General features: G+C 37.6%; 6 protein-coding genes across 6 annotated transcripts; 2 read left to right on the top strand and 4 right to left on the bottom strand.

The window, feature by feature from the left end:
- Positions 1 to 32,388: 32,388 nt before the first annotated feature.
- LOC139718470 (proline-rich transmembrane protein 1-like) lies at positions 32,389 to 39,545 on the top strand. Its single transcript, XM_071629942.1, has 4 exons — positions 32,389 to 32,460; positions 35,210 to 35,382; positions 37,396 to 37,533; positions 38,866 to 39,545. Exons 1-4 carry the CDS (start codon positions 32,454 to 32,456, stop codon positions 39,055 to 39,057), a joined length of 510 nt encoding a protein of 169 aa, XP_071486043.1. The 5' UTR covers positions 32,389 to 32,453; the 3' UTR covers positions 39,058 to 39,545.
- A 2,372-nt stretch (positions 39,546 to 41,917) lies between these two features.
- Positions 41,918 to 50,790, bottom strand: LOC139718502 (extracellular serine proteinase-like). Its single transcript, XM_071629976.1, has 11 exons — positions 50,683 to 50,790; positions 50,051 to 50,167; positions 48,960 to 49,196; positions 47,888 to 48,029; positions 47,026 to 47,210; positions 45,882 to 46,053; positions 45,056 to 45,265; positions 44,537 to 44,718; positions 43,610 to 43,787; positions 42,643 to 42,824; positions 41,918 to 42,076 (listed from the first exon to the last, which is right to left on the bottom strand). Exons 1-11 carry the CDS (start codon positions 50,788 to 50,790, stop codon positions 41,918 to 41,920), a joined length of 1,872 nt encoding a protein of 623 aa, XP_071486077.1.
- A 7,750-nt stretch (positions 50,791 to 58,540) lies between these two features.
- On the bottom strand, positions 58,541 to 75,337 carry LOC139718501 (uncharacterized). Its single transcript, XM_071629975.1, has 10 exons — positions 75,302 to 75,337; positions 70,027 to 70,110; positions 69,110 to 69,220; positions 68,352 to 68,447; positions 67,137 to 67,223; positions 63,574 to 63,690; positions 62,613 to 62,717; positions 61,509 to 61,550; positions 60,840 to 60,923; positions 58,541 to 58,612 (listed from the first exon to the last, which is right to left on the bottom strand). Exons 1-10 carry the CDS (start codon positions 75,335 to 75,337, stop codon positions 58,541 to 58,543), a joined length of 834 nt encoding a protein of 277 aa, XP_071486076.1.
- A 19,123-nt stretch (positions 75,338 to 94,460) lies between these two features.
- LOC139718469 (cytosolic 5'-nucleotidase 3-like) lies at positions 94,461 to 122,469 on the top strand. Its single transcript, XM_071629941.1, has 8 exons — positions 94,461 to 94,518; positions 94,785 to 94,927; positions 101,880 to 101,978; positions 102,944 to 103,013; positions 110,807 to 110,939; positions 112,166 to 112,418; positions 114,892 to 115,092; positions 121,899 to 122,469. Exons 2-8 carry the CDS (start codon positions 94,808 to 94,810, stop codon positions 121,998 to 122,000), a joined length of 978 nt encoding a protein of 325 aa, XP_071486042.1. The 5' UTR covers positions 94,461 to 94,518; positions 94,785 to 94,807; the 3' UTR covers positions 122,001 to 122,469.
- An 8,514-nt stretch (positions 122,470 to 130,983) lies between these two features.
- On the bottom strand, positions 130,984 to 133,738 carry LOC139718468 (peptidoglycan-recognition protein SB1-like). The gene is made up of 3 exons (XM_071629939.1): positions 133,652 to 133,738; positions 132,595 to 132,703; positions 130,984 to 132,010 (listed from the first exon to the last, which is right to left on the bottom strand). Exons 1-3 carry the CDS (start codon positions 133,729 to 133,731, stop codon positions 131,876 to 131,878), a joined length of 324 nt encoding a protein of 107 aa, XP_071486040.1. The 5' UTR covers positions 133,732 to 133,738; the 3' UTR covers positions 130,984 to 131,875.
- An 806-nt stretch (positions 133,739 to 134,544) lies between these two features.
- Positions 134,545 to 140,100, bottom strand: LOC139718500 (peptidoglycan-recognition protein LB-like). Its single transcript, XM_071629973.1, has 4 exons — positions 139,839 to 140,100; positions 135,831 to 135,861; positions 135,166 to 135,332; positions 134,545 to 134,703 (listed from the first exon to the last, which is right to left on the bottom strand). The coding sequence occupies exons 1-4, from the start codon at positions 139,953 to 139,955 to the stop codon at positions 134,545 to 134,547; spliced, it is 474 nt and encodes a 157-aa protein (XP_071486074.1). The 5' UTR covers positions 139,956 to 140,100.
- Between the last annotated feature and the right edge of the window lie 4,079 nt (positions 140,101 to 144,179).

Below are 144,179 nucleotides of genomic sequence, written 5' to 3'. Positions count from 1 at the left end.
ATGGTCTGATAGGCACTGCTGGTGACAAACTCCCCAGGTGAAAGCGGGTTTTTTCACTGTCATCAGATGGAGGCACTAGTGCGAGTAAGGCGATTCAGGCTGCGTTCACATAGAAGTATTCGGTATTCGGTATTCGGTATTCGGTATTCGGTATTCGGTGTTCGGTATTCGCTATTCGAGCACCGAATACACCATCACCCGCACCGTCAACTCACCATCCCATGCAGTGAGGATTTCTTCCTCCTACATCCCAGCAAATCTTATTAACAATTTCTAAACTGCATCAGAATGTCAGTCTACATGCTTATTTTTGCTAAAGGGCAAATCCAGACCAAAAGTGTCATTATTTCACAAACGAGAGACGGTATACGCTGCAAGAAAATCGAACAAGTTCGATTCCCACTTTGCTATACTTTTCGCAGCTATTCGGGTACTTTCGATAGTGCCCTCTTATGTGAACCGGTGAGAGGAAATCCTATCGTTCGATTCAAGCTATTCGCGTGCCTCGAAAAACGAGCCCGAATACCCGAATAGTATACTTCTATGTGAACGCAGCCTAATGGAACTCCTGGTATACTAGCGGTAAGGCGTCTTCCATGTTTCTTTTCTCCTCTGTTAATCGCTGTTCATTTTTCCTGATCTGTCCAGCTTGTTGGGACCAACGCAAGCAGCGCCGCTCTATTAAACACATTTCAACAGACAATAATAGCATTGTGTCTTTCCTACTAAAAGTTTTTTTTTCTTCTCCATCTTTCTTCGTCTCTCCCGAGGCCGAGGGATTGCACACAACCCTGAGCTTTCATCCCCTCCCCGCTTTTATCTTTCTCTCACACCTATTTCCTCTTTCTTCCTTTCTTTCTGTTCTCATGTAAATAAAGGAGGAAAATCCCCGATACTTCTTTTTTTACTATACCGTCAACCACTTTTTCTTTCTCTCCACGTGGAAATAAAAGACGGAAAACAGAAGAATGATGAAGACCATTTTTTTTTACCTATGCCGTCAACCCCTCAAAGAGACAGAAAAGGCGTAGTCAGTTTACTGTCATAACCATCGACATTGTCATTATCATTTACATCTGTGTAAGAGAAATACGTAGGTTTGATATTATGTTCCCAGGATGATTCTGCAGAGTGTATATAAAGAAGGAGAGAATAGAATAACTAGGATGTTGATACAGAGTGGCGTATGTTATCATGAGAAAGCCCAGAATATAGCATTCAAGAATCGTATAGGAAGTACATTTACTGGTATAATCTAGCTGAACTACTAGCTGAATCTATAGCAAGACATGCGGTTGGTGCGTTCACGTGCGTTATAGGCAGGGCCGGCGCAGTGTTTTCAAAAGTGTGGGGGCCCACTTCCGGGTTTCATGAGCTAACAAGCAAAAAAAAAAACAACAACAACAACAACAAAACAAAACAAAAAAAAGGCTCATCTCTTCTCCCCGTCCACTTCCGGGTTTCTTCAGCTGACAAGCAAAAAAAAAAAAACAACAACAACAACACAACAACAACAAAAAGGTCCTCAGCTCATCTCTACCCGTCCACTTCCGGGTTTCTCAGCTGACAAGCAAAAAAAAAAGGTCTTCAGAGAAAAAACATAACCTTACCGCCGCCATACTTCAAGATCCCTATCTATTTCTATCTTAGTGCCACTTACGTACTTCCGGGTTAAAAAAAGTGTGGGGGCCCAAAGTGATGACACCTTACGTATTCCTTTGTATGGTGCACCAAAAGTGTGGGGGCCCGAGCCCCCACGGCCCCCACGGCTGCGCCGGCCATGTAGACACCGATAGTATGGATAGAGAGAGCTTGCTGCGTAGTGATATTCATATCAGGAAAATTACCCCCCCCCCCCCCACTATACCCCCGGCTGAATACTGGTTAGTGCTATATAAGGTTAGAGTAAAGATTAGGGTTTCGGTTATATAGGTTTAGGTTGGAGTTAGGGTTATGATTAGGTTCAGGACTAGGGTTAGGGTCAGGGGAAGGGTCTGGGGTAATTTTGCCCAGGGGGTAGTTGTTCTCTATAGACCCGTAATTATGAACATTCGCTATTCTCGATGCACTGGTCATTTTTTTTAACCGAATCAAAGTAAAAACTTGGCTCCGGGGGCAAGTGGTGTGTGGCGCCTTTCTCAACTGACATTGTACGAACCTTTATCAACTTGATGCTGTCTCTCAGTGTGTGTGTGTGTGTATGTGTGTGTGATACACGATGCAAAGTGACACGAGGAAGGTGGAAACCCGGTACAAAGCTCGTTATTACGCGCCACAGTGCATGGACCCCCCCCCCCCCCCCAATTCAACAATCAAGAACGCAATACAATAGATCTATATCATCTCTTTGGTTTGCTTTTCCAAATGGAGAATAAATATTTCAAATACCACGACCAAATAAGAATTTAAAAACATGACGTTTACAATGTAAGAAGCTTTTGATACACTGCGGGTTGTTTGGATTTCGTGACATCAAAAAAAGGACAGAAGAGAGCAATAATGAATGCATTCCAGAGCTTACAATATGTATGTAAATATTAAATTTACATTGTAATAAATGATCTTATTACTGTGATAGGCTACAGGTCATTACGCACCATTGTATGCAGGGGGAGCACCTTAATAACTATCCATTTTGCATGGACCAGTTATCAAAGAGTCGGGTCATCACAATTGGGTTCTAGGTACAGTATAGCCTCGACGTCGGGGGAATGATTTTCTATATCCGGAGTGCGTATATATAGCATAATACACCTTTTCCTATATGCACCTCTTTCTTTGCGATTCGATTACATTGTTGTCACATTTATTCACTTGACCTTATTTTTTAAAGTAAATGTCAAATTGAAGGAGTGGGTTCTCCCTTCACGCAATTGTGATCACTGGCGTAGCCAGGGGGGGGGGGGGGGGGGGGGCGATGGGGGCGATCGCCCCCCCCTAAGATTTGGACCGGGGATTTGGGAGGCGGAAAAAAAAATGCGTGCATGCACATGAAGCGGGTCTCCTTTGCAACCTTTCATCAAATAAGATATTTTTTTTGAATATTTCACTCAAAGTGTGCACCAGATCGTTGAATTTCAATTCAAAATATGCAAAATCTCTCGTGCTTGGGAGGGGGTATCCCCCTCCCAAACCCTCCCCCTCTGTGCCTCTTTCCCTAGCTTAGTAAACTTTTAGATTTACAAAAAAATTATGAATAATTCTGAGTGCACAAGACTTATCACATACCTTCCAAAAACTCAAGGTTCCCTCATGTATAAGGGGAATTTTCCCCTTTTAATCGACCCTTTCCTCTCTCAGTCCCCTCCCCATCAGGTTTTTTTTTTTTTTTTTTTGATTTCCCAAATGTTGATTCCATCAAATATGCGTATACGAGATATCCTCAATTTCAACCGTTAAAAGGCAAAAGGCTCCATCGGAAGGAAAGGTGGAGATAACACTCGTCCACGCCTTCTCCCTGCTCACCCGCCCCTTCCTCCCCCCCCCCCCCTTCCGCCATGCATAGAAGTAGACTGTGGCTATACCCAGATCGCTTTATTTCAATTCTAAAAACGCAAAAGCTCCGCGAGCGGGAGGCGGAATTCCCCTTCCCCTAAGCTCTACCTCACTAGACTTTATACACTGACACACAGATGGTGCACATTCGGAATAAGAGCTAAATTCCGTGATTTTAACACTTCGATGAAAAAGTATTGCACCAAAAATTTGCACCAAATCGCTGAATTTCAGGTCTGAAAACGCAAAATCCCCTTCGTGTGGGAGGGGATATGCCCCTATCTACAACCTCGTGTGCATGCTTTTTCTGTTTGATTGCTGAACAGACAGCGTTCATGATATTCAGTGTAAGAATTAATACAAGAAGTGTATTTAAATATAGGCAAATTGTTCAATGATAATCTACATCAAAATATACTGCAACCTTAAACAAGTGGGACTGTTTCAACTCGTTAAAACACGCAAAAGCATGCATCAAGTTGCACCATTTGCAACATCAAAATGCAAAAAGTTCTCACCGTGGGAGGGGTACACCCCCTCCCACACCCTCCCCCTCCTCCTTCGCTCGCTCCGCTCGCTCGGGTTCAGTCGCGTTCATGATATTCAGTGAAAAGAATTAATACAAGAAGATTATTTTAATGATACCATTTTATAGGCAAATTGTTCAATGATAATCTACATCAAAATAAACTGCTACCTTACACTAATGTTACTGTTTCACGTCGATAAAACGCGCAAAAACATGCATCAAACTGCATCATTTGCAACATCAAAATGCAAAAAGTTCTCACCGTGGGAGGGGGGACACCCCCTCCCACACCCTCCCCTCTCCCTTCGCTCGCTCCGCTTGCTCGGGTTCAGTCGCGTTCATGATTTTCAGTGAAAAGAATTAATACAAGAAGTGTATTTAAATCATACCATATTATAGGCAAATTGTTCAATGATAATCTACATCAAAATATACTGCTGCCTTATACACTAATGTTACTGTTTCACGTCGATAAAACGCGAAAAAACATGCATCAAATTGCACCATTGCAACATCAAAATGCAAAAAGTTCTCACCGTGGGAGGGGGGACACCCCCTCCCACACCCTCCCCCTCCCCCTTCGCTCGCTCCGCTCGCTCGGGTTCAGTCGCGTTCATGATATTCAGTGAAAAGAATTAATACAAGAAGATTATTCAAATTGATACCATTTTATATGCAAATATGTGTTCAATAATAATCTACATCAAAATATACTGCTACCTTACACTAATGTTACTGTTTCACGTCGATAAAACGCGCAAAAACATGCATCAAACTGCATCATTATTGCAACATCAAAATGCAAAAAGTTCTCACCGTGGGAGGGGGGACACCCCCTCCCACACCCTCCCCTCTCCCTTCGCTCGCTCCGCTTGCTCGGGTTCAGTCGCGTTCATGATATTCAGTGAAAAGAATTAATACAAGAAGTGTATTTAAATCATACCATATGATAGGCAAATTGTTCAATGATAATCTACATCAAAATATACTGCTGCCTTACACTAATGTTACTGTTTCACGTCGATAAAACGCGCAAAAACATGCATCAAATTGCATCATTTGCAACATCAAAATGCTAAAAGTTCTCACCGTGGGAGGGGGGACACCCCCTCCCACACCCCCTCCCACACCCCCTCCCACACCCTCCCCTCTCCCTTCGCTCGCTCCGCTTGCTCGGGTTCAGTCGCGTTCATGATATTCAGTGAAAAGAATTAATACAAGAAGTGTATTTGAATTATATTATTTTATAGGCAAATTGTTCAATGATAATCTACATCAAAATATACTGCAACCTTAAACAAGTGGGACTGTTTCAACTCGTTAAAACACGCAAAAACATGCATCAAGTTGCACCATTTGCAACATCAAAATGCAAAAAGTTCTCACCGTGGGAGGGGGTACACCCCCTCCCACACCCTCCCCCTCCTCCTTCGCTCGCTCCGCTCGCTCGGGTTCAGTCGCGTTCATGATATTCAGTGAAAAAAATTAATACAAGAAGATTATTTTAATGATACCATTGTATAGGCAAATTGTTCAATAATAATCTACATCAAAAAAAACTGCTACCTTACACTAATGTTACTGTTTCACGTCGATAAAACGCGCAAAAACATGCATCAAACTGCATCATTTGCAACATCAAAATGCAAAAAGTTCTCATCGTGGGAGGGGGACACCCCCTCCCACACCCTCCCCTCCCCCCTCGCTCGCTCCGCTTGCTCGGGTTCAGTCGCGTTCATGATATTCAGTGAAAAGAATTAATACAAGAAGTGTATTTGAATTATATTATTTTATAGGCAAATTGTTCAATAATAATCTACATCAAAATAAACTGCTACCTTAAACAAGTGGGACTGTTTCACGTCGATAAAACGCGCAAAAGCATGCATCAAATTGCACCATTTCCAACATCAAAATGCAAAAAGTTCTCACCGTGGGAGGGGGGACACCCCCCTCGCTCGCTCCGCTCGCTCGGGCTCGGTCGCTTCGCTCCCTCGCAGACTAACCGCCCCCCCTAAGATGAAATCCTGGCTACGCCGTTGATTGTGATGTGATTTGGAATATCAACTTTTCACTATGATTTACCAATCCTTTTATTTCACCTCTTTCAACTTGAACTGCTCTCAGGGTCAACGTACCCGTTGATTTCCTTTTTTATTCTTTTCACTGAAAAAAAAAAAATCTCGTCCGGGCAAGTTCGCCCTTAATTAGATATAAAGAACCGCTCCGCTACCCAACAAAGCAAATATAACATTCCTAAGTGAGATAATGAGAAACCAGATTATGAAATATGAAAGAGCATGTAATTTTAAGAAGCATCAACGTTTATTTGATGAAAATTGATTTTCAGATGGCTGAAATATCCAAAAAAAAAGTGATGATGATAATAAAAGCGACAGGCCACACTTTTTATTAGGATCTCTTTGTTTCACCTTGTTTTTTGACATCTCAGCCATTTCAAAATCGACTTTCATCAAATAAACTTTTGAATCCCCTTACAATTGCATGCTCTTTGACCTCTCATAGACTGATTTCTGAATATCTCGCAAAACGTTAAAAGCTAAATCCTCACCTCAACCAGAACTGTACAGTCCCTTTAAAGGGATGGTATAATTTTGGGTGAGATGAGGCTCCAGATTTTGGTTGCTTTTATGATAATTATAATGAAAAAACCACTCATGAAATGTGAAAGAGCATACAATTCTAAAGAGAAATCAGAGTCTAGGCTTATGTGATGAAAATCAGTCTTTGAAATGGCTGAGATATCAAAAACAAAGTGGTCGGGGCACAACTTTTATCAGGACCGCTTTGGGTTTTTTGTTTGTTTGTTTGTTTGTTTGTTGTTTTTTGGGGGGGGTGGGGTTCGGAGGGGGAGAAAACTCCTGTCATTCTGTTCGTTCAACTCTATTTTGTTGTTGTTGTCGTTGTTGTTGTTGTTGCTGCTGTTGTTGTTGTTGTTGTTTCCAATAGCATCAATTTTACTTGCTACGGGCCCGAATCACGCGAGAAGAGCAGGCGCGTACTAGTATTAAAGCGTTGGGTGACATGAACGACCTCATGGTGGCGCTGCACATTTTTTGTAACTAGAGTTCCTATATTGAGAGAGTTGCGACAACCATAGATTTGAACGCCGCCATGTTTCCAGAAATTCCACTATTACGTAACTTTTCTATTCACGCGCGGTGAGAATCTGTTTCTTTTGAAAAGAAAGAATTTGAATCTCCATTTTGTGTCCAAAATGTGTTCAATTTCGGACCTCCCATGTCGCAACTCTTTCTATTTAGGGACTCTATTAATTTGTAACCAGTGCCATTAACTCAGCAATGGTGGTGACTTCAAAGCACTGTAACTTGTAGCCGCCATAGCTGGGGAGCTTCCAAAGAAGAACAATAGCACTTTCAGTGCTTTATGCAATGAGCCAGGTGCGTTGCTGTGGCAGTGCATAAATTATTATTTTTTTAGGCATATGTTTGTACTTGAAGCCTCCCATGAGGCTGCGTTCACATAGAAGTACAGTGTATTCGCTATTCGCTATTCGCTATTCGCTATTCGCTATTCGCTATTCGGGCACCGAGTACACCATCACCCGCACCGTCAACTCATCATCCCATGCAGTGAGGATTTCTTCCTCCTACATCCCAGCAAATCTAAACTGCTTCAGAATGTCAGTCTACATGCTTATTTTTGCTAAAGGGCAAATCCAGACCAAAAGTGTCATTATTTCATAAACGAGAGACGGTATACGCTGCAAGAAAATCGAACAAGCTCGATTCCCACTTTGCTATACTTTTCGCAGCTATTCGGTACTTTCGAATAGTGCCCTCCTATGTGAACCGGTGTGAGGAAATCCTATCGTTCGATTCAAGCTATTCGCGTGCCCTCGAAAAACGAGCCCGAATACCCGAATAGTATACTTCTATGTGAACGCAGCCTTAAGAAATCACCAGAAAAAAACAGTATACCCAAACCGAATTGGTCTATAGTGTAGACCTATAGATGGCACTGTTCATTAAACCAACCCTACAATTTCACACCAACGAAAACATTCATTGTCCAAGGTGGGAGAGAGCTAAAGGCGGGTTGTAGACATAATTTTATAGATTGGAAGAAAAGGTTGAATCATACAATAAACATGAGAACTGTTTGCATTTCGGATCGGAGGACCTGATTTGGTGATTAATACCGCATGAAATTCAAGTTTGTATTCCCGCGAGCAACAAAATACAAGCTCGTGAGTAACAAATGCAAACCAGACGAAGACAAGTTACATGACGTGAAGAAAGGCTGATGCAAGAGAGATAGGAAGGGGTGTAAAGGGGAGGGGAGAGGACAGGCGATGTGCAAGCGATATCTGCACACCTGAATATCTTTATTATCGTAGTAGTAGACCAGCCAAACCTCAAAAAAGGCTCTAGGTAAGGATTCGACGGCATTTTTGTCCCCGCCGAACGAGTTCGAGCAGGGGACTATGAAACGGGCTCCGTACGTGTGTGTGTCCGTGTGTCCGTCCGTGTGTGCGTCCGTGTGTGATCAAAATCTTCAATTTGCTACTTCTCTGTCATTTATGAGCCAATTTTGATTCTGTTTGCTTTATATGATAGCATTACATGGGAGCTTTGAAACTTCTACACAGAATTTCAGTCGTGACCTTTGACCTTGACCTTTGACCTAATTGTACATTTTGCTACAAAATGCTACTCCTTCGCCATTTCTAACCCGATTTCGATTCCGTTTGCTTTATGTGATGGCACTAGGTGAGGGCTTCAAAACTTCTACACAGAATTTTGACCTTTGCCTTCTTTGACCTTTGACCTTGATTTTTGACCTATATTGTACATTTTGCTACAAAATGCTACTCCTTCGCCATTTCTAACCCGATTTCGATTCCGTTTACTTTATGTGATGGCACTAGGTGAGGGCTTCAAAACTTCTACACAGAATTTTGACCTTTGCCTTCTTTGACCTTTGACCTTGGTTTTTGACCTGTATTGTACATTTTGCTACAAAATGCTACTCCTTCGCCATTTCTAACCCGATTTCGATTCCGTTTGCTTTATGTGATGGCACTAGGTGAGAGCTTCAAAACTTCTACACAGAATTTTGACCTTTGCCTTCTTTGACCTTTGACCTTGATTTTTGACCTGTATTGTACATTGGCTACAAAATGGTACTCCTTCGCCATTTCTAACCCAATTTCGATTCCGTTTGCTTTATGTGATGGCACTAGGTGAGGGCTTCAAAACTTTACACAGAATTTTGACCTTTGCCTTCTTTGACCTTTGACCTTGATTTTTGACCTGTATTGTACATTGGCTACAAAATGCTACTCCTTCGCCATTTCTAACCCGATTTCGATTCCGTTTGCTTTATGTGATGGCACTATGGAAGGTGAGGGCTTCAAAACTTTTACACAGAATTTTGACCTTTGACTTCTTTGACCTTTGACCTTGATTTTGTACCTATATTGCACATTTTGCTACAAAATGCTACTTCCGGCGGGGACATATATTACGCACCGCGTGATTTCTACTTTTCCTTGTTTGCTAATGCTCCGTTCTCATACTGAAAGTTTTGCAAAAATACTAAGGAATAGCGTACGGCCGGATGTCACGCGCGTTTTTGCCGAAAAATGTCATTTTTAGCACAAAATTCAGAAGCATGTCAAAAATCACGATTTTTATTTTTTGCTTGCATTCAATTGATATTTGAAAGATCATGAGTTTCAATTGTCCCTTTTAATGAAATTGCAATTTAAATGTGTTTCTTTAGCAATTTAAAAAGTCATTTTGTACAGCCATATTATATGGGGCTCTCAAATGTTTGGGTGTTGTTTTCTCGAAATAATATTCACAGATTAATTAACGTTCTGCAAAGTTTGCTTTTCCAAGCTAATTAGATATCTTCCAAAAGTAATTTAATGTTTTATAAAACTACAAGTGCTTCTTTAATTGAATATGTCAATATTATTTCTAGTTTTCTTGAAGAAATATTTACTTTTAATCAAAACTCTGAACTTGCAGGCAGGCGCGCCGGAAGCAGTTTTGGATTGGGGGGCAAACATTGGAGGGGGCTCAAGATTAGACCATGCATATGTTACACAATATACACATACACACACACACACACACACACACGCACACACATCTATTATATATATATATATATATATATATATATATATATGTAAAGTGGCGTACGGTGGGTCGAAACATGGGGGGAACCATTAAGTAATTTTGACGGTCTGTATGCTTGTGCGTGTGTGCGTGAGCAATAATGGGACTACAATACATTACGGAATGTGATACATTCAACAACGCAGTCATTGGGGAACATTGTAAGTTTTCCTTACATGGATTATGGAATGACGGTGTGAAACGATCGACAAATTATAATACTGTCAGCAACATAAGGTGAATGGCATAACAATAAAATGCGAGCGAGCGAAGCGAGCGAGCTTGAAAATTTTTATATTCTACAGTTCCAAAACTGGAGTTTTAATCGTATATTTCGCTTTGGAAATAAATGGGGGCGCATCGGGCGCAACTGCTGGCAATTATTGGCAGCAACATTAGGAGAATGGCATAACGATTCAATGCGAGCAAGCTTGAAAATTTTGACATTCTACAGTCCCATAACTGGGGTTTGTAGCTATATCTTTCGCTTTAGAAATTAAGGGGGAGCATCGGGCGCAACTGCTGGCAATTACTGGCAGCAACGTTAGGAGAGTGGCATAACGATTCAATGCGAGCGAGCGAAGCGAGCGAGCTTGAAAATTTTGACATTTTACAGTCCCAAAACTCCCGTTTGTAGCTATATTTATCTTTCGCTTTGGAAATTAAGGGGTGGGGGCATCGGGCGCAACTACTGGCAATTACTGTCAGCAACATTAGGAGAATGGCATAACGATTCAATGCGAGCGAGCGAAGCGAGCGAGCTTGAAAATTTTGACATTCTAGAGTCCAACAACTGCCGTCGTAGCTGTGTTTTTCGCTTTAGAAATTAAGGGGGAGGCTTACCGGGCTCAACTGCTGGATGGCGAGCGAGCGAGGCGAGCGAGCTCGAAAATTTTGACATTTTACAGTCCAAAAGCTGCCGCTTGTAGCCATATTTTTTCCCCTTTTATTCATATATATACATATTTTGTTTTATTTTCTTTGTTTATTCATTTATTTATTTATTTTTTTTTGGGGGGGGGGCTTTTTTTTTTTGGGGGGGGGGCAAAAATGCGTTTTGCCCCCCCCCCCCTTTTAGGATTGGGGGGGGGGGGGGCGGCCGCCCTCCCCCCCCCCCCCCCCCCCACTTCCGGCGCCTTTGCTTGCAGGAACTCAGAAAATGCATTTTCGAGCATTTTCCAGTAGCCCCGCGCAGCTTGTGTGCGCGCGAATACTTAATACGTGTGCGTACGTCCACCCCTACCAGCTAGCTACAGGTAAAATCTCTCGCGCGAGAGCTGCATGTTTCGGTCGTTGAGTTGGAAACGTGGTGACTGGAAAAGGGACTATTTCCTTCGAATGTAAGTAACTTAGTAAATAAATACATAGTTCTTTATTGCACTGCATAACGGAACTTAAAAATCTGTTTTGATCTAACAGTTAGATATACAACTTTGATCTGAGACTTGGTTAATATCAAGGTTCAAGCGCTAGTACTACGTTAGGCCGATGTCTTTAATTACTGTATTTCGCACCGATCCTGTGGGCGCGGGCATGCCTACCAACCCCCGGGCCGCCACCCGACCGTGCCGGCGGTGCTTGTTAGTGGAACACCGATTATTCCGTAAAGCACGTCTTGACACGGTGCGAAAAGAGGCCTAACAAACATTAGGTCTACGTCTAGATTTAGGTGTCTTGCTCGTTCGATCTAGGTTTGTAATCTATGGTCTCATCACATGCAGTTGGACTGAATCCTCGTCTACTGTTAGGTCTAATCTATCTAACGGTTACATTCTCTCTAACTGTTAATACAACTGTACTAACGTTAGTGGTAGACATTCTAGCTATAGTAGTAGGGGGTAGTGTCACTCTAACGTTAGTGTTAGTGTTAGAATGTACGGCTACGCCTGTTATTATGCCAAAACAATTCAATCGGGCTAGGCCCTATGATAGTATAATCACAATGAACTTAACACCTAACGTTAGCACATTAGCAGGAGTTGTAAAACGTGGACAGTACAGGCCCACTACTACTAACGTTATTGCGCTGGTTACTATTTGTAGGGCTAGAGCCAGGTCCAGGGCAAGGGGCTGTAGTCTATACAGAAGGTGTAGATGTAGATCTACCAACGTTTAGAGTCTAATAATATACTAGACCTACAATATAAAATCTAGGGCCGGGGTCTGAAGCATATAGCTGGCGTCTGGAATTAGGATCTAGGTCTAACCTTAGTCAAGATCTGGGCCACTGCACTGATTCTACCTAACGTTAGAGGTTTCTAGTAACCTACTACTCATATCTAGGCAGTTTTGTTGTAAAGACCCAGCTTACTAGGCCTAGCTAGACCAAAGTTTAGACATCTAGAGGTTCTAAAATCTATGCATAATAATTATACTATATATGTAGGCTAACTTTGATCAAAAAGTTCATGTTAGATCCAACATTAGAAGATCCGAACATTACAGTAGCTCTAACGTGAATTAGCTAGACTAATATTAGTCTCTAGAGCAGAGGTCTATTAAGGTTGATTCCACTCTTTCTGGTATTTGTAGACCTGTGGGTTCAGAAAAAGAGTCTAGGATTTTACTAGGCCTAGGTGTTTTATATAAAAGCGAGTCTACAACCAAGTGATCTTGCCATTCGAATATGCCCGAAAGAGAGAGAGAGAGAGAGAGAAAGTGTTCAGTCCTGACTGCCAACCTCTTCTAATCTGTGAATCATTTACATGTACTCTTCTAGTTTACAAATAGATCTAGTCAAAGAGGAACTATTTAGAAATGTCTTTACTCATAAGCACCAAGTTCTTATGTTAATGTCTCAAAGAATAAAGGTTCATTTGAAAAAAAAAAATGTAAATATTACATTTTTAATGGATCATTTATACCGACTCACTGAAACCTAAATATCTTCCTTCTTCTTTTTTAACTTTTTAAAAAGCTAAAAATATATATCATCTTAATAAAAGAGATATATTTTTAGTTATAATTGATTTGCATGGGGAACAAAGAAAATTATGTCAGTATCAAGATGCCTTTTCAAAACAATCAAATTTCAAATTGATTTTATTTTTTGTTCACTGTTAGCTTATAATGCTCTGCTTTAAAGATGAAAAAAATTGTTTGAGTCATGTTGATTTCTGTTTTCAGCTAGATGTACCAACAAGTGGACAGACTGAGTCTTGTCTTCAAACTTCACCAAAGAGAGAGACATAGGCCTATCCTGACTTGCCAAAATCTAATTGTAAAGACTGAGCTCTTTCTACCTGCAACAAAGTGCAGAACAACCAGAAGGTAAGAAACGGTAAATGTCTTAAATAGCGGTGTAATTTGAAATATCTTTTAAATACCAACTTACTAAGTGTTTGATTATCAAATGTATCACTTCAGTGCCCAGTTGAAAATAATGCCAAATCTAAATACATTGAGTATCAAATATTCCTATTCCATTTGAATAAATTGTAACAAGCATGTTTTCACTTTGACAGTTGCGTTACAATGCAGTGTACAAATACTTTGCAAACAAAAAGAGAAGAATAATCTTATACACGTGTATCTCCATTTATATAAGAAGGGGAGCAAATCTATGATCAAATGTGTATTCTTGTTTTCTTGTAAATTCATTGCATTTTGTATTGTAGAGGATCATATGAAAGAACGGTATTCTATCTACTGAAGATGAGATCATATAAAAATCAAACATAAATGTAATCAAGTAAGATATTATATGTAATGAAATATTTCTCAACCATGTCAATTGGCACAAGTGTTTAATGTGTGCACAGATGAAAATACGTCTGTAGTCACAAATCAATTAACTTTCCATTGTTATTATGTTGCGTTAAGTATGACGTAAGGGTGATATGCTGTGATGTATTGTTCTTTATTTTTATCAAGGTGTCAGCAACAAATGGACATGCTGAGTTTGAGATCACATCCACTAGAGTGAGGGGGAGATAGAAAGATGTCTTGACTGCGATGTGAATGCCCTTTCCAGCTCACAAGTAAGTGTCAACGATTTGAAATTAGGAATATCATCTCATGAATACAAACCGATTTATGCAAGGAAATCATATCCTAATCCACATACAAATGAGAGCATGATACATCAAATATTTGTGTACAGGAATTACAGGTGTCAAGATGACTTCCATCCTACATAAATCATTTTCAGTAAGATATGGCTTTAGAGCATCAAAGATGATAATAACAATGACATGATTAATGTATTACATGTAAGACAAATTAATGTTGACAGTGACCTGAAGATCCAAAATCTCATACTGAGGGATTCATGAGATCGTGATGATTAATTCTAATACATGATGAATGTGTTTGTTTTTTGTTGCAGTATGATTATCCTGTTTCACTCATAAAAATGATAACTTATTTAAGTTTTTGTTAATTGTATTTTCGACCAGAATTAGCACAAAGTGAACAAAATGGACCCTGCAAACCACAGCCAACTACGGACAAGAGAGAGAAAAAAGAAAGAGACAGATGTCCTGACTACCAACTTCTAATCTGTGCATCCTGTACTCTATTTCGAAGGAAATATGGGAGGTAAGCAATAATACATGTAAAATGTAAACCCCAAATATGTTGGAATATTTTGTCAAGCCTTTGACATCTTGACCAAATTTTTGACTGTCGATCGTTCATTGGGCAGAAAATTAACGCATGTTTTGCTAAATGAATGCAGTACTGCATATGCATGTAGTCAATCACTCCAACAACGAAGATTTACATGAATTAAAGCTGATTATTTATTTTTTTTTTTTAGCCTCTGTCAAAGATGGTTGCAGGAGTTTTTATGTTGTTGCAGTCATCCATTCACACGCACATCTGTCCTATTCTCGTCTTGCAATAACTTAACATTTACTCAGCAGATCATCTTCAACTTTGGTTTTATACAGAAGAGATGATTACCTGCTGAGCCTTGTACAAGTAGCATTTTAGTTATTGTTGTGATTTTGCTGCTGATTGTAAATTACAGGGAAACCCTGATTTTTATTGACTGTAGAGCATTGCTACCATGACATTACATTTACCTTCGGATGGCAAAGTTACCATAACCTCTAAGCAATTTGACTTTGATTAGTTATGAGGGTATTAATATGAAAGGTCACGGGGACATTATATGCACGAAAGTGTTGAATGTATCCAGTTGCAGTATCAGGCAAGCACTACCTTGAAATTCTTCTGAATGGAATAAAAAGCTTAATGGAAAGAATTGGATATTTGGATCATGAAAGTTTCCTACATTTTATATTTCATCGTGTACTCATGGTTAAATTGCTACAATTAGGATCTACTGTATAAAATAATATACTTTACAGTTTCAAGGAAACACTACATATAGAGGAAATCAAGTAACCGTATGTCTTTATTAGCGTATATGTCACTGTGTCTTCACCAAAGATTAAAATGCCCATGTCACTTTCCTCATCAAGTAAAGACAGATAAACCATTCCTTCTCTCTCTCTCTCTCTCTCTCTGTCTCTCTCCAGAAACAACCCTGCCAGGCTATCCGGTCCGCATCCAGATTCCGTATGAAGGATGTCATTCAGAACCTGAACTTACATGTGGAATGCATCCATCTAAACTTCTCAAATATAATCACAATGTGCTTTCAGGACTATTATAGAAGTTGAATATATAAAAGACATGTGTATATATTAGAAATTTCTACTAATCCAGATTAAATGCTTCTTTTCTAATCTTTTTTTTCTTTTTTTTTTCCTTAGTGATGATATCAAAATGTGCACAACACTACTTGGCAAAGAGCATTTACAATATGATTTGATATAGATCTACAGTGTACTTCCAATTTTGATGGCAGCATTAAAGGGATGAGGGATGGTTTACTTTTGGTTGAGATGGGGGCTGAGATGGAGATTTTGTAAAATAATGAGAACCCTGTTATGAAATATTAAAGAGTAAACAATACCAAGAGGAATTCCAAATTTATTTGTTAAAAATTGGTTTTGAAAAGGCTGAGATGTACCAAAACAAAGAGGTCCTAATAAAGGTGGCACCCACTTCTAATTATTATCATTCTGTGTCACTTTTTAAAAAAATTTCTCGGCCGTTTCAAAACCAAGAACTTTAATCAAACAAACTTCAAATTACTCTAAGAATTTGATGCTCTCATATTTCATAAGTTGTTTTTATTTGCTTGCAAAAAGTTAAATTCTGAATCTCCATCTCAACCAAAACTATACCATGCCTTCGAGACTCAGAGTTACAAGCCGCATACTAGTAGTTCATGGAAATTTATCCTGTTATTTCCTTTGAAGCCCAAACGCCAACATTTTAATCCTGTCAGATTGGAATGTCTTTTGTTTTTGTTTTGGGGGGGGGGGGGGCAACAAAAGGGAAGTGAACTTTGCCTTTCTTCATCAGATGGAGGAAAATATGTGACATGTTAGAAAAAGAAAACTGCACGTTGAAGTGCTTAAAAAGAGAAAATTTCACAAAGTAACAGTTGGTGAATCTGAAGGGAAATAGCATAGAGCATGTTTTTTCTTTTCTAGGTTAAGATATAAAAGAATAGTATGTAGCTTAAAGGAACAAACATAAGTAAAATGTTTCAATCCAAACGCCAAGTACAAGAAGTAGTGAAAAGAAAATGTACTGGTCAAGATGTATGTTTTGCCAGGTTTCTTTCACATATGCCATAATTGTCATGTTGATAATACTGTAATATATGTTAGCTATTCAGGGCCCCAGCAATGTATTCTGGTACTTGGAATAAGGGAAAGTATTAGAGGGAAACATTACCCATGCATTTTGGAGAGGTGATTTTTTTTTTCTTCACTGAGAGACGAGTATTCAGTACAGATATCTTATCACACTGGTCTGCAGAACACAAAAATAATATCAGACTAAAAAGTAGATTTTTAAAAATTTGGCAGTCACCATTCTAATTTAGTTGTACATTGACGAAAGTTCAATGCAGCAGCGTACAGTCATAATTAGCTAGGATATGTAACCACAAATTGTTAAAAAGATAGAGATATTGAAATATTGCTTGAAGAGAACATTTTGTTTTTCTAACTGGTGTAACGTTTGTGATGCTAGACACATTATAGTATATGTCACATTAAAAAAAATTGAGGCTATCAATGCAGTTAATGTAGTCAGCGCAATTTGTATTGTTTTTCAAACTCTTTGGATGTATGTCACAGAGATTTGTTCATGAAAGACATTTTCACTGAGGACTCATTCTTTTCTAATGCTTTTGATCATTTAAGAAGATTGCTTTCAGATGGATTTTTTGGTTTGTTTTTAGATGTCCACAAATGGAGACTGAGGTTCTTTACCTTTCAAAACGAAATACTGTTTAAGAGAAATAATTATATATATTTTGCAGGATTCAAGCATGTTCTTACTGTGTATGGTATTCTAATCAGCATTTTGGTAACCAGCAACATAGATGTCAAGTGCTGCTATTCTAGTAAATGTACGCTAATGGCAAATCATTGCTTTAAAAAAGAGAAATTGCCTCGTTTACTGTTTACTGTATTTCATTCGTGAACGCTGTTTGAGACGGTGGTTGCGGGCGTGTGCACATTGTGTAGTACGTTTTGTTGGTTGACTGGGAATTTAGAGTGTTGGTGATAACTGAAATGATTTTTTTTTCACAAATTTTGTGATAATATAGAAAAAAAAATCGAATTGCAAACAAACAAGTTGTTACATGTCTGCTCCAAGGACATAGAACTTGGCCAAGGATTAACATAATCTGCAATATAGACTCGATGATATAACCGACTTAAGGATGGGAAGGGGAAATGAGGCTGTTATTGCATTGTACGCATTTCACTTCTACTTCCTTTTTACTTCTTGTTTTCTCTTTTGAGGGTGATATTTGCCTTACTTTTTCACACAAATCCGGGATACATAATAACATTTTTATGTCGCCGACTAAGTGTGCGTTCCAAACAACGTTCATGTAAACAATCAACCATCATAAAAGAAACATTTAGTATAAGTCTTCTGCGGGAGAATAAATCAAAATAAAATGCAAACACCTCGCCTTAGAACATTACAAAAGTAAAAGTGATTTCGTGCCTATCCCTTGCAGGGCTCCGTTTCAGGGCCTGAGAATGAAAACTATATAGCATTATGAATTACAAAGCATTCTCGGGGGAAGGGGTGAGTACGCAGGATGGGAGATTTGGTATCGTGATTTGTTATCACGGTTTCCATGACAACCATTTCCGAACATAGTAAACAATTTATATATAACTCACTGTTTCATCGTTTCATTGTTAAACATAGATTAGTTAGATTGATACATTTTTCACACACACACAAAATGTCTCAACACTTTCGTATGTTTTACAATTATGAATATTTGAAATTTTCAGGGAGTGACCTAATGATGATCAGTTGCCATGGTAACAACACTACTGATTTTATTTTTTATTTATTTATTTTTTTTTGGGGGGGGGGGGGGGAGAAGCACACTTCAGTCATATCAAGGTGCCACAAAGGGTTTTGCAGTCAGCTATCCAACCTGTCCATTGACTTCGCCAATTATGTGAGATAAATACCTACACGCACTATACCATGTACAATATATATGGGCTTACGCTATACATTCGATTTTTCATTCAAAATGCGCGTCCGGTAAAAATACATCGTCCCATTTAGGATAACATAAAACGAGTTTTCTTTCGCCTTATCTTGTAATTTCTTTGCTGCATAAGATATCAGAATATATATTATATTTCGGAAAAATAAAAACTTTTGAATAGATTGATTTAGGTAGTTTTAAAAAACTCTGAAATATTAGTAGATTTTACAAAGTACAATTTTGAGTAAATCAAGTTTTTATGTTTCATTGCGCCATATATGTGCGTGTAAAAATTCTACATTCAAATGCATATTAGTCAGGTTCTAAACTTGAATTGGAAGATAACACATTTCTAGTTTGAAAGGTACTTATCAACCATTACTTATTTCGGTAAAAATATAAAAATCGTGATTTCTGACATTCTTTCAAATTTTGGGCTAAAAAAGGCATTTTTCGGCAAAAACGCGCTTGACATCCGGCCGTACGCTAAACTTGAGTATTTTTGCAAGACTTTCAGCTGGAAAACTTAGCATTAACAAATTTTGCCGTCCAAAGTAAAAAAAAATCGTTTTGGCTGGCCTACTATAGATGATAATACGTTCCATGCCAAATTCTGAAACCTCCATAGATTTAATACACAGGCCGCTGGGATCCCGTATAGGAAAGGTTTATCGCCACTCTTGGTCTATTCCCACTTGGTCTAATCACCAGTTGGGCTAACACCATTCGGGCTAAACCCATTTGGTCTACTTCTCACTTGGTCTACTTGCCACATGGTCTAATAACCTGTTGGTCTCATGACCAATAGGGCTAATCGTCACTTTGTCTAATTGCCCGTTGGTCTAATGTATTTTTTTTTTGCCACTAGGTCTAATTGCACTTGGTCTAATATCAGTTCGTCTAATGTTCAGTTGGTCCAACACCAGTTGGTCTATTGCCAATTGGTCCAACACCAGTTAGTCTAGTGCCAGTTGGTCTTTTTCCACTTGGTCTAATAACCAGTTGGTCTAATGCACTTGGGCTAATTCTCACTTGGTCTAATTTACACTTAGTCTATTTTCAGTTAGTCTAATAGCCACTTGGTCTAATTGCCAGTTCGTCTAATGACCAGTTGGGCTACCACAGACTCTAGGCTACTGATTCTAGGTGTCGATTAATATGGTGATTAAGTTGGCTAAAAAACAGATTTATAATTTAAGTTCAATATTGCGTAAATAGGTGGAATGGTTAATTATCTTTTTTCTTGAAAGGGTCCGGATTAAAGCCCACAATTTAAATGTGTGTATTAATTGGGCTTGAATTATTTACTTTTTTATTCATTCATTTCATTTTGGAACAATTAGAAGTAGGCCCTATAGCACTCATATGACTTTGCCAATTTTTCCGCGCCATTTCTATGCAATCCTTAACATTCTTTAACTAAGTTATCTTAAATTCCTTTCAACCTTCTTATTTCATTTCAGTGATATTCTGACCTCAATCTTTTCAATCTCTAGCATATCTCAACTGGCTCTCTTGCTGTCTTCTCTTGTTTACAATTTACAGAATTGTGACGCTTAATTGTGACACCGATTACGACACACAAACAAATGATGAAACTATATAAGTTTTATTTCTTTTGATTTCATCCTTTACAAGAGCAACTCATAAATCTTGGACTGTGTAACTCTATCCCCAACGTCGCTCAACATGTCCACCATGCCTGTCCACGCACATCTGTGCTCTACCCCTCATGGCTCCTACTAAAACTCTTTGCTGTGTTGTTAGCTGCATGGTCAGGCACGCAAGTGAAAGCTTGTACTTAAAACCGTATTCATTCTCATTGAGAAATTTGGTGAAAGAATTGCTAATGAGCCCTCCCTTTGTTAACAAACGTTGCAGCATCCTTTCAAATCTTGATGACCATTTACACTGTGCAACTTGATTTTGACATTCAAATTTTAAACTCTCCTTGCTCGTCAATGCATAAACTTTAAGTGTCATATTAAAAGAGGAAGATATAATCTTTATGATGATATATATTATATGACATGAATTGTTCTATTGTACTGGAAAAATACCTGACAATTCCAGGGTTTCTTTATTTGTTTGTTTGTTTTTTTTTTTTTGGCCTTTTTATTGGGACGCATTGTATATTTACGCCTGTGGTTCCGTCGAAAACAATTTATAAAGCGCAATTACTCGTATATACCATTTTGGATGCTCTGAAATACATGTTTTATAGACAGATTTTTGAAAAAGTCCCTGGTGTGGGAGGGGTATGCCCCCCTCCCGCACACTCCCCCGCTCAACTCTGCGATGATCAGTTGTGTATTAGGCTGCTATAAGATGGCTGTAAGATAAAAACACACGCATGTGTGTGTATCATAGAGTTGTATAATATATAACGGTTGTTAACACTTCCATTTTTAAATCCATGGTTATGTTTCTTATTTAGACCAAGTGGCATTAGACTAAGTGAGAATTAGACGAAATGGAAATTAGAACAAGTGACGATTAGCCCTAGTGGTAATTAGAGTAAGTGGTAATTAGACCAAGTGGGCATTAGACTAAGTGGTAATTAGACCAAAAATGACAATTAGACGAAATGGAAATTGGACTAAGTGATATGTAGACCAACTGGTAATAGCCGAAATGGGTGTAGCCGAAATGGGTGTAGCCAAGTGGCATGTAGACGAAGTGATAATATTAGACCATGTGGAAATTAGACGAAGTGGAAATTAGACCAAGTGGTGTTAGACTAACCGAGAATTAGACAAAGTGGTATTAGCCGAACTGGTCATTAGACGAACTGGATATTAGACCAAGTGGAAATTAGACGAAATGGTAAATAGACGAAGTGGTTGTAGCCCAATATTGGGTTTAGCCCGAATGGTGTTAGCCCACCTGGTGATTAGACCAAGTGGTAAAAGCCCAAGTGATAATTTACCATAGGGAATGGGTTAACACAGCACAAATTTTGATCAAAATGTGCTTTTCTGTTAGAATGCGGATAAAAGATGGCATGCAGGAATTGGGGGGGGGTGCTCACAAGCTTTACTATCTGGGGACATGAAACAATTAACACGTCCCTTTTTATTCAGTGCAATGTGCGCCTTTACTTATATCGTGTGTTTTTTTTTCTGCTCATTATATAATGCATGAATTATTGTATCATAAACAAAACAAATATCTGTGTGCTACTTTGCTTGATGCAAAACTGTGGAAGTGTCATCATGTTCATCGTGTTAATCCATTCCCTACACGGGAACCTGGCAGCCTTTGTATTAAATCTAAATTAGATATGAGGATCTCAGTATTCGGCATGGAACGGGTTAATTCAACATTTCTTCATAGCGCCACCATTGTTTCCCTGTTTCGAGTGTTCAGCTGTACCAAATTTCAATGAGATGTCTGAAATAGTGAAATTTGTGATATTTGCCGTTAATTCCCACAGTCCTCAAAAATCAAGATCATTAATCTTTTTTTTTCTCTGTCTCTCTGTCTCTCTCTCTCTCTTCCTGGCTGGTGTCAAGGCATCCTAGCCTTTCTTGTTTTGGTGTTTGTTCGTATCCCCTCCCCCCCCCCCCATTTTTTCGTTATTCTGACACAGCACGACAAGACTGTTCATGGTATACATTCTATGATAATTATATCTTCATTTTTCGATGTTCTCAAGGACACGGAATCCTCATATTTGTTTTTGTTACATTTCATTACAGTGGTATAGTCAGATGGATTTTCACTCAGAAGATTTACGAAGGCGCCCCTCCTCTAAAAAAAAACAAAAACAAAAACAAAAACCAGAGTGAGTGAAATAACGAAAGAAATAGAGATGGAGCGATAAAATGAGGCCATAGTACAATAAAATCACTGGAATTGATGCGCTAAGAACGAAGGTCTATAGTACTAGTAATATTAATAGTAGTGTTTCTCTAGATTGTATTCACCGATGATAGGCTTTTTTGCTTCTGTTTTCAAATCTACTTATCATTTCCCCGAGGACTTTGTGTTGAGCGATTCAGTCCACATAATTCTGACCACACGATTCAGGCTCAACCTTTAGGTATCTAAAATACCGTGTTCACAGTGGCCACTGGATTTAAGCCGTGATTGATGACACAAAACGGTGTTCCACACCAGTGCATTATCTGTATTATATGTGTTGCTATGACAGGAAAAAAAAAAAAACTTTCGTCACACTGCCCCTGAATAACATAGTTCGAATTTATGATACAGTAGCTCAATGTGCACATTGTGCACAATAAACGACCTTTTCTTGCTTTTCCTTTCTCTATCATTTTGGTGAGACACTTCACTATTTTTTTTTCTAATTTGACGTTATGCATAAACTTTTCCGAGTAACAATTTATGGAAATCATTACAGTCATGTTCAAATTGATAATGATCTTGCGTAGATCAAGTGATCTGAATGGTCCATCAATTAACATTTCGGAAAGCATCAATTTCATCATTTTGTATTGAATGTAGGCCTACTCACGATCTTTTTCTATTGACTGCCAAATAAAAACTTATGCCGTCATGTGAATGTGCTGCAAGCACCATCTATCAGAATTTACTTGAATAATCATTACAAAACAGATGATTATAGTGAATTTAAAAAAATACACTGTAGGTCACAAATGGCCTTTTTCTGCTCATGCGCAAAAGGAAGCCCCGAACTGGCGTGTTGACTTAAGACAAGACGGCAATACGAATATGGAATTTTCAATTTCGTGCAAAGTAGGCGCCGAACTCGTCGAAAAGCCCATCAACAGCCGAAGGTGAAACGATAGCACCCGAACCACGACGAAGACTACACGAAGATGTGAATAAACACGATGGCTACATTCCGTCACCGCTCAAAATGTTGCTGCTCGAGCCTGAGAAACTCAATTTAGATGTCCTCACGAATGGACCCCATGTTTGTGAGATCAGACCCAACTTTGAACATTATTTTCATTCCTTCATCGTGTGTCAATCTTTGCTCAATTTCGAAGCAGTGTACGTGGCGTCTGCAGCCATATTCAATATGCTCACAATCCTGCCGCCCTGATCGCGGATGAAGCAGTCGTGTGTGTGTGTGTGGGGGGGGGGGGGGGGGGGGGTCCATGGAGCTTTTTGTCAGAATTGGGTTTTTTTGTCGACAAACTGACATAAGCTACTGAAATCCTTGCGTCTAACAGGCAAAGAGAACAAATTTGTTCGACAAATTTGTCGGACAAAACCTTCATACTACTAGTATAGTATATGCGCCATCAGCGACAGCATATATTTATCATACTAAGGCTCCAGCATGATGTAAGCGTCTGTACATTCAATAATCATTATATACGAACTCACTTATTTTTAACACTCTCCCTGATGAGAAGCACAAATACGGGATTACCATCGCGCTACACTGTAGCTCCATAGTACAGTACACGCATGGTATAGTACGAAGACTGTCCAGGCATAATGTATAGAAGGGAGCCTCGGGCATAGCCGACATGAATGGCTGAGTACCGGCTGCTCAAGGGCTGCTAAATGCTATTCATCGGAGACTTGGTGTCTATTGTTACGCCAGAGGGAAAATTGGGTTAAAGCACTGTGAATGATCAGCTCTTTTTCCTAAGATGAAGAACAAATACATGAATAACAACAACATGTCGAGTTGTAGACTGGGCCATACAGCTGAGACTAGGTTGCGATGTCCCCACAGTATTCGCACATTGCCAACTTTTTTGAAGACGTCCGATGAACTTCGATCCATGTTTTACGTTTTCCACGTGGGATGTCACATTATGTTGATAAAGCCTACTTTTTTGAGAAATATAGTATGTAATCATACCAATGTTAAAGGACAAGTCCACCTTCAAAGACATGTGGACCGAGTATTATTAGAGCACATTTAGTGAGAGTTTTGAGGAAAATCAGACAATCCGTTCAAAAGTTATAAATTTTCGAAGTATATAGCAAAACAACAACAAAAAAAAAAGCTGCTGAAAACCTTATAATTATAATAGTGGCGAGCCGATGGAATGAAGTGGAAAAAGGAGCCTGAGCTTTCGATCCTAGCAGAATCTTCGTCAGAGGCAAACTGACAAACAGGTAGGGAAAGCAATTACATATAAGGACTTCATACAACAAGAACAGTCACGGACAGGCTAGGGACATGGTACAGAACAAAGAAAACAAAAGGAGAGGGTATATCGTCATGCGCAAGGAGCCCAACAGGTCTGCTTACTGCTAGATGAAAAGATAGCTGCAACATGTGATGTCACATGTGCACCACGATATTGAGAATATAATACAGAAGATTTAAAGGGTGTGTACAGTTCTGGTCGAGGTGAGGATTTAGCTTTTAACGTTTTGCGAGATATTCAGAAACCACTCTATGAGATGTCAAAGAGCATGCAATTCTAAGGGGTATCAAAAGTTTATTTGATGAAAATCGGTTTTGAAATGGCTGAGATATCCAAAAACAAGGTGAAACAAAGAGATCCTAATAAAGTTGTGGCATGTCGCCTTTTATTATTATCACTTTTTTGAATATCTCATCACAGCCATTTGAAAACCAATTTTCATCAAATAAAAGTTGAATCCTTCTTAAAATTACACGCTCTTTCATATTTCATAAGAGGTTTCTCATTATCTCACTTAAGGATGTTCAAAACATGAATCCCCACCTCAACCATTACTGTACAGTCCCTTTAACATATTTTCACTTTTCTCGCATAAGAAAACGCTCGATTTGCCCCTTTCAGAAGACAGGGGAATAATAATATCCCTAACATACGTCAGTGACAAGTCGAGGAAATGACATATGTACTTTTTTAAGAATACAATTTTGTGAAATTCTCTTTATATTTTCCTTATCGTATGTGACATCATACACTGTAGTAGTCTTCTCATCCAGCAGTGACTGCACAGATACTTTTAAAATGCATAACTTTTGAAAGGATTGTCCGACTTTCCCCTATAACTTTCATTGATGTTTTCTACTAATATTGCTGAATTCACTCAATTCACCTATAGGCCTACATGTAGCCTACTGTATAATTATCATGAAGGTGGACTTGTCCTTTAATACAAACACAAAAAATCACTAACACATGCAGTACAGGAACTGCGGAAGCAGGGGTATAGCGCCCCCCCCCCCACCCCCCCCCCCCCCCACACACACACACACACACACACTAAAAAAAAATTCTCGTCCCTTGACAGAAATATCATTCTGTATTTTCATCGTCGGGGATATGTACGTCAAAACTACTCCGGACGGACGGATTTTTCAGTCTACCGGCCGCGACCTATTCATTACAAGACAGTAGCGGAAAATAATATAAACAATATCTTTGACATTTTAGCTCATTGGTATAACAATATGCAGAGGCTCCAACCCTCCCGTTTTCGACGGGAGATCTCCCGCCGAAAAGCCATTTTTGCAAATCTCCCGTTCTCCCGTTTGAGATTTGATTTCTCCCGCCCTGGCTCTGTGTCTCCCGTTGGAAAGGATTTCTTACTTATTGCTATCGTATGTTGAAAAAATAAGCCTTAGATAGCACCAGACATTGCCAGAGAGCATCTAGAACCCTAGGAACTTCGCGCTTCGCACACATCAACTTGGAGTCTCCCGTTTGCTAGGGGTTTCGGGCGGGAGAATCTCCAGATCAGAAGGTGCTTGGGGTTGGAGTCTCTGAATATGCAATAGCTCTACTTACTTGTAATATATCGAGGAGATCGGAAACTAGAGCTTCATTCGCGTTTCTTCTCAGGAATCACTGTCCCCGCTCATCATCATAGAGTACTTAGTATAAATCTTGTTCCCCACAAACCGTCTCATGCACAATAGTGTTAACATGGAGCCATTATTTGTTGGTCGAATGATATCCCTGCAGAAACAGACCGAGGCTTTCGAACTACCACTCGCTGAGATGAGGTGATGCTACATACACAAGCTTCATGACCTGTGATGACAGCATATAGTCCTGATGTCAGTCGGATCTCCACTCACACCCTGATTGAAAGCAATGGATCTCTCTTATACGAATAAGCCGGCAGTCTTGCTGCGCTCTTCAAAACATGTCAACACCAGCATCAAAATGGCCCTCACAGCATAGTACACCGTGCTATGCACGTTCGCTGAACTACAAACGTTTCCTTCCTATTGAAAATACACTGTGCATGGCTTCACCGCTTCAAGATCATCAATAATGTGCTTGGATCCGGATGTCGCTGCTGTGTGTGTGGCGATAGTGCCTCGATCAGTGGTCGTGCTCCGGAGGGTGTGTTCGATAAACAGACGGCTGCATCAGCTGATTTCGTGCAACAATTGAAAGGGTACAAACGCTTTCAACAATAAAACATCTTTGTTCTTTTCTTTTCTTCTTCTTGACAAGGGTAAGGACAGTCGACGCCACGGGCTAAAACAACTTGGATAATGCATTCATCTCTTTCTTCTTTCGGACAATCAGTCCTTATACAAGTACCACAGCATTTAATGCGCTTCCTATTATAACAAGGACGCGATGTCCTGGATGTGTTTACGTACATGTCACATAGGCCTAATTTGTACGAGTAGTCCCTATTCGTCAAATTTTCAAGTGGTATCAAATCTTGTCGCCACGATAACTTTTGTGATTTTCGGGTGGTTAATTCCAGCCAAGGAGATTATGTCTTTGCAGGCGTTTGTTCGTTTATCTAAATTAATCATTCTTGCGTCGAGGTGTTATTTCTAATTGTGGCTGATTGATGAATTGCCCTTCATCGACGTAAATAAACACAGAATGCTCAGTGTTTGAGTAGTAGTAGCCCTGATAAAATTATGGTCATACCATGGTTCTACCTCCATGGTCACACATACCCTGATAAAAATCATTGTCATACTCAGGTTGGACTCGAACCAACGACCTCCTGATTGCGAGACAGGTGTCATGATACCCATTTAAGACAAACGAGCTTTAGTCCAATATTGTGAAGGCTCATTAGTGAATACTGCATATTCATTAATTTATAATTAATGGTTCTTGCATCTATTCCTTTTTGTTGTAACTGACTGCATAACCAAAAAAACAAACAAACAAACAAACACACCCAATAACAACAAATAGCAATCATGAGGTCGTTGATTCAATCCAACCCAACGTACGTTTGTTTGTTTGTCTGGGTTTATTCATTTTTTTTATGGCAATATAATTCTAAAGAGTTTTGAATGGATTTCGCTTAAATTTTCAGGACATATAGCCAATGTGATAAAAGGAACAACTGATTAGTATTTGGTGCTGTGATCTGGCCCATGATCTGGATACATTTGTGTGTGTGTGTGTGTGATTTGAATTTTAAGAAAAATATTTATTGTCAAAATTTAATATTTTTCGTCACTTTATATTGGTTCCTCAATGTATATTTCCTGAAGTAGAGAGGATTGATGATTATACATTTTGGGTTTTTATGGCGTGAAAAGACGGAATTAAAAGGAAAGTAATCCATCAAATAAGATTATGTATATGGTACATGACCAGAAAAAAAAAACAATTTCAAATTGTTTGTTAACACACAGCGCATTATGCTTATCATGGAATTCCGGAAAGAGAGGGGGCGCAAAAATATTTCTGGTGCCACTTCCGGGTTTATTCAGCTGACCCTACAGTCGAAAATTAAAGGGGCGCAAGCGCCTCCCTTTCATTTGTTTCTTTTTATTTATTTTATTTTCAGGAAATTAAAGAGGGCCGGGGGCAAGATGCACACCCCCCCCCCCCCCCTCAGCCACTGTTTAGGTTTGTTGGAGGAAGATTTATTTTTAAATGTGATTTTCATTTCTCTATTTTGACATCGGTAGCTTTCCATTTTCATCTGGAAAATTTGAAGGCCTGACAGGATTTGGAAATCTGTAGGAACTTAGAGAAAGAAAATATAAATCCAACATTTGCTACTACATATAATATAAGTCTTAAAGATGTAAATATTCTTCTAGGGGTTTATCTATGATGTCATTGTCAATGCTAACGTTACAGATGATTATGATAATGATCCAGTTGGTATATATCATGTCCAGTTTGGGTATAGGAGGCTCTTTGTATAAGTTAAACAATATTATTGATGTTATGCCATAATGGATTGCAAGGATCCGTAAGGTGCGATCACACATCGCCGGTTTAGATGGCGGTTCATGGCGGTTCTCAAACCGCCGTGAACCGTGTCCCAATGATGGCGGAAAGCACTTAAACGCGATGTGACTACGTTCTCAACACTTTTTGAACACGAAGCAAACGTGGATTGACGCGGTAGTAACACGGATCTCCCCGGAAGGTGGAGGAGTCCATACCAAGCCCAGGTAGTTGGATGCAATCAGAGCCCTTTCACTTGTCCTCAATGGCTTTCAACAAGGAGCGTTTTGCTTTGTTAGTTAAACACAATTTTAAAGAAATTATGAAACGTTGTAACCCCCTGTGTTTTACAGATTGATATAAGTGATGCAACAAGCAATTATCTTCAAGTTTCAACGTGCTATTTTTCTCTTTTAATTTTCAAAATATCTGTATTAACTGTCATTAAATGACATACATAGTTATCAAAGCAGAATCCAACAAAGTTTCCAAAGATTCCTGTTCATTTGCAGATTTATTTATCGAGTGATGTACAAGTACATGTACTTGCTTGTTTCAACGTCTCTCTTTTTCTTCATTAAGTTTTCACATAATTATTTCGCGTATTGAATTTAAGATCTTGTTGCTTGTTTATCCATGTTTTCACAAAATTGCTCCTTCTTACCTTTCAGAGCTCCTTGTGAAATATGAGCCTATGAGAGTTCCTAAATCGTAAGGGGAATCTGTATGTGATACCCTCGATCCATTAAAACAAACTACTATGACAAACAAAGTTTATGCAGCCCCAGAACTGTGGAACAGCACCCCAAGTGATAAAACATGCAAGTTCCATCAATAAGTCCAAAATGTTTTTAAAAACTTATCTGTTAAAATAGTAGCATAGTAATTGTAGATGATGATTAATGCAGCATGTTGCTGTTTCTGAAATTACCTTTTCCTATATATCTTTTTGTTCCCCTCTTAAACGCATAGAGACCTTGCCAAAGGTATTGTGCGCTTTATAAGAACGGCAATGATGATGATAATATCTTTAACAATAGTCAATAAAAAGACATATGTACATTATACATTATACATTATCAAAGAAGCATATACAGTATGTGTGCATAGTTTCCTCTTTACTTACAGGTTCACGTAACACAATAATGGTGATCTTTTTTTTCAAGTTTCAACATTGCTTTTCCCTCTACTCTCTTAAGTTTCAACATATCTGTATCAACATAACATATTTACATAAGTCTTCTGTGTTAACGTATCAGGTTCACGTTGCTGGCCATCTTAAAAGCTGTTAAGTTTTGATAATAATTATGAACTTACCTTTTAATGTAAATGATGGTTTTAATGTAAATAAGGTAATTCAACATACCTAACAACTTTCTGAACATTAAACTTTATTTCTTACTGTATATGTGTTAAACACGTAAGGAAACTACTAGTTATATGATAGCATTCAATATATTTCCCCGATCTTGGATTATGGGTTCATCTTTGCTTTTTTCTCCATTTTTTATTGCTCCGCCACGAAGTGTCGCCGGAGCCATTATTCTCTTTTAAGTTCATTGTTTCTTTTCGCTTGAAAATTATGGCGGTGTTAACACGGTATTATCAAGGATCTTGCGGTGCAAACACGGAGGATGCCGTTCTTTACACGATGAACGGCGATGTGAACACGGTCCATTTCAAACCGCCAAGACCGCCACGAAAAATTAAACATGTTTAATTTTTCTGGCGGTTCCCCGCGGCTCCCCGCGGTTCTCGGGGTTCATGGCGGATAAATGACGAATGACCACGGTTTGTGTACGGTGTAAACACGGTCTTTGGCGGAGCACGGCGATTTGCTGAACCGCCATGAACCGCCATCTAAACCGGCGATGTGTGATTGCACCTTTTAAGGCACAAAGAGAGTTCAACAATAATTTGATTTAGCACATTTTTCCTTAATATTTTCGAACAGGAAATTAAATTTTCAGTGCATAAAATTTGGGCGAATCGGATGTGAACTTTTTGTCACTGACATTTGCAACACACTCAATGATTGGGAAAATTGTGTGTGTGTATGTGTGTGTGTGTGTGTGTGAGTGAGCGTGTGTGTGTGTGTGTGTGTGTGTGTGTGTGTGTGTGTGTGAGTGTGTGTGTGTGTGCGTGTGTGTGTGTGTGTTTCTTTCTTTCTTTCATTCGGCGTGCACAGTAGGCCTACTGTGATTTTGGTGAAGTTATGTCGTAGTTAATGTCTTCGTGCGCCTTCAAGTGACTGAGTATTTTCATGCCGTCTTCCGTAATTTTTACGTCATTAATACCTTTTTTATCTATATAATGACAGGAATCAAAATCAACACAATGAAAATTCTGATGGATGGTGGTACATGATTAGGAGGTGAATGATATCAACCTCTATGCGCACCGGTGCTTGTTTGTTTGTTTGATTTTCTTCTTCTTCTTCTCCTTCTTCATCTTCTTGAACATCGTGAGTTTTGCTCATTTATTATTCGGAAACTCAGAAATATGCCACGTGGCAGCATCACCGGTAGTTTTTATCGTTTGGTCCTGCATTATGCAGTGGCGAATCCATATTGGGGCGCAATCGGCGAGCCCCCCCCCCCCCCCCCCATCCCTTTATTTTTCGTTAAAAACAAAAGAAATAAAAAGAGAAAATTGAAATGAAACCCGGAAGTGGCACCAGAAATATTAGTTGAGCCCCCCTTCTTTTTTTTACAGAATTCCTGGATCCGCCCCTGTTATACCACCGTGACTATAGGTTTGTGTTATCATGCATGTTTTTACACATTAGGGGGAGGGGCGTATGTGTATTTTTTTTCTTTTTGTTATTGTCATGATATCAAAATGATACCAATGATTAAGATATCATCATTATCATCACCTAACTGTTATCATTTCATCGTTAGGTAACTATTTAATAAGGAGTGGATAACAATATGGATGTAGTACGGGTGTAATATCATTCAAAGTTATAATGTTGGTACATCATGCTATTATGCCTTCCATCGATAAAAACGATGATAGCATAACATCAGCGTAATAGTAATAATACCCATATTAAAGATTCATATAGCCAACATGACTTATTAAGTGTTTAAGTTGTCATATCATGATTGTAGTAATCATCAACAGAATGGAAAATTTCTGCCCGTATCAACAGAAACTGTGTCTTCGTTATCACAGTCATTACTAATACTATCAACTTAGATGCAAATGTAATGTTGGATAATACAAGCAGAAGAGAAAGCTGTACGATCTACTCTGTTTACTGATGCGTTCAAGCATTTTCGTGGTCTCTTTTATTACAAGCAAAATTACTGTGTTAGAAAAGAAAACGGGGAAAATATATCGTTGTTGTGAAATCATTATCGAGGAAAACAAGGTTTTTGATCGACATTCCGCGTCGACATTTCTTCCCAGCTAGTTTGATCTGTCGAACTCGAAATATCCCTAGCGAGGACTTCGAACCTATTTTTGAGAATGACGTCATAGTAAAAATCGCTGTCGACACCTACGAGAGTCAACGCGAGCAAATACAAGTGTTGTATGTTACCTTCTAACATCGCAATTGCGGTTTGCCCTGGTTATCTACATCATTCCAGCTTTGTGTTGTAAAACACTATAACATCATCATGTCCGGTAAGTAATATGCGGTTTCTCTAAGTGAATAGATAAATTGGTACGTGTGCAAAGCGAGCGAGAATATAAGCACTTGTAGTCGACCAATTTTGACGCGGGAGAACGGCTCGTATGTTGGCATTGTACTCTTCGTTTGTAGTAGCGATGGTCGTGTGCCGTGAGCGGCTCTTGTCTGCGGAATTCTGAAGTAGGCTCGTATATTGTACCGCTGTGTGAAAGCATGACGCGCAGTGTGTAAAAGCAGGGAGGTCACCTCCCTGATGAAAGGGGAGAAATCCCCAATATACAGGACGTGTTGATTGAGGAAATGTAGGAAGTACACGCTACTGCAAACCGAGTGTTTGATTAGGGAAATGCAATGCTACAGATCCTTGAAATAATAAGGCTTTCAGCAGACACCGAACTCGTGCCCTGTTGGGTTGATAAAATCATAGCGTTATGTAAAATCTATGATGACGATGTGTCTGTAGGATTATGTAAATTACTGCCAAGCGATTATTGATTTTACATGATGCATGCTGTGCGCACGTTTAGTCAAACTGACGACATGACAATAATCTCAGCCCGTTGCTAGCCCCCTGCCCTGATTAAGACAGACTTCAGGGTGTTACGTTATGTCGTGGTCCTAATTGTTGCGTATATAAATGTATCAAGAAACTTGATATTCTTCATTCCTCATTCCTAACTGCAAGCGCAGTATTTCCCTATTCTGCAGTGAGTTTTCGGATCATGTTTTATAGGCAAAAACCACAGAATATAAAAAGTGCATCGTTGGATCCACTATAAACAGAAATATCTCGCACCGATTTCATATGTCATCTTAGAAAGATCCGTCTGTCCGGAGGAATCTTTTATTTATTTATTTATTTATTTATTTATTTTTACGTTATCGCTCTCCTCCAGAGGGGATCCGTGAAGCCAGACGCAGTCATCGCGGGACATATCCCCGACGACCAGATACAGACCGATCTTTCGGTTAATTGTCATCTGCGCTTGCAGTTAGGAATGAGGAATGAAGAATGTCAAGCTTCTTAACACATTTATATATTATACATATTCTTTTCGCTGATGAAGAAGCGGAAATCAAATTTTGCTATGACACAGATATTGTCCACGATAATGCTGTCACTACAGACGTAATCTTTGACATCGTCTGAATGTGAACTATGATAAATAGAGCATGTCAGGGTCACAAAAACATTTCAAATTATAGATCTCTATGTTGATTATGCCTACGATTTTATAAACGCGAACGATAGCAGAGCTCCTTGCCTTCATGGAGCGATGTTTTGACAAAAAAAAAAATGTTCCCGGGGATTCCCACATTATTCTATACTGTACACAATTGACTACATGTACGGGCACACCAAATAAAGTCCTGTACATGTGGCATGTGATCATTCTATATCCTCTTTATCGTGTGTACATTCATTCTCTTTGTATGATTATTATCTCATAATTGCATTTCCGTTTGCCAACTGACACCTCGGGTTCAAGAAAGTCGTTCTTTTTTTTTTCTTCTTCTTCTTCTTCTTCTTCTTCTTCTTCTTCTTCTTCTTCTTCTTCATCATCATCTTCTTGTTTTCTTCTTTTCCTGCCGCCATTTCCGGTGCCCAAATACAATGAATCATGAAGAATTAATCGTAATTTGTCCTGCTATGAAATTCTTGTGAGTTGTATTATCTTGCTACAAATTGTAATGTTGAAAGAGTGCTACTTCATAGTGTTATTTTATGCTGTCCATAAAAGGATGTTAAAAGTATCCGTTTTCTGCTGACATGGTTTGGATAAACTGAAAGCAAAACTATGTACACGTAAATACAGCCTAACACAATCGTTGATGGCATGCACTGAAATTCAGTCTTTGAGCACTTTTCACATTCTCACAAGAAATTGTTCTTGTCATAAAAATAGACCTATTCATTTATGCATTTGTTTTGTTTTGTTTTGTTTTGTTTTGTTTTGTTTTGTTTTGTTTTGTTTAAGAACAATCGCCTCAACCCATTGTCTGCTTTAAGTGCTGTTTGGCAGGAAAAGCCACATAGGGTTATACACACTGTCCAAAGTCCCTGGCACAGAGAGGCTTAACAACTACAAAGCTTGCTAGAAGTTTACCCTACCTTATACCAACAACTGAAGGATTGTGTATGTGAATTTCTGCGTAATGTGAATTTCAATTGAAGGGATTAGGTGAATAACAAGTTTCGCTTATACATTGTACTAGGCTGTATAGAAAAGGAACCGTCTATAAAAACAGTGTATGTACATTACAGAAGTGGCCTATAGTAATACGCAGAGCAGAAGCCGTCTGTTTTTAATTTCTTTGAAATTTCTATCACGAACCATTTCCCTTTTATAACAGTAGTACGTACAAATGTATTGGTTACGAAGTTGTCGATTTCTAACTTTATTTTACAGATTTGAAATTGAAATTTGTATTATGATGAAAATTGGTTTCCAAATGGCTGAGAAATCAAACAAAGTGATACTAATATAAGGTTGCACCCACCTTTCATTAGAATCGCATTGTTTTACTATGGTTTTTTTGTGTGTGTTTCATCCACTTTAAAACCGATTATCATCAAATAAACTTTGAATTTATCTTAGAATCGTATGCTCTTTAACATTTTCATTAATGGTTTTAGGTATCTTGCAAAAAGTTAAAAGCTGGATCCTCACCCCAACCAATAACATTTTAAAGTGGGGGTTACAGTAATCATCATTCTTTCTTATATCCACCCCCTTCCAGCGTCAGCCACGGAGAAAGCGAGAGAGGCCGGTGAGCTGCACCCCTCACCAGCTGTCGGAAAGAATGGTTATGCCCCCCTTCCCAATGTTCCTGATGGTTACGGAGAGGGGGTAGTCCCCCCAGTAGGCCTGCCACCGCCTGTCTACCAGTCGAATCCGAATTTCCAGCAAGCGGTAAATATAATCTTCGCTATAGATGTACTTATACGGGTACATTATTATATATTATATGTAAATATAAATAAGATATATGATATATGAATATGATACATAAATATAATATATAAATATAACATATGAATATAATATATAAATATAAATACATATATAATATATATATAGGCCTATATATATATAATATGATTGTTTGTATATATATTTTGAGGGATTGCAGTCTTCTGACTTGGGTGCACGTATCTTTGCTTCTCTTTTTTAATTTCCTTTCAAGTCATGTTGCTACACTTTTGTCTCGATATTTTTTATTTTCGATTTATTTGCAACAAAACTGTTCTTCAGTTAAGGAAACACAACTAAACACAAAGCAGTCGCGTGCTTGTTCTGTGACATACGGAAATAATTACGCAAAGTACAAATTACATTTTTTTTGGGGGGGGGCAGAAAAGGCAATAGAAAATTGACAGGAACAATTATTCGGAAAACAGAAATTTACTATTAATAATCGTCTAATTATGTGACGTAGTATAAGCTGACTTGGTGGGATGTCACTGTAAGCACAGATTGTTATTCCCTGAAACATATTTTTATATATTATTAACTTATATTATCAATAAAATTGGTATATTCCCAAGTACTGCTAGTAAAGAGGTTTATGAGATAAAGACAGGGTGCTGACGAAAGCAGAAAGTGTGAGGAATTTTTGTTCACTGGTCCGTATTGAATGGGACTACATAATAAGAGTCAGATTATTTGGTTTCTCCAGTATAACAAATTAATTAGATATCACTTCAGAATATACAGTAATCATGGAGATTCCAAAGTTTCATGATATTGTTTTGTTTGTTTTGGCACACAAAAATGGTTTTTGTCGTGAAGATAGTCTTTGATGCAAATGACGTGAGGTGCTGATGTTACACCTTCACAAGTCTTTGATTGAACTGACCATTACAAAACTATAATATGAATAGCTACTTAATCAGCAACCCTATGCACCCCTCGAAAATCATTTTTACTAAATCATTCAAACTACACAATCCTTCTGTTAAAAAAGATACTATTTGTGTTGATTTCACAGCAAAATCGATATTTAGTAAACGTTTCTGTAAAGGTCATAGAAAGACATTTTCGGAGATGAATGATATCATTTGATTACTTCATCCAGATTTGAATTGGATTATGGCTGATACCAGTTTCCTAAAAAACACGTGAAGCTTCCAAAACTTCGTCTTTAAATATGTTTCGGTGTTATTGTTATGAATGTTTAAATGTTACTCCAGCTATGAAATTCAACTTAGAAATGAAGAAGCACCTTCAACCATTGTAGTTTTCTAGCATGTAATATCCCCTCCCCCTCCCCCTCAATTTCCCCGCCTTAAGTAGACAGAGGATACAGCTTAACTATCGCCCAAAGTTATAAACATCGTGTGAGCTGTTACAACCAAGAAAGAGAAATCTTTGTTGGTAAAAACTTACCTTATCTTAGATTAGATATCAATTTCGATCTGCATGCATGGAAATGAATTTATCACCCTGAAAAAAGAATACATACACCATTTTCTCTCGCATCTCTACGATCACTTAATTACTAGTGTGCGCCATTGTTTACAGCTCCCTGATCATTATTTTTATTTCGTTAGTGTCCAAAGATTCATCTCTGTGTCAGAAATCTTTAAACGCTATGACTAATTTTTCCGGCAAACGAAGTGGTTGGCCTGACGTCATTGTGACGTCACAGTGGGGGCGCCGCATAGTCTTGTATACTCGTAGTAGAAGGTAAGGCTCGGTACGCTAACACTTTAATAAGATGTTTTGCCCTCTGAAAGATCCCTGTTGACTCGGGCGTATAAACGGGTACATCATGTACCGGTGTGCTGGGAGTACTTATGGTCCTCTGCAAGTGATAAGTCTAAAGAGGCTGCCCTGGATATATATAAGACCGTGATGTTCTAATCGCTTTTATAACATTGATATAACGTTATTACGTTCTATTTTCACACATAATGTATCCAGTACCAGGCTCCCCCACAGCCGAGCTTCATGGTGCGCCAGACTGAGCCGCAACCACCCGACTACCTTCCTCTGGCCCTCGTTGTAACCGTCTGCTGCTGTCTTCCCTTCGGAATCATTGGCGTCGTCAAGGCAATGGAGGTAAGCGTCTAGTACATAACATCGGCGATAACGATAGTTAATCGCCGTTGCTCATTTAGCACAAAAAAATGATAATAGTAATTAACTGATTAATCGATAAAATAGAATAAAATAAGTCGCCACTGAATAAATGAATAAGTAAATAAATTAATATTTTATATGGTCATGAATGAATACATGAATATATGAACGACTTAATGAATAAACAAATGAATGAATGAATGAATGAATGAACGAATTACCCGGATGTTACATTTGCGAGTGTGTTTGTGTGTGTGTGCGTACACTGCTCACTTTTGATAAAACCTGCACACACGCACAAACACACGCACTCACGTCAGAACAGAGCCAAATAGTTGATTGCAGACGGTCTTTACGAATAAATGTGATTTTGTTGGGACTTCAATATAGCCTGAGTTGAAGATTCAACGAAGTTATGCAGGACATGCCCCATATGGGAGCTTTAGACTTTCCCAATAATATGGTAAATGATAAATTTTAAGGGGCTTTGATGCTTCAGCTTGGACACGTTAGTAAGCAGCAATATTACTTAGTGCACACGTGTTGTTGTCTTGTTTTGAAACACCCATGATCATGTTTACCGCATATCACTTTAAAGTTTTCCCAAGACTAATGTCAATCTTAATTGATGTATTTAAAAAAAAGGATACGCCGTCAAATTAAAGGAACGCCATCAAAATCAAGTTTGCTTAAGATGGCGGTCTACTGCATTTAGCTGTAATATTTTGACTTGATGTTCGATTATTTTTCAACTGTAAGATAAGTATATTGTAGTGTATGATTACTACACGTATTCGTAATACTTTTCAATTTATAATAATTTTTGGATTATTTCTTTCTAAAATTCCTTTTGTGAAAAAGGCGGAAATCAAATCAAATCTTGAATTTTTGTTAATATAATTTGCTTTTTACTTTTGACTAATATGCCATTTTGATCTGCATGAAGAGACAAAAATAATTCAACGTGGAACGAAATTAGGATATCAATCTCCGTCTGTTCTGGGCAGTGAGTGAAGTGGGAGAGGCCTATAACAACGAGAAGAATCGGGTTAATCCCACGAGTCATACAGGCCACGAGCTCGCACTGACAAAAAAAAAGACCCACGAGTCATACAGCCCATGAGTTCGACACTGGGTAAAAACAGCCCACGAGTTCGACATTACAACACGGGGCTTAATGTGTCGCTCACCGGGCCTTGTTTGCTTAGTGTCGAACTCATGGGCTGTATGACTCGTGGGCTGTTAGGTCTCGTGGGTGTCGGTCTTGCGACGTGCACCCAAAGAATCAACCATTCTAACCATTATCCACAGGTGAGGAACCGTTACACGATCGGTGATATGATGGGGGCCCGGGAAGCCTCGAGGGCAGCCAAACGGTGGTCGCTCGCTGGTCTCATCTCCGGTATCCTCATCCAGGTCCTTCTCTATGGTTTCCTTGTCGTGTACTACGTAGCCATCCTGCCGCAGCTGCTGGACCAAGCTGGCCTCCAAAATGGCCGCTGATTGCACACACTGTTATGGTGTGATCGCCTAGGCATTCATCAGCACCTATTCACTGTATGAAGTGCTCCCGTACAATACTTCCTGTGGTGAATTGTATACTAATACTATCATTGCTGTTATTCAGGCTGATTTGATAATATTTCCGGTATACCCATGAAAAAATAATCTACTTATTCAGCTCTTCGAGTAGACTTTCATGCTGTAAAAAGGCGTAACTCCTTAGCTCTTCCAATATCTAGAGGTGTATTTGAGTACCTTTTTTATATAGACATAAGAGTGTTATTACAACTTAATGATTATGAGTTGGTTTGTACTCTTGTACATGTATATAATTTCCGTTCTCTCAAGAATAGACAGAACTGAAAATATTGGCTTAAATTCATTCATATTCCAACTGCACGGAAAAAGGGACATGTAAGCAGCTGGAATATATTTGCGAGATAAAGGGAGAGAGAGATAGAGCGAGGAAGAAAGAGAGCAATATATTCTTTAAACACACACACACACACACACACACACATAAAGCGTGGTCAAATCTCCTAATTGACAACGAAAAGTATAGACAAACGGTGTTAAAGGGTGAGTGATGAATTTTACCTTTTCAAAAGCAAAATTTATATCACAATTAATTCTTAAAGATGCATTAGTCTCGATCCCTAAGGTCATCAAAACCGGATGTTATTGAGTTTACTCAACTATTCAATATTCGGCAAATTTAAGCCTGTCAAAGGAAAAACTAATTTCATGGAAACTATGTGCATTCTGAATGAACGAACTAGTATAAAATGGACCCATTAAATTTGCCACTGATCTGAAAGTTTTATCTTATTTATTTCCAACTTTCAAAAGTGACCAGAAAATATTTCCTTTTATGTATTAACCATTCCCTATAGTTGTCCAATGTAATGTAAATATGAAGGTGTTTCTATACATTTGTGTTTGTGATGTTTGTTTACGCTCGTGGAGTTGGAAAGTAGATCCACGCTAAATAAATAATACTTTTCACCTCCCCCCCCCCCCTCTTTTTTTTTTATGAGGGAAGGGGATATTAGGAGAAGTGATTTTTAATCGCCTAAATTTTGTTATATTCTCTGATTAATCTACGCAGAAGTACATTAATGTATTTATCGCAAAACGTCACCACTTGTGTGAATAAACATTTCAGGGTAACGGGCTGAGTTTCTTTCCATGTAATCTTAAAAAGAGATATAAAAAAAACACAGGCATCGGAATAAACGAAACCTTACGATATCAAGTACAACATGCTTCGTGTTTGTTCTTGCTTTTTTTACTCTTGTTTTTTTTTCATGACCGACTTGGCTGATTTTTCTTTTGTGCTTTTCATGGATCGATTTATCTATTCTTCCATTATGTTACCCTTTGCGAAATACTAGTATTGAATAAATTCTATCATAAAAAAAGAAAAGATGAAGTACGTGTACAACGTAGATGTTTCCATGTAATACATTTGTGCGTAGAATTAACATGTCTACGTTGAAGTCCTCATGATAGTTAAAGATAAATGAATATATATATATATATATATATATATATATGCATATATATATATATATATACAATGTATATGTATATATATATATTATATGTATTATGTATATATATAGATATATATATTATATGTATTATGTATATATATATATATTTATATATATACAGTGTATATATATATATGCATATATATATATATATGCATATATATATATATATACAATGTATATGTATATATATATATTATATGTATTATATATATATATATATATATATACATGCATATAATGCATACATAGTGGGCGCATGGACTACATGGACTGGGCGCTAACTCCATCCACTGGTCTACTTATTTTGTTTACTTGCTGTGTGTAGAGACGTTTGTTCGTCTTTCTATCTACACTATCTTTTTCTTTTTTTTTTTCAATTTATCTCTATGTAAGATACATGTACTTTATTCATTTACATGTATTCATTATTTATTGAAATTTGTCCTTGTTTGGAAAATGGGGTCTCTTTTCTATCTTTGCTATCCTCAGATGAGGATCTGGATATCTGTAGAAAAAGACACAACCTATAATTTTTCGTTTGTCTCTAAGAGGGTGAATGTGAAGGTTGATGTTTGCTGTACTACTGTTCTTAGGGCTTCTTTCTCCGAAGAGTTGAGAAAACGCATGAATGATTACAATACATGCACAAATCTCTCAATATCCACTCTCGTATATACAAAGGAATCACACTTTCCTGACACTCATGTACAGTTCATTGCTCAACTTCACACAGAATTTTCCACTTGAGATTCATTTTTTACTCGATATCAATATACCCGTGAGATATTTTATTATTTGACCGAATATAATAATGATAAGCTTTCATTGTCACGATGAATGACGTTTGCGCCCTCTACGGGCGTGTGACATGAAAACCTGATCACTCATCTTGGCAAGTCATGCAAGTGGTGAAGATGTGCTTCTACTTGCATTGTGTTTCAACAGAGGATGGAACTTTGTCATGTCAATTCTCTATTACTAATGAAACGCTGGTTTGTGCCGATTTGAACCCCATGACATAGCTTCGTTTAAGTTTCGTCTAACAACGTCATGCATCATAATATTCCAATATACATTGTAATTAGAATCGTTGTAGATCATTGTACTAATGTTTTACTTTATAGTAGCCTGTCCTACATCTTGCTGAGGGATTATTAGCTGATTTGTTCCGTTTCATGCTTGGATGTGAGAATAAAAGATAATGTCTTCCAAATCATGTTGTGAAGAAACGATCCATGACGTAAGATAAGTCATGAATACGTGGAATGATTGGCGCGAGTTGCCAGGCAACGGTGCTTGTCCTAAGCAAGCGTGTACAAGGCGCGGAAGCCCGTGTCTGAGACGGAGCTATCGGTGGTAAACCTGACGAACATCGAGGTGGAGGTCGAAGTGATCGGTGATGGGAGGGTGGAACCGCATAGACGGGCGAGCAGCTGACCACTGGAGTCCGAGTCGTACACCTGTATCACCATGGCGACAGGGAGGGGCAATATTAGTGAACCCAATTTACCGGTACTCGTTGAATTTTGACATGGAAATGAATTTCATAGCTTTTGCAGTTTAAACTTGTGTAGAGTTCTTTTCTGTTGAATGCACAAACTTTAACATTACCGATTTTATGTTAAACGGCATTAACACCAGCAAAGACTTTGATTTTACCTTATGACAGATACATCGCTCCATAAGCAGATATTTCTTAACGTCTCTCACAAATGGAATCTGTCGACGGTACAAAATTACAGTAGGGTCCTATTATGCAATATATTGCCAGATCGACGCTCTATGTAACGATACATCCAACGATATCTTCTAGCGTAGATCGATGTATGGCTGGCGACTGCATGCCACCCAGTCCCGAACCCCGCTGTAAAATTCCTGATACAATGTACCATAGTCAACTTTGCCGACATGGTATGAAAGAACGGTATTCTTATAGTCAATAGGGTTATCTGCAATCAACTAATGTACAGCCATTCACACCAAAAATCACTTCGGTTATAGAAATTGTGCTTTTAACCAAAATTACCTCGACGGCATCCCACGCGCAGGACGAGTGGCTCTCGACATTGAAGTCGGTGAAGGTCAGCGTGACGGTCTCGTTGGGGGAGCCCTTGATGGTGAATTCACAGGTGTCACTGTTGTCGTAGTTGCTAGGGTAGTTCGGGGAGGTCAGGATGCCGTTGGGCTTGGTGAACACGTGACCGCAATCTGGCAGAGAAATGATAATTACAAGATTGTTGCATTTTCCTATAACTATGATTTTTTTTTTGCGAGGGGAATTGCACGGTAATGAAAAAATAATCAATATGTTATCGATAACTTTGGTTTTTATGTGCTATACAGAATAGTGTATTATGTATGTGTCAAGTAGGCCTATACGTTTAACCTTTTTGTTGTTGTTGTTGTTCTGTAGCACATGGACAGCTTTAGGAGAGCAGCAAGTAGAAAGGGAGCTATAGGGAAGAATTAAAGGAGATCAATGAAAGGGATCACAGCAATTGAATGCCTCGTGGTCTTATCTACGTACTTAGCCACACTGGTTTGTAAATATCTTGGGATCTATCATCAATTTTTCATAAGAGATGAAAGGATAGTGACACTTGCTAGAATAGCAACTTCTCGTATAATGGCGACAGCCAACCAGGGGGTGTTTCATAAAACGACTTAAGAACGACTGGTGTTCAGTTCTTGTGCTGAATTATTGAAATTGTGAAAGTATAGCACATCAGAACGTGTTCCAGTCGTTCTTTAAGTCCTTCGGAACTTTAAGAACAGCTTTATGAAACACCCCCCCCCCCCCCTCCCCAGGATGTAGTATTCTTTTCATTGCCATGACAGTTTGCCATTGCAGCAAGACGTTGCTATCATAACATCTTTTTTGATGAAATAGGACCCTGAAATGTGATAGGGCCTCGAAAAGTTTTCTGTTTCCATTTTGAGACCTGGAAACTGCTGCGCTCCGTTGATTGAAACAGAGCAGGTAGTCTTCTTACCTCCTGTCTCGGGCATCTCGGTATCGCCGTCGGCGACGGCGTAGACGCCGGAGAAGCCGCTATAAGTCACGGACGAGTCGCTCTGGAAGCGCACGGTAGTTGTTCCCTGGCTGAGGACACGGCCTGGCGAGTCTGTGCCGCAGTATGTGCCCTGCAGTGCGCCCGTAGAATCGTAGATCTAAGGGAGAGAAAAGAAATAAAACATTCCCAAATTATTGGTTCTATTAAGGAGGTCTCTTTCAAATTCATTTCCTCGTGAAAGATCTTGTTCTAAGTAGGATAACATAGTTAGGTCGAGGCTGCCTTGACTTACGTCCCTCAGATTACATTCAATCAACATCATCGCGCGAGGAAGAGTTTGTGTTTCTATAATTTCTTTTCATCATATCGACGCCCCTCATTCAATCATACATTGTAACTGTATATAATGTGGAACATAATGGTGTTTGATTTTCCCCAAAATTACAAAACCCAAGGACAAGTACACTGACGTACGTGTATTGAAAAAGCTGTAATTATGTATATTTCGCGATAACTGAAGCAGTATGTTGTGATTATTTGACTACGACTATTGAATTCTCCAATAATTCATTTGATCCAGTACTGAAAGATTTTTTTATGTTAAAGATGTGCTTGGGATTGAAACTATTACATTCTAACATAATTATACGACACAAACGAATAAACAGAGGCATAGCTTTAAGTTTGATGAGTGGGTAATTGTTAGTATATTCTACATCCTTCTTCTTCATCATCATAATCTTCTTCTTCTTCTTTTTCTTCTTCATATTCTTCTTCTTTGTTTCGAGTTTCCACACGTCTCTATAATGGGGGGCTATTTCACAGAGCGTGAGATCTCAGAGAAACAAATGAAGAAGAAAAACAAGTTACTAATTGGCTCGGTTAAAGCGCCGCCTACGACCATACCTCAACAGAGTCATAGCGGCAGGTGGAACTGCTCTCGAGCTCGAAGTTGTTGAAGTTGATGATCATGGCCTTGTCGGCGGGGGCGGAGAAGACGTAGTCGCACACCATGTTGTTGTCGTAATCGAGCGGGTAGTTCGGCGAGGCGAAGGCACCGCTGGTTGCGTTGAAAAATCCTCCGCAAGCTACCTCGACAAGGGACATAATTACAAGACTGAGGAGCCCATGAAAAAAATGGCAGCTTTCGATAAAATACATGTATAATGAGAAACAACACCTGTTTGCTGAATTTTGAATTGTGCATCCAGGAAATATAATAAGATGTATCTTATACAGAGAAGTAACATTGCTATGTACTTGATAGTAATAATACATGACCCTCATTATTAAAGTCTTGCAGAATAATATATACAAAGTCATCGACAGTTTTGGATTAAAGAAAATAATACAATGTTAAATCGATAGTCGATTTGCAATGTCCGTTTTCATTTTTCTGTGACAAAAAGAAGGTATACTACTTACTCGGATCAGCGGGATCAGAGGGATCGCTGGGGTCACTGGGGTCACTGGGGACGCCGCCGCCACCGTTGCCCTCTCCGATGTAGAGCAGGAGGTTGGGCGAGCCGAAACCGACATCCGAGATGGCACCGGCGATGGACTTGACCAGCAGAGTGTTCTTGACCTCGACCGGGGTCATGGTGGCGTTGATTCCCAGAACGACGGCAGCAGCGCCTGGTGGTCAGCAGACGAGGGACGAGAATAACTTTCGGCGTCAAATTTGAGGATTACCATCCTATGTGATTTTACATTTATGCTTCCCTATGAAACGTGATGAGGCAGAATCGTCGATCGTAAATGGACATTTTTGAAACGTTTTGAAACGGCGTTTATATCAAAATGAGCATGGACGCAACCTCGTTTTGGACTAATCAAGTGTCAAAACGCTGATTATGGCCCAGAAAAGTTGAGCACAAAAGCACCCTAAGTGTCGTTCAACCAGCAATTACGAGGTACTCAAAATCTAATGCAGGTCTTCTCATCACTATTTGAGCTGATTTACTTTGTAAAGCTTCATACCTTGCAGCTCTTGCCAAACAGTATGTGGTATCAAGATTACTTTTTTTATCATTTCGAAAAATAAATTGCTTGCTTGTTTATCGTACCGCTACTTCTGTAAAAACCATCAAAGCATCGAATATCATATTTTTCCACTTTAGCTACCACTTTAGCTCCCACTTTAACTGTACTGTTCGTATAAAAACACTACAATTAACTGACTACAACCGCGATTTTCGTACTCTTGCGATAAATATTCATCTACTTCTAGTTTGTGTACGACTGCCCTCACCGGCGACATGTGGGCAGGCCATGGAGGTTCCACTGATGGTGTTGGTGGCTGTGTTGCCTCCGATCCAGGTGGAAGTGATAGAAACTCCAGGGGCGAAGATATCGACGCAGGAGCCGTAGTTGGAGAAGTAGGCACGATCGTCAGAGCTGTCGGTGGCACCAACAGTGATGGCCTAGCGATTCGGGTGAAAGTTGGGGGGGGGGGGGTAGGAGGAGATAATGCAGAAAAATTTCGTCAAAATTTGTGTGATAGCTGAAGCAATATATATTTTTTAATTGTAAGGTCTTATTTACCCAGGGTAGCCTCTTCAGTGTTGCCACTGCTCTACCAGAGAGCCCTGTCATTATTATTACCCTAGCGTTGCCAGGTACCCATTTATACACCTGGGTCGAGAGGGACATGGTGGGCAAAACATCTTGTCCAAGGACGTCAGCACTGGGCGGGATTCGATCTCGGGTCCTCCGATCGGGAGTCGAGAGTCTTATCCACTATATGCCACAGCACCCCCACAATACTTTACTGATAACAAGTTTTATCATACAGGCAGAGGTCCCAAAGTTCTTTGCAAATGGATACAAGGTGAGACGTCTATCTCAAAGTTTCCAATGTGCTTGTAAAACTGTGATATTTTTGCAACCATTGAATGTAAACTAGATGAAATGGTGATGTCATCTTATCACAATTCTATCATTTAGTGTGTAAATAACAGTTGAGCGATTTGATATAACCACTCTGTCACTTTGTCCAATAGAAATTTGCTGGATCACACGGACTATGCTATCTCTCTCAAGGGACACAACAAGATTTTAGTCATAAGTGCTGTCTTCAACATCGTGAAAATCACTACTGATGTTAAGGACTGATCAGTAACTACTTCAAGCTGAACAAACCAACTAAGAGTTCTTCAGAACCGTAAAAGTCATATCAATGATAAATGCTATCAAGTCTTTAAATCTTACACTAAGGGAAGCACTACCGATGGCAAGAGTGAAAGTAATGCTTCGAGCTGAATAAATCGCTGGTACGTTAACTCACTTTTAAACTACAACTTTCATATCAGAGATAGATAATTATATGATTACTGGAATGATTACGAGAATGTCAGATGCCGCCGATGAAGCAGCGAGAATAGAAAAGTTCTCACCGGGCCGGAGCGGGCTGGGGAGTAGTCGCACGCATCGTCATCGTCGTTTCCTGCAGCAACGGCCACGGTGATTCCGGCGTCGATCATGTACTGGACGGCGTCGTCGACGGTGGCGCTGGCGCCTCCTCCGAGGGACATGGAAGCGACGGAGGGACCGTCGTGGTTATCGGCCACCCATTCGCAGCCTGTCGTGATAAGAGATGAAAGAAGCAATAATCAGAAGATGGCGGATTTGTTTGATGAAATCCTTTACTTATCAATCATGCATATCACCATTCAAACATCCCCTATATTTACAAGATGTCAGCGGCGAACTGAATAGAAAAAAGGAAGAAGAAGAAAGAAAGAAAGAAAGAAAGAAAGAGAGTAATACAAGGAGCGAGAAAAGGAGAGAAAGAAAAAAAGAAGATAGGGTTTTTGTAGACGCAAGTTACTATAGCGCAATTTGAATTATTATCACCTGTTGACCTGCAAAATAGCGTCATGCAAGTTTGGGGATTTCAATGTTAAACGCCCTCGGATGACAAGCATGTTTATGATGAGAAAATCATTATTCTCTAAAATTCGCTATTGTCACTGTCATCGTCATCCATAGTCGTAATATCATCGCTGTTTATTTCACCATCATACAAAGTTGTTATTGACAAGAAGCTGAGGGAAAGACAGTGGAGACATGTCGAACAACCACAACACCGACAGAAACAAGATCAAGAGTGCTAGGACCTGATAAAGAGATGCACAGAACAAAGAGGGAAGAAAAGGAGGAAGAGAAGAAGAAGGAGAAAGAGGAGGAAAAGCAGAAGAAGAAGAAGGAGAAGGAAAAGAAGAAGAAGAAGAAGAAGAAGAATCTCAAACAACTTACCAGCGACAACACCAGACCACGATCCGGATCCAAGACAGCTGAGGACACGAACACCATAGATGTTGGCTGCTTTAGCGACACCATAGGCAGTTCCGGCAACGGTTCCAGAGCAGTGAGTGCCGTGCCCGTTACAGTCAGCACCCTGGAAGATTCAGTGAACATTATGAAAATGCCAGGGATAATTGATGTCTAGGTTTTTTTTTTTCTTTTGTCGAGACCATGATTACAAAGCTTAGCTACATAGTCATTTACGGGACACTTCGTTTCTTGGACACGATGCGCCCAGTTGCTCTACTGCTTGCTGATTAATGGCAATCGCTCGATATCAATCACACTGCTTCGGATGTGTGTCGGACCGACCTCTCTATTAGATTGAGAGTTAGCACTCTGATCTTCGTCAGAAGTGGACAAGATATCTTACGCAATTCATACTTCATGGCCGATTCGCGGGATATAATCTTTTGTCACTTTATACTGAGATAACACAAAACACCCCTCAGCTGATCTCACTAGACCTCAGCCGAAGAATTCTAGACTGTTCTGCAAACACGGCACAAACTTATCCAGCCCACCGCCCTGCTCTCAGCGGGCGAAAATACACGAATGTGTTACTTTAAAAGCATACCCAAAATATGTAGAGATAATAAACTATAGGAGATGCTCAAAGCAAAGAGAAGATGCAGTAGGGTCCCAAAGAGAGGATTGGGAAACGGATGGAGATCTTGGCGTGAAAGGATTGGATAATTTGAGGGATGTTTCGAAGAAGGGTTTGAGGAGCTTGTTGTGAAAGAGTTGTTGAGGACTGAGGAGCTATAGTCTGACAGAGTACGGGAGCTTGGTTTGTTCGTTAACCCTTTCTGCGCCAATGAGTCAAAATGTGCGCAGATTTTATACACGCATATGGACAGGAAATAAACATGGAGGCACACAGAGGGTGAACGGTGAACGGAGGATTGGTGAAAGGGTTTATTGAAGGAGCCTTGTGTGGTAGAGGTGGGAAAGAGGACTGGGAGAGCTCTATTGATGAGTTGCTGCCTTCAAAAAGAAAACGAACAAAATCAGAGAAACATACGGTTCCTCCCAGAGCATCGTAACCGTAGAAGGATCGGCCAGCGTAGTCGTCGTGGCTGAGGTTGATTCCGGTGTCGATCACGTACACGTCCACGCCGCTGCCGTCGCCGATTGGGGTGAAGACGTCGTCGAGTGGGAGCGAGATCTGGTCGACGCGATCCAGACCCCAGGAGGCGATCGAGTTGGCGCGGACCACACCGTCCTCCTCGACGTACTCAACGGCATCAGACTTGCGCAGCTGAAAAGGGGGGGGGGGGGGGAGGGAATGGGGTAAGTGGAGTCTCTTGGATTTTTGCTTCAGATCATAACACTGCATACTGTCACTGATGTACTAGTGGACAGTTACATCTAATGCAGTACTACTACACTGTACAACACCAAGAACGATTAAATCAATTACGAAGATGGTACAAATGATCTAGTTTTCATCAGTTGATGTCTATTCATGGAGATGATAGTAAGAATAAATGATAAAAACAAATCCAAATTAAAATGCAACCTGGTGGATGAATTACACTGGAAAGACAACTGCTTAGAGTAAGAATCACTGATTATCACGAACTTGAGATGCAAAATGCAAAGGCATACTGATACTGAGAGAACTTGTAGGTTATCATGTGAGCAAGTATAGATCATGTTACATGAATCGTTGTTAATGGTATTGTTCACTTCTACTTGTACCTCCTTTGTCCAGGGTCCTTTATTACACCTGTCGCTGCTACCACTCAGTTATCTGTATTTTGCGCCCCCTTTTAAGAATATGCATATTTGACCCACCAAGTCTGCTTTCAAATATAAAAACTAGTTGATTATTACAAAAATATACCAGGTATCTATACCCCATGCAGATACCATTAACAATGTTGTTACTGCATGGATAAGACATAAACTAAAAGTTTGAAATACTTGTGCACGCTCAAAAAGACACAAAATGCATTATAAAAAGCCCCATAACGACAGATAGACCTAAGACATAGGTCTATCGACATGTACGGATAGATCTACGACATAGTTACAAAGACCTGTCACGAGTGCCTGTTAAGCCTAAAAACAGATAATTTAAGGAGTTTCCCCGCTGTGGGGTTCACTTACGAGATCGACCATGCGGTCGCTCAGGAGAGCGGCAAATCCAGAGAAGACCTTGTTGTACTTGTAGTAGACCTTGACGTTATCCAGGGAGGCAATGTTGGCGTCAACACTCTGTCCCGGCTATTCGGCGAAATACGACAAAATACACGAACAAATGGATAAGCTTTACCATTTTCTTTCCCAATTAATAACAATCAAGCTAAACACCTATTCTTGAAATTTGCTTGCACATTCCCCTTTCCAATGTAGGCTTGTGTTTATATGTACAATTAGTAACAATTGTTTTTCACTGTCACTCTGATTTCAACAGTGTTACCCACTGTCACGATTAAACACTCAACCTAGTTTAGCTTCATGGGCAAACTGCTATCGGGATTACATCTTCAACGTTCAAGATTCATGCTTGAACGTTTGACGCTGTCAAAGCAAATCTGTGATTTGCGTTGATTTGCATTATGAGAATGTCCGATCATGTGACCCGGGAAACGCAGTGAATTGAGTATATTGGCTAAAGTGGGTTACATAAAAAGGCGAACGGGTCACCTGCACGAAATTTAGCGTGCGAGACATTTATCACCAAAAGAAATCTATACACACATTACACAAGAAAACCACGAAGAGTGGTAAATATTCACCTTCAGCTTGACGATGTAACGTCCGGGGATGCGATCAGTGTGGGTGAAAAGTGGCGCCAATCTGGCGGAGGCCACAGCGGCCAACAGCAGCACGATAAAAGCCCTCATGTCTGGTGCTTTTCCCTGTGAAACAGACAAGAGTTTAATTAACATAAAAGAAAATGAGGGGAATGGGAAGGAGCGACATAGGCAGAATAAAAAGAAGAAAATTACATGATGAAATATAAAAAAGGGGAAGAACAAGATGGATAAGATGAATGAATGAAGAAGAAGAGGATGATGATGATGATGATGAAGAAAAGAAATGATGATGGCGAGGAAGAGGATTCGAAATTGATAAGAGACAAATACAAAGAAGAAGATGAAAGAATAGAACAAAAGAACAAAGAGGAGGAAGAATGAGCAGGAAAGAAAGAAAATATACTCTACAGAAGAATATAAGAAAAAAACACTAAAAGGAATCAGCAGTAAGAATAGATGACAAGGAATGGAGGTAAACGGTAACAATGACACAGCTTTATAAGACGAAAGCCTGGCATCTGAAAAATATGCAAAGCTGCGTCCTGAACAGGTATATATCTTCAGGAGATGTCGATTTTTAATCAGCATTGTAATACGGTACATCTATTGCCATTGACAGTTATACTATTTTAGTCACGTCCGAATACCATATAAGTATAACCACGAACTGGTAAGAGAGTGCAACAATGAAACAATCTAACAGTCTTTCGTGACCAACAGCATTCATTAGTTCCTGCTCGTTTCTCTCCAAGAATCAATCTTCTCCTTTCCGAAGATGCACATCAACTATGAAAATAGTGAAAAATAAATGAAGTTCCTACCTCAATCCCGTGGGAGTGTGAATGCCAGAGAAATCGAGGAGTCAATTAAAATTTGGACTCGTGTGGAAACGTTTATATAGAGGAAATAAAATCGTTTAGAGTCATATGGATCTATCTCACGGTACTAAAAGACTAAATCCGACAATCCGATTAATTTCATGACACAAAATAACCACACAGAAATAATCAGGGCTTTGGCAAAGAAAAGCCTCGGTTACATTATAACCAATAAGATTATTATTCAGGCTTTGTTCTGCTATCTTTGATCATAAAACAAACAAACACACTTATTTTGAACCCTTTAGAATTTAAAATGAACCGCTCGTTTGGATGACGACATGGAAGTTTATGTTAAATTGCAGTAAGATCCTATACATTTTCCTTCCTTGTTTTAAATAGGCAAATGCGTAAAATTTCAGAATTATGTAGATGATTTTCGAATCTCGTGCCTGATCTTAATGAAACTTCTACCATACTGTTTTCTTGATATTCCTCTTAGCTGCAGTTAACTGAAATATGATGGAGCGACATAAAATTTTGAAAAAATATGGCTGCAAACTAAACGTTCTCTTACAGAAAGTGAGGGAGGACTTGAAGTTTATCAGGAAACCATAGTAACGAAACAGGGGGTTTATTTAAAACTAGAGCAAGACCCTATATATTCCTTATTTGCATGATACCTCTCCCTCTTTTTTTTCAGGGTCTCAAGATGCTAGGGACATTGTATGCCACAAAAACGTTGCTGCCAGTGCTTCTAACAGTGTTATTGAAGTACGTTTTAAAGACAAGGGATGCACACTAGCTGAAGTGTAACGTTGCATGTTTTACAATGTCAACGTTCGTGATCTGGTATTATAGATATGATCTTAACGTGTGAATTAAAAAAAAAACAACCCACAGCTGAAAGAAGAAAAGAAGCATAATGTAATTAAAGTCAATAGATTGAAGTCACATAGTCTTTATATGATTTACAAATACAGTGAACTCAGTCATACTGTTATCGTGTAAGCATGGAGTAACCCCCGCATCAGGAGAAATATTTGCGAATTTACTCAAACACACCACGTATGCAAATAAAAGAGATAAACTCGCTTTGTCATGTCAATACCAACATTGCTCCTGACCATGCACCATATGGTTGTATTTTCACGGTCAGAGGGTTAGAATAAAGCCGTGATATTAGGGCGTAATGACAAAGACACTTCAAAATGACCGGAGCAGGAAAATGTGGGTTAGACATCTTGGAACAGTAGCTCTTATCATTAACTTACTTTTGTTTTCAAAAGCTATTTACTGTAAATCTTGGTGTGAGTAAGTTTGGTACTCAAAAATGTGTTCACTTTTTTTTTATTCTGTGTTTTTTTTTTCACTTGTTAAAAGGAAATCCAATTACCACTGTTTAGTTTGTTTTCAGTCACGCCCTTCACAACATATTTATAATATTACTCGATGGATAATGCTTTTGGAAAGTAAAACTCTTGAACATAGATTAAAAACAATAGTAAGGTCGGATAGTGAAGAAATCTAAATATGTATTTCAACACGAAAAGATGCTTGCAGTTAACCCAAATGTGTTTACATTTTGTTTGAAAGTCGGACACAACAGTGGATCGCGTACAATAAGCTACGTCATGACTATAAATTCAAATGGAATAGAAACAAAATGGAAGACGGATGAAGAGTAAACAGTGTCCAAAATTGGATTGGTTTTCAACATAATTATATGTACAGAAGAAAATGGCATAGAAATATAAATGAATTATGAGAAAATGCTTTGAGTGTCTCATTCAATAATATACTTTCTATTTTCAAAGTTTTCCAGGTTTCAAGTTCAAATTTTCTTTTTGATAATCAATGATTTAATGCTAACCTTTGATTTTGCAACTCATCTTTACATAATTCTACGTGCACTGAGTGGTAGTGAGGTTTTTTTTCTCTGTAAAAATGGAAAAAAATAATGAAATGAGTTTACTATAAGTGTTTTGCTTTTGTTTTTTGTTTTTTGTTGTTAGTAAAAATTTGAGCAAAGAAAATGGAATTCCATCGATATAATTGTTTCGTAAACTTTCGCCTGATAACACCTCACATAAGCTAACGCATGGATCGTTTTATATCGTTTTCATTCTGGCCATATACAACCTGTACCCTTTGTTTATATTGCAATTTATTTTAGATATCTGAAATGTATTGTTTTATCTTAATATTTTCAGCGTTTCTTCAAACGAAGAACTTATTTGTTCTGAGAGAAAGTGCTGGAAACGAGAATCCTCAGAGACTAATGATAGTGATGATGATGATAATAATAATGATAATAATAATAATAATAATAATGATGATAATAATAAGAAGAAGAAGAAGAAGAAGAAGAAGAACAATGATTAATAATCTTTCAAGGCTGTTGTATCTTCAAGCTATATGCTTATTTGACGACAGTCTTCTGCATTTACACTCCCAATACATGTGCCATAATTCAGTCAGATCATTTTATTTCCTTTATCCCGAGTGGTTCCCAATCAACGTGTCCTCTTACTCTTTTCTTTGATCTGTACAAGTATATCTCAGTTTTATATTCGGATGAACACACTGTATGTTCCATTGTCTTGTAAACAAAAGAAATTACTGTATTTCATTTTTTGTAATATATGTTCGATGCAGAAAATACCTAATAAATTCATTTGAACATTTGAACATTTGTTGAACATTTGAATCTTAAAAGATTTCTCAGCGGCAAGATTTACAAATATTGTTCAATTAGTGTGTTTGTTCACCAATAACCCAAAATATGATTTGGAAAATTATATGCAAGAACTACTCAAAGGCTTCAAACAGTTCAATGAAAATAGCAGAAATAAAAAGAAGAACAGCAGTAGAAATTGAGTTTCTCCCTCCCCCCCCCCCCCCCCCCGCTATAAAGATGTGTAAGGTTTGACCTAGCAAGTTTAACCTCAGCTCTGGTTCAAGCCATTTAGTGGCTGACAGAGACTTTTGAGTTTAGCCATTTGCTCTTATTTTGTAAATATTCTTATTGGAAGAGGCTGAGAGCCTGGAGCCAGCTCACCACCTGGTTAGTTTAATCGCAATACTATTATCGAAATTTAGGCAAATTTTATCTCCTCAGATCTCTTCAGTAATGCCGATTGAACGGTTACATAATATATGTGGTGTCATGCTTTTGAAAAAAAAAGGACAATCAAACAAAGAAGATTACTAAATAGGAAAAAAATAGCTATGTTGATGTAACGTTATTATTACACAGTAATATCAATGTCGGGGTTTGTTTTTAAATACATTTTTATAGATATTATTTATAAACATTATTGTTGCTATATCCCTAACCATCATAAACATACTACACATGTATTACAGCATGTGACCTGTATGCCATTTCCTGGTACATATTTATGCAACTGTATGTAATGTCTTGTTTGGTTGAATAGATAACATTGATGACAATAAAGATCATAAGAGTAATAATAATAATTTGGCTTGAAGTGAATGTTTTTCGTTATCTCTATTGGATAAAAATGTAAGTGTTCTTCAAATAAAAAGCGCCATTGAACTGACTGACTTTGATGTACTTCACTTTTGAAAGCCTCGGTGGTGTAATGTTAGTCATGTATACACACACATAACTTACATATGTGTGTGTGTATATATATATATATATATACATGTATATGTGTGTGTATATATATATATATATATATATATATATATGTACACACACACACACACACACATATATATATATATATATATATATATATATATATTTATATATATGATATACCTGTATATATATATATTTTTTTTTTCATGAACATGAATTGTGCAAAGTGGGTGTGGCCTGTTCGGCCCACGTTGGAGCAGAGGATGGATCGAGACAGGGATGATGGCGCTTGAGGCGAGGGGAGGAATAAAGTTTTGCTGTTATGGTTGTGGTGATTTGTTTGTTGTCAGAAAATAGGTGTGACATGTTATTGTACCACCAATATTTTCCTCCCTTCCGTAATAATAATAATAACAATAATAACGATGATGATGATGATGATGATAATAATAACTATAATGATGATAATAATAATAATAATAATAATAATAATAATAATAATAATAATAATAATAATAATAATAATAAAGAATATACATATATATAACTATATATATATACATATACACAAGTGTTTATGTATGTACCGCGTTACCTCGTAGAATTCAATACAAATAAGGCATGTACTTCGTCTGTCGAGTATCACGTGATACACTTTATTCTGAATAAGCATTAGTTCTCCTCACCCCGCGTCGGGTGGAAAAATTACTCGTCAAAATGCTACAAAGAGAGAAAAAGTACACATGGACTGTACACGAAGTCTTTTCATGAGATGTTATTGTTCTTATTCAGCTTCACACAAAACCAAGGAGAGTGAAAAATTCTCACTTTTACTATGATATAAAACATTTTTGTATATGCATCTGTGTATATATTGTGTCAGCAATTTCATTTCTGCAAAGATGGGAGCTTTCAGCTGTTGTGATAGAGACAGACAAGGCTTCATAACTTTCTCCACCGTTACAGAATTAGAATAACAAGCAGCCAGATTTAGCAAACTCCGTCACATTTTTTTTTTTCTTGAAGCCGGCTTGCAGCAGTGAGCCGAAGCTTATCAAAGTGAAGCGTTTCTCGCACATGCCTGTAAAACAACCAAAAACTAATCTTCTTTACCAACGTTTGCAATTCAACGCGGACATGTTTACGTCGACATATAAAGTCTCCACAATATAGGAAACATATGCTGTACTGATGCAAATGTAAGTTGTTTTTTTTTTGGTTTTTTTTGGCGCAAAGTGTTACACTGCAAAACTGATATTGAGGCTCACTGATTGCGTGATACGAATAAAAGGGAAAATTGGTGTAAGTAAAACATGTTATAGATTCCTCCCATTTAAATGAATACAGTCAATTCTATGTATTACTTTTGAGCCTCCGTTCCACCCCCAGCACAATACAAATTCTATAGGATCTTCCTGTCATTTTACAAAAGTCTGAAGACATGAACGCTCAAAAGTGAAAGCAGTCTTTATATAGAGTCGATTCTACACCGACATTAATGCACTATACAAAATATTCAATCAATGGAAAGGTCCGTCTTGCAACAGGAAACATTTTTGTTCTTTTGAAATATGAAATCTGCGCCATGTGTTTATACACATTGCTTCCTCTCTGTGAAATTAACTATTCCACTATAAACCAACTCCAATCTTAGACATTTTGAATTTTTATCTATCCGATAATGGAACTCGGTGTACCCCATATATATGCTACATAATTATACTCAATTCATCATGATCTATGTGGTGTCATGGAAAATCATGTTTATATCTCAGTTCAACAAGTTTAGGCACAGTATGAGGCATTTTCAGCCCTTTATCAAACCTGCCATTTTTCACATAATTCATATGTTTTTCAATATCTAAATTTTTTGTTGAATTATCTAAATCTGTAATGATTTTCTTTCTGTAGTCTTATCGTCAGATGATACAACAAAATAAAACATTTCCAGAGATACCTCATTTTAAGATAACGAGTAATATTCTTGATGTTATGATTACAAATGACCCATATTTTCTTATTGTTTAAGATTTTTGCAGCTTGAGAAGAATTCAGTTTTGCGATTTTGCATTTAAGATCTTCATGTTTTGCAATAAATAGGGTCTTTGATTGTTCATTCACACTGTCAGCCACTTAGCAAATCTGATATAAGACATATAAACGATAGAGTAAGACATTACACCATACGACAAGACTGAGACAGCTACTCTGTAATGTCAAAACTAAAATTCTTTCCTCTTATTTACATGATACCATACACACACACAAAACAACAAAAACAACACTCGGACGGAATATGTATAACATAAACGTGTTCGTGATATTGCACGCACAAAACATATGATATTTGATATTTCCGATATGTAATATTCGCATCTCTGTAGTAAACTATAATCACTTTTTTTTCTACCAAAAAAAACGAATAATAATCCTGCTTTGTTATGTTGAGTAGTCAGTTATATACCAAGGTTGTTTGTAAAAGAAACATCTCTGCTGAGAATCAAAACAAAATTGTGCTTTAAGGTGAGGCCACAATAATAGACTCATTTTCTTTTTTCTTTATTTCGTCTTCTCAGTTAAATCGTATTTAATTATCTATATATGGTTTGCTAAATAGATAGATACATTGATTGATTGATTAATCTATCTATCTAACTGCTAATAACATCTATCAAAGTCACTGTATGTACAGATTCTATGAAAACAATAAAAATCTCTGGAAGTAGATATGAGGGCCTCACAAAAGGTGTACTTCGTGGTGGATGATTTCATGGTACACCATGCTTTGTTTCTTGGATGCGAGTGTGGTCCTGAAAAGGAGGGCCTATATCCAATCTTGACCTTTCGACGTCGAGATACATCGATATTGAGTAGCTCTGATTCAGGGCCAAACGAAATAATACTTTGTGATCCTCATAACTATCCACTATCACTAAACATTCTACGATCATGGAAACCTTTAAAAAAAAAGGTGTGCTGCTGCTATAAATTGTGCGCTCCAATGAAAATGGACGAATCTGAACATCATGCGCACATTCCTTTCTGTAATTTCCCTCCACGTGTACGCTCACGTCATTCATTACAGCTCCATCCGCGTCAACTTCAATAGTTCAGTGTTTACTTCGAACTTTGTTGGAAGACTTTCTACGAAGTCTTTCTGGGAGGGAGAGCAGAATGTACAGTCAGCCTTAAGACGAGTTCGATCATCCTTGACGTGTGACAAATGATTTCCCTGGATGGAATCTTTAACCTTGGCAGAATTCAAGCAGAGTCTCACGAATTCTAAAGCTTTCGATAGGTTGTCCATCATGTCCATTGCTACCTTTTGACGTAGTTCACCCAATGACGGAATGTTTTCTTTGTCCACTGTCATAATGGGGCGTCATCGAGTGTATCGTGTCTGGTATCAGCTAACTGTGCAACCATTCCCAGGCTTCTTCGCGCTGCCCCAATTCATCACAGGTTCTTCCGCTTCCGGCTGCAAAACAACAAAAATAACAACCCCATTAGTTAAAATAGGGTTGACACATCCAATGCGATGAATTGGTCGGGTTATATCACATAGTGTCAAAATTCTTGAATGTTTTACCCCGCAGACCCAGTGTATTACTATTACTATTATCATTATCATTATAATAATTATTATTATTATTATTACTTATATATATATATATATATATATATATATATATATATAATGATAATGATAATAATAATAATGATAGTAATACATATAATATAATATAATATAATATAATATGATATAATATAATATAATATAATATAATATAATTGTGTGAAGGTTGAAAGGTGTGACGGAGGAATGACTGCTCTCAGTATGCCTCTCGTTGCAGTACGTTCACTAATAGCCTTTCATTCTCCCGAGCTTTCGATCGAGTTACACAGTTTTTTTTCAAGGGCTTGGGACGTAAACAAAAAAACAGAAAAGCAACCAAGTTGCATACATTTGAACAGAATAAGGCAAAAACAAGGCAAAATAAAAGGCCAATCAAACGGAATATAGACAGCAACATGACATTCACACCAATTTGCATACATTTGAACAGAATGAGGCACAAGCAAGGCAAAAGAAAATCAAACGGAATATAGACAGCAACATGACATTCAATACAACGGAGCGGCAATATTATCACATACACTGGCTTTTCTGCTTTTCTGCATTTGTATTTACGTCCCAAGCCCTTGAAAAAGACCGGTAACTCGGTCGAAAGCTCGGGAGAATAAAAGGCTATTAGTGAACATACTGCAACGTCTGCGAGCAGTCATTTCTCCGTCACACTTACACATAAAGATAATGCAGCACCCACAACGTACGAGGCCAAGCCTTCAATATATATATATATATATATATATATATATATATATATGATTGTTGTTCGATATATTCCCTCGAAATAGATATGTCAATTCCTAAGATTTTATTTGCCCGCATATATTTTTGTTTCTGTGTTTGACAGGTTTCGGACAAGCTTTCTGTTGTTAGGAACAGCCTTTGTCATAGATTGCTTGATAGCTAATTGGCTGCCACGAAAAATTTGCCATTTTTTTTTTCTTGCTGCCAAATTTTATCTCTTGAATCATGGAACTATAGGTGAAGTCCATAATCTCTGTCAAATGTAGTCATTTCATAAATTATGCGGTGTCATGAAAAATCATATTTTATCTCAATTCAACAAACATAATTATATAATCACAACATGTGGTATTTGAAACCCTTTATCAAACCTACCATTTTCAAATAAATATTATGTTTTTTAATATTAACATGTTTTGTTAAATTATTTTCTTTCCTACTCCTCAGTCACAGTATATACGCCGTCTTTGAAGCATTTTATTATACATGTCAAGTGATTATCATACTTTGTTTCAACAAATTCAAGTTTTATCGACGGATTTTAATATTTACGTTTTTCTTTTATTATTCTGAGCCACCAAATTTCATGGTCGAACCACTAAAGTATGAAATTTGATGATTTGGTGGCCTGAACAGGCCTGTGGAATTTCAGGGAAAAAAAATCACAGCCACATAATAACGATAGTAAACGCTGCCATGTTGGCTGCTATTTATGGGTCACAACTTCCTGATATTATTTCCCTTTTCTTTCATATTTTCGCTGAGCTATTAATCTTTGATCATCGCATTCGTTCTATGTTATATATTATATTTCCCCCATTTGAAGCAACTTGTCTTTTAGAGATAGCTGATAGATTGTGTACTTTGTTCAATATCAGCACCTGTAAACTGCAAAGGAGATGATGGCTGAATGCACGAATGCTCAAGAGATCCTCTTTTGTGAATTTCTGGACTTCGCAAGCACTCTCACGGATAATGTCACCAGCGTCACTATTTCCATGGAAACACAAATTGCCATAGCTACACTAGAGAATGAGTAAGATCTTGCAATCGCACAGACTTCACCCTGATCTATGCATTTCAAGTATGACACCGGCTTGGAAGTTGTGTGGACAGCAGATGTCACCGATATCAATTTCACAGCGTGATAAATCACTGATAATTATTTGGCCGATATATTCCTTCTTTTTTCTTCACTGTTCGAGATCCTTAAAACAACAATGTTTGATTAAACTATGCCTTTCATTCCACGCAGTCCGTTTAGTCAGGTAATGAAGACTACCAGTGTACATAAATGATTGAATAAGAAGCCCGCCGTTTCTTATCTCACCTGAATTTCCTCTGCATCTTCAATGTCGTAAACTTCCACAGTCTTTGACTGTCCTGCGTTGTTGTTTGTCTGAAAGAAGTTCGTCTGTTGCAAAACAAAGCAAGAAACTTGATAGCATTTGAGAGGACAACGGTTTTATTTATACATTCACATAAATGTGTGGTACAGTGAAGAGTGAGGTTTCTTATCCTTAACATAAAGATATCAATTGTTAACCTTCACTAGCCAGGCAGTGTGTCTTTTACATATCCTTGGTTGAATATCACACACACACACACACACACACACACACACACACACAAGAAAAAAAGACGTAAATACATTTCCCTTTCTGAAAACAAAAATAATTTCCGTAGGTTCAAGTATTGACATCACTTTCAAATATTCAGTCTTCAAAGTATTTTTTTTTCTCATTCTTTTTTTAACGGCAATATCCACCGTGAATAACACGACGACGATCAGAGCTGGTGAACACAAAATTTGATTTCAGTGGTAGATCGGGTTGCCATAGCAACAGAAAGGGCTAACACAATTGTCCAGAGCAATACCATCTGTATCGAGTAAGCCGAAGCGTATTATAAAGGTAAAAACAATTTACCAGCGGCAGGAAATAAACCACGAGTAATTAACGACACGCTGAAAAGAGTTCGATTTCCATCAAATGCTTACCTTGTGTAGATTCCCGCCGTCTCCATTTGCCATCGTTTTATTCTGTAAGGTGTAAAAGGATGAAAGAATGCAAGGATAGTTCATATTAGATGACCAATTACTTTATATATATATATATATATATATATATATATATACATACATACATACACTTACGCTGAATGCTATTATCTACTACAGTTGTACTACTGCCACACGTCAAAACAAAACATATCATTGATAATTTTAGGTTTTCAAAAGTGATTGTATTTAATGCTACTATGACGTTGAAAGCACTGTTCATTGTATAGACATGATAAAACTATTGCATTTTTGAACGAACTGGGCATCTGTAACAAATGATTTGAAAGTGCTTCTTTTTCTATTCACACGTTATGCTATTGACACGGTAGTGACACATTCTTGTCCCATCTATTGATATCTACTTATATTGACTATTTATAGGACGACATGCCATGTTTGCAGTTGTTTTGAGTATCGTTTGAAACAAGGTCACTTTTGGGAAAAGCAAACAAACACAGGGACTTTTATACACGAACAGGTTATAAAATGCTCCAGTCAGCATCACTATAAGATAGTCTAAACTGAATTGAACTGAACTGAATTGAATTGAATTGAATTGAACTGAATTGAATTGAATTGAACTGAATTGAATTGAACTGAATTGAATTGAAGTGGTTTATTCGTTGACAAAAAAAAAAAATCTAGTAAAACATAGCAGCCAACAGGCTGAACTGTCGTTTGTTTCACAATAGTATAGAATTACATACTGAAAATTCTGACATAAAGATACCTTGATAGATATAAAAACCAATCCTTTTATACAAGTTAAAATTCAATGACTCTTAAAATATTGACATACAAGTGTATTTACAATAGTGGAAAGTGATTCTGGTTCCTAACATTCTTTACATGATAATAGCAGAAAACATTGAAGAGCTTACATCCAAAAGGCGCTAAATCCATCATTTTTCAATGGATTTAGCGCCTTTTGGAAGCAATGATATGTAAATGAAAGTGTGTAAATTGATACAAAAAATGATATATACAAAATCGATACATGAATAATGATAATCGGTTTAAGTAATATTGAAAGTTGTTTACCTCATTTGAACTTTCTTTTAATTTGGCGTCGATCATCGACACAATTTCGTCGTAGTTCATCCGATCTGCGTAACTCCTTGCTGTGTCTTCTGATTGGTCGTCCCACTGGTGTGTGTGTGTGTGTGTGTGCGTGTGTTTGCGTGTGTTTGTATGAATGTGTGTGATAGACAGAAAGATAGAGTGCGTGCGTGTTTGTGTTTGTGTTTGCGTAATTGTGTGTGAAAAAGGAGAAAAAGCAAATGAGATATTTAATCAAATCTTTCCCCCCACCACATTTAACTTTTTTACCGATACAATAAGAGATAAAGCTAAGTAACACATAAATACATAAGCATTAGATTTTTTTTTGATTAACACGTCTACTATAATTTTAGTAAACCGTCCATCAAATAGGTACATGTAATGTAATGACTTTTTCACTCCTCCTGAACAAGGAGATAATTCGTGTATGGGAATGTCAATTAAACCTCTGAACCTAAATTCTGACAATTAAGTTATCGCAATACTGGGCGGGTTGTAAGTCTCAGAGTTCCTATTAAAGAAAGATGCTCTGTTTTAGTGCATTGTTTTATGGTATTACTCATCCTTTTTAATGTATAATTTCATTGTATGCTTATCATATTGCAAAAGTGCTCTCTTTTTGGAGAAACGATAGATTGTATTGAATGGAAATAAACGGGACTGGACTTTACTGAACTGAATTGAACTAAATAGGATGTTCACTGCCATTATACACATTGCCATTAACCACATCATTTTTGGGTTGTCATCACTCACATGGTATAAACTAATTATAAAGTACTTTCGTGATATTCAAACTAATGCAACTTTCTTTATTTTTTCCCCATTTCAGGCTATTATTATACTAGCTAAGTAATTGGATTGATTTCGTCACTTTAATAGACAAACATGAAATATCCCCTGATCGCTGGCTTCTTCCCAAAGAAAACAGCGTACATACCTTCATGACTGCGTGTAGATCAATGTTGTAGTGTATCAAGACCTTGGCCACAGCAAGATGTCCGCGTACGAGCGCCAGTTGAAGCAGAGTACAGTCAGGCTGATCCAACTCCATTGGCTGCGACAAAGTGTTAACGACACACATTTTTATTATACGCATATAATCCTCAACATTACTACGCTCAAAATTATAAACGAAAGTATCAATGGTAAGATCATTGTATCATAGCATTCAAGAAGGTATGGCACCTACTATATAGTTAAAGTGAATAACGTTAAGTTTATTTCCAGTCGTGCTTACGAGACAATACATTAGACAAGGATATTTTTCTAGTGATGTCCCCTCTTTGACTCAGGGGTAAAAAATGAGCCCCAAAAATACCTGGATTATAACTGATAGTTAGGGGAGCATGTCTAACACTGAAGAGGTTTCTTTCGGTAGACTTTTTTTTTTTTTTTTGGGGGGGTGGATTTATTGGATTTTGATAGATTCATCTAATCTTTATCCAACACAAGATACATATTAAAATTCAGCAGTGACAATTTAACAAGGACAAAATGACAATTTCTGCAGCAAATTCTCGAGGACCTGATGGATGACCTTTGAACTTCACCGCAATTCACAAAAATAGGCTTGATTTAACTTGTCTCGTCTATCTCTGCTACAATGTCCATTGTCAGTGTCTCCTGAATTGCGACAGACACCTCAATAATTGGCGCCTGTAACATAGCAACGTAATCGAAGGAGCAATAGAGCCAAGCAAGTACGAACTGCCTCCAGCACACTCTTTTGAGAGAAGCCACGGAGCAGACGACAGGTGGTAATCGGTTGATATCGATTGATATCTTTGCATTGTGCGGGTTGTAAAGGGCAGATTGTCTATGAGCGCTGGCTTTTACACCTTTTTGATGTACCAGTGAAAGTGTATCGACCGTCTGGGCGACGTCATGAAATCAGTTCACCTGCACGATTATTAATTGCATGCATGCACGTTTCATATGATATTGATTTTCGGTGCATGATGATTTCATTGTTTCATGATGGCTGCTGATGGAATTTTTGACTCGCATGTTTACCATTCCATTGCGGGCGAGGGCTTTGTTCTTGTTTAATAAAACCTTCCTAATTTATCTGATTTCGTCACGAGATTCAATTGCAGGAAAGACGTCAGGTGTGTGCCATTGTCGTCTCACGATCTTTTTCCCATTTGTCATCCCAGACGTATTAATTTAACTTTGAGTCTGGCCCGTTTTGAATTCATCATCAATAATTAAGAAGAGGATTTGTTACAGCCAGGGTATCGAACTTTTCTCCCGTAAGCCCACACCATTAAGGTAATACCGTTTGAAGTTTTACCCTGGAAATTATTCCCATGACCCCTGGAAAAAAAAATTAACAAAGCCATAGCTTCAACCAAAAGAACAAATATGCATAATAGGCCTAATAATAATATTGACTAATATTATAGTATTAGCACTTCCGCAACTGACGGACGAAACATCGTAGTAAAGATTTAGGTTGGTTGGACAATTATTTCTTTCCTTAAATGAGATTAATAATGCTGGTTTCACGGTATATATATTTTGTTACAACCAGGGTATCAAACTAGATTTTTTGCCAGTTTCACATTATACGGTGCGAATGATGAACGTGACTTTTCTTATCAAAACCTTCTGTTTTTAGTTCTATTTCAATCGCAGTTGAACTTCACATCTCAAAACGTACAGTATTACAGTTGTATTGTGACCCGAGCTAATTCGCTTTGTTTTTCTATAGGTCAGGCAAGCCTCAAAGAATTAACATCGATAAAACTAATGGCTTAAATTGATAACCTCTAAAAATGCTGAAATTCGTGAATTCCAGGGTTTTACTAGGTTGATGTGTGGTGCATGTATTACCTGTAGCATAGGAATCACTTGAGATTGTCAGCTTATACCCAACGGCATTAAAGGTCCTATTTACCTTTGGGAGCAGTGATTTAGATAATGTTCAAGATATCACATTTGATGCATATGTGTAGGTCTGTTGTATAACAAAACATCCTACTATATAAAATTTTTGCAATAAAACCTAAAATATAAGGAGATATCAGTATTTCTCTCATTAAACCGTAACTGTAGACAGTTTAGTCTGGAAACATTTTTATTAGAACTATTGTTCACATTTTGAGTATCTATCAATACTCAACATCGATTATACGGATTCAAATTTTTACAGTGGTTGTTTCTATCCCTAACTTCCATTTTAGAACTATTTTATAGCACTAATTCTGGGTTTTTGTTTCTTCTGCAAATGGTAAATTATGCCTTTAAGTTATGCTAGTGCGGGGATGACTAACTGCACCATCAATATCGCCCATGCGATGGGTAAGTATGTGCGTGTATGAGTTAATTTCTATTGTTTATATGCCACATGACAGTACTTGTACTTCGGGATTTGTCCTCTCCGTTTCTCTCATAGCTGTCTCAGGTGGTGGTTGGCATGTGATTTTTAATCCTCGTAATCAATAAGACCAAAATGCCAGACTGCATTATTACCGTCTGCATAGCTGACGTCGCAGCTTCGCGCCTGCCGCGAGGCTTCCGGTAATGGATGTAGGCTGGCTGGCGTATTATATACACTACGCAAATTCCCGTCTTAATTTTGTACGCCTCCGCACCTCCATTCTTTCTAATTAAACACAGAAAGCAGTGCATTGTTTTGAGATAATCTTCCATTAGAACGCATGTACGTCATCCCGTTGTCCAAGCAGCGGATGTTATAGATCTACTTCATGTTGACAATTCACTCGAGCACATGCCCTGTATTACAGTATGCATCTTTACGCCACGATTCCATACGGTCTCAAAGCTTAAAACCGTGTGTTTTTTCCCCTTCTTCTTCTTCTTCTTTTTCTTTTCTTTTGCTGATACTGGAATGCATAACTGAGATGTGGGGGTTTTTTTTCTTCATTAGAACAGACTGACATTCATAGTGAGTGATATTAGATAACCAGTCTAACTCTTTGAAGTCTCAAGATGATCTTGACATTACATGACGATGATGGTAAGGTTGGCGTTACATGGTTAATGAAAACTGTAACGCTGGTATGTCGTTACGGTTATGTCTTACTGTCTTGTACTTTTGTCCCTGTGTCCACTTGTCATGTTTTGTCATTGCTATCATTTTAAGTAAACCAACATGTTTCTATTAGCTGCAATTTTTTATTTTATCATCAATTTTTATCGTAATCATTAATATCTTATCAGTAGGATCATTTTTAGTTTTGATTGCATAAATAGTACTGTTGTAAAGGTAGTTTATGGTTGTTGGTTGTTGTTGGTGGCGGTGGCGGTTTGTGTGTGTGCGTGTGTGTTTGGTCATATCAATCTTCCACGCTTGTGCGTCTACGCAGGCAAACAATAGTTAATTATCACGATGGAGTTTGACTTGGTTCCTCTTTTTCTCTATCAACATTCATTAATGCCAGTAATCCAACCCTAACACATACACACACACACACACACACACCGACACATTTCCATGCAAATGCACATACATTATGTACAAAATACATTACTTACCGTGTGCATTATGTTGACCTTTGCACCTTTCATTATTACGTCGACTGCGTCGTGGTCGGCGCCATTCATAACTGACGTCATCAGTCTCTGTTGCACAGAAAAAAGGGGGAAAAAAGACACACCAATGTAGTTATGACCAAGAATCCATACACTATCCTCTTTTAGCACACATTTGCACAATTAACCCAAAGCAATATACCACTTCATATTGTCAATACATATATTTTAACCTTTTCTCCTCAAGTCGTCCAAAAATATATTTCTCTCTGTGCCGAAATACGCATATTCCCCATATGAAATGGAATACACGGATATTTGTCGGTTGTTAATTATCACGTGAGTAATGCAGCGAGGATGAAAAAAATCGTAACATTACGATTAGTGACGTTACGTAATGGTATAATTATGCAAGAATTTGACAGGCTGTTGACGAGGCTAGAATGAATAATGTGTATTCATGTAGACCATGCAAGATAACAAACATTTCCTTTTTTTTTTTCTTTTTGGTAATATAACGCTTGACGGTCCCTGTATGGGAAGTAACATTCCACCTCAGGAAAACATTATTTCTCAGGGAAAATATAACTCCATGTCAATGTCATGCATCGGTTATTGATATGGATTATGTTGCTTACTCCGAAGGTTCGTTAATCCATAACTGAAATAAAGTTCGTTATTTCTAAACAAACAATTCTGTATACTTATAGATGTTCGCAAGTCCGAAATCAAAATAAGATTCGCTATTCCTAAGGTTTGATACAAAAGTCAGAAAAAGATATAAGGTTCGGTAACCCGAAAATCATGTAAAGATCCGTCATAATGAACCCTAGGAATTACGAATCTTATTTTGATTTTGGATAAACGAAACTATTGAATAACAAATTCCTTTGGCTACTCGTTTTTGGATTAAAGAACCTTCAGATTAACAAACCTTATTTCATTTTCGAACTTTTTTGTATAACGAACCTTTGGAATAATGAACTGTAACCAATAAGATTGCCCCTTGAAATCAACTTTCTGGGCGGTTAAATGTAAATGTTGGAGGAACATCGTATCAGGGTAATATACCCCCCCCCCCCCCCGCTAAATACTGGCTAGTGATAAGGTTAGAGTAGTTTAGGGTTAGAGTTAGGATTAGGGTTACGGTTATGAGGTTACGGGAAGAGTCTGGGGTAATTGCCTAGGGGGTAATTGCCTTAGACCCGAGGAACATACCTCGTTTAGCCCTTGTATATATTGTATGTAGTCAGCCAGTGAGTTCAGCTCCTTGTCGCGTGCCAAGTCGACCACGGTCTTTTTCTTCCCCGTTACCTGTATACGGGAGAAATAAAATAAAACATTACAGAGAATGGATCTATCAACATTTGTTCAATCAGCTTTCCCACCAGTTTTCATGATCAACACGGGCCACAAAATGTTAGATATAGTATTCCAGCCACAACAGACTTCGACAAATAATATATCCAGCGAGAGCATCAACAAGCGCTGAGGTTACAAAGTTTGCGATGAGCATAGCTGTAAGGAAATATTCGATTATTTCATATTAGATCTAATATCATTTCATGTATATACACAACACATCAATTCATTAATTCATGACTTAACAGTTGAACAGTAACTCTACATATTATGAACGATCCAGGTGCCCATCATGTCATAAAGAGGTTTGCAGTGATTTAAATGTTGTTATTATCGCAGTTGCCATGATAATGACTCAAACACCCACATCTGATTGGTTGTTGCACGTCTGTTGCCATAGAAACTGCAATTACTGCAATTTAAATGAGTTGTAAAGAGGTTTAAATGAAAACGGTTCCTGCAAATTTTAGACACTGATCAGAGAAGTCAGAACATTAATGGAGCATGCAGTGATTACTCAAGCTAAGTCAATACGTTAATGACGGATGAGGACTTGATTACCACATAATACACACAGTTATACGTAATATTAAATATGATAGAAGAATACTCACAGTCACTGTGACGGTGAGATCTGCTCCCCTGTCCACGAGGAGCTTTGCAACCTCTTCATTCCTGTTCTCTATGGCAACGAGAAGAACCGTCTTCTTCGAGAGGTATCCACCCTTTTTATGTGATGGGAATAAAATAAAAATGATAACGTGGAGCAATTGCGATTCCGCCGCATACATATTATGGACAACACACATGACTAAGTGTACAGTTTGTATGCGTGTATGTTTACACGTACACGATACGCATACTTACAGGTGTACACACACAACACACAACACACACACACACACACACACACACACATACATATAGACACCATGTATATTACGTATGTATATAAATATGTATATATTTATACATATACGTCAAGTATAAGTTTAAATAAGTCATTAATGCAGCACTTTATTTGAGAATATAGCCTCAAATTTGGTGTGGTGGGCAAAACTCATGTCAAAAATAAATAAATAATTACATATACAATAATGATAATAATAATAACTATATCTAAATATGTATATATATATATATATATATATATATATATATACATATAGAGTAAGTTTTCCACGTGTTGGTGTGATAATATCACAAAAAAAAATTAAAACCAAGTTCATTTATTTTTGATGATATATATACATAGGCCCTCGATTACACACACACACATTTATATATATATATATATATATATATATATATATATACATATACATATTAATATACATATACATATACATATACATATATATATATATATATATACATACATATACATATTAATATACATATACATATACATATACATATACATATACATGTGTGTATTTGTATACAGATAGATAGATAGATATACGTAACCTTAGTGCGGGGGGGGGGGGTAGATTATACACACAGCCCTTCAGAAGAAAAAAAAAAGTACCTCGCTCTCATTTACGTCGGCGCCCTTGTCCAGCAGTTCTCCGACTTTTAAAGAATCCCCCTGCACTGCCGCCTCCAAAATTTCCTGAAAAGTCAGACAAAATGTATAAAAGTTACGTAGAGTTACTAAAATAAACTTGCTTTTTCTTTCATAGCAATGTATGCCGCATGGGCATGATTTTTGCTAATTGTGTTATATTACTTGCCTATGTATTTTTATTCACATGTTATGTATATTAATTGGACAGTGTTTGAGCCAAAGCACAAGCAGTCTGAAAAGGAAATGTGTTTTCTATACAAAAATTGGACTTGCCTTAACATTACTTTAGTATGTTTTCTTAAATGATAGTGCCTTGTTATTTTCTAAGATTCAGCCTGCAGTTCCGATGAGTAGCTTGTTTTTACTTTGCTTCATTATGCAAGGGATTTTCCTATCTAAGACATAGGCCGGTGAAAAATAAACATAATGAAGTCCCATTGCAAAAGCAAACTACATTTGTAATGCGTTGTGAGAGTGATTGTTACAATGAGGGGTGTTGATAAAGTGCACATGAGTGTTTGAACTTCTTAAATTTCCAGATATTCCTTTGCTTGAATGTAAAATAAAACCAATTTTGTTAGCTAAGATTTATTTCTGGCAACTTGTAAGCTCATTTTTTTTTTATTCATCTGTATCTGTTTACATCATGGTTCAAATCTCCAACAAGTGGCACAAGTCTTCCAAAGGTGGCTCAACTCTCCTGAAGACATGGCTCGACTCTCCTTACACTGCTGGAGTGATCCATTTGACATTTTTTCTCATTTTTTTTTAATTAGGCTATGATCTACATAAAATTGCAAAGGTAAAAGACAGCTTTTTAACTGTACTTCAATTTGGTTACAAACACTTCTTATAAACAAGAATTAACTAGGAGATATTTCCAAAAATAGAAAAAGTGGCTCCACTCTCCTGCATCTGCCTACATACAGCAAGTACTGTGCGTGTGAATGTTGTACTTTATGCTTACTATTTTTATTCTTTCGTTCTGTTTCTCGGCAACAAAGCGTTTTAAGCAATGGTGCGTGACAATCATCGAGACAAAATACCAATTAACCTGTACAAGAATGATCACTTTCTCTCCCGCAGCCAGGTAAATGACATTGCTCTTTGTATTTCCTTTTATTTCTTTTTTTTGCAGACATCATAATCATCGCTCCACATCCAGAGCATTAAGAGACAAACACATTTGCCTTGATATGGAGAAGTAAACAGGCGAAAAACAAAACAGCAATATGGCTTCTTGATCGTGTCTGAATGGATTCAAGTCTTATATAGCCTACTTTGTCCTTGTTTGTGGAATCCTGCAAGATCATCACGTTGGATTGTCCACTCTTTTGGAGTTTAAAATTCATCGATGATCCCGTTACTATATTCCCATAAAATAATTTCCAACGAGAAACACTCATACTGACATACAACTGTAATGCAAATAAATAAAAATATATTTTTGTAATCATTATCATAACTGAGACTATGTGACATAAAATTAATGAAGTGATGTAAAAAAGGAAACTGTCAAGCAAGTCTTCACAGGAGCACTATAGACCGATTCAAGTGACTGTTCATGGAAGTGCGCCCTCTTAAGGCGACGCCATAACTGGGGGCCAAACAGGCTGGGTCGGCAAGCGCCCTGCGTGCGTAGCAAGGGTGCCAGCGGCAGCCAGTGCTTTTACCACCCGGCGCCAGCCGGCCAGATCTCTGGCGCTGGCAGCGATCGACGCATCTGGCTTTGTGACAACAAGAGTCTACTTTTTTTTTTCGCTAGCTAATTAAAAAAAAAAAAATAAATTAAACAACTTATACCGACTATGAGCGAATGGGTAGATAACATACGGCTGTAGCCAAAACTTGAATTTCAAGGTAAATATCGGCACGATCCGTGAATGTTTGTAGACTATTTCTTTGGCGATGACTTGGGTACTCGCGTGTAAGCCCCGTAGATTCACATTTGTGGAAGAGAATAAAAACCGCTGGGGAGAATTATTGCTAGGCGCAGGCAGACGTCTTGCTAATAAGCCTAGGCTGTTGACAAGTTAACTGATATAATTAAATACAAATAATGAATAAGAATCTTGAGCTAGATATGGCGCAATAAATTGCAAGCTATCAGTTAACTTAACCTAATTTTAGGGCAGGCTAGGCTTTACTCGGGAGTGTCGGGCCAGCAGAGTACAATCTGTCTAACGTTAGATCTTGTCTAGAAATCTAGGCAAGAGTCCAGACTAGATCTAGACCTATATTGACTTCTAGAACCCTACACGACGGTTGTCGATAACTTCAGGCAAGCCTAACTGAGCAAACCAAACGGAATATAAATCTATTTTATAGGCGTTTCTGATAGGCCGTATATGCCTAAACTTACGAAACGACTACGTCGCCTGATGTCTACAACCAAAACTTCTACTGTTTTAGGTCTAAGTAACCTTGCATAACATCACGCTAACGCCTAATATAATCTACAAAAGTGATTTTTAAATCATACTTTCTTAGTATGATTATGAAACGGATGTTTGCCACCATCCATGGTTTAATATTTATAAGTATCACTTTATCAAAACTCAAATTCAGAGTTCCAGGCCAAAATTGAATAGGCCTATGGTTAATTCAGTGCTGAACATTGAAGAAGTGCAAACAATATAAGAATTTAACGCATCTTGAAACATTTATTTAGCTGTAGTGTAGGCTGTAAAATGTTTGTCATAATAATAAAGTCTAGCCAGGAAGTGTATTCTAACTTTGGCAAGTAGGACACCAAGGATTTGTTTTAAAAAAAAATAAATAAAAAATCAGTGAATATCAAATTCTTTGATCTTTGATCTAAACTTGTCTTCTAAGATGAACAACATATTTTACGAATATGCAGTGATAACCTAATTAAATAGAGAATCTAGTAGACATCGTTTGTTTCGAAATCTGTGCATTTTTATACCGTTGTATTTCACTTAATTGTCTTTAATTTTGCCTTAATTTATCATGCGTCAGTGGTGTCTGAATTTCACACACTGCCGTGCAGTTTCCATTTCCATTTTTCTGTTATTTGTGTACCCAACAACTGCACGATGTGTTTTCCTGATCCTTCCTTTGAAGCTTTCAAAGTAGATCAATATGTCTGAATCACTCAATTTGTCCAAAAGAAGGTCATTAAAAGCCGCTGAATGACTTTTACACAGTGAGTAAACAATCACAATATTAGCGCGGCGCCGGCGGTCGCCGGCCGCGGCGCAGCGGCCAGGCCCGGCTAACTATGCGCGATGGGTACGCTAGGCTGCTAGCTGCAAGTGCAACTCGCTGGGTAGCTAGCTCGCGGAAGCCCCCGTTGGCCCTCAGTTATGGCGACCGTTATAGCGCCGCTAGCGGCGGTAGGTGCATAGGTCATCGAAATTGAATCGGTCTATACATACAGGACCTTCTATATTATTATTATTATTATTATTATTATTATTATTATTATTATCATCATCATCATCATCATCATCATCATTACTATCATTATTAATATTATCATCACATCTCTGAGTTAACCATGATATTTCATCGGGTATACAGGCCAGAATTTGTGAGGACAAATATATATGCCTAGTGTACTTATCTTAAATATACGTGATATATAATACATTGTACACTCAGACACAAATTGGTGGTGTGTGGTATCATGACATACGTGCAGTGCGTTAAAATTCTTTATGCAAAGTGATCTTTCGTCCATTATAACGCACAAGGATTTTGCAGCATAGATAGAAAAAAAATACTCTGATGTACTCTGACTGCGATGGAAATATATATTTCACACTGCAGAAAAGACTTCCAAGATCACTAAAAATTGTCAAGCTGCTTCTAACTTGTAATCTTGACCTATACAATGAATTATGAATCGACATGTGCATGATCAATTGTGTACCCCTCCATTCAAAAAAGATACGTTGTATGTCGTTTGAAGACTTGATTTGAGCATCATTTTGTGAGTGTTTTTTTTTCCTCTGTATTTTTTTTCTCACAATGGTAATTATGTATATTTATATCCTTCCCTACAAGCTTCTTTATAAGTTTGGCTGTAATGATCGAAGATTGAATTGAGTTGAATTTGAGCGGAACTAGCATAAATGATTTTTTTTCTTTTTTTTTTAATGGGAATCAAGTTCAATCTTCCTCTTCGGCATGCGAAGTACATATTTTTTTTAAAAGAATATTTTATTCTTCATCAATGGAAATCACATCGTACAAACAAATTGCAAACATATGCAAATATGCAACATATGCAACAAACATATGCACACGTATATCGATTACACTTACATACACATTGTACTGTGCTATTTATAAAGAGCCGCAGCTTATAAGCAATTCACCTCGAACATATACCGCACTGCTAGTAAATATTATATTTTTAGCCAAAATATCGTTTATCACTATAAAGTCACGAATATCGTCGAGTACAGACAAGCGCGGATATGTTTTCACGTTTTCAATCAACGATGTGTCATTATACGCAGAGATAATTATAATGAGCAATTAAGATGCATGTAAAATGTAAACATATACAGAATCACAGGTTGGCTATATACGTATTCATGTTGTGATAATCACGTACAGAATTATCACAACATGAATACGTGTATAGCCAAGCAGTGACTCAGTATATGTTTACATTTTACATTCATCTTAATTGCTCGTTATAATTATTTCTGCGTATAATGACACATCGTTGATTGAAAACATATGCGCGCTTGTCTTTCTGTAAGTGATGACCGAAGAAGATATATTAAATTATATCATATATATATATATATATATATGAATATATACATGTATATATACAGTAATAGACAGATACAGTAGTCGGAGAGATAGGTCTAAATACAGTGCATATATAGAGAGGGGAGAGTGAGTGCGTGCGTGTGTGTGTTTGTGTCTGTATGTGTGTGTGAATGAGAGAGAGAGAGAGAGAGAGAGATAGAGAGAGTTACAGAAAGACAGAGCCACAGGTACAAATGTACTCAGACAAAGACAAACTGATATGTTCGAGTTTTGGAGGGGTGTAAACAGCTCAAATTTTAGCCATATTGCCCAAACCATGTGAGTCTGTTAATCCGATAAATCAAAATATTAATGTCGCGTTCTAGTAATATGGCATGTCAACTTGTAAAGGTTGTAAAGGTAATGAAAATAGAAAATCGAGAGATTGCATTCTATTCTTGAATTATGAATGGATCATTCTACAAGTAACAAAATAACTTACCTCTCGAAGTTGTTGTTTGATGCTCCAGTTACTCATAGTGGTGGTGCTTGTCTCTTGTATTTTCCAAACTTGATTCCGAGTGACCGCCCTTGCTAGATCATTGCTGTATCGCAGGTTTATTCTAAAGAATGAAGAAAGTTAATGAAATACTGTAAGCAAAACAAAACACATTAGCTGGCTTCTTGAACGGTGGTAAACAGTTATACGTGACCCCAGCCTGTTCATTTATTTGTCATTATAAGGGTATACAAGGACACAAATCTTCAATCAGATTTCCATTATAAGAATTTGTGGGCACATTAGACTTGTTGCAAGTTTATTGCTTTCAGCAACGGCATTTTTTTTTTCTTTTTGCATGAACCTTTTTAATATAATGTCGCACGTTTTTATTATCATTTGTGTGTGTGTGTGTGTGTGGGTGTGTGTGTGCGTGTGCGTGTGTCTTGTTTATACACTGTAGATAAAGCACAACTACTTAAAACATGTTGCTGCAATACGCTTAAATTTTTTTTACCAGACACCACCAACCTCTCGACTTCTACATAAGTATAATATTCTACTACTGTATGCGTAAGGCCTGCAACTACAACAACTACTACTACTACTACTACTACTACTACTACTACTACATGCCATTCTACTCCTACTACTTCTACCACTACTCCACTACTATACTACTTCTTTACTTGTACTACTACTACTACTACTTCCACTGCTACTACTACTACTATTTCCACTGCTACTACTACGCTAACCGTCTTGTACTACTATACTACTTTTACTACTACTACTACGATACTACTACTGCTACGTACAATTCTAGTATAACTGAACTAAAACTTCTACTATGATTATACCACCTCCCTGATTATACACTTCTACTATACCCACCACTATCATCACCACGTGTTGTTGCTAATACGGTCCTGCAGTTACTCTGAGAAGTATACCTTTTTGGACATTTTGACAACGCTGCCCCACAGTGGAATGTTCCGATGCTATTGTATGCAGGTACGTGCCACCAATTGTAAAACTAACAGACTCATCAAGCTTTTGATATCGGAGTTTGTTTACAACACCGTGATATATATAGGATAAAGTCCGGCTTCTGGGAGTTATAACCACGTTTCTGGCCAACGTTGTGGTAAGCATCTTTTCTATTTTAAAACGCATCGACAAATACAATGTAGGCGCATAAAGTGTTTAATACTTATGGTACATGTAGCATGACGTACTGAATTAGTACAGTATGTATAGGAGTGCATGATCTAAGCGTTTCTAATACACATAAGAACTTTAACATAAACATATTGATGTGTGCTGTGTATTCACAAAAGAAACAAAAATCTTCTATTTATGTTCCCATCTCCCTTTTCTCTTTTTCAAAACGTGCTGCCTTATCTATACCACCTTACGATGCAGGTTGAACGAGTTATCGCTTTTCAATCAATTCATATTGTTCGATGTTCTCTTGAAGCATTTTTTTTTTTGCAAAAAAAAAATGTATTTTTACGCAAGGTTACTTCCGTCTCTGCTGCGAATTTAAGCCCTCAAAGAGTTCGGCAAAGCGTGAAGCTCATTTTTGTCAATACAGCTTTTCTTGTATGGCGCAATGTTTGGCAATAAATGGACTTCATCAAAGCATGCTCGCAACGCGTGAAGTCAAAACCAAATGACTCAAAAACTCTGCATGGGGGCTGACTCTGCCCCATATCTCGCTCGATCAATCTACTAGCATGAATTAAACTTTTATGCACGTCTTTTAATCAGGAAAAGATTTGCCGACAACCAGTAAGCTTGCATGAGGCTTGCCCAACATAGCACAACTAAGGCATGTAAAGCGAAATTCAAGTATTGAAAAGCATGTACATTGAGTGGGCCTACACATTGTAGAATGATGGAAGAGCTTGTTGAAATATGTCCTCTGAAGAAAATATCCAGAAATTGAATACACGTGAAGCTGTATGGCTGATTGTCTGGCTGACTCGAGTACACCTGCATGAACCAGGAAGGCGTAATATGACTTCGATTTCATAGGGGTTAAAAACAAACTGCGTGTGTGTGTGTGTGTGTGTGTGTTTGCGTGTGTGTAATAGCGCATGCCGCAAAAGTCACTGAAGCAAATTGTTACTTTGTGGATCTTTTTTAATTCATTTACTTTTTTTCACATCGAACATGATGCATAATACAAATTGACTTGATACAGATTGATGGAGAAAAGAATAAGAACATAATAGTAGGTATATCTCTGTGTCAGATTTATCACCATTGACAATCAAGATTACCAATATCGAGATAATTTTGGCAAATTGTATAAGTAATTGATAGGAGAAAAACTTGACGATCGAGCAAAAATACTATAATGAATGAAGTACAATGACAGGCGGTTGTAAAGGCTGTTCAGCAATAAATTATTGCTTATGAAGTGGAAATAGATTTATGATCACGCATATATGTCGTGAGGAGATTGCAATGTGGAAAATATTACGTAAATGATTCTGATCGAGATATCACTTTATATAGCATAAACTTATTCATCCAGGGCAGTCTTTTCTGTGTTTCAGCGTTGCTTTCTCTCAGGGGACTCTGCTGTTATTATTGCCACAGCATTACCAGGCACCCATTTCTACACCTGTGCCAAGGGGGACATTTTAAGTGTGGGTATAATCTTGTACAACGATTAACCTATACCAGGAGGGTTCAAACTCAACATTTTCTGTTCAAGAATTTATATACAACTGTGCCCACTGCACCACAGAGCTCCCACAAGCATTATACCAGCAAGCACAATATCAGTCATAAATCATCTTTAAAAATAAGCGAACTATTATGACAGTAAAGGCGTATTCTTAATGAAAGAAATACCAATTGAAAGAATTCGATTGCTTAGGCACTTGCCCTTGGGGTCGTGTACGGTTAAAATACCTCAAGAGGTCCCCTACTTTTCAGATCATTGTGTTCTTCGATTTTACACATCCTCAATCGATTATTGAATCTTTTTCTCGTCCTTGTATCAGAATATTTTTAGCAGTTTAGTTAGTTTTAGATTCACAGCGAACGACACTATACTTTCCAGATGTATTTCAAAAGCCAAAACGCCATATAATGCGACGAATTAAACAAATGCTTTATTTGTTAATGGTAACCTTCTCCCCTATTGTAATTATACGCGGATGCAACTGGGTCATAACAAGAAAATGGTAGATATTACTCTACATACCTTATGTTGTACCTTGGTTGAAATACTAAGCGTGAAGAAGACAGCTAATTCGATGTGTATGCAACGAAGAAACAACTTCAGGACAAGGCATGTATGTCTAGTGGTCCATGATGGAACTTGTCTCCCTACGATGAAGTATATCCATCGAATTGAAATAGTATAGAGAAAGATCAAGAAAAACGCCACTGGTGTATAGCACGGTAGAATACGAGTGAGCCGTGCAGGGTACTGTGCCAGAATGCTTTTCTGGCTATTGTTGCATTCAATGCGGTTGAGGTGAACGCCATAAACCCTTCCACATCTTGAGCCCCCGGTACGAGAAAGGTGAGTCGATAGCCGGCTATTGTTCGCTGTGCGCTCGCACACAAAACGTCCGCCGCAGAATGTTGTGCGTTGACATGGTACCGGTACACGCGGTAGTTGGGTAACAAAAGTGACACACATAAACACTCGGCTGGACGCACGTTGGACGAATCTCCGCGGTGTGGCGCTCAACTCGCTCAACTGGGGAAGAACTATTTAAACCCAGGAAAAACAGCAACAGAGGAGCAAAGGTAACAAATAAAATGGATTTAAAAAATGAAATACGAGAAGAACCTTTTCCCCTCTACCGACATGGACAAGATAAGGGAAAACTTATAGGCGCACGACCTCACCCACCCGCCTACACACACACCTACACACGCACACATACACAGCACGTATTTCAAGGTCAAGTTAAAGTAGTTTTCCTATTTTCTCCATGAAGAATACATTAAGTATGACACATTAATCTATATGAATAAATGAAATGTATGACAAATTTGAATTAGTGTCTTTGAAATTAACGCATTTTAAAGAATCCTACTACAGAAAATACACAAACATACTTTTCCATAAAGTGTATGAAAGTGGAATAAAGTATGTTACATTCATCTATATTCAAATAGAATTATGACACTATACTCATTCAACGTGTAATGATAGTAATATTCCAGACGTAAGTTGTCTCTGTGATATGCATATTATACAAGCTATAGACCTATCAAATCAAAAACAACAACGAATGAATGCATGCAATCGTAAAATTAATGGGGGCATCGATCGCGTTTTATTGTAAGCAATATCTTGCTTTTATTCTCATGTTCAACGAGGGTTTTTTTTTCTTCTTACTTCAGATAAGAAACGCATTTCTACCCCAGCTCAAACGGAAACGAAAGCAAAACTTCAAAACTTCGGATTATTCAGAAAATGAAGAATTATCTCGGTATCATGAACCGGATCTCTTGCAGCACATGATCTTTTCATGTGATTTTGATCATGTATATACTATCACTAAACCTGTAAACATCGCACATGTACACAACACACAAACACACACCCCCCCAACACACACACACACACACACACACATACACACATCTTCACATCGTTTTTACTAATCAAAATTAATGTTCCCCTATACAAGGAAGTTATACAACGGGAGAGGATTCTTCCTTCATTCCACAAACAGGGCTGAAATTGGGTGATAAAAAAAGAAGAATTTAAAGTAAGAACGAAAAGAAAGAGCGATTGAAGACTAAATTTCATAGCATGACCAAGAGAGAGAAAAATATGGAAAAAGTTATCAAGTGCGAAGACTATAAGACATAATGATCGTCCTAAAGTGAAAATATTATTCCGATGCTGAAGGGAATAAAAAAAAAAATATGCTATCAATCATATTTTAGGTATCATTAACTTGTAGAGATATAGAACATTAGAGGGTGAGGTTTGATATTCATAGCGGAAGCAGGAGAACATGCGTGAAACGGACATTGGGAAATTTGACACCAAAGTGTAAGCACTTAGTCCAGCTATCACACTGGGGGACGTCCTTATTTAAATTGTGTAAGTCCTTTCTCAAACACACTCTTCGTTAGATAGTCGATCGGTACCCATCACAGGCCGTCACGGTGTGCGTGTGCGTGTGTGTGTGTGTGTGTGTGTGTGTGTGTGTGTGTGTGTGTAATTGTGTGTATGTATCAGTTCGTATAAGTTATCTTTGTAGTTCACAAGGATTTCTGCACTACATGAAGACTATTTTGTCGGGTTTCCTTTTACGTGAGAGAAAACTCGCCACTTTCTATACAATGGAACTCCTGAAAGTCCATAGCAAATGGACATACCATTGATAAAATTAATCTTTCAGCGCTTTTTCAAAATCAGTTGAATTGCTGGTTACCCTAAAATTAAAATGTTAGTAAATACAAAATGTCATCATGAAAGTAAATTACATTGTATGGTGGTATTTCACATAAAAACAAACAAAAACATTTTTTACCTGAGCAATATTCAGCCAATTTCTGTGATGGAATATGCATACAAAGGTTACTTATTAGATTTCAAGCTGCTGTATTCAAATCATTTTTCTTCTCTCTTTGTCTGCCTTTCCTTTATGTATAATTATGTATCTGTCCCTATCTTTATTCATCCCTCTATCTATCGATCTATCTATCTATCTGTCTGTCTACTTATCTATTTACTTACAGGATGGAGATATATAAAGAATATCTATCTTTCTGTCTATTACCTGTCTCTTCGTCTGCCTTTCTCTTTCTCTGTATGTCTATCTATCTTAATCTTCCTATTATCTTTCTATCTATTTATCTATATATTTATCTATATTGTCTATCTATTTTTCTATTTATCTATTTATCTATCTATTAATCAATCTATCTTTCTATCTATCTATCTACCTATCTATTTGTCTACATAATCTATCTGTCTGTCTATCTATCTATCTATATCATCTACATGTCTATCTATCTATCTATCTATTCATTAATCTCTATATACATATATATATATATATATATATATCTGTCTTATGCATCTATCTATCTATATATATATCTATCTATATATCTAACTATCTGTATCTATATTCATATAATACATCTTTACATTTATTATATCTATCTCTCCGTCGTCTCTGTCTGTCTTTTTATTTGTCTGTCTGTCTGTCTGACTATCTCTCTCTCCTTCTGGCTGTCGGACACCATGCACTCTTACATGGATGCTATAACGTCTGTTTGAGTCAATATGTCTTTAAAATATTTTTGCTTCCAAAGAATCAAGGATTTCACCGTAGTTAGAATTTTTTTTATCGTTCTTCATACAGGCATTCCCGTTTAAATGCATAAGGAGTTTTCTTTTGCTCATTACATTTTCATGATCAGACTGTGATACTGCGTGTTGATTTTAAGATCGAACATTCTTTTTTTTTTTCTTTTTTTTTTCTTTTTTTTTTTTTTGGGGGGGGGGGGAAAGGGGCTATTCTAAGTTAAGACCCAAAGTGAACTTTCAAATGTGTGTTACTTTTATTTAGACTTCATATATGTCTTGTCCATGACAACGCATATAGTGATACATGTATTGCTATTTCTATTGTGTTCTTACGTTGTTTAATGTTTTCCTTTTTTTATTACTTTCAATAAAGTGATGATGAACTAATTTATTTCGTTTTCATGTAGTTATTCACTGTCTGTTTTGTGTAAGCAAAATATTACTTGTACTGTTCTCACCTAACCAGTCAAAATGAAGATGATTTTATGCTTATAATCTAACATTGTAGTACGTGGTATGTTATTACAATAAATCGTCACCCTAATAGCGGAGAAGGTTGACCTTCATGGTTTGATGGACATCATTAACTTGATATCAAATATTGAGTATGAAAATAAGAATATCGTGTATAGTATTGGCATGGTATCAGTAGTAATATGGCAACACGCACAATGCTGGATTCTCAGCGAGATCAATGGAAAAAAAGCACATTGGTACAACTGCAACAATTACGCCGATTCTGAAGCGGCGCACAATCTCAATCTATAGCGGTCAAGCATATAGCTCTTTACAATTACTAGGCAAGCATTGCAAACATATATAAATATTACGTAACACACCTTTGCCATTCTTGCACGTGCGAAACTCCTAATGCTTCTACAAATGCTTTGCTGGTCTGTCTGTTGTTGTTTTTTTTAAAGCTTCATTCAATGGTGTCCGCCTTAAACCATTGACAGTTTCTCTAGATAGGATTTGAGCAAGGTCTAGTGACTGATGCTTTCTTATCCTTTTTCTCCTCCTCCCACTTTTCTCTCTCCCTCCCTCTCTCTCTCTCTCTCCACTCTTTAGAGGAGTTGAAGTGCGCAGAATAAGAGAGGTTGCTCTTAATGAAAGAAAACAAGGGCAAAGTGAAAAAAAAATCTCAGTTCAATCTTCTTACACATGAAGCTGACAAAAGAATTTTGCTCTCCCCCTCCGGGTCTCATGGGATGACGAGACAATCGGATGTGTTGCCTAGCAACCGGAGGAGCGAAGTACCCCTCGATGAAACAAAAGCAATAATGACAAAAAGGTATTGTGAATATTGCACATTATTTTTCTTTGGAAATGATATAGGTGGATGCGCATAGAATATCCATGTGCCATACATTATCATTATGTTAATCGTGTTCTTTGTCATTGTGCATCAGAGAAGTTTAGATGCTTTTTACAAAAGATCTAATGTCATTATTTGAATACCTTTTAAACGTTTCTATGTTATACTAACATTCATTTTTTTGTTTGAACATGAATGCCATAAATTGTCACGTCGGACAAGCCTGTGCATTATGACATTTTTTAGAACGACATTAAGTGCCTAAACAATCGAAGAAAAAAATTATAGTAATTTGCACCAAAATGTGCACGTTAGCTAATCAGGATTTAGTACAGTGTAAGAATCGTAATGTGCACCAGAGGGCGCTATTCAATTTTGCTCCAAAACGCGTCACGAAGTTGTATGGGGCGGTTCTTGCAGATTTCTGAGCTATTGGGACATGTGGGAGTTGACAAACTACTCAGTATTCCGATCAGCTGGCGCTAATCTATAACAGTTGTGATAGAAATCAATCAATCACAAATCTCTTGAAAGCTGCAATCAATCGCAACCTGTGATTGACTGATTGCAGTTCTCCGTCTTAATTTCAATCATAACTTTTTTATAAGATGGATTTGCATTCAATCGTAAAGTTGCGATTGATTTGAATCAATCACAAGTCTTTATAAGACGGGGCCCAGGACTAATGTTTCACAATAGTCTCCATGGTGCAATCGTCTATAACTAAACGAACGAGAACATCGGGTGACTTTTATTCTATTCTATTTCATTTCGTTTATTTCATTTCCAACAATGCAAAACATTTTCATACACAAAATAACACAATATCAATACATAGTAACAAAGAAAAATACGTGAAGTTAAATACTACGCATCACAAAAGCCAATGAAAATTGAATTAAAATTATAATTGCAGGAAATGGAGGAGACATGCTGAAAAGCTAGGCTTGTAGTTTGCAGTCTCCTCGTGGACAATAAGACTAAATAACATCAAGGAAGCAAGTTGCTAGATATAATATAAGAGGTGCACGACACATACAGACTTATACAAACAAACAAACAAACAGACGGACAAACAAACGCAAGTAACCTCTCTTGTTAAATAGACAGATAGAGAGAAAAAAAGAACACAGTGAAGGAAAAAAAGGAAATTATTTTGAAAGAAGAAACAGAAAGAGACATGAGGACAGGAAAAGACAGGAAAAAGGCGAGAAGGGAGAAGAGATGAAGGGTCTATACCAGCACACGCGAGGCACAAGATGCGATGGATCACCGAGGTAAATGTATGAAAGGAATAGATAAAAGAAAAAAATGAGTATGACGAATAAGAAAGAAAGCTCAAAATTAAGACTAACTAAAACGTAACTCATTCCGCTGTATAGGAATTTATGAACAACTTCTTCAGTTTGAATATGAATGTGTTTAAACTTAGAACTTGTTTCATACTATTATCGAGAGAATTCCAAAATTTGGGGCCAGTAAAAGAAAATATAGATTTAGCAAACATAGTCCTAGTTAATGGCAAATGAAATGAGTTAGATTGCCGGGTAGGATAAAGATGAACAGACCTATTTTAGTAAGCATGGACTCAAACACAAATGGGAGAGAATCATTGGTAAGTTTGTACATGAATTGTCCTAGATGTAGAAAATACAAATCCTTCACCTTTAAGATTTTGTTTTCATGAAATAACACATCAGCGTGACTTCTCCACGATTCATTGCAAATAATACGAAGAGCTTTTTTTCTGTAACAAAAGTAGTCTTTCCAAATGCGAAGAATATGTGTTTCCCCGGGCGAGTATACCGTAATTTAAATAAGGTAAAATCAGAGATGATTATAACATTAAAAGAACGTTCTTGAGTACATGAAATTTAACTTTATTTATAACACCAATATTTCTTGAAATAATACATTCTTGAAATATTTCTTGGAATATTTCTTGAAATATTGCAAGTATACACACAGTCGATATGCTCACTTTTCATATTATTAAATCATTATATCCTTATCTTTTATTGAAAAAGGCGATAAGTAAGGATTTCTGTTTCTGTTTTTTTCCTATTTCTTTGTTTATAATTATTAATCTTCTTCTTCTTCATCTTTACTTCTCTTTTTTTCCACTAAAACTCTTTATTGTATTTTCCTCTACTATAGCCTTTCTATTATATTCTGCTACTACTATAGGTCCGCTACTGCTGCTGCTACTATACTACTACTTCTAACACTACTACTACTACTACTACTACTACTACTACTACTACTACTATCAGGCCCTACTACTCAGTATTATACCTATTTTCCCCATTCCATGTTATATTTCCTTCTTAGTCACCATAAATCATCTTCATTTTTTTTCTTCTTCTCCCGTGTATCCTCCTCCTCCTTTTCAATATTCCCGTCCTCTTTATGTCGTAAATCGTTATTTCAATATGAACGATAGAAATGTAGTTCGTTTCATTTTATTTATTTCATTATCAGTGCAATTGCAAATAAACATTGAGTACGCATTATTCACGGAATCAACACAAAATTGAAATCACTGAAAATACTATTATTGAAATGCAACAAATGTTATGTCTGGTTAAGATTGTCATTATCATTATTGTTCTTATCATTATCGTTATTGATATATTTATATCATCATTATAACGTTTGAACTCTAATCATGGAATTTAATGCCTTTGATTTCAAATCATAACTACAAAATACAGTAATCATAATAACATATCTTAAAGAAGAATGCAACATAATTTTATGTAGAGCTGATCTGATGTGGATTATAGAACGCGGGCATCAGTTAAATTTCAGGAAAACTTGATGAAAGAAAGTCAAGTGCTCTTCCATTATGCTAAAGGAGAAAAACAAGTTCAATTTTCTTTATAACTTGTCAGTTTCACCATTGTCCTGCCGTGACGTCACGAATTGCTGTAGTCTTCTAATCCAGCTATAGCGGCACCGAAACTGTGAAAATAGCGTGTAAAATGCTATCGGTATTGGCCTCATAGACCTCTTTGTACAATCACGTTCACTGCATGCGAGCCAAAGGAATGTAGTTTTAAGTGCAAACATCTTGTAATTTTATTTCAAAAGATGCACGTGTGTGAGGATATAAACAGTACTCGAGTGTATCATGTACTATTTCAAGCTTCTAGTCAAATTATGCATTCCTCATTGACAGAAATTGCACTATACGTGTATTTGTGGGCTGCGCCGTCAGGAATAAAAAATGAAGAAGTTGGGGGGGGGGGGGAGAGAGAAGGGGGAAGGGAGGGGAAGGCTCCGTCACCTCGAAATCCATGATTTTAATAGCCTTGAATTATCGATAGAGAAATGGAGGTTGTCGAACGATGCTATTTAATTACAGTTAAACCTGCCTTAGCGGCCAACTGCCGTATGCGGCCACTGAAAAATCCCCCAAGAGAAAAGCCATGTTATAGTTCCTGTGTATAGCGGCCACCAATTTTGCCTCCCGTTATGGAACGCCATTAAGGAAACAATACAAAATTCATTTCACTCCAGCCAATATTCATTTCACTTTTAACAAATACATTTCACTCTCAAACATTGATTTTACTTTTTATAAAAATACATTTCACTTTTCACAATAATACATTTCACTTTAAATTAAAATTCATTTCACTTTTCACAAAAATACATTTCACTTTTGCATTAAACTTCATCTCACTTTTCACAAAAATACATTTCACTTTTGAATTAAAATTCATTTCACTTTTCACAAAAATACATTTCACTTTTACATAAAGATTCATTTCACTTTTCATAAAATACATTTCACTTTTAGATACAAATTCATTTCACTCTTCACAAAAATACATTTCACTTTGGCGTACCATATCACTCAGACGAAACCATTTCACTGCGCTAAAACCATTTCACTCTGATAAAACCATTTCACTCTGATAAAAAAAAATACGTTCCTCTTTTTTCCCGGCCAAAAGGTGGCGCCAGTCTGAGAGGAGTCACAGTGCCATGGCACTTTGTTAGCACTGAGCTGAGGTGAGTAGCCGGCCAGCTGGCCGGCTGGCTATGCATGCAGTACCTAGATTTACTGAGTAGCCAGTCAGTCGGCAAGCCCGAAAAAACCCGTCTAGAATATCCAAGTCCTCGCACGCGAGTTGACCCCGCAAGTCATAGAGAGCGCGATTGGAGAATCGTTTTGAAATGCTCATATCTTGGTCACTGAATTACGTTTTCACATGATTTTTCTTTTATTTGATAGATAAAGGTTAAAACTTGGATGCTATCTTGTTGATTTTTCCAAGAACGACATGAAAGATTATCAACTTCGTGGCTAACTAATTGCAGATGTTCCGGAAATAATGGATACAGATATTCTTCTAAAATTCTCCTAAAAATCTTCTTTTTCATCGTGGGGCACCAACAAAAGTTACATCATGTAAAAGGAAATTTATTCAGCTTTAAGATGATACCTAAAAGTGTAATGAGATGATTTGTAGATGGGTCAGCAGCCAGCTGATATCATAGGGATGTCATTCCTTTTTTTCTCGGCACGAAATCGCGAAGTACTGTACTGTCCCACATATAGAAATTGACGTGTGTCCTCGATGCCTTTGTACGTGTATGAGCGACCCCAGCGTAAATACACGTGGTCAGTTTCGAGCGTCTAGCTGTGATATACTGTACTTATATCTGTCATTAGACATTACATACTAATAGTCTACAGCCTCTTGCTGGGCCTCTCTCTCTCTCTCTCTCTCACTCCCTCTTTTTTTTTTTGATTATATGTCTTGTTCTTGTTATTCATAATACAATGTATGTTTGTTTTGTTTGCTTTGTCCACCCTTCTGATTTCGTCAACAGGAAGTGTCTGATTCTCAGTTTCATTCTGCCATCAATTATTCACATCACTCTCTCTCAATTCAAAGCATCCTAAGCATCCACTCAAATACATTATAACCACTACTTATACCGTTCACTCCGCTAAAGTGAACACAGTTACATTATATCGAAATTCCGCTTACATTATCCACTTTTTTTTTTACATGCTTGATTATAACAACATTTTGATATAACAAAAGAAAGCTGTTGATCCCAAGGACTTCACTACATTACTTCACTCTATTACTATAGGCCTACCTAACTAGGCAGAGAAATTTACATACATTATTGCACGTGCCATTCTCATCAATTAATAAAATACCTTTTTTTTCATTAATAACAACAGAGAAAGGAGCACAATCCACAAGTTTTTTTTCTTTATAAATGTATATACATCTCCATATATATATATATATATATATATATATATATATTTATTTATTTATTACATGTAAGTGTTGAAAGAACTACATTGCAGTTAAGTTTCAAGGTATCCACCAATCTTCATGACAATGTATCACACACATAACAAAAAAAAAATACCTAAAGTAAGAGCTGCATAAGCAGTCTACAGTTTTATCTACTTTTTAGCAGTATAGTCAAATGCAGTTTTAGATCATTTTATTTTTTTTATTTATAACTCTCATTTATTTATTCATCCATTTATTAATTATTTTTAATTTATTTTTTTGGTGGTGGTATTGGACTCAGTCTCCAGCCAAGTGGCATGAAAGAGACCTACGAAAGGTACAACTGTCAGCGGTCTTGTGAGTACATGTAGGAACGCGAGTAGGATCAGTCTGTCTTGACTACAACAGTGATGTACAGTGAACATTTCAAAAAAAAATTCTTCTGCTGAAGCTCAGTAATAAGACAAGAGCAAATGAATGTACCAGGTAGTTTGAACAATTGCAGAGCTACATTGTATTGAGCAGATCTGTACAAATAATTTGCCGGCAAATTCTGACACTGGCAATAAACAAACTATACTGATACCGATGTTGCACAAACATGAAACAGTTGTGAATATTGCTTGAATGTTTTGTAAGTGAATAAAATCAAGCAAGAATACCACAAATGTTTTGAGGCAATACTCTGTAAATTACATGACATCTACACTTTTGGCAAGGTTTCACTCAAATGATACATGTACAGAGATAACTTCATTAATAGTTCAAACTGCATGAATGTTTGAGGGTGTACAAATGCCCTTGAGTACTCTGAAGGTAGGTACACATACGTGTATCTACTATAGTATTCACATCGCCAAGGTTTCACACACATGAATAGAGGGTGACAGTAAACTGGCAGCTGCAAGAGCAATTTGAGGGTGTACATGTATACATATGAAGTGTACTTACTGGAAACAAAATGAAACATGTACAAAATATATAAACTTCATCGACAGTCCAAACAGCAGAGAATGTTTTGAAGGTGTACATATGCCCTTAAATACTTTGAAGGCAAGTACAATGTATCTATTGGTCACACTGCCAATGTTTCAAAGACATGAACTGGCAGCTGCATCAACAATTCAGAAGTGTACATACTACATATGAAGCAGGGGCGGATCCAGGAATTCCGTAAAGAGGGGACGCGTTTACAAAATTAAAGGGGGGCGCATGCACCCGTCCCCCCATTTTTTTCTTTTAATTTCTTTTGTTTAAACAAAAAATAAAGGGGGGCGTGCGCCAGTTGCGGTCCTAACTGGATCCGCCACTGTATAAAGTACACTTTATACTGGAAACTAAGATAAAAAATTTAAAGTAACTTTAAAACATCAATATTACTGGAAATCGAAGCAGACAGATTAGACTTGGCCTTATAGCATCTTGCAAAACATCTATGTGAAGAAATCTTTCATTCCCAACTTTAGCATTGACTGTATATAATCTTATCTGAAATGTCAAAAGGCAAACTAATCATCCCAACATCTCTGTCAACTGAATACACATGTATCAGTACATGTACACAAGCAGTATCATACACATTTAAAATATCTGTGTGTCACTCTCTTCATGGTTATGACTGAGTGAATGATACAAATGTGTATTCGAACCCCTTACCAGTAACAACACTCGACAACCCTGGGGTAGACTACAGGCCAACATGAAACCTCCCAGGTGTTATAAAAATCTGCTCATCTTACCTTTCACAAGGTCCACAATTTTTCTTTATAGGTATCTAATAAGAGCATGCCCGTTCAATGCGAACATGTTCAAAATTTTGGTTGATTTGGGGGAAGTACTAATGTAATGTATCATCTATCTAACTGTTGTGTCAAAATCTTCATCTTCCTTATCCCTTCTTGACCGTTCAATTCCTCTTGGTGACATACCTTGTGTATCTTCCTGATCGAACAGAATTCTTACATCTTTGAAACCTCTTCTGAAATGGGTCACAACCAAAATATTAGCAATAAAACATGCATACATGTACTAACTAAACCTCTTATAGTGCTTCAGTGATGATGTACAAATTAAATTCATACCTTCAGCAACAAGACATGCCCCCTGTCGAGTAATGGCTGTACGTCCAGATACTACTTCATACTGTACAATGTACTTGCTTCCATAACATTTATCAAGAATATCATGAAGGATAATATTTAGTTTAATCAGGGCTCATAATTCTGCCATCTGTACAGACTCCAAAGTAATTTATATGCACATAATTTAACATATACTATCTTGCATAGTTCCACACATTGATGTATCTGTAATGGTCGAACTTCACATTTACTACAACAACCGCGCTTTTCAAAGAATATACATGTACATCCTCTTTACTAAAAATGTTACCGTAAAGATGAATGAAGTTGATATACAGTAACATACTGTACTATGTTACAATTGTATATCAACTTCATTCTTTCTATTGTATCATATCACATATTTAGCACCTTTCTGAGGTAGGTTATCATGATCACATACTGCTCTAGGTTTTTCAATGAAATGAAAAAGTTGACAGGTGTACTAACAGAGCTACCAAGTCTCACGCATTCTGCGTGAGACTCAAGCATTTAGGGTCCGTCTCACGATCTCACGCATGGCACCCATTTTTCTCACGCTTTGGGAGCATAGCTTAAAGGAGTAGAGTGAGAGTTGCAATTGAAGGCATATTTCCCTTTTGTCTTTCAAAATACGTAAAAAATAGTCACTTAAAAAAGTATGCACCAGCTTGCACCATGAAGAGCTAAAAATTTGAAAAGCTCCCTACCGTGGGAGGGCGGACATCCCCCTCCCACACCCTCCCCTCGCTCACACACATGCGGGCGCGCCGAGACGCTGAGGCATGAAAATCTCACTCATAAAAAAATTTTGAACTTGGCATCTATGTACTAATCAGTTGTTTCTATTCTTGTGAGGAAGTCACTCAGCGCTTGCAAAGCAGCAGTGCTCTCCTTGATAAAAATCTGTCAGAGATTGAATGGTACGTGTGCATCCAAGAAAACAAAATACACTATAGAACTGACAGTGTAGATCTTCTCGTTTATGTCATGCAGATTTTCCTGGAGGCCACAGAGAAGAGAATCACCTTAAATATGCATGTTCCATCGATGTGATGTCAGGTACTGGGGATACCTACATATACAATGTGACACAAATAGAGAAAGGATTAGAAAATGCATAACAACTTTTCCAGATATTACTCCAAATTAATCATAGATGATATTATAAACCATTATTCACAATAACATGTCCGAAAACATTATGTTGGAGTAAACCCCAATTCAAGCAGAGAGAAACTACAGACATGTACTGTACTATGGTAAACATATGAAGAGTCTGTTCGCAAAAACCGATAAGTCCATTTTTGAAGATTTTCAAGTACAGTCTCTGTCATAAAGTACAAAATAACACCTTTTAAATGAGATATTGGTCACTACATATAAAAGGGCATTTTTGAAGTTATGGTCAAAAGAAGCAAAAATTTTCTTAGTATTCTCTTTATTTTTCCTGACCTTTAATCGCAAATATCTCCATTTGGCAAATATGGACTTATCGGTTTTTGCGAACAAACTCTTCATATTATTCTGAGAATAATTGCATTCATTCAGACATCCTCGTAAACTTGATTGTTACAAATTGTAGATGCGGAAGACTAATAATACATCTCTATATTTACTGACAACTTGTATACCAACTTGAAAAATTCAAATAGCCTGGTACTCTATTCGTGTTAACATTGCAGCCGGGTCAACTCTTAAACATGTCATGAAAATTATGTTTACATCAAATACTAGAATCGCTCTTGTGCCTTCTTTCTCCATGCGAAAGAAAAAACTAATAATAATAATAATATTGAATCTATACTGTTCTTGTTTGTATTAAGTGATGAGTAAATCATATAATAATTAACTACTAAAGTAAGAGATGAAGACTAAGACCCTGTTTATTCTTCTTCTTCTTCTTCTATCTTCAAAGGGCTATAAAAATGCAGCCTATCACGAAGGATATTATAGACAGCATACACATTGTACACTGTACAATTTTTGTGAATAAGTTGTAAATTCAAATTTACAAATTGCCATCGCCACATACAATTGTAGGCCTACCGCCACCGGCCTACACTGACTCACTGTACACAACACACGATATCACGAAGTTCCAATTGAGCGAATGAACAACGCTAATTTCAATATATGGGACTGACCCTGCACCTCCGCAGAGATCGTTAACAACGGTGCATTTATGGTCCGAAAAAGTCCCCTTCCGCACTAGATGCAATCACGTGACCTTCCGGAGGACTAGAATACATTATTTGGCCTCTAAAAATGCGATCTTCAGGCCTAATTTTTAACAAGTTATGCTTCTAGGGCACCGTCGATCTTGGTATCTGCGTAAAGCACAAAGTATTGCCGACCTGATGAACAAAAAGTCACATCAATCCCCTTTTTAGATGGGTCAGCAGCCAGCTATAAACACGGGAATGTTTTGAAAGAGGAAAAATACTATGTCAACTTCGAGATACTATTTAAACGGCAAAAAATACTCATTTTGAACCGGAAAAAATAGCATGTCGATCACAAGAAGTCAGACATCAAACTTACCCCACAACATCGCTGTTGAAAAGCGTTGTAAAACACACGTTATTCAGCAAGTCAGGCGTAGATTCAATTATTCTCGATGTAGTATGCATGTAACGGCACGAGCGTGCATATCCACATGTGAGTGAGGCCGAGGCGAGGACCGTCGACTGCTAGCTCGCCTCGCGTCGCTTCCGCGCCAGCGTAGCGCGCTAAATCTAGGTACTGCATAGCCAGCCGGCCAGCTGGCCGGCCACTCACCTCAGCTCAGTGCTAACAAAGTGCCATGGCACTGTGACTCCTCTCAGACTGGCGCCACCTTTTGGCCGGAAAAAAAGAGGAACGTATTTTTTTTTTTTATCGGAGTGAAATGGTTTTATCAGAGTGAAATGGTTTTAGCGCAGTGAAATGGTTTCGTCTGAGTGATATGGTACGCCAAAGTGAAATGTATTTTTGTGAAGAGTGAAATGAATTTGTATTTAAAAGTGAAATGTATTTTTGTGAAAAGTGAAATGAATCTTTATGTAAAAGTGAAATGTATTTTTATGTAAAAGTGAAATGAATCTTTATGTAAAAGTGAAATGTATTTTTGTAAAAAGTGAAATGAATTTTAATTCAAAAGTGAAATGTATTTTTGTGAAAAGTGAGATGAAGCTTAATTCAAAAGTGAAATGTATTTTTGTGAAAAGTGAAATGAATTTTAATTTAAAGTGAAATGTATTATTGTGAAAAGTGAAATGTATTTTTATAAAAAGTAAAATCAATGTTTGTGAGTGAAATGTATTTGTTAAAAGTGAAATGAATATTGGCTGGAGTGAAATGAATTTTGTATTGTTTCCTTAATGGCGTTCCATAATATAAAAAGTGAAATGAATTTTAATTCAAAAGTGAAATGTATTTTTGTGAAAAGTGAGATGAAGCTTAATTCAAAAGTGAAATGTATTTTTGTGAAAAGTGAAATGAATTTTAATTTAAAGTGAAATGTATTATTGTGAAAAGTGAAATCTATTTTTATAAAAAGTAAAATCAATGTTTGTGAGTGAAATGTATTTGTTAAAAGTGAAATGAATATTGGCTGGAGTGAAATGAATTTTGTATTGTTTCCTTAATGGCGTTCCATATCCCGTGGTAGACTTTAACCTGTCTATTAGACCCATACGGAGCCGCAGTCGAACCGATAATATTCAGCACGTTTTTCCGCAAAATACATACAAGAATGTAATGCACACAAAATGTCCGATAACTTGTCTATAGCGGTCATCTGTCTATAACGGCCACTCTTCGTCTCCCTTGGGTGGCCGCTATAGTCAGGTTTGACTGTAGTGTCATTCTGACCCGCAGCAAGACAGACCATTTTGAGCAACAGCTGTCCTGCCCTGTCACCTTTCAAAGGTCACCTTCTGCAGACAGGACGGTGGTCAATAGAAAACACGCGCACACGATGGTAAACATTACGCGCCCTTCATTCAACGGTACCGTACTGCGGTGCGGTAAGGTGCTAGCTGTGCAGGCAGACACCCATTCATTCCCATGCACGCCGTACGAACGTTCGCTCTGCACTGAATTACAAAGAGCACAGCTAGCTAGCTAGGCAGAGCAGCACAGGAGCACTTATACTTTGGCGCTGTACTGACAATACTCAGTAGTTTGAGTAAACCGTAAAACTCTAACCGTTACTCGTATTAACTACTAGTATATTAAAGGTGGGTCAGTTAAGATTGAAGATACTCAGTAAACTTGCTCATACTTAGTGAAAAGAGTGGGAGAAACGTACCACTAGTAAATGTAGACTGAACTAAATTTACTAACACTTCTTATAAACAAACTGTTAGCTACGTTTTGGGGTTTTTTTTTTTTTCTGTAACGTTACGTAAACTCTCTGCCACTCTGGCCTCTGCTCTTCAAATTCAGCTGACACAGCCATACTGCCTTGAGTATTCGCCTTCAAGATTGTTTTCTATTTCTTCAGTGTTCACATCATCTGTTGTGAAAATGCTGCGATCGACTACAGCGAAGGTGACGATGACTGCTGGCGTGGTTGCCGCTGGAGCGCTGGCGGTTGCATTCTTCATGTCGAGGAGGAAATCAAAAAGGACGAAGATCATTGACATGGTAAGTGCCGGCGTCGTACACATTCGTAGATCGTACATCATAGTAAACAACGTACAAGCTCAAGCGTACTAACCCCACATATTGTACTTTGTGTACGTACACTTGGTGTTGGCTATTAAGTCAAAGGTCGTATGTGCTGGTCGAAGCAGCTTCGACTATTATCCATTCCCAGGGACGCGAGGAGATTCCTGCGATAGACTACCCCGGTGACAATACTGTCAACTGACATAGGGACCTAGATCTAATTGGCAGTGCGAAATAATACTCCACGCAACCATAATTTCCCAGTTTGTAGTATTGCAATTGGTGCTGGAGTACATGATGTAGGTAGTGTATAGACCCTCTTTCTACCAGTGCAAAGAAGGACATAGAAAACATTCTAATCTAATATTTTAAAAAGACTTTAGTCTATAGACAGGATTAGACTTCTGTGGTATGAGTAGTGCCGCATGGTGATTTGTACTTCAATTTAGATCCCACTTGTCTGACAGTAATGGTAGGATTCTAACATGTCTTCTCAGCTTGCCTTTAATTTAGAAGTTAAAATTTAGTGTTCTAGACTATAAGTCTAACTATTTCTAGATGATCTAGCAGCTAAAAGTAAAACATAATCACTGGATCTTACATTATGTCATTAGATTTGTAAAGGACGAAGGATGGAGCGGAGAATTTCGTTTAAATGTTGACTGAGATTGTTTCACAGGTGCAGGTCCAGCCATTATCACATCCCTACATCCCATATACACGATATACCCAGGCCAAGGTGACTGTTCGATCAACAAGCTAACATGCATTTGGGTCATACAGCACAGCCACAGGGGCTAGTATCAATACTATAGATCTTGGTTCTTAATTTTCAAATTCAATCATGAAAGTAAATTCAACTCATTTGGGCTGAAGGTGTACTGTAAATTGTCTGATAGTGAAACTAAAGAATCTATTATGTTCCTATCACCATTTTTCAAAGCCATCCATGAAAGCTATTCTTTTCTTCTCCTTCTTCTTGTTTTCCTCCCTTTTTCTTTCTTCTCCTGGGAAATATTTGGTGAAAGACGTGATAATCAATGCTTGTAGAAGTCATAGGAACCTACCAAAATTGAAGTAAAGCAAAATATCATGACAGCAAAGCCGAAAAAGTGACTCTATTATGAGCATTTTTGTGTGTGTGTGTGTGTGTGTGTGTGTGTGTGTGTGTGTGTGATTGATGTGGCTGAAAGTTTGATAAAACATCCTGCTGGAAAATCTTGCTCTTGAATCTAAATAGCTGCAAATCAGAAACCGTCCAATTTTAGCAAAGTCATTGCCTTTTTAGGAATGCAAAAGGTGGGCATTTGTCAAACAAAAGCACTTATAGGTTATACTTGTACATGTAAAGTTTTTACTCTTTCATATAGAATTGTAGCTTCAATACATGTATCATACTCGGTGGCCTTGTTTGGGTTGATGACGAGTACTGGAAATATAAAGCTTTCATAAAGATACATGTACACTGCAATCATAGTTTGTATCCTTTCCATTGTATTGCATCCCTGGAGAAGTTGTCTCGTCTGCAATTATCCTCTAACTACACTGTATACACGGCCCTGTCGCTGTACAGCAGTCTGATCCTCTTGACCCAGTGCTCCACTTCATAGGAAGTTGCTAAAATTGCAACTCTTGCTGCAGAGGCAAGTGTTGATTCATTGATATGAAAAGAGCCCTGCTTCCTGATTGGCTGTCGCTACAAGTTTATACAAGAAGTTGCTCTTTTGGGGAGAATTGTTCTTAGAACTATTCACACTATTAATGAAATGAGACCCAAGAGTGTCTGGAAGAGATGGTATAGCTGTATAGAGCTATTGCTTGGGCAAAAGTCATTAATGGCAGGGATCCATGTTGAGAGAAGAGAGGTGAAGACGCTGCCTAACGTAGATAAGGTCATATACAATTGTAACTAGAGAAGCACTCTGAGAGCGCAGACCTCCGCCAAGCATGCAAATCATTTTTACCTCTGATCTTGTTCTTCCATTGAGATATCAGTGATTTCCACACGTGTACTTATAGCATTGTGTGCTGAAAGTCGCCCAATTTCCCAATATACAAGCCTTTGTTACGTCATAAACCTTCAGCTGCACGGCGCGCCTCGCCCTAGCAGAAACTAGAGCACGCACTTTATTGCGCGCATGCAAACCTCAAATACGCGCAGCCTGAACTCCCAAGTTCATTGACCCTACCTGCCAAAATATCAAAATCCTTCATAAATTCCCCCCAAATTCTCGGATCACCACCAAAAGTTAATCGTTAGTTACTTGTGTCATTCTCAACCTTTCCTGCAAGTTGCATCCAAATCTGTTAACTACTTTTTGAGTTATTTTGCACACGGACAAACTAACTAACGAATTAACTAACGAACAAACCAACGGTAACGAAAACATAACCTCCTCCCTTGGCGGAGGTAATTACTGTCATTACAGTGCCTCTTGAACACTGGTTAGTTTAGGAGTTGAGGAAGTGCAGTGCTGTGGTAGCCGAACAAGCAAATGCACTCACAGCCACTTGTATATGTTCACGCACCTGTCTAGGGGTAGATAAACTTCTTTTGTCTACTCTCCTCTATTCCCTATCACTTCAGGAAGGTACAATTGAAGGGGTCACATTGCTGCTTACAGGGGTTTTGTGATGTGAAAGGAGCCCTCAACCTTTCATGAACTGCAGACAAGGTGGAGGGCTTAAGCTCGTCTTTGTGTGTGCAGGTCGTTGGCCCTCCTTTGACCGGTCTTTGAAGGTGTCATTGCTTTTATGATGGTACAGTGGCCATTGTCAATGACTGGGTTCAGTTTACTGAAACGGGCTCACTTCCAATCTATAGGTCAGTGGCCCAAAGTAGAACAGCTGTAAGTGGACTTCAGTGAAGTGGACTGTACATGATTGCTCCAGCATACAGTTATAGGTTACAAGTTCCACAGGATGTTCTTAGACCAACACTTTGATCTGCATGCAAACTTCTGACTTTAGTACAAGGCCATTGTTTCAAAAGGCCAGCATACTTCTCACTTCAACCATCAATTGTGTTTTCAAACTAGACAGGAAAATATGTCAAGTTTCTTGGGTCAGCTTTTAACAGCCTCATTGTACAATTGTAAATCACACCTCGATACCTTGTCTATTATCAAATTCAAATGATTTTGTAGTAACACACAAAAACAAGAATTTAAAACTGACAATTATCCCCTTCAAACCAGATTGGTTTTGTATTTCTTGTAATTCAGATTAAAGGATATATGCCTATCTATTTGGATGGGGATTTAGAAATCTTACTCTTATGTTGTAAGACTAAGAGAACTGTCTATCACATTTATACAATAATAGGCACAGCTGTAAATGCAGTACTAGAAGCAGATATGTTGTAATCTATCAGGGAACTCAGGATCTGAATAGCTCAGACAGTGTAGTGTGGCATTGATTCTCTTGAGCCAAAACACACCCCTATCACATTGCAGTGACCAGGTCATTTCAGGGGAGATACTGTAAGTCATACTCTATAGTAGAAGGTATGGATAAATCTCTAGTGTAGGCACTGCCTATATCCACACACAATTTTTGATCCCAATGTGTTTTGCTTTGCTCATTTCTTGGACTCATTTTAAGTGTAAAAATGCACAAATTTGATACAGTTGGCAGAAAAATTGCTCTATTGTTTTGACAGTTTGTTGTATTTAACCTTTTCCAACATCACCAAATGGAGTGTCTTCATCAAAACCAAGACAAAAAAAAAAAAATGTCGTGAAACCTGCAACTCTAGATGTATAACAGTTACACAAGGTTACAGACACAAAATAATCTTCTTTGGGTATTACAGTGTGTGTCGTGTTCAAGATTCCGTTCAACTACATGTACATGTACATATCCATACACCACATTGTCCACACAGCTGTAAACCCTTGCATCAAAATTAGCAAAGAGAGGTTCAGTTATGGCATTAATTTGTAGTTTAAATTTACTCGCAAACTGTAGAGTTAATAATAGAAGAGCTGGCATGGAGACAATGACAGCCTCTTGTATTTTTGTGCTCATACAATGGGACGATATGCAGCATACTGGTACAACTGAACACTATATGGCTGACTTACAGGAGGACCTCAATTATTCGACCACGTCGGGAGCGGCGGATGTCCAAATAATCTAGTTTTGACTGGATAAGAGAGATATGCTCAAATATAGCACTTTCTAGCATATCATGCTAGGGTATACATGTTATTACCAGTTCATAATACAGTGATTGATTATCTTGTTTGTTTTGTGATAAAATTCGACCTCCTATATTTTTACACAAAGTAAAGAAGAATTAATGTAGGCTTGCTATGTTATTATGTTCAAAGCTTAATATTCGCAGTATCATGCAAAGTAAACAAAAAATTAAGCAGTGTGCTGTGGAATTCCCACCAAATTTCATCAGTTTGGTTGCTGGCATCAGCCCACATTGGCATCTTGTGCAATCTGGGACCAAACCCCCTTCTGTCAGTGGCAATGGGAAATGGGAAATTATACCATGAATAGTGATATTACATCTGTATGTGATGCCTTTCAGATAAAACTTCACCAGTCACACAGGTGGCTACAGTTCCATTTCATTAGCGCCTCCCATGAAATCGATTTGTGTTAACTTGCTACATCCTATTCTGAGGTACAGCAATGCAGTGTGTGCAGTGCAAGATGCATTATTTTTTAGTGTGACTTCATGAAATTGTGTTACTAATACACTGTACATTGTACCTCTAGAGTAAAGATGAACAGCTTATTAAATGATCTTGTGTTGTGCCAAACAAAGGATATTCAATTCTGGGTCTTGTGCTGATGATATCCATTGTGTGGGAACTGACCATTTCATCTTTTCTAGTTTGAGATGAAATCTGTGGATTATCCGTACTTTTTGTTACATTTTCTCATCTGACGGTGAAATTTTCATCTTGATTACATGTATGTGAGACCAACTGTTTGACTTGAAACAGAAGACATTGCAGGGCAGCATGCGAGTTATGCTCCGTCTACGGGAATGTGCATTCTGATGTCTTTTGATACTACTTTAGCAATACATTGTACATACATGTAATTGGGAGATGATGTTACTGCCAGAATCCTAGTAAATGAAGAAAACTAGTAGAAATATTGTTGTAAAATAATGGCACATATACACTGTACATGTACATTATGTAACTTCTTTTTGACCACATGAGTGATAATCAAGGTATTATGAATCAATACAAGTCAACATGCACTAGCATTGCATACAAGCTGCAGTTCCTGAATAATGCAAGGCATTTGCATGATATTTTTGTGCCCATTACAACATTATATCTCTAATTCAGATACAAAAATCCATTTTATACTGCAACTTATCTTTCCTCTGCCATGCCAGTAGAGTGTCATGCAAATATTTTGGTATGCAAACTACATCCTATACTGGTCTAACATTATGCAGTCATCATTGTCCATGTACACAGCCAGTAATTTTACTACTCAGCACAATGGAAGCAGCAGACCATATTGATCCAAAGTATATATTATATGTCAGTTTTTGAGAGAAAAAGAATACCAAAATCATAGATAATTCACAATTATAGTGCTGTAGTTTGTGGTGTTTGTAAACTATCAAGTCTTTAATGGGCAAGATATCAGGAAAAAGGGCCAAAGATTTAGTCTATTAGTTTAAAAGGTGGACTGCTAGGCACATACTAGCTAGAGTGCTTGTTTGTGGCAGTACTCAGTTGGGTACATTGTACAAGCCTCACTGCTGAGGCAACGTACAGATTGTACACTGTAGATAATATTAAGGCTGGTATCTGTACATACAATCATCACATGTCATAGGTCAGATACAATGTGACAGCAGTACAACACAATGGGCATAACAATATGGGTCTTCTTCCAAAAAAGCGAATTTGAACCAAACCGAGTTCAGTGTGTTGTTTCACTTCCTGAATAATTTTTGCACCCCCCCCCCCCCCCCACCTCTAGGGCATTGGCTGGGAAAAGAAGTGAAGAGGTCTTGAATGGTGCCAGATATATTTTTGTACACTGCAACATTCAGTTGTTTGCACTGTATTTGTACAGAGTATGAATTACAGCTTTTTAAATAGCCTTCATCATTTTAACCTGGAGCAAGCAGAAATTTACACACACTATGATTAGCCTGAGTGCAAACATTAGTTTGTAAATCCTAGTTGTATATCAAGTTTTTATACATATCCAGGGTGGTCCACAACTTTCAATTTTAGCATGTTGCAAGCTCAGAATCTGAGAATATTGCAGAAATTGAATATGCGCGGAGCGCACACGATGAGTACGTAGTACGCAATATTTTGCTGCTTATCTCTCTTTGTGCTGCTTACATTCAATGTTCTCCCTCATGTTTTGCACACAAATATCTAAAGTACCGGTACCTGGTAGTTTGATGTTTCTTATGTTATGCACATGTTTTGCACATTTTTGAATACTTTTACTTTGAGCTTGTTGCAAATTCTTAAGGATGTTGCATAGCATGTTGCTGGCTTTTTAGGATGTTGCACAAGAATTTTAGCATGTTGCAGCGACATGCTAAAACCCCTCGTGGACCACCCTGCATATCTATGAATTACGTTTCCTTTTTTTTTTTCACTCCTTGTAAGGCTGCCTTTTGACACCTTTAGGTCATTTGAAGTTAATTTTGGACTTGAAATGTATACTTCCGAAACAGGTGCACATATCAATCTGTTCATGTTTTTGTATATAATATTTTCAATGTTTACTTCTCTTCAAATTAATCTTCACAATGCCAACAAGTCACAGATGCGAGCTTTTAGAACTTCATCCAGAAAGACATGCTGTATGAAGTTGTGAGATATTTCCAAATTTTGGATAATTTATGAACTATGCTTTGTAAATTTCTCGACTTTGACCTCATTTCTTATTAATCTTTTTTTTTCCCCCACCAAAGATGCAAGTGTTCCAGAAGAAACACGTTCATATACGAGACCCAGAAAAGGTAGAGGAGAAAGTCACACAGCTCATCAGGGACGGAAGAAACAAATTACAGGTAAACAGAGTCCAACTTTCAAACGAGGAGATACGTATTTCTTCATCGTGACTATCATGGTTTTGATATTGGCTAACATTGTGGTGTCCCCATCTCCCTCCTGTTTTGATATTGGCTAACATTGCAGTGTCTCCATCTTTCTCCTGTTTACCTTTTTCTTATTGTTGGAAAAATTCCAGGATCCTTGGGGAAAAGGACAGATTTGTACTGTATGTCCTTTATCTCCTTCACTTTCTCTTCCTTCCGCGCCTAGAGCACTCTGCAGAGTGGATTTGGCGCTGTATAAATCATATCAATTATTTATTTATTATATTTCACGCAGACACAGAAGCACATGTACAATCAGTGTAGAGCAGGTTCATCCACCAAGCTCCTTTGGAAAAAAAATAAATGTTGCCAACCACTCTGATAAAATCAGAAAATCGTTTCCAGTCATCACAACCTTATAAAGTACAATGTTACTGTAACATTTGTTTCCTCAAAAGAAAAAAAGAATAATAAAAAGCCACAATTATGTTTGCTGACGCTACCTTTACCAACTACACTGTACTTCTATCCCTGCCCTTTTTAAAGCATTCTTGTTGAGCTTCTTTGATAAAATCAATGGTAATGGGATATGAAAAACTTATATCCTCTGTTTGTATTTCATATGATAAAGAAGGAAAGTTAGTAATGATTTGACTGTTATGATGCATGACACACACAATTACTGTATCTCTTTGATTGCTCTTGGGAACCTCCCTGTTTGTGATTTTGTGGGACTGTTAGTCTCCAGGACCTGTGACTGAGCCTCCTGTCATTAGATTTGAAAAGACAATGGGATTTTGATAACGAGGTGCACATGTTTCCTGTCTTTGTGTTTGTGTGCAATGCTTGCCCTGATTGCAATGATTAAATACTAGAAAACAAAGAAAGAGACGTCACTTGTCATTAAATCGATTGTTTTCCCCCCAATCTTCCAACAGGTTGTATCCGACTTTGACAGGACGATAACACGGTTCATGCATAATGGCAGGAAAATACCAACGTGCCACGGTAAGAATTAGCTCCTGTAGGAACCAGAGTACATACACTGTTTTAGCCTAGCTTCCAGGCTGTTGGTTAATGTGTATCTATTTCTCTCACCCTAACTGACATGTGATAACTCCCTTGATTGTCCATGTTTCAATTGACTAATCAGTCCATGGAAGGACTTGTCTGTGCCTGGGACTGATGTATGCTAACTGAACAGGCATAAAAGTGAAGAAAAGCATCTCAGTGCCTTGAAGCTAAGCTAACTCTTCCTGCACAACAATGATAGTTTTGTTTGATTGTTAGAATACTCAAAGATAACAGCAAATTTTTTTTCTGGTTGTAGTTTCTCTCACTCTCTCCCTCTCTCTCTTTGATATTACATTATCTATTCATCTCTACCCCTCTTTGTCACTTCTTCCTTCCTTCTCTTCCTCTTTCTCCTTTTTTCTCAGCCATATATTTTACTTTCTAACCTAGTTACATATGGTCATAGTCCTCTGTGTGCCCTGTGAGACAATCACATTGTCTTTCTCTCTCCCATGTTGTTCTTTTGTTCTTTTTGAAATAATTGAGAGCTTCTGCTCTTGCTAATAGTATGACCTTAATACTGAGAAGGACATACTGCTGTAGAATGTACTCTTTAACTGCCTGATATGAACTTACCGAGCGCACAAGAGATAACTGAAGTACATTGCCCCCAAAAAGACAGCCTCCATTGCCATAATATTCATAGCGTGATAGAGAATTGAAATGTTAGGTAGTAATAAAAGGTATTTCCTCGTAAAGAAGTTTATTGGAAAGTAAGTTTGTGAAACTCTTATAATGAAAAACTGAAAAGAGAAAATTCCAGTGTTCAAATTTGTCTTATCAATGGTTTACAGTATATTTCATCACTCTGGCTTTGTGTGTGAGAGCTATACATGAAGGGGGAAGAATTATGTTTCTGCCAAATGATATAGACTCTGCTCTAGATAGAATAGGGGAAGAATTCTTCCCTAGAAGGGGATTGGAATGGGGTTTAGGGTGTCTGTACTACAGGTACAAATTGTATACCCAGTGACTGGAGGAAAATGGTGAGTGTTAATGACGACACTGTGTAGACAGATGTGACCCCTCACTACAGCAGGCTCTTGAAGTTACCAATAATCATAACTGTGTTTTGGTAGATAGATTCTCCAGACTTAGCATTTTGATGATACATTAACTGTTGATGCTAAATATGCTGAATATTTCACACTAGTTTCATTTTTGTGAATTTTGCAGCCCGCCAAAATTTCTTTCGGTTGAATGCTTGTAGCAATGTATACGTACATGCAACATGAGCAGGTAGCAGCTGCTCACAAATGCAGAGCCTACTACAATTGTATGGGCACGTTTCTACCAATACGCTGAGCATTCACAATGCAAGCAGTACAATATCTATTCCCGTATAACCCATTGAACCTCCCACGCAATTGCCATAGAACTCCCTATTTGCGAAGTATTTGTCATCTATAGTAATTGTCCTACTGCATCCCATCCCTGAAAAAAAAGGAAGAGAGAGACATACCTCAAAAGCCAGTTGAAAAAGCATGTCACCAGAAAATTTTTGTGGTCAAGGTGTATTCAAGCTTGCTGGAAGGTAGACATTAAAACACAATAGGTAGATGTACTGCTGCAATCAGTTGCCTGAATTTTCAGAGTTTCTGAACATTCATATTCCATAATCGTTGCCATGATGTTTGTGAAAATGTTGAACTTTTGGTATTTGAACAGATATCCGACTTCCTGTGTTTCAACTAAAGTGACTTAATGTTTCTTTTTGTGTGTTTTTTGCTTATTTTGTTTTTTGTTTTTTTGCTTTTTTAGCTGTGATGCCTGCAACTCTACTAGAGTAACTTGTTCTAGGAGTGACACACTGTAAACATGGCAACTTTGGTGCAATTTGTTGTTGCATTGGGCCAATTTCAATGAACTTCACTTGTTCATATTTCTAGCGGACAAGAGTGTTTCTTTATAGTACTTTTAGTGTCTCAAAAATATTTTTTTTTTCTTTTTCCGTCTTTATTTTGCTTCTTCACAGATTAACAGATACAGAATTTTGACATTGCTGCATATAAGTACCGTATAATGTTTTCTTTTTTGCAATGGTAAAAAACAAATTGTAATACAATGCAAGGGGGAGGCTAAAAACTCCCTCATTTATACCAAAAACAAAGAACCGAGTCCACTCAGCTTGTTTGGCTCAGCCACAACCCCAACATATTCTCAGTCATGTTTCAGGGATGATTTAATCGTCCCTGCAAAACTTTCCATCCCCACTTGTCTACAGGCCGAACAAGCCAGTCCAAACAGAGTCTATAATCATATTGATCATGACAAGTGCAGAGGTTTGAAAATCTGAGTTAAAAGTATAATTGACTGTAATTAGAATTTAGGAATGTAACTGAGCCCAATTGCTTAGACTGCAAGTAACAAACACCATTTGGTTCTATGAAATGTTAATTTTCCTTTTCTATAAGCTATAGCTCTTTCAACCTTTTCTAGATAAATTATCTCATTCTTAAACTGATCAAAACTTAAGGTCTTGTCTTGACATTTGTTACGGAAAATAAAATGTTTTGCATATAAAATAATGGTGTTTACCAGAGTCTTCTGGGTGTCAATACCAAAACAGATATCAATACAGGTTAGAGGTGAAGAAAGTATTGCAGTTCTTTCTAGCCACTTCGTAACGTTTTGCCAAAAGGTTCGTACATAGTCACAGTAAAAAACAGATGGAGCAATGTTTGCTCTTCAGTGTTGCATAAATTACAATTTGGGGATGATTTTATACCAATTTTAAATAAAAATTTGTTTGTTGCAATTATACGGTGCAAAAACTTAAATTGAAAGGTTCTAATTTTTGTATCTAATGTGGCAAAGAATGAAATATTGAAACGCTTTCTCCATATAATCAAACTCTCAAGAGGTTGTTGCAAATCTGTTTCCCATTTTAACAAAACACGGGAATACTCGGTTGGACAGATCTTTTTTAACAACTGTGAGTAACAAAATTTAACAGGTGATTTATGGCATACAAATGCTTCCAACCTGTCATCAAAAACTTCAGGCTGCTCATCAACATTTACATGTTCTTGTTTCAAAACTCTTTTCCACTCAGCAGGTATAGCTGATAAAATTGCAAAATAATCTAAATAGTTTGAAATTGGAAGATTAAATTCAGCCTGCAATTCTTCAAAAGACTTAAAAAAACCATTTTCTCGTATCAAATCTCTAACGTAAAATATACTTGCATTGGACCACCTTTTGTAAAATACAGTTTTGCCTGCTACCTTAATAAATGAGTTATTTCAAATCGATTGCCAAAGTATATCTTTATATCTAGCAGGGTTGTAGTATCTGTAATGGGCCCAAGCCTTTAATACATCAATCCAAAAGAGATTTACAGATAAGTGGTTACAATCGTGTGCACTAAAGTTTCCTCTGAAAACACTCTTTCCTCCACATTTCTCCAGAAAGAATTTAGAGAACAATTTCCATTTTTTGGTTCCTGTTTGAGTTTCCTCCTCGAGAAATCTCTTTACCCAAGATACTTTTAATGCCTGACAAAAACTTTCTGCATGTGGCATTTTCAAGCCTCCATTTTTGTAATCATCATACATAATAATACGTTTAATACGGTCAGTTTTTTGGTTCCAAACAAAGTTGAACAGGAGTCTCTGTAACTCATCAAAAAAACGTTTTGGAGGATCTTGTATGTTACTGAATAAATACACAAACTTAGGCATCACCAGTGACTTAATTATAGTAATTTTTCCTAACAGTGTCAAGTTACGGTGTCTCCAAATGTTCAGTGTGCTTTCCGTTTCTTTCAACTTTATTTGGAAATTCTGGTTAAAACAGTCTACACTTCCTCTTAAAGGTATATATATTCCCAAGTAAAATAAATACTCTGTTACCCAGTTCATCTGGATATCTGAACACAAAGTGCCACTCCACGGACCAAGACAAGCGATGTTGCTTTTTTCAATATTAACTTTCATCCCAGATATTTTTTGAAAAGCAGACAGTAAATGAAATGTGTTTCTTAAGTTCACTTCATTAGCAGATAAATATACAATCGTATCATCAGCGTATTGACTAACTCTGAGTTCGACTCCATCAATTTTAATGCCAGTAATGTTCTTACTTTGCCTTAACATGATACCTAGGATTTCAACTCCAACTAAAAACAAATAGGGTGATAAAGGGCAACCTTGTCTGACACCTTTTTGCAAATTAAAATTGCTTGAAGAATATCCATTGTTAATTACACAACTGGATATGTCCGAGTACATCACTCTAATCCATGTAATGAAGTCGTCTTTAAAACCAAAGGTTTTTAAGCAAGCTATTAAAAAATTCCACTCAATATTGTCAAATGCTTTTTCAAAGTCTATTGACACAGCTAAACCTTTGAATGGTTTCATTTGACAATACTGAATCACCTCTTTCAATAGTCGAATATTTTCTCCAATATAACGATTTTTTAAAAAGCCCGTCTGATCAAAATCTATTAAAAAAGGCAGGACTTTCTTAAGTCTATTTGCAAGAACTTTTGCTAGAATTTTATAGTCATTGTTCAGAAGTGTGATAGGTCTCCAGTTTTTCAAATGGAGCTTATCTTTACCCTTTTTTGGCAGTAAAGTGATGACACCCCGCTTCATCAGTGTAGACAGCTCTCCATCTATAAAACATGTGTTAAAAACTTGACATAGTATATCTTTTATGTCTTGCCAAAATACCTTGTAGAAATCTATAGGAAGGCTATCACAACCCGGAGTTTTTTCACTTGGAATTGATTTAACAGCCTCGAAACACTCTTTTTCAAATACCATGCCTTCACAGAGGTTTGCCTGTTCTTCTTTTAACATAGGCATTGAAATATTATCAAAAACTTCTTTAATGTCCCTTTCTTCAACTTTACATGATGTATATAAATTTTCATAAAAATCCTTTTCCATAGTCAAAATTTCAGATGGGTCACAAACGATCTCGTCATTCTTTTGAAGTTTTTGAATATGTTTTTTGTTGTAATTTCTCTTCTCCAAATTAAAAAAATATTTTGTATTTTTTTCACCATCACTGACCCAAGAAGCCCGGGTTCTAATCATTGATCCCCTAACAAATTCTTCTTGAATTTTAGTTAATTCTGCTTTCTTGTTCAATAACAACTTTTCTAGATCATGATCATCAGGATTTTGATCAAAATCGTTTTGAAGTTTTTCTATTGATTTTGCTAATAGTTGGAAGTTATGTTTTAAATCTCGTCTAATCTTTGAAGATAATTCAATACACTTTTGTTTTACTTTAAATTTAACAAACTCCCATAAGTTACAAACACTCATATGAGAGTGCAACTTAATTGTAGATATTATAACTTTTCTTATTTGTTCCCGATTGTATTCTTGTGACAAAAGAGATGTATTCATCTTCCAGAACCCTGGTCCTCTTTTAGGGACCTTCTTAATAACTATTAAGGAAATAGCTGAATGGTCACTCCTGTGCCCATAATGTATATTACAATCCTCAACATAGTTACAAATATTTTTAGAAACCAAGAAATAGTCTAACCTGCTACGTGAGAGTTTGGAGCGCCAAGTAAATTGTAGCTTACTGGGGTTTCTTTCACGCCAAACATCCACAAGATCAAAATCATCTTTTAAGGTTTCTAATGCATCATAACAACGAGGGTGATATCGAACATGAACTGGATACCGATCTAAAACAGGGTTTTGAACAGTGTTCAAATCACCACCTATGAACAAAGGTTCTTCACAATACTCAGTTAATACATCATGTAAATTTTGAAAAACATCCACCTTATCTTTGTTTGGGCCATATAAATTTACAACTGTAAACTTTGTAGTTTCACCATAAGACAAATTAAGCAAAAGTAACCTTCCTTCTTTGTCTCTGTGTACTTCCAAAACCTCTAAACCACAGTTGGCTCTTAATAAAATACAGACACCTGCACTGTCCGACTGACCGTGACAAAAATATATTTTATTACCCCATTCACTTGACCACACTGCTTCACAGTTCTCTGTACTGTGTGTCTCTTGTAGTAAGAATAAATCATATTTTTGCCTTCTAAGCCAACTAAATAAACATCTTCGTTTCACATCATTAGCTAAACCTCTGACATTGAGAGAGTATAACCTAACCTCTATATTTTCACTCATTGTTCAAATTTGTCATCAATTTAGTTTTCATAGACCTGTACATGCAATCAATTTGCCATTTTATCTGAAGAAGCAAAACTACATACATACAAACTACAAAACTCTGTAGTAAATCCAATAGAGGGTGCTTATAATTAAAACAAAGCAAAGTCTTACTTTGAAACCTTTCATCTAGGCACTTATGACAATCCATTGTTTCTTCTCAAAATTCTCAAAAAAAATTCTGAAACTCAGGAAGACAAAATAATGCTCGCAAAATTAACTTTCCTCTGCCATTCAAAAAGGCCCTAATCAATGTCCAGTGTTGAAACACGTTCATTTGTACGAATATCATGCTTTTCCCGCATCAACTATACTCTGTCTATAGATCGCGAATAGTCTTGAGTGGTCCTACTGCTCCCTTCCCTCCTTCCTTATACTTGATGACACGGGGGACAGACCAAGGAATAAATGCAAAATGGCCATCATCGCGCAATTGCTTCACTTTTTTCATCAGCTGTTGGTGTTTCTCGCGCGTCGATTTGTGTACGTCGTCCGATACGAAAATACGGTTCCCACCGAATTCTGCACCACGTTTGATAATAGCAGTCTTCAGCACCAATTCACGGTCTCCATAACGCAAAAAGCGAACGTGGATGGGGCGCGGTCTTTTGTTTCCCCTGGGTTCATCTGGTCGTACCGTCATCCTCATCGGAGTGCGATGGGCACGATCCATCTCCATAGAGTGCGGGATACCAAGAGCGTCGCGCACAAAGGCATGTACCACTGCCTTACAATCTGAGGCATCCTCCTCCGCACCTTCAGGCACATTGTGTAGGACTACATTGTTCCTTTTGTTTCTATTGACTAAATCTACGATCTGTGTCTCAAGCTTGACAATGGTGGACTTGTCTGCTTTAGATTCAATTTTACATTTCAGTTCCTCCAAATCAAGTTCAAAATGACTCAAACCATGATCCATCTCTGACACATGGTGTTCAATTTCAGCCACCTTAGATTCCACTTGTTCTATTCTATCACACAGTTTGTCAAGTTTTGAAGAAACTGATTCAAGAAGTGGCATTTTTGACCAAATGTCCGCAAGCATCGAACTTTCACTGGGCATGTGTAGCATGCGGCCGGAGGGCGCAGGTGCGGTGCCCACCGGCAGCACCGCAGCTTCAGTGGAGGGCGCGGGCGTAGAGCCCACTGGCTTTGCTGTGCGAGGATGCTGTGCAGCCATTTCACAGTCAGTCACACGTGCTTTGACTAGAACAGCGATGTACGATAGAAAAAGTACTTACTTATTTGCTTTTGAGTCCAATGTCACTTGTTCCATCGAAGTCAATATGACGAGGGATTTACACAGTCCATTCAGTCATCTCCAAAATAATCTCCGGGAAAAGCAAAAGTGTCAAAATAGGCCATTAAATCGGGAGAAAATTATCCAGACAACATGCCTTGGTGAAAGTATATAGCGCCCTCCTCTCAAAAAATATTTTCATTTTATCATTACCCTAGTCCAGTAGAGCGTGGAGTTATAGAATATATTCATTCCACGAAATATTCCTTGCTTACAGTAAATATGTGGTTACAGTCCAGAGGGTTGCCTCTTTTATCTCGTAACAGGTGTTCTGGATGAATGCAAGATGCTTCCAGAGTCCTACAGGGAGGCCGCCTGCAAACTGCGGAGCAAGTACTACCCCCTTGAAGTGGACGGCAAACTTACAGTGGATGAGAAGTACAACCTGATGGTGGAATGGTGAGTACAACCAGGGAGCTCCTTGGTTCAACAACACATCAGTCAGCTGAGAACCAAACGGGTGCTATCACATTCTAAGATTTGAGCGTAAATAGAAATGAAACTATCAATTTTCATGGAATAAAAAAGTGTATTTAATTGAAAGTGGGTAGATTTGTAAGCATTGTTCCGAATTATAATAGGGTAAAATAGCACCCTTGCTGTTTTAATTTTAAACATTTTATTGAAAATTCAAATAATATAAAATTGACACCATAATGCAGAGGAGATGGAGCTTCTACAACATGATACCAATAACTCAATACCCCCCCCAAAAAAAAAAAAAAAAAAAAAAACTGCGATAAAGCCCTTCTGGTTCTCAGCCAGTGTTATCTTGCGTGCTGAATATTCCGGTTTCTGTCACAGTGGGTGGTCAACAAGGAAATCGAAGTTTGACCACCCGCTGAGAGACGAACGGGAACATTTGACATGCATCACTATCCTCAGGGTTTGTGAGTTGATGAAAGGGGGAGAATGAATACCAAGCCTTTATTATACGTGCATTTGCTATGTTGTGTCAGGGAACAGTTTACGGCTTGCCCCACCAGTATCCTCTGTGATAAGATCTCACTTTATTGATGTGTGTGTACTCCAGTCTTTCTTTGATATGAAGACTTGTTTCGTAACAATTATCATTTTTTTTTGCCACCACCAAGGGAGGAGATTATGTTTTCATTACCGTTTGTTTGTCCGTGTGCAAAATAACTCCAAAAGTTCTGAACGGATTTGGATGAAACTTGCAGGAAAGGTTGAGAATGGCACAAGGAACAGATGATTACATTTTGGTAGTGATCCAGAAATTTTTATGTATTTTATGAAGGATTTTTTTATATTTTGGCAGGGAGGGTCAATGAACTTGGGAGTTCAAGCTGCGCATTTTTTAAGGTTTTCATGCACGCACTGAAGTGCGTGCTCTAGCTTCTGCTAGGGCGAGGCGCACCGCACTGCTGGAAGTTGATGGCTTAACAAAAGGCTTCTATATTTGGAAATTGGGTGATTTTCAGCATGTATTAGAATGGGTGGAAATCACTGATCTCCATGGAAGAACAAGATCATTGATGGAAATTAGCTGCTTGGCTGAGGTCTGCGCTCTCAGAGTGCTTCTCTAGTTTTACGATGTAATTCTTTGTGCTAGCAAGACATGAATGTCTCAATAAAATACTATTCATCTATCAATCTATCATCAGGTGGACAAGTGCCCACAACCTCCTGGTCAGCTGCGGCCTCAACCGAGCGGACATCAAGGACATGGTGGCGAAGTCGGGCGTCATGCTGCGGGACGGTGTCACCGAGATGTTCCGGCGCTGCGACGACGCCGGCGTGCCGCTGCTCGTCTTCTCGGCCGGTGTCGGCGACATCCTGAGCGAGGCCATATCCCAGTTCTCACAGTTCTTCCCCAACATGCAGGTCATCTCCAATCTCATGGATTTTGATGACGAGGTAACGCACTGCTAAACATTCTATCCACAATGCATTTCCCTCCCCCCTTCAGAACTCAGCAGTAACTTTTTTATCTGGTTGCCTGTTTGAGCCACTAAAGTCTGTAAATTTGATGACTCCACAAAAGAAATTGATTAGCCTGAGATAAAAGCAAGCATATTAATAATCCATTTGCATGGTTTGTGTCTGTGGCAAGCCAAAAGGAAATGCATCCAGTAAATTTACCATCAGGTTTTGAGATATATGATCAAAAAATTGATTTCTGGCAGAAAGATTGTCCCCCTTTCTTTAACACAGATAATGCACCTGTCTTTTCATGCGTTAGTAGAAATAACGTGTATACGGTAACAATGGAATTTAGTCTAGACCCACTTGGCTTTGCTTTACTGGTTAAGTATGCCATAGTTACCTTATGCAAGATGCTAACAGATGGAGTTTTTGGGTCACATCGTGCGTAGAAGGCAAACGGAACATCTTGTCCTGACTGGATTTGTAAACGGCAAAAGATCACGCGGTCACAAGGCTCACTTTCCTGTCCACAAAGGCTGGGATATTAATAAACTGGCAAAACAGCATCTACCTTGCTGCACTTGTGCAATGACAGAGGGAGCTGGAGGAGTATTACTGCATCAGTGATTGCCAGTGACTTTTGGCAAAGCAGAGAGAGAGTTACCTTTATGCACACACAATTTCTACTGACGCACTCAGACCTGTGCATCATTTGTATGTCCCCCCCCCCCCCCCCCCCCCCCCCCCCCGCCTTCACTGATGTGTTCTAGTGATATTCATGCCTTCACCAAATTCACATACTATTGCACATGTTTCGGTTGGATTCCCCAGTTAACCTCCAAATGAGAGGTTAATTGGGTAATCCAATCTTCCATCTCTCCCTTCATCCATTTTTACGCTCTCCACTTCTGAAATTTTAGGACTCTTTTCCTAAAGAGGTCTGCGATTATGATATGTTGCATTAATTGTCATTACCATGGCAGCATCCAGAAAACAGGCGGTCATTTCTAATTATTTACCATGTTGTCACAGTAACAGCAATTTTACGCTAATTGCAAATATCTGTGTAAAATGATCCCCTGATTTTTCTTGTTTGTTTGTTCTTTTATCGCTCATGCTGGTTCCAGTCACTTAGGCATTCTGTTGAGGCTGATGTTGTTTATTGCGAGGCTGCGTTTGATAATATTGGTGTGCACATTGGTGAACGTGGATTTTACACCCATTGCCTCATAATACGGTCTGTACTTTAGCCTGGCTAGCTGCCATATATTGTAGGGAGAATTCAAGTCAGAGCTTGTTCCAACCCTACAGTCTGACGGTCAACATTTTTGCATTAAATATTGACTCTGCATAAAAATAGACTGAAAATTCACGGCTCTAAAAGTAGGTTGTTCTGCTCTTGTTTTGTTTTGTTTTGTTTTGTTTTGGGGGTTTTTTTTGTGGGAGGGGGAGGGGGTTTCAGTCAGTGCCTTTGATGTGGATAATGATATGATATGGACTGGCCTTGAAGGGGATACAACATTTATATCCTGAATTAGAATCATATTGCCAAAGTCAAACAATAAGATTCTCGTGAGGGCAATTAATGTCATATCTCCCGAGAGCAGCCAGTCCATATCATTATCATTCACAAAATCAGACATCTAGAACAAAAATATTGACAGTTAGTGTAATAAAATCTTAAATTGCATTTCAAAGGAGGAAAAAGCAAATAGACTAGAGGGCAACAAGATTTTACTGGATGTATGGCTAGCCATCTCTATATAAGTGTGCAAATGCTTGTCAAGTGCATGAACTCTTTTGCTACAAGTGCACATCAGCGTGTTTTACAGTCTATCCAACTTATTGTCAGCTATTTTACACCCAAATTCCCATCGACTTTCTTCGGCAGGCAATTAGCTTCTTTTTTTTTTTTTTGACTTGATGAAAATTGGCCTTTAAATGGCTGAGATATCCAATAAAAGCGATCCTAATAAAATTGACAGGCCAGGACTTTTCTTAGGATCTCTTTGTTTTACCTTGTTTTTAGATATATCAATCATTTCCAAACCAGAGCTGCCAACTAGTACTGATTTTCAGTAATTTCTACTGAAATTGGGAAAGAATACTGAAGGTTACAAGCAAATTACTGATTTTAGAAATCATTGTCTGTGATGTATTCTATTGCACTGTTAAGGATTACTGATTTTCACTCAAAAAAGGTGCAAATTACTGATTTTCAGCCATCAAAGTACTGAAAGGCTTTTACAAAAGTTGGTTGCTGTGCAAAACCGATTTTCTTCAAATGAACTTTTGATTCCCCTTAGAATTTATGCTCTTTAACATTTCATAGAGTGGTTTCTAGATATCTCGCAAAACGTTACAAGCTGAATCCTCACCTCATCCAGTATTGAACAGACCCTTTAAGATGTCTGATGTGGTTGACAAAATTTTGTTTTCTTACTCTGTACTTTTCTGCATGCAGGATAAGCTGGTGGGCTTTAAGGGGGAGCTGATCCACACCTACAATAAGCACGAGGTTGCCCAGCACCATCCAGAGTACTTTGAGAGTATCATGCACCGGACGAACGTCATCCTTCTTGGCGACATGCTAGGTGACCTGAAGATGGCCGATGGGATGCCCCAGGCCCAGACCGTCCTCTCCATCGGCTTCCTCAATGATCATGTGAGTTTGACCTTTCCCCCTTTGACCCTTCACACTGAGAGGATTGTTGTTTTTTGTGGGGGTGGTGGGGGAGGGGGGTGCAACAGTGTAATTGTATAGAGAGGACACTATTTTGTGTTATATTGCCCACTATAAGTATAGATAAGTGTGACTGCTTATATTTTTGTTATACATACCTGGTATCCTAAAAAAAATCAGTGTGTGCAGGTGTGTATACAATGTATGTCTGTCTCATTTCACATCTTTCTGTGTTAACTACTTATCTATCTATTATACATACATACAAGTATGCTGTACTTCAAGATAGATGCACACATTGACTGTACTGTAAAAGTGGACATTTTTGTGCTTTTCATGCAACCAGAAACTAGCATCAAAATAAAAGCATGCAAATATTTGTACTGGTTTTATGTAACACTATTTGATGTTTTGATTCTGTGGGATTAAAAATAAGCAAAATTCATCTTACCCTGACCAAGTGCAAAAAAGTACTTGCACAGAAATTTCCACTTTTACAGTATAGTATGTATATTTGCATATATACACATAAAAGCAAGCATACACGTGTGCTATGCAGTGATGCACTATTTACCCTATTTCCATCTATTCTCACCTCAATTTTCAGCATCCTCCGCCTTAGTTTGGAGCGATGAGTCAATGCCTCCGCCTTAGTTTGGAGCAATGAGTGAATGCTTTGGCATCCAAACAAGATGATGCGATTAGATGCGGAAAGTGCACAGTCCTCAGGTAAGCGCTTGTTGCCTAGAGACTCGTCTCCACAGTGAGGCTGTCTGTCGTGATGAGGTGATCGTGGGAGCAATATAATGTAATCATCGAAAATTTTGACAGCGTTTTCACGCTAATAGCAATGCACGTCTTATAACAATTTTAATAGTACTCAAAATGCAACATAGGTGATGAAGTCAGGGTCCAATGCGTTTTATGATGTGTAAGCAGTTATACACTTGTTAAGGTGTACCTGTATGTTCAAAATGTAGTTAGCTGTATCTATCAGTAAGACGGTAGTTAAATCCATGCTTGGTATTATGATGAGAAGATATTCATGGAAGAGGGATGATTGGAAAAGTTCAGTTTCAAAAAGCCATCTACTTCTTATTGATTGTGAAGTAGGTGTAATAAGTGAGGATAGTCTAGTAAGCAAACTCAACTTCTTCCAATTTTTCAATTGACTACCAGTACATAGTTTGACATTCTTTTGTTATGATTATCGTTCTCTGCAACAGGTTAAGTGTGTATATGCGTAGGTTGTAATAGAAGGAGACTTAAATGTTGCAAATAAGCACTGGTGATGTCAGCATCTGGTCTGTGCAAAGCGAACATTCAACATGGTTTCCAGCGATGTATGATCTGGCCATGCCAGTCGGTTCACACATGGCTGTCACTATTTAATGTGACCGTTAACGTTGATAGGTTGTCAGCTTTCCTACCAAATCAAAGGCAATCGTAAGGCTCAGTTGCCTTTCTGTTTCCAAATTGAATTGGCAGAAAATGGGACAATTTCATTTTTCGCTTTAGAGTGGAATTGCAACCCCCCCCCCCCCCCCAAAAAAAAAAAAAAAAAAGAAGAAAGGGCAGTCTTGGTGTATGTATTACCATTTCTAATATATCTTTTCATTCTGGCTTAGGTTTGATTGCATGACATTGTCAAAGCACAATATTCTGCAGCAAACTGCTCAGTTCATCTTAATCATCTTAAGCCAAGCCAAAGACGTTCTCGTTTACCTACCTCCAATACTCCTATGACTTTCTTTTGTTCTCGCATTCTCAGCCCCATTTCCCTTCAATTCTCAATTTGTACGGCTGATCTTGTTTTACCCATTTCTGACAAAGGGGCAGAAATCTGAGGATATGGTGTTCTAAGCCTTCAAAATCCTGGATATGCATTCCAACAAAGGGATACAGTGCACCTTCTAGACAATTTCAATAAAATCTCACCATCTTGCATTCTTCCCCCCCCCCCCCCCCCCAAAAAAAAAAAAAAGAAAAGAAAAAAAAGATGATAATAAGAAAGAGAAAAAATAACGATAATGAAAATAAATGAAATAAAGTAAATAAAAAATAATAAGGACTGAAGCAGTCTTCCTGTTACTGAGCATAGAATAGCAGAATTTGCATTGAGTGTAGTTAGGCTTTAGCAATGTGTGCTTTCAATAGCGTGTGATGCAAAAATCGCCAAGTGTGTTATCACCCAGCCAAATACGTGGCTGCACTGCTGAGTTTGATATCCAAAGAGGATAGGCATAGTCCGTTATGGCCAACCCAACCCATTCTATACGTTTGAAAGGGATTGGGATTATGTGGGCATGTATAGGTGGAGCATGCACATACAGTATGCTTGGACAGGGAAAACAAATTTTTTGTACTCTGATGCAAGTGAACAAAGTCATACCAATGACATATTTTCAATTCAAATTTGATGGATAATGAGTTATTTTAGGGAAAGCTGGGCCCAGATCTAGACCATTTGAACTTTTTCTTCCAAATACCAAGAGAATATTCTTTAACCAGGTAATATATATTTTATATTTGTGTGTCTAAGTTTTAGGCCTTGTCATCTCCAAATTGGCATGAAAATATGCCTTGAATGTGAATGCTAACTTTGTAAAAATGAACTACTACTGTGTTGTTAGTTGAAAATCAATTCAGTGTAAACATTTGTGGTAGGTTATATTATATTGTATTATATTATTATCATACTAGGTTTATTTGCCTTAGACTTCAAGCAATTACTGTCATCATTTGCGTGACTTCTCATAAAATGAGTCAAACATTTCTTCACTGCAGATTATACCTTCATATTTTGATGATTGTCCGTTACGTAAATTGTGTCGCATTGTAAGACGTGCATTGTTAAGTGACAATAATATCAGCTTTGATGTCGATTGTACCCATGCTCCCACTGATCACCTCGTTGAGATGGCCATGCTTGGTCTTGTTTTGTTTTTTGGCAACAACCGCTTACCTCTGGTGTATGTTTTTCACCACCAGGCACATTGAACCTTCTGTTCATCACATTTGTATTTTAATTTTTGTCTTTGTTCTGTAAGTAGCTCGTTCACCACTCTATAAAGATGTGCATCATGACATGACAATACATGTAATGTCAAAACTGATATAGATTGATACGCACCTGCTCCCACAATCACCTTGCTGAGTGGCCTCGTCACCGTACGTAGGTTTCTAGGCAACAAGCGCTTACATGTGAGAATGGACTCTTTCTCTGTGTGGTGATGTTGTTTGATATTTTGAGTGGGTGTTCTATGCTCGGAAGTTTGGAGATATTCCAACTTTGAGTGGATGATAACAATTCATCATTGCCTAAAGACATGTCACATTACAGTAATGTTTGCGCCGTAAATTTAGCGAGTCTAATTTTTTTCGCAAATCGGGACCTTCCGACGAAATCCTGAGTGGTTAAATTCACGATTGTGGAGTACAGTAATGAAGGGAAAAATATATGCTTACCCATCGCTTTCATTTCACAATCAGAATTATTATTTTCTTGTGTTTTTAAACCCGCGAAAATACTTGTTCTCTGTACAAAGGCGCAGTCAGACTGGCAAAAGATCGAGAAGTTTAAGATCGCGATCTTTAAGATCTCGAAGTTTTGCCAGTGTGACCGCAAATTTCCCGCGGAACTTCTCGCGAAACTTCTCGATCTGTTTGCGGGCGATGTCTCCGAAGCGCGAGGCCATTGTCATGTACAGGTGCGCATTGTTACATCACAGTCACTAGCCATCGGACGGCGCACTCTATCTTGCGCACGGACCAATGGCCCAAACTTCGCGATCTTAAACTTCTCGATCTTTTGCCAGTCTGACCTCGCCTCAAGATATCTGCTTTAATTCATATAGCATGTATACATGAATATAATGGGGAACAGTGGTTTGTTTGACTCATGGACCTATTTTCAATGTCGGTCTCATGGACTGTATGACTCGTGGGTGTCGGTCTCGTGGGATGAACCCCTTGCCAAGTGGTGAGCATAATTCTTGAAATCTTGTCTCTGTGTATAGATGGCATGTTATTTAGTGTTATCATTTGAGATTTAAGTGGGGGAAATATCTAGCCCCATGGGTTTCAGTAGGGCGAATTCATAAGAAATGTCACAAGTTCACCGTCCATGAGAAAAGTTTGTTGACCATGCGACAAGTTCATTGACCGTGCTGGAGGTTCATTGACTACAAAACAAAAATTGGCTTTTCGTGTAAACAACTTACACCCAAGACCCATCAAAGTTTGATGTTATAGCCATTCATCGCCATGGAAACTTATTCTAAACAGCCGCACCTGGCCATGATATCTTTTCACTGAATTGTTACTAACCATGCTTGCACCTGGTTCCAACTGGAGCTGTAGCAAAAGACTTTGACTTTGGTATGGATGGTCTGTTCAACAGATATTCATGCAAATGTCACCTGCCAGGTGTTAACTTTAAATTCCCTACCTTACATAATAAAGAAGACTTGTAATTCAGAACCCTTGTTGACCTCATACCTTTCATTGTTCAATTTAAATGTTCAGTTTGGAAGAAGAATGCTGCCATTCAAAGAGCAAACAAACCAATGCAAAACAAAACAGCTGAATGCACACCTGCTCATTGTTCATTTCAAATTCCTCACCGTGTATGACAAAAATAGAATTCAATTCAGAACACCTGCTGACTGCATACTATTCATTGTTCATTTCAAATGTTCAGTTCAAAATAACTGCTGGATGCACATTGTTCATTTCAAAATTATTACCAGGATCTAAAAATACACATGTTTATGATAGGTGCTGTGGCACGCCTGTTCATAGTTTAGGCCTATGTCCATTTTTGTAGCCACCTACACGCTATAGGTGATGGCGATGAGAGGTGTGTGTTTCATGCCATATTATAAATTCAGGCCGATATATAGAGTTCAAAGAGTTCTGCTAGGCCAGGGGTCTGTTTCATGAAAGTCCAATTTGAGAGACTTTTCACTCATAAGACACACTTCTGAGAGACTTCATGAAATGGATTTTACTTCTCTTTGAAAGTTTCTGTGAGCGAATTTGGCTATTCTGAGATTTATGTAAAGACTTACATTATGTGATGACTTCATGACACAGACCCCAGGACTTTATTTTTCCTATCAAGAGAAGTTATTAATGTTAACTTGTTTTTTAATGTAGAGAGAAATATTTTGTAGAGAAAATGTTTCAATTATCTTAATGCTTACTTTTAAAGAGAAAATATGGGTAGAAATAGTTCCTCATTAAGTACTGTCAAATGTCATCAGGAAAACCCATGACTCTGCAAATATCTGAGGATTGGTTTTCCCCCAAGGGTGATAAGGAGGTGGTGTGCCAACAATGTGTGGGCATCCCTGGGGGTGGAATAATACTAGGCTGGAAGGATCGCCCCCATGTTGAACAACTGCACATTCAGCCACATGCACAATATAAATGGCATGTCATAAAAACAAAAACAAAGAAACAAGACTCCCACACTCATACCTTGAAGCACTCGAAGAGTGCAAATTTCGCCAAGGCTATGGGGTCACTAATGCCAGAAAACTATGTACACATCCTGTAACAAAAACAAAACACACACACACAAAAAAAAAAACCCACAACAACTATGATCTGGATCACCATCAAAAACTAATCAACTGTTCCACTTATGTATAACAACAGTCCTATTGTGATAGTTTCATCACAATCCGTTCATAAGGTTAAGAGAAGTAAGCAGGCAAACAAAATCAATGCTTGTAAATAACGTTAACTCCTTGGCGGAGGTATATTGTAAGTTACCATTTGAAGGAAGATGGCTACTTACGTAGAGCATTATGGCTTTTTTTTCTATTTGAGTGATTGAGAGATTTGCACTTCGAATTATTGGATGTGATGTTGAGCTCACAGTTCTGAAATTGATCAGACTTTGGATGATGAATGTAGGTGGGCTGCCATGAAGTTCAATAATTGTCCTACTTTATCAAAGGTGCTTGTTATCAACAATTGTCTTGAAAAAGGTGTATGTCTGTTTGCCAAGCATGTTTGACAGTAAATTTTCTGCAAACTGCACTTTACACTCATCATGTGAGCAGGCAAATTACACTTTCTTCGAAAGGTATTACCTATTTTCGAGAGATGGTAAATATTGCTTGATGTGATTTAATATTTTGAATGCTGTGACTCACAAACTCATAAATGTGTTCGTATATTACTCCAGAGGCAGTTTGAAGTCAGAATTCAAATAATGATTATTGCCTTGAATACACAAAACCTACTGTTTGTGCCTCATATTCCGCAGAGAACTCATTTTCGCAAATTTTGCAGGCTGAATGCAACTCACAAATTTTAAAACATATGAAGATATGAACACTCCATCCAGCATGAATGCAACATGGAGGTGTACATTACTTTGTCCATTACTGTACTCCAGGAATGCGAATTTAACCAATCACAAAATATTGTCTAGAAGTCCTTATTCACAAAAAATTAAACTCGCTAAATGTATGTCATTTTCAATAGTCCACAGCGTTCTGTCAAAGAAATTTGTTTATTTTGTGCCTGTGATTGGCAACATTGACTGTCTGTCTGTCTGTACATGTTTTTTGTTTTTTGTTTGTTTGATTTTTTTTCTTACTGAGTATGGTTATGTGAACTGGCGTCTACTGCATTGCTTGATTGTAAACTTGTTGAAGACGAGTCCCAAGAATATTCGAGCAGGTGTCTATGGGAAGTGTATGTTATAGCAGAATCAGTCCATCTTCAATGGGTTGATGATGAATGATTGAATCTTTTGTACTCTTCTCTAGATTGAAGCCAACTTGGAGGATTACAAAGCCAAGTACGACATCGTGCTCGTGTCAGATGAGACGTTTGATCTGGCCAACGCTCTGCTGCAGAAGATCCTGTAGAGGAACCAATTATGGATCCCAAGGTGCATCGCCGGAGTGTTCCTTCTTCTCCTCTTATCTTGGGTTTTCCGTAGTAAATTTCCCCCAGCGCCATTGGGAAATTGAGAAATTAATGATATATGAAGTCAGCAAGTAGTATCAATATGACAATTTTTTTCATCTTTTTGTTTTTATCTAAATACCACTGGCAGTGGATTTGTTTTGCATGTCTGTGCCATCACATAGCAGCTGTCGTGGAGAGGATCTCGTATTCAAGATGACTCCAACATCAGGAGAATGGTTGTCAGGGTACCTCAATGAGAGAGCAGCAGTTCGACAATAAACAAAAAAAAAAAATCATCTTATGCATTTTGGCAACGGTGTAAAACAGAGTGTTGTGCATTTATTTTTCCTCTAGAAAAGCCATCCTTGGTGAATGATGCGCTGTCTCATTGTGTAAAATTAGAGTAAAAGAGATCTATAACTGTTGAGACTTACAGGAGACTAAAGCAAAAACATGTACTCTCAAGATTATCAGGTTTATGATAGTTGCTCTCCTTTGCAAAATGCCAACATTGTTGCCGGAAGAAACTGTAAGTAGTCAAGAAAACTGTCACTGAACTTCAGGGAATACCTGCCTACTTTTCATTGCCAGAGCTGAGCAAAGTTTGAGTTGATATTAGGCACGGTCATACTGGCAAAAGATCGAGAAGTTTAAAGATCACGATCTTTAAGATCTCAAAGTTTTGCCAGTGTGACTGCATACTTCCCAAAAACTTCTCGCGAAACTTCCTACTCCAACTAGGGATATTTCCCCCACCCCTGCCAAACTTCTTGATCTTTTGCCAGTGTGACCGCGAGAAACTGAAACTTTGCGATCTTTGCTGTGTGACCAGTCCACCACCTGTTTTCGGGCCGTGCCTCAGAAACACACGGCCATTGTAATGTATAGGTGTCGACTGTCATGTCACAATCACTAACCACCACACTGCGTATTCTTTCTTCTTCCTTGTGCACGCGCACTAATGACCCAAACTTCTCGATCTAAAGATCGGGAAGTTTGGCTGCCAGGGTGACTGGACGACAAAAGATCGCGAAGACTTCGCAACCTTAAACATCTCAATCTTTTGACAGTCTGACTACTCCTAGTGTGTGTCTGCTGTAACATGCCTTTATGTCTTCGTGAGATGATGCTCAGTTGATCGATGAAGAGTTGGAAAAGGAGAGCCACAGCATTTGCAGTGAAGTAGAGTGTTTGAAATCCGTTGTCAAATAATGAAGATTTGTCCTCTGATATCCGTGGTGTCTCATTTATGCTGTGAAGGATGATGGTAGATGTTTGAAGCATCGAGGGCCCAGTTCGTGAAGATGCTTGCCCTTTTTGTAAGTCACGAGTATTGCATTTACTCTGGCAACAACTAAAGCAGGTGTCGTGCCACCAAACTTCCAGAAAGGCTACATTTTGGCGGCCTGATCGTCTAACTAAAACTCAAAATTCATTGTAATGTTTCCTTTTATTTTAGGCCACCACATTTCCTTTTCGAGCCACAAAAATTTCAGATTTATAGATTTCAGTTGCCGGAACGTGCCACCAGGGAGAAAAAAGCAAGTTTAGTGTTGAGCCCTGACTAAGGATAAACTCCTAAACTGACTGACTGTATCTGGACTGCTGCTGTAGTGATTTGCAAATGTAAGTACACTATACTCACAGAGTGCAATCCCCTACCAAGGCTGTAAGGCCACTAATGCCAAAGAACTCTGGCACAAAGGTGGATCTGGATCAGGATCTGAATCCCCTCAAAAAACCTCACTTTTCCTTTTAGTACGACTAAAACAGACCTATCCTGAAAATGTCATCAAAATGTGTTTTTAAGTTTCTCAAAATAACATTGCTAGCAAGACAAACTAAAAAACCAATAATGACAAAAAAAATACAAAAACAAAAAACAAAAAACAAAATCAGCTCTTTCATGGAGGTAGTTATTATAACTTAACAATAATTGCAAACCTCCATGTGAAATGGGCCTTTGATGTTTAGAATGTGAAGATTCTGTCACATACATTATGTATACATATACTTTATTCTTATGTAAGAGAGTACAGTAGATTATTTTGGATTGGTTGAATTTTTATCTTTATCAATGAATGTCAAACTCGCACAAAGTGACAAGGAAGTTGGATCTTTTCATACCTCCGCGTAACAATTGCAAGAGGTATTCAAGCTTGTGTATCATTGGTTGGTCCACTGACCAGTCCATATCTCTCGACCTGTTTTAGGCTTTGCTTTTGTTGCTTTCGTCCAAAAAGCTCAGGAGGTTCTTTCATCATTATATTGGGACTGGCTCAAGGAATGGGGATATTGATCAAGAGGTAGATGCATGATGTTTGAGTGTGGAATAAATTCTACAATAGCCAGGATCAGAGGCTTATAGTCAAAATGTACACAGCCACTTTCTGTCAGTAGTTTGTGGGGGATGTTATTTCATATGCCTATATACATATGTTTCATATCTCTTTGTGGATGGGATGAGATTTGTAAGTTGAACAACAAGTCTGCCAAATATTTCAATTTCTTTGCTGTGTATTGCATAGTCTGTGCATGCAGTTTGTCTGTAATGGAGCATACCATTTCTATGGGCCTTTGATAAAATTAAGTCTCGAGGAATTGTATGTCTTATAAGTGTGTGCTGTCTTATGTATACTCGATTTTAAGAAGATTATGTTCCTGTGTTTGCCAGTGGCTTATATGATTAATTTTGATTAATTCACCCAGTCTATTCAAGCAATAAGTTGAATTCCATTTTTTTTTTAGCCTTCCAGTCCTCTAGGAACCAAAAGACAAAATTGCTGAGCATATGAACTTTTCAAGTTTGAACCAAATTCTGATTTTTGCCTTATGTTTTGAATTGTTTTGTTTGTTTTTATTGTGCATCTGCATTTTTTATTTTTATTAGTATTGTTTTTTTATTTTTTTTTTCTCTGTTTTTTTTTTTTTTTGGGGGGGGGGTTTATGCAGAGGTTGGCAATCCTTATTTCATTTCATTTCATTTCATTTCATTTCATTTTATTTATTTCCACTTTCATAATTGGTTTACAAAATTTGCTTTAAAAAAACAAACATACAAACAAACAAACAGACAAACAAACAAATTAAAATGCATGGTGTCAAATATGATAGATGTATGGGTCTTGTTCAATACCCATAATTGGTTGATGGCTATCCAGAATTTTTAGCATGATTTGTAGAAATGCAGAAAACAAGGTAAAGTCTTCATTCATTCAACAGATTTATACAGGTGAATCTAAACCTTTTTTTTTTTTTTGGTCTATGTATCACTGGACTGGTTTAAAAGCCTACACAGCCTTGCAGTAATTGGGCAAAAAAAAAAGAAGTTAAAATGTGCCTCTTCATTTTACTTTGCTTTTTAGGTCATTGCTGTGTGATTTTTGTATTTTCTTTACATTTTGATATTATGTATTTTTGTAATTCCATAGGCAGGTGCCCATGACAAAAAGAGAGAGAGAAAAAAAAATAATAATGTGGTATATTTACAAGGACACAACAATGAAATATTGCAGATTTCATGTTCTTCGTATGTACTTCCTACGTGTTTTCCTGCCTTCACATTATTTTCGCTGAAAGGGCTATAGCTGCTCAGATTAGATGGTAGTTCTGGTCTAGTGTAGTTTGAGAAAAGATGAAGTTTTCATCCAGACCAGATCTATGGTCTACACTAAAAGGTTCTTTGTGATTCAAGGTCCTCTGGCACACAAGCGAAAGCCCTTACATTTCAGCTGTATAATTTCTCATGCGTACGCCTCAAGAGAGTGCAGGAGGCATTATGTGTGGGTGCACGTCACGAGACCGACACCCACGAGTCATACCATCTACAAGTTATACAGCCCACCAGTCATACAGCCCATGAGTTCGACACTAAGCAAACAAGGCCCACAAGACCAACACATTAAACCCCGTGTTGTATCTGTCGAACTCGTGGGCTGTTTTTACCTATTGTCGGTCTCATGGGCTTTATTTGCCTAGCGTCGAACTCGTGGGCTGTATGACTCATAGGTGTCGGTCATGTGGGATTACCCCTTATGTGTTACTGTGTTTTTCTAAAATTCTAATTAACAATTAATATCCAATTTTAAAACTTCTCTTCCACGTAGGCCCCCAAAACAAACATGATGCAGTCAGCTGCTGCTGACCACGAAAGATTTATTCAAATCCATGAGATTTTTCGAATCATCTTATTTTGGGAAAAGAGAGTGGAATCTATGAGTTGTCTATTGATGATAAAATAGCCTGGCAACCATAATAAAGCATGCATTACAGAGAATCTACAAGAAATGTAGGATACATTGCACATTTTGTTATCGTGTGGGTAGTGAGGTTGTGTTCTCAGGGGAGTGTTCTTTTTCGGTTGTTGTCTTTTATCACAACAACCTTTGTAGCTGTTGCCAACTCTATATACAGAGTTTTAATATTAGCTTTTAATGCATGTCCTTAGATTTTATTTACTTTAACCCTAAATAGACTGGGCTATTTTGGTAGCTCGAAAGACTGGGGGGGGGCCTAAAGGGCCCCCCCTTAAGATCTCGGCCGTGGATCGCGCGATCACCGCGGAAATTTGTACAATGGTAGTGTGCGATGTAATCTACAAGATCGTATATTTAAATTTTCCAAAATAGTATTCTTTTATTTTATTTTGATTAATTATGCTAATTTATGCGAGAAATCAGACTCTTTGACCTAAATCAGTAAATAAAGCTCCAAAAGTGCTAATTTTTGGTCTAATTATTCTTTATGGCATTCTTAGCAAATGTACTTGAAAAAAAATTTGGTATCAAAATTAATTTCTTATTTATTTTATTGTTTTATGAATTTCTTATGTATTTCTTTGTTTTTTCGACCTTTTGTTTTTGTTGTTTTTTTTACAAAATTTGTGGCAGACACTTTTTGAAGCATAATACTCCTAAAATAAATTAATTTTAGCCATTGAGAGTAAAAATAAGCATATTTATATGAACCATGTGAAAAAATCAATTTGCATTGACTTTGTACACAAAATCACATTTTTGAGCCATTTTCGGCCTCACGCGCATGTACAAAAAGTTATGTAACTTCAGAACCGTACCTCCGGGCGTCACAAATTTGGTGTCAAAATGTGCGGGAAACTCGAAAGAAAAAAGTCATAGAGCATCGCGGCAAGAGCATTGCGTGTTGCAGAGTAATCGCACGAAATGTCGGGGGGGGGGGGGCCTTTTAGGCCCCCCCCCCAGTCTTTTTAGGGTTAAACCAGTAAGGGGTGCATGTATCTTCACAAGTTTGAGTCATGCGTGTCTTCAGACTTTTTAGAACTATTTTAAATCCTAAGCTGGGAATTCTTTTGACCTCAGAGGGAACTTGACGAGACGGGGTTAACTATCAGTTTCTCCACCGTGTCGTACAGCTATAGGTTCATTTTGACCTGTTGAGGACGAGTCCCGAGTATACTCGGGCAGGAGTCTATATTGGAAATGCATGTTGTAGCAAAATCAGCCCATCCTCAACGTGTTAGTAATTGTATAAAGACATACAAGTGAGGTCATGTTTTTTGTAAGTAATTTCCTTAAGTGAGTAGTCGTGTATGCTGTCAAAGTCAAGTTGTACTCATTTCTTTTTTTTTAATGTTTTGATTTGTTACTTTTTTGTGAGGCTTTCTTGTATTAAAAGTCTCCTGCTGGTACTGTTTTAGTCATCAGCACTGGTGCCGGGACTCCACTCCTTTGCCAGTGTGACCAGTGCTTTGTAATTTGTACCACTTCAATTTCCAAAAACACACCAAAGAAATGAGTAGGAACTGGGCAATATAATACACACAATCTGAAATGCTTTTGCAACTTGCTCAACCCCCTACCCTATCCCCTATTCCAAATGTTGAATCATTGTGAAGTTTGGAATATTGGACAAATGGTAGTTCAGGTATCAATTTTTTAACCCATACAAGATTTTCTTGGGGGTGGGGGCAAATCATCTTTCTTATTTGTTTGTATTTTTTCCTCGTTTTTTCGTTTTTGGTTCAGTGTATATGACTTTGTTATGGCCTAGATTGTGTCAGTTCACTCTTAAGAATTAGATTACATCAAGACAGTAACATCCCCTTTCCCCCTATATGTACACACTGAAAAATACTGTCCCTTCGCCGTTCATGTTTGTTTAATAACACCGTTCAACTTAGCATGCACGACCATTTAGCTCAGATTTTTCATATTGAAGACATGAGTGAATGCATTTTTCTGCTGGTTTCCGTTGATTCATTCATTAAACATATCAAAATTTTAGCATAAGCGTATGAATTTAAAGAAAGAGTAATGTTCTTTGTAATGTTATAGAGATTATGTCTGGGGAATCTATATCCAAACATGCATGATGGGGTTGCAATTATTCTTGGAACTGTACTTTTACTTGTTTGTCAAGAAATTTATCTATACCTGCAAATGTGTGTAAGTGTACAAAGTGTTATTGTAAGGAAGCATCTTGACACACAGAAGAGAGATAATTGTAATATATGTATATGTTTGCGACTACTTCCCTTCTTATGCAAAGTCTGTATATGTCCCAGAAGAAATGTACAGTAACCATGGATACTAGTAAAGTTTAGTGCAAACATGTACATGCTAATCCCCACTTTGTATTTAATTGACTAAAGCTATAACATCTTAATAAATTGATTATTTACTCTTTTACAAAGAGCTGTGCCGAATCCACTTCTTGTTCTGTGTGAGTTGATGGAACATACATTTTCACAAAATACCTTGCACAACACAATTATCAAATTCTTTCTCTCTTTTTTTCATATGAGATCAGTGAAAGTTTGAGGAAAATCGGACAATCGATGCAAAAGTTATGAATTTTTACAGTTTTGGTGTTGGAACCGTAAATGAGGAGACTACTTGAGTTTATGACATATGTGTGGACACCAACTATTAAGAAAATATAAAGAAACTTCAACATGTTTTCACATTTCTAGCAAAATGAAAGAGCACTTGACTTACCGCTTTCAGAGAGCATGGGGAATAATTACTACCCTTACATATATCAGTATTAAATTGATGGAATGAGTCATTTCATGAAAAATGAATTTTTGTGGAATTCCCTTTATATTTTTTTTTTATATTGTTGTCCACTCATGACATCATAACCTCTAGTAGTCTCCTCATCCAGCAGTTCCAACACCAAAACTTTAAAAATTCATAATTTTTGCATCGATTGTCTGATATTCCTCAAACTTTCACTGATGTGTTCCACTAATATTGCTGCTTTCACTCAATCCACATTTATCTTGGGTTTTGGTTTCCTTTAATTAGTTGCTTAGCTGGCCTATAACTGGACATAATTTTATTTTATTTTTTTTTTTTTGACGATACAAATGTATTGTTGGATTTGTATATGGCTGACATATATGTTTTCCAAACACATTCCTGGCAATAAGTTCAACACATATATACACATTAATACAGATGTATTCTTGGCTTTATTCAGATATATGCATACATACATACATACATACATACATAATACACACATATTTGTGTCTATACATGATTATATGTATTATATGTATACATACATAATATACATATATTGATGTCTATACATATACATTGTACATGTATTATATGTGTACATACATAATATACATATATTTATGTCTATACATATACATTGTACATATATTGTGTGTATACATACATAATTACGTGTGTATGCATGTTTTCGAAATATGCCAACACTATTAATACCTAGTTTGCTTTGAGCACTATTAGAATTTGAAAAACATGTTGATAGCTATTGCTGACGGCCAGCGGAGAGAAAAAAAAAGGGAAACACATTATACATAAATATGATTGCTCAATCTTGGTTTTTGCATTGATAAGCATGTTTATTTTTTATCTAATTGAACTACCTATCTATAACGACAGTACATGTATCCTAAACCAGTATAAAAAAAGTAGTACACTAATTTGCAAATAATTTATACAAAAATAACACCACTAGTATATCTAGTAGTAATCATGTGATTATGTTGTATAGCACTGGAAAGTGATTGGATGTGTAAAAGTGTACGTGTGTCTTCAAAAATGGCAGTTTTAATGCCTCTTGTCTTATTATTGTTTGAACTCCCTTGCTCACTGAACCTCCCGCGGCCATGATTCCTCTCGCAAATCTCAGGACCACCTGCTGACGCTCTTTACGCATGCGCGCGCAGGTGTACAATACATGTATTTCAGCCTAGTATGCAATGTCATCTCCACTACGTCAACAAATAGTCTAACCATGGACCACATGGAAATTTATTAGAGCCTCTTTACAAAAGGGGTCGGTTTTAAACAAAACCATCTTAACCAATGTGATAGGTCGTTGCATGTCCTTTAAGTCTTTGTTTCTTTGTTTTGTTTTTTGTTTTTGTTTACCCTGATTCAGTGATAAACCTGATATAACGAGGTGTGTAACTGACATGATCTAAAAGTCCTCGTTGAAAGACGTTTTCCTGTATTTCGTGCTTGCTTCAGAAAGTAGAGCCAGACGTTGCACGAAACCTGCGGAAGCCAAATGGTTAAATGTAGGTTTCCGAATCGGGGCACGTCCTTCGTCATTGTGTTGCAACCGATCTAACATGTTCGATTTTTTTTTTTTGATTTTTTTTTTTTTGGGGGGGGGGGTGGGGGGGGGGTAAAGCGCTAAGGTTCGTCTGTTCTGTTGTTTGGTTGGTTGGTTTTGCAAATTAATCAAACAGCTCATAAAATCTTCTTTATCCATAAAGAAAGTCATCAAGTCTTGTCCATTGACAGCCCGTCTAATTCTGCGGTTATAGGCGATAAAGTTGATCAGTTGCCATTCTGTCCTGTTCGAAGCGAGGCTCGAAGGCGATTTTGGTAGTACAAATTGTACTAAGAGTCATCTGTTCTGCTTGTGTGTTTTTTTTAGTTGTTGTTCTGCATATTAGTTCAACAAGTTCAAGAACCCATAAAATCTTCTTTGACCGTAAAGAAGGTAATCAAGTCTGCTCCATTAAGAGCCCTTTTCTGGTTTTCAAGATATAAACGAAAAGGATGATCAGTTCCCGTTCTATCGTGTTCGAAGGTGTTTTTAGTAAAGTACTGAGATTCTTCTGTTCTGTTTGTTTATTTTGAAAATCAATTCAATAGCCAACAAAATCCTCTTTGAGATATTGTCTTAAGAAAGTCATAAAATATATTTCCATTAACTGCCCTCCTTTAATGTTGACGAAAGAGGCATTTAAAAAAAGGTTTATCATTTCGATTTTGTCAGACATTCGCAATAAACAAGATCAGGCATTCCGTAGGGCGCGTTGAATAGGATGGTTCATTTTGTTGAATGATAGTACAATTTATTAGCTGTCAACGTTTGGCTACATATTTACTGTTATTTATCATCATTGTCATCATTTCATTAACAGAATTATTCCTCTTGAACAAAAGAGAAGACTTGCTGCATATCCCGATCGAAGCTAATATTGCAGTCGACTCTATACTCAAGCTGGTCCTCTAAACTACTCAGAATGCAAAACAGAGAAGAATATAAAATCTATACATTCATTACAAGTTACACAGAAAACATTTTTATCGAGCCCGCCTGCCCGCAGGAAAAGATATGAATAGCAAAAACAAAACGAAATAAGAAATGAACTATATAATATAAATGATTATAATAGCTATAAAAAAAACGCAAGAGCTTTGGGCTTCTTTGGTTATCAAGTATTTGATTCACTCAATGTTATAGTGAATTCTCATTAGGTGCATGCTTATAGAACAGCTAACTAGTGTCAACTAAACATGCTGCTGGAAGCAGTACTTCTAGCTCATGTAGAGACCATAAAGTCGAGTAGAGTTTAAAAGGTTCTCATCTTGATAGGAATTTCATTCTCAGGAATTTCATTCTCTACAGATTGTTTGTTTTTCTCAGGGGCATGGACATCTTCAAGTTCGTTCCCTGTCTTCTTTGGCGGGAAGTGATCACCAGCTTGCTGTAAGAGTCAACAATGAGAAGAAAAAGGATGTCTGGTTACAGACCGTGAAAAATTGCATGGAGCACTCGTGTCGCACCTAGCCTTTTGCCAAGGCCCTATCGCTGTTTGGTTGTGAGCGAACGGGGGCGAACGAAGCAAGAACAGCCGAGTGCGAAATCATCGCGCTCGGCTGGGCTCGCTTCGCTCGTCCTTTATATAGCCATCAAACTGCGAGAGGGCCTTGTCAAAAAGACTGTAAGTCGCACCATAATGCCGTGCCATGCATTTGATATTTGCTATAGACAATCAACAGTCAACATATTATTGATGGTGGGGTGGTGTGGTATACCTAAGATTTCAGTTCGCTTCTCTTTTTGAGATTGCATAATGTGGTGGCTTTGGCAAGACTTTCGTGGAATATCTAAGGTTCGCTAAAAAGCTTTTTGATTTCATATCGGAGTACCGAAGTCTTATGAATTGTCACTGGTCCTTTGGTTCTTATTTTACTAAATTCAGAGTCAGTTGGGGTTTGCAGCTGGCGTTACCCTTTTAATCCTACATACCCAATGGCAATGTGGTTACCCTATATCAATCCTACATACCCAATGTGGCCAAGACCACATTTCCTCGAAGAGCGCCTCGCCCGGGCACGTCCGAAGAGGTGTTGCTTGACGGTGACCGTAGAGGGTGTAGTTTGCATCCAGTTTATTGCTGCGTTAGCAGAGAATAAGAAGAGCATGTCTTAGATTGTTTATGATGATGTCGATGACAACAATGCTAATCATCATCATCATCATGAGATCTATGATGACGATGATAATGATGATGATTATTGTGATCATTATAATGATAATGATAATAATATGATAATAATAATGATAATAATAATAATAACAATGATAAAAATAATAGCATGCTAATGATAGTAATGATTTTGATAATAATGATAATGTAACAAACAGAAAAACTGACCAGAAATGAAAATTATTTATTAGTGAAAAATTGAGCACAGAAAATGGGATTCCGAATCCCATTTCTTTGCTCAATTTTCCACTAATAATGATAACAATAAGAATGTTGATAACACGAATTATTATTTATCGGTGGATAATACAAAACTGATATTTGTTGTTTTGTTATCTAAGAGTACATTTATATAGCCACAATGTCATGATATCACAGGCGTCTCATTTGCATGCAAATCCGGGATTGAATAAACTATTCACAAACGGAAAATACCTGTATTACTCTACGCATCAGATAATTAAGAGTTCTGAAAATGGGAATGGGCGATTTTCAAATAGGATTTATAGTTACTCCATTATTTTCAAAAGAATTCACACTGATTGGTGATGGAAATCAACGGAAGATCTTGATGCGTGACGTCATAGCCTCATCTCATTTGCATAATCATGTAAATGTGACCCATTGGACTGTTTTGTTATTACAATGTCATGTGGAATCTGAAAATTCAACGAACCTGTTCTTCTTTTGCAGGTTTTGATAAAGCTTTCTCTGTTGTTTGTCTGCACACCCTTTATTAAAGTCAATGAAGTAAAAAATTTCCTCAATTTACTGAAATTGATAATTGTCAACGAGAAAAAAATTAAACAAAGACAACAGAAAATACCCCCACCCCCCACCCCACTGCGTACTCACTTCTCGATTGCACATGATACGATAGACTGGAACGCACTGATCGCCTGTTTGTTGGGAAGTTTGGCCGTGTAGTTACCCATGATGGATATTCCTGTCACGTCAAAGTGAAATTTACAAGAGAAGATTTATTAGACAAAAAAGTCATTTGTCATGCCTGCAAAATGTTATTTTGCGATAACTTTCGGATACAGACTCGATTAACGGTCCTCCCGACATGATCATGGTAGGTAATGAATAATGAACGGAAAAGAAAACATAATTCGCCATTCCTGCAGGGATCCGGTGTCGATATCAATGTGGAGTATAAAGTTTCCGCACAGTGATTTATAGAGATACATCAGGAAACAATCAGGACAGAAAAGTAATTACCATAGCAACGGCAGAATAGAACACAAAGTCACCGCATCTGTGTACATTGGCAAATTGGTGGAATTTTTTATTGGGAAATTATTCAATTCATCCAACCATATTCTACGGCTTTCCTGCTTGTGTTTTCCAACATAGTAAAGATCATATACTTGAACACACTATATACGGCACATGCAATAAGAGCCATCGATTAAGATACTTAACAATTTTGAGCCATTCATTTTTATCCCAACATGCAGATACATCGATACTTTGTACCTGAAGTCGATTCTTTAGTCATTTGGTTAAAAGATGAACTCAGTTGTTGTTGTTGTTGTTATTGTTGTTGTTTTAACCAAAGATATAATAACATTGAAACGTCAAATTCTAAAGGTCACGCAGCACCAAAAGGTAATAAAAATAGATAGCTATGCAGGAAATAAGTAATCAAATAGTGAAGAAAGTAAATGAATCATCTGTTCATTTGTATTCACTGCATCACTAGACATTCGATGTTATGCATAACCTTTATATTTTATAGTAATTTATTCATTTGTATGATACTTGCCTATTGATCTGAAGTTGTACCACGGAGCGTGACTGCCCACCGTGTCCCAACCTCGTCCCTCGTACACTCGGCCATCTTCGCCAACCAGAAAGGAGTAGGCGATGTCATCCCAGCCACGGTCATCCATGTGCAAATCCTTCAGCAGCAGAAAGCGAATGAGATAGGTAAATCAATATCTCGTCATCATCATCATCATCATCACCATCACCATCACCAGCATTATATCATCTTTGTCATCACGAAGTTCGCGTTTCTCATTGCAAAAGCGGAATATTCATTCATTCGTACGGCAAACATTTCTGGCTTCTTGGCAGAAAAAAAAAACAGAAAAAAAGAAAGAACATACGTTTTTATTCACTTCAGCCTTAGCGAATGAATTAATATCTGGAATACTCTCCGATCTCAAGCAGAAGCGCAATATGACTGCATATTCCAAAATTGTGTGGTAAATATTTTTGGCTTCTCGGCGGAAAAAAAAAGAGAGCATAATGTTCTTATTCACTTCAGGCATTGCGAATTAATTTAAGATTGGAATACATAGGCCTACACTCTCCGAACTTTTGTGTATGTGTGTATTTTCCTGTGGATTTCTTTATACCTGTATTTCTCTCATCATCTTACAGCAGTCATCCAGGTTGAAACACTCGTCCATGTAGGTGTGATGTAAGACGACGAATGGCACTGGAGTTTCCATGTCTAGGCGGGACTTTGGCGGTCTGGCTCCCCACACCCTACGGGGAACTATGATCGGACACGCCGTCCTCTCTGTCGATAGGTACAAGATAGTGGGGTTAGCGTGGAAGCGCGTGAGAGTGGGGATGGGGGGGGGGGTGAGATTCCATATAGATTTATCTTAATCCAATCACTTTATTTCCATCGAACAAAATGCAACATATGATACAACGTATCATACACGTAAAGAAGTAAAGAAATATAAGTTGTAAAGTATACAGAATTAATATAATGTAGGCCTATAGTACACGCTTGTTTAAGAGAAGTAATGCATACTTTGCAAAAATGCCATTTAAAAGTAAATAAAGCTATGGGAAAGACTAGACTGATCCGCTAAAAAACATAGCTCATTAAACACTCCTTCTCTCTCCCTTTATGCCTATGTCTATAACTGATCGGAAATCTATGTTATGATATAGAAAACGTGAATGAGTCTGAGTGCAACAGATACCCGCCTTTTCCACAAGAATTCGCTAGATGATAGATATAATCAATTTTATAGACAAATATTGAGGTAGGGTCGACACTCACCATCGGCACTTGAGGCATCCATCCTCATAAACTGTGTAAAACATAAGCGAACAAAGAGAGAAAAAAACAACACGTTGGCGTTCTGTTTTAAACACATGAGCCTGAATCCATTATCTTATTATAGGTTGATCGAAATAGATGCAGTAACGGAAGCTCAAGCAAACGATATTTTGATAAGCCGAAAACTAAATAACAAAACAAAATAAAAAAAACGGCGATGTCTTTAATATAACTTTACTCTCTAAAAAAAAATCGAGTGAAAATATTCACTCTTAAAGGAGTGAATACAAAAAAGAGTGAATTTAGAGTGAACTTGGAGTGCATACTCATTTTGGAGTGACCTCAAGGATCACTCGAAGATTTTGGAGTGATCCCTGACGTCACTCTAAAACGAGTGAAAATGAACATTTTCACTCAAAATTCTCTCCAATTTCACTCTGAATTCACTCTTTTTTTGTATTCACTCCTTTAAGAGTGAATATTTTTTAGAGAGTACCATGTCTTGAGGCGGCAGGTTAACCACGCGCGATATTAGACCCAATTCACGTGGAAAACAACGTCAACGTCAACAAAAACAACACGGCATTTGATGGGGGAAAAAGTTATCATAGCGTGTGAGTCACCTGACGTATTCCATTTGGCCGCCTTGAACCACGTGGCTGTGACGCCGCTTATGCTCAAGTCATTGAAAATTAATTCAACTTCGTCTTCATTTTAACCACAGTAAAGTTAAAAACAAAACAAACAAAAAACATACGTGAAAGTTTCATCAAAACCGGACATGAAAAAAAAAGTTACGCAAGTCAAAAGAGTCACACATTGCTATCTTCCTGCATGACTTTACAGTACTTTTCATGAATAAGATTCAAGGAGATGCATGCTTTATCCTTCGCAAACAATTTTCAAATGGACTACAATAAATAAAGTGAAATCAAACAAGCAGGGTATACAATATTTCCATGAAGTCGGACAAAGAACATAAAAGCTGTGAAAAAGTTAATGTTTTAATTATTGTTTTGCATGAATACTGATATATAGTTGCAATCATGTTCTATATGATATTTTCTAATTATGTTTGCAATATTCCATAATATGCACCATGTTCTACATGTTTGCAATAGTTATTCTACTGTTCCTCCTATCTTATAGTTGGATATCATGTACCATTTTATTTTGTGATATTCCATGTATTTTTTTTCATTGAGAAATATTACAATAGAATTTAAATGACATGAAAGTCAAGAAGGCAAATTAATTGGGACACTGATTTAAACGCCATCTCTTTCTTCTCTTTACTTTCTCCTCCTACTACTCCTATTTCTCAAAATTTTCAATCTACAATACGTTTGATAACTTTCCCTGTTCCTCCAACCGTCTCCCCTCTCCCCATCTCTCTCTCTCTCTCTCTCTCTCTCTCTCTCTTCTTTCTCTTTCTCTTTCTCTCACTCTTTCGTGTGACTTCCAGATTTTATGTCACATTTGATATTTATTTCCTCTAAAAGGTCTACTGTGTTGTTCGCTGCCATATTGTATTTAACACATGCACACTACGAGCGAACGAACGACAAAAATCTGACAATGATCCATTGCTATACGACGGTCAACTGCTCACTCGACCACGACGATTAAACAAAGCAAAAACAATCTTGACGCCATTTGCCACCTCCAATGACGTAATGGATACGCTCAAACAGGGAATTTCCCAGTTCGTGGTTTTTACTGTTGACGTTATATAATCCGTTTCCCCAAGGACGCTATTATAATACCCTTGCTTGCTTGGAGCCGCTGCGATTGTGCAAAGTAGCCTAGTCTTTATATTCAGCCAGTTTGCAATTGAAACTTTCCCTAAAGTTTTCACGCTCATTTTACAGGTTTACCGCATAGTCCACACAATCGTTTTAAAACCGTGAAGTTCCGCTTTTTAACATAGTTGGTGACAGGGCAATTTTGGGACTATAATAAAAAAAGGACGTGGCGAGTCACAAGATCCAACCAAAGTGTGTTTACAATCACAATATGCACTGACGGGGCATTTATTGTCACACTGCTTAATCACGATTACTAGTACACCGCTCCAAAAAGTCCCGTGGATTACAACGATCCATTTTTGGGAGAAAACAAAACTTAACCTTTGTACAATCCGGCACAAAAGAATACAAAACATCGTACTATTATGTTCACAAAATACTGCTGAAATCTCGCAATTGTTTGCAGCAAAGAGGAACTACACTCCTCTTATAACTGGATCCCTTACAGCTAGATATTAATTTTATCAAAATAATGAAGAGCAGAAGTTTAATATTAATTTTCTAGTTTCATGTTTCACAGAGGAAGGGAAACTGGGAAACACGGAAGTTACGAAATTCGAAATTCTTAATGAGATACTTATTCTTAGATAAATCCTTACTGAAATTCTTCAATACGGTCATTGAGGTAAAACACACGTACGCGCGCGCGCACACACACACATACACAAACTTCATATATCAGAGGTGTTCAAGTTTTTTTGTTTTTGTTTTTCACGTTAGCTTGGACTCATAATGTGAGCAACAAAATCTATACCAAATAAACGAGGTCTTCTCGATAGGACGTCAAACCAAAAAATACACATCAAGGCAGTTGCAAGTTCGCATGATACTGCACATAATAATAATACCAAAAGTTTGGTAAAACAGTTTTATTGCCAATTCTCAACACAAAAATCTGGGATGAGAAACCAATCGCACACCACAGCGTGTATACCTGATCAAAAAGAGGCATGTGAAAAGCAAGACTTTCACATTTATAAACATCAATGCGCTCCCCTCCATTTTTCAATTTTTTCCCCTAAACAATTAGTTATTGTGCTGAGTTGGGGAGCGCCGCTTATTATGTAACAATGTTTGTGTGACAGGAACTATCAGTGTGTGAGTATAGTATCATTATGATTGAACCTATTTTTCTTATTCAAATTCAAATTCTTATTCAAATTCTTCCATCGAGATTTTTTTTTTTTTTTTTGGTATTGCAACTGATTGACAAATTTGCCCTACATCGACGTAAATAATGCTTTATTTACGTCGATGTATATATAATAGGACAATTTGTTAATCACTTGCTATAATTTCTTCTTCTATATACGATATTGTTATAGTGTACTGCTATTACTACTCATTCTTCTCCTCCACCTCCTTCCTATCCTTCTCCAGCAGTCCTTCTTTTCTAATTCCCCTTCTCCTTTTTTCCTCTTCTTGATCGTATTCTTGGTTTTTCTCAATGCATATATTTTGAAGTAACTTCCGTAAAATGATTTATCATGATATTAAAACTGTGAGCAAAGGGGGGAAACGCCATTGTATAGCGTGTCTCAGCTCATATCTATATCTATATAACAAATTCAGGAAGAATTCATTCACTACGATAACAACTTTGTGGTTTTTGGTTTATTAAGAATAATTATAGTGATATCTCCTTATATTTTAGGCTTTATTGCAAAATGTTTGTATGGTAGGATGTTTTGTGATAAAACTGACCTACACACATGCATCAAAATTAATGTGATAACTCGAACATCTTTTAGATCACTGCTTCAAATGGCAAACAATGGTAATGCTTTTTAAATGCTATGTTATCATCGGTTACCAAATAGCCAAGCTTTTTGTTTATTGTTGGCAGCAGTTATATATGCAAATTCATAACACGTGTAATCATGTCACAGATGTGCATGTGTAATGAAAATTGTTGAAATTATAGGAATGCCCATGGTGTGTAGCACCTTGTTCTGTAACTTTTGATAATATCGCTGAAAATAAGGATGGTATTGTAAGGCAATGTCATTCAGATAATATAGATAATAAATCAAATCAGATCAAATCAAATCAAATCAATTTAAATCAAATCAAATCAAATCAAATCAAATCAAATCAAATCAACAACTAGAATCGATCAAATACAACGACTATTATAATAATCCAAACCGTTTGTTTAACAATAGGCACGGGTAAGAAGTAGACCCCTGTCCTATTATACCTTTCGCACCAGGTCGACGGCTTGCAGTTCTCCGCTGGGCCTGGCCTCGACCGAACCCCTCCACAAGGCGACAGCAAAAACTCCCCACAGCAGGGCTTGCCCTCTTTCGAAGAACATAGTGCTTGAAGCGAGACTCGAACTCGATAAGAAGTACCGAACAAATCGACAACTATTAATGCAGCTGCTTTTAACAGGTAGACTCACCTGTAGCAATCATGTGCTCAAACACCGTGCACATGTAGATTGAGTATACTTAACAGCACGTTCCGCTCTGCGATGAATGAGCAATGTATGATTATGGAGCGACTAAACATAATAGCTCCATGGTTAAAGTCCAGCTTACTCACCGTGACGAAAGTATAATTATAAGGAACCCCCCCCCCCCCCCCCCCCACACACACACACACAACAGAAACTAGTGTGGCCATGTAAACACGTCCTAGTCTAGTTTCAGACCATTCAGATATTGGGTCACTATTTCCTACTTCCGCTATAGAAAATTAATGCACATGTGTTGTTTGTTTACATGATAATAATCATTATCTAGCAGATGAAACATGCACGTATTAAACAGTATGGTGTATTCTTTAATGTTCCGACACAATTATTGAGGTCATCTTTTAAATGGAATGAACAGTGACCAGAGAGACGGGGACATTTTTGTTGAAGTGTATTCTCGGGTATAGTGACGCACATTGATGCATTCTTGCTCAGAGGACGAGGAGACAGAACAAAATAAAACAAACTAGAAAATAATAAACAATATTAGATTTGAACGGAAGATATAATCATGAGGAACGGGAATCAGATTGATAAGGGTATGATAGTTTGAATATTTGTTATGTTTGATTGTATTTTGTTGGTCCCGTGTCAACAGTCCGGGTTTGATATCAGTGTTGAGAGAGAGAAACTACATTAGATGAAAGATAAACAGATAGAAATATGTAGAGATAAATAGAGGGATAGAGAAACGGGTGGAGTACAGTGGATAGATATAGATATAGATAGTAGAAAAATAAATGGATAGATAATAAGATATAGATATAGGGCCTAGATAGATAGATAGATAGATAGATAGATAGATATATAGATAGACAGACAGATAGATAAAAATAGGAGATGTTGAAAGAGAAACATAATTGTAATTAGAAAGTACATGAAAGTTGATAGCCGTGAATCTATGAGCTGAAACAATAAGTCATCTCTTTCTTTCCGAGTGACCGAGTGGTAGTTTTTACGACCTTCATGGTCCCTAATTATAGATAATTGATGTGATTTAACACCTATGGTTCATCTTAACATAGTATCACTCTCATTTCCCCTTTATTGCCACTTCGGGCGCGAAAGTAAGCCAAGTGTGTATGATACATCAGCACGTACATTATGCTTTCTTGTAAAAATCTCTACGCGTGTCACACTGTCACCATAGAGCTATATACTATACACAGTGCATACAGGTAGTTCCATGCTGTCACTGAACAGTATATATACGCACAGGTATGGAATCGAATATAATGGCAAAGCACAAAACCAGTAAAGTGGTTCGGACCCATACCAAGGAGATCGGTCCCACAATTTTATGTCCTGGAAATTGCTATATACCATCCCATATTGGGGTCCGCCTGAAGTGGTAGCAAGGAACTATATACAGAAAGAATATGAAAGATTAGGCCTCTCCCGACGCTCATCTTTCCCTTAATCCAATGAAACGGTGTCGACTCGCCACAGCGAGTCATACTTACGAATAGATATTAAATGAATTACTATGAACAAGAAAATGAATGAATGACACACAGATTATCATACTAATAAATAAATGCATAATTATACCGACATGCAAAGGGTAAGTTTTATGTACCTACTACTGCATCTTCCCATTACTACTGCATGGGTGATATGCACATACTAATAATATGATACCAACATAATTGTACAGACATATTGTTCGACTGGCAGGCTTGACATTCGCGGTCGGGGCAACCAGAAATAGGCTTCGAGCCACATCCATTCTTTTAAGAAATGATTATGTTTTGTTGGCCCGATGGGGCCACTAAAGTCCGTGAGTGTGTACATTGTTTTATGTGTTTATATGCATCCAGAAAAATGGAGAATAATTCTCGGCTCAGTGCATTTCATCTTGTTTCTGGGACCAGGGTAGTCTAGCATGCGACGTATTTCAAATCTTATCCTTTGGCTATCATACATGTATTTCATTCGTTGGTTGCCAATCAATAGATGGCGCAATTCTAAGGAATACCTATAAAATTATGAAGGTACTCCAGATATGCTGGTTGGGTAGCAATCGATTATCATGACTTCACACATCTATATTTGCAGTTTTTTCTCTCTTTAGTCTCATAAATTGTTAGCAACCCTTGCGAAACAAACAAACAAACAAACAAACAAACAAACAAAAACAACAGCAAAACAGATAATGTAACGATGATCAATGTGAGATTCAGAAATTCTGGTCTCCGGGTACATGCAGGATTTCATTACTCGATAATATTCCAACTTTACCACACCGCATACAATGTAATAAGTTCAACATGACTAATGCTCCGATGTCTAATATTGAATGCACCAAGAGAAGAACTATACAGGTAAAAGAAATAAGCAGAGAGGTTGTTAATCAAACCATGTAGCAAACATGAAACCATTGAATGAATGCAACCAAGCATATCTTGCACATTAACAGAAAAGCACGCACGCACACAATACACACATGCACGATTCATCCTATAATCGTTAAGTGTAACAGTTTTATATATTCATTTGTTTATCTATTTCAATATTCTTTTAGCAGGGTAGCCCTTTCAGTTGGTTAACTGCTCTACCAAGGGGTCCTGCTCACATTATGTACAGATAAAATGTCATGATCATCAAAACAAATTTAAGTACAAACAATGAAATAGCTTACACTGCAAATCAAATAGAAGAAAGTATAGAAGTACACGTGTATAAGAAAAAAAAGAGGCAGTTGAGATTTAATTTCAATTTCGGTTTTCAATTCAATTCAATTCAATTTCGGTTTTATTAAAAAACACCAAATAAAAGTCCGAAGACTAACCATATTTGGTTTACATCAAACTTTACAGCTTTACAACAGGGAGACATAAAGAAAAGAAATAAAACAAACTGACGTTTTACACAACTGATTCATATGGACACCTCCCGAAAAAAAAAAAATGATCTTCTCGTGCTGTATCAGTAATAATATGTTTCTTGTTGCTTCGAGAATGAAGTTATGAGACTCAGTCACTGTAGTTCTGCTAACGTTAGTTATTACGATTGGATGTTTCGTAAATTTGTTTTCAGTGTATATTTAGAAAGCTGACCCTGTATGTTGTAAACTAGTAAAGGTACAGTATATGCAATATAATCACATCATTACATGTGCACTGCATCGTTTAGGCCCTTTTATTGTTCGCTGAGTGTTTTTGTTCGCAGACCTGTGTGTATAGCGTGTGTGTGTGTGTGTGCGTGTGTGTGTGTGTGTGTGTGTGCTGTGTATGTGTGAGTGTACGAACTGTGCGCGTGCGTGTGAGTGTAAAAACTGCGCACTTTTACAGGGCAAACTTGCATCCATACTACGGGTGCAATTTTTGCACCCTTGCAGGGTGAAATTAACGCACCTTTAACATCAGTAGAACAGGTGCAAATAAGTCATTAAGAAAGGACTGTATCTCGATTCTTCTCACCGTTATGAAAGATGCAAATATGCACCATTAACCCTAAAAGGGCCGGGGGGGGGGGTGAATCAACCACCCCCCGACATTTTCCGCCGCGACCATTTTGCCACGCAAATTTTTTTGACCCGCGCCGCTCGCTGACTTTTTACTTTCAAGTCTCGCACATCTTATGACACCATTTTCGCGAAAATCGGACATACCGTTACGACGCTTTACGACCTTTTATACATGCTTGTCAGACCGAAAATGGCTCAAAAACGTGATTTTGTGTACAAAGTCTATGCAAATAGAGTGTTCTCACCTCACTAAAAAAAAAGATGCGATTATTTTCATATTCAATGGCTGAAATCAGTTAATTTAAGCATGATTATGCTTAAAATAGGTTCTGTAATAAATTGTGTGGAAAAAAAAAACGAAAAAAAGGTCGAAAAACAAAGAAATACATAAGAAATTCATAAAACAATAGAGTACATAAGAAATTATCTCTGATACCAGATTTTTTTTTCAAGTACATTGTTAGGAATGCTACAAGGAATAATGTTATCAAAAATTAGGATGCCATTAGCTTTATTTTCTGAATTACGCATAATATACAATATAAAAAATGAAAAATTCAATTTTTTCTTTTATAATTTGGTAGATTACGCGA

The sequence above is a fragment of the Diadema antillarum genome, unplaced genomic scaffold, assembly GCF_040938485.1.
Source record: "Diadema antillarum isolate AM-2024a unplaced genomic scaffold, OU_Dant_1.0 scf00000095, whole genome shotgun sequence".
NCBI classification, from domain to species: Eukaryota; Metazoa; Echinodermata; class Echinoidea; order Diadematoida; family Diadematidae; genus Diadema; species Diadema antillarum.
Note: the sequence above shows the minus strand (reverse complement) of the source record. Positions and strands in the feature narration are given on the sequence as shown.

Bases quoted from the DNA above. Each gene is read 5' to 3' on its own strand.
- LOC139718470 (XM_071629942.1), top strand. The intron at 35,383-37,395 runs GTAAATATAATC...TAATGTATCCAG, and splicing joins ATCCGAATTTCCAGCAAGCG to TACCAGGCTCCCCCACAGCC. The intron at 37,534-38,865 runs GTAAGCGTCTAG...CATTATCCACAG, and splicing joins GCGTCGTCAAGGCAATGGAG to GTGAGGAACCGTTACACGAT.
- LOC139718502 (XM_071629976.1), bottom strand. From the start codon at position 50,790: ATGAGGGCTTTTATCGTGCTGCTGTTGGCCGCTGTGGCCTCCGCCAGA. The intron at 47,211-47,887 runs GTAAGTTGTTTG...TTATCACGACAG, and splicing joins GTGGTCTGGTGTTGTCGCTG to GCTGCGAATGGGTGGCCGAT. The intron at 42,077-42,642 runs GTAATTTTGGTT...ATGGTGATACAG, and splicing joins GCGCGTGGGATGCCGTCGAG to GTGTACGACTCGGACTCCAG.
- LOC139718501 (XM_071629975.1), bottom strand. From the start codon at position 75,337: ATGAGTAACTGGAGCATCAAACAACAACTTCGAGAG. The intron at 69,221-70,026 runs GTACTTTTTTTT...TCACATAAAAAG, and splicing joins CCGACGTAAATGAGAGCGAG to GGTGGATACCTCTCGAAGAA. The intron at 62,718-63,573 runs GTATGTACGCTG...CACACACACCAG, and splicing joins ATCTACACGCAGTCATGAAG to TGGGACGACCAATCAGAAGA.
- LOC139718469 (XM_071629941.1), top strand. From the start codon at position 94,808: ATGCTGCGATCGACTACAGCGAAGGTGACGATGACTGCTGGCGTGGTT. The intron at 101,979-102,943 runs GTAAACAGAGTC...ATCTTCCAACAG, and splicing joins ACGGAAGAAACAAATTACAG to GTTGTATCCGACTTTGACAG. The intron at 110,940-112,165 runs GTGAGTACAACC...ATCTATCATCAG, and splicing joins TACAACCTGATGGTGGAATG to GTGGACAAGTGCCCACAACC.
- LOC139718468 (XM_071629939.1), bottom strand. From the start codon at position 133,731: ATGGGTAACTACACGGCCAAACTTCCCAACAAACAGGCGATCAGTGCG. The intron at 132,704-133,651 runs GTGAGTACGCAG...CTGCTAACGCAG, and splicing joins GTATCATGTGCAATCGAGAA to CAATAAACTGGATGCAAACT. The intron at 132,011-132,594 runs GTATGTAGGATT...TGACTCTTACAG, and splicing joins TGTGGTCTTGGCCACATTGG to CAAGCTGGTGATCACTTCCC.
- LOC139718500 (XM_071629973.1), bottom strand. From the start codon at position 139,955: ATGTTCTTCGAAAGAGGGCAAGCCCTGCTGTGGGGAGTTTTTGCTGTC. The intron at 135,862-139,838 runs GTATAATAGGAC...TGTTTTACACAG, and splicing joins CCGTCGACCTGGTGCGAAAG to TTTATGAGGATGGATGCCTC. The intron at 134,704-135,165 runs GTATAAAGAAAT...CTGCTGCTGAAG, and splicing joins AGATGATGAGAGAAATACAG to GATTTGCACATGGATGACCG.